We start from the raw sequence: 111762 nt of genomic DNA, 5'->3' as shown, positions 1-111762 counted from the left end.
TGTAGACAGCATATATAGGGGTCTTGTTTTTGTATCCATTCAGCCAGCCTTTGTCTTTTGGTTGGGGCATTCAACCCATTTACATTTAAGGTAATTATTGATAAGTATGATCCCGTTGCCATTTACTTTGTTGTTTTGAGTTCGTGTTGAAACATCCTTTCTGTGTTTCCTGTTTAGAGAAGATCCTTTAGCATTTGTTGGAGAGCTGGTTTGGTGGTGCTGAATTCCCTCAGCTCTTGCTTGTCTGTAAAGCTTTTGAATTCTCCTTCATATCTGAATGAGATCCTTGCTGGGTACAGTAATCTGGGTTGTAGATTATTCTCTTTCATTACTTTAAGTATGTCCTGCCATTCCCTTCTAGCCTGAAGAGTTTCTATTGAAAGATCAGCTGTTATCCTTATGGGGATCCCCTTGTGTGTTATTTGTTGTTTTTCCCTTGCTGCTTTTAATATTTGTTCTTTGTGTTTGACCTTTGTTAATTTGATTAATATGTGTCTTGGGGTGTTTCGCCTTGGGTTTATCCTGTTTGGGACTCTCTGGGTTTCTTGGACTTCTGTAACTATTTCCTTCCTCATTTTAGGGAAATTTTCAACTATTATCTCCTCGAGTATTTTTTCATGGCCTTTCCTTTTATCTTCTTCTTCTGGGACTCCTATGATTCGAATGTTGGGGCGTTTCATATTGTCCCAGAGGTCCCTGAGGTTTTCCTCATTTCTTTTGATTCTTTTTTCTTTTTTCCTCTCTGCTTCGTTTATTTCCATCATTCTATCTTCTACCTCACTTATCCTATCTTCTGCCTCCGTTATTCTACTGTTGGTTCCCTCCAGAGTGTCTTTTATCTCCTTTACTTCATTATTCATTATATATTGACTCCTTTTTATTTCTTCTAGGTCCTTGATAAACATTTCTTGCATCTTCTCAATCCTTGTCTCCAGGCTATTTATCTGTAACTCCATTTTGCTTTCAAGATTTTGGATCATTTTTATTATCATTATTCTAAATTCTTTTTCAGATAGATTCCCTATCTCCTCCTCTTTTGTTTGGTTTTGTGGGCATTTCTCATTTTCCTTTACTTGCTGAGTATTTCTCTGCCTTTTCATCTTGTTTAGATTGCTGTGTTAGGTGTGGCCTTTCTGTATTCTGGTAGTTTGAAGTTCCTCTTTATTGTGGAGGTTCCTCACTGTGGGTGGGGTTGGACGGGTGGCTTGTCAAGGCTTCCTGGTTGGGGGAGCTTGTGTCGGTGTTCTGGTGGGTGGAGCTGGATTTCTTCTCTCTAGAGTGCAATGGAGTGTGCAGTATTGAGTTTTGAGATGTCTATGGATTTGGTGTGCCTCTGGGCAGCCTGTATATTGGTGCTCATGGCTATGTTCCTGCGTTGCTGGAGAATTTGCGTGGTATGTCTTGCTCTGGAACTTATTGGCTCCTGGGTGGAGCTTGGTTTCAGTGTATATGTGGAGGCTATTGGATGATCTCTTATTAATTAATGTTTCCCCTGGCTTTCAGTCTTATTCTTGCAGTAGCCTCAAGACTTCTCCATCCATACAGCATCAATAATAAAACTTTTAGGTTAATGGTGAAAAGATTCTCCACAGTGAGGGATACCCAGAAAGGTTCACTGAGTTACATGGAGAGATGAAGTGGGGGAGGGGTGGTGGTGGTTGAGGTGACCACGAGGGGAAGAGGGGGACTCAAACGTGCAGAGAGCAGTCTAGCCAGTAAGCACTTCCCTCTGTGCTCTCCACAGTCTGGAACCCTCAGAGCTGTTCACAGAGATACATAGAGAGGGGGGAGGAAGGTAACAGAGGTGAGCATGAGTAGAAAGGGAGGAATCAAGAGGGGAGAGAGAGATCTGGGCAGTATTCTGTTCCCGAAGTGTTCTCCGGTACCCAGAACACCCTCAGAGATTCACAGAATTGGGTTAAGAAGAGAAGGAGGAGGGTGGGAGATAGAGGTTCCCTGGGGGAGAAGAAAGAGTGTCAATAGGGGGAGAGAGTAATCAAGCCAGTAATCACACTCCTGAGTAAAAATGGGTCCTAAAGATTGGGTTCTTAAATGTACAAAATTGATATCAAATATGTAAAACAAAGATTAAAAATCTAGAGTAGAGGTTAGACTCTTATAAAACTTACAATATAAAAAAAAGAAAAAAAGGAAACAGTGTAAAAAGAAAAAAAACAGTAAAAAAAGAAACAGTAAAAAAAGTAAAACAGGAAGAAAACAGTAAAAAAAAGAAAACACAAAAGGTATAAGATATATGTATGCAGTTTGCTTTAAAAATAGGGTTTTGTGGTTTTTTTTGCAAGGTAATCGTGGGTTAAGAAAATGAAAGTTAAAGGTGTAATAGAGGACTTAAAGAAAAAAGAAAGAAGAAAAAAAGAATTTAAAAAAAAATTAAAAAAAAAAGATAATAGTAAAAATATATATCCCGGACTTTCTCTGGAGCTGTTGTGAGCAGTGTGGGGTCTGTTCAGTTTCAGATAAATCCTTGTTCCTGCTTATACTTTTCTTTTTTTTTTTTTTCTTTTTTTTTTTTATAAATTTATTTATTTTAGTTGGGGGCTAATTACTTTACAATATTGTAATAGTTTTTGCCATACATTGACATGAATCAGCCATGGGTTTACATGTGTTCCCCTTCCTGGACCCCCCACCATAGCCCCACCATAGCTTATACTTTTCAAGATCTGTAGGCCCCTTTCAGTGCAGTCGGTGTCAACTACAGGGATTTTAATCTGTTGGCCTGTCACTTCCAACGCGCTTCCCTCTGTTTATTTGGCTTCTGTTTGGAGGTCTCTTCAGTATCTAATTTCCGCCCTGCAACAAAGGGGCGGAGGTGGTCTCTTTAGGTTCGCTTGTTCAGTCGTGCTGTGGGGAGGGAGGAACACTGCAAACCTATATCACTGGCGTGTGTGTGGCGAGCTTGCAGTGTCTCGGCCGCACTGGGTTCACCCCCGCTCACGGCGTGTGTGCTTTCCCCGTCTACCCTGGTCAGGCTTCAGGTTACTCGGCCGGGGCGTGGGCCCTGAGATGCGTGCACTTCCCAGGTCTAAGCCGCTCAGATTCAGGCTCCCAGTTACTCCACAAAGGCGCAGACTCGCTTGCGCCCACGGTTTGTGCCATTCCCGGTCAGAGCTGCTCAGGCGGCCAGGAGTTTGGTGAGCGCACTCTCCCCTGTTGGGGCGGTGCGGCTAATCACCTCCCTGGTCCCCGCCTCGGTTTACGGGCGCACCCGGCTCCGGTGTGTTTTGTGTCGGTTCTGGGGAGCTGGTCTCTGGCTGCGACCCTCCCGGCGGCTGTCGACCCTCCGGGATCTCAGGCAGTCTTTGCTTAGAAACTGGGAACCTGTTTGCAGTTTGGTAGGGGGTGCCCTCTTTGGGGCCGAGTTTGCCCCTTTCCGGCTCTGGCTAGCCCCGCCTGCCTGCTGTGTCCGGCGGGGGATGGGGCGGTCCGCAGCCAGCTAGCTCTCCTCTGGTATCGCTCAGTCCTTTGTTCTGTGAGCGGGCTGGCAGTGCCTTAGAGTTGGGCTTTTCGCGGGATTGTTCTCTCTCTCTGGCTGTCCCACAGTTCAGGTTACTATCTCACGTTAGCTCCCTCAGATTGCCCTCAGGGCGTTCGGGCCCAGTCCTTACCCTAAGCAGTGCCGCCCGCTCCTCTCCGTTCAGCCCCCACTTGCTGGTGGCGGATGCGAGCGTCTGGGGTTCTTTGCTGGGAGTTGCCTTTAGGCACGTAATCTGTGGGTTTTATTTATTTTTTCTCCCAGTTATGTTGCCCTCCGACATTCGAAATCTTCCCCCAAACCCGCCGGTGAGAGGGTTTCCTGGTGCTTGGAAATTTCTCCTCTTTTACGACTCCCTCCCTGGGACGAGTCTCCGTCCCTAACTCTTTTGTCTCTCTTTTTATCTTTTATAATTTCTCCTACCTGCTTTTGAAGATAATGCGCTGTGTTTCTGGATGCCTGACGTCCTCTGCCAGCGTTCAGAAGTAGTTTTGTGAAGTTTGTTCAGCGTTCAGATGTTCTTTCGATAAATTTGTGGAGGAGAGAGTGGTCTCCCCGTCCTATTCCTCCGCCATCTTAGCCCCGCCCCCCTCATTAGTTACGTATTTCATACATTCATGCGTGCTAAGTTGCTTCGGTCGTGTCTTACTCTGCAACCTTATGTACTATAGCCCGCCAGGCTCCTCTGTCCATGGGATTCTCCAGGCAAGAATACTGAAGTGGGTTGAGCCCTTCTCCAGGGGATCTTCCCAACCCAGGGATCGAACCTGGGTCTCCTACATTGCAGGTGGATTCTTTACTGTCTGAGCCACTAGGGAAGCTCTATTTTGTACATAGTAGTGTATGCATATCAACCCATTGCTCCTTCAAATACTCTTCCAGCTCTTCAATGAGCATTCAGTTACTCCTTCCCCTTAAGTAAACACATCTAATTGCTGTTTTCCTTCTCAAGAAATCAAAGGGAGACAAACTCAGTTATACAACTAAACATGTTATCCATTTCTCATGCACCTTTTTACTGCTGCTGCTGCTGCTGCTGCTAAGTCACTTCAGTCATGTCCGCGACTCTGTGCGACCCCATAGACGGAAGCCCACCAGGCTCCCCTGTCCCTGGGATTCTCCAGGCAAGAACACTGGAGTGGGTTGCCATTTCCTTCTCCAATGCATGAAAGTGAAAAGTGAAAGTAAAGTCGCTCAGTTGTGTCCGACTCTTAGCGACCCCATGGACTGCAGCCTATCAGGCTCCTCCGTCTGTGGGATTTTCCAGGCAAGAGTACTGGAGTGGGGTACCATTGTCTTCTCTGCTTTTTACTGATACATGAATGCTAAAGAGTGCTGGACCAGGGTGAGAGGAGTGATGTACCATGATTTAAGGCATTAGTGGTACTTTTTATTTTCTTTACTGAAGAATGTCCTTGTTTCCATCTTTAAAGATTTTCAAGTCACCCTCAAATCTGTGGCTCATCACTAGAGATAGAAATGTTTAAGATTTTTTGAAGCATTTAAAATTTTTATGGACATGAGCAACTATTACTATATAGTCTGCTTCCTTCTCCAAAAAAAGCTAAAAACTATTCCTACCTCCAAGAATCTTGCTAGCTTTATTTTCCAGATATTTCTGGAAAAATTTCAGCATTTACAGGCCCCATTGTACACCTGGACTCTTTAGTCTCACAATTCAAGGTCACTGCTTTCTGGTTCTCTGGGTAACATGTTCCTTTCATTCTCTTTGCAAGCTCCCATCACCAAGGCTCTGTCTATGTTTCACACAGCACCAAGTTCAAGGCTTAATAATCATAAAGCTTTACCTGCTTCTATTAGCATTCTTGAAACACACTGAAATAAGTAACCAATGACTATAACTGGTAGGGTTTTTCTCCTATCTAAATGACTTATAGGATTAAGTACTTACTTGAACTCTCACATGAATATTTCTTGGCATTTTTTTTCCTGGTTTAGATTTTAGTAATTGCACAACTGAAATCCTTGTTATATGACAAGAGATTTTTGAATGAAACCTGCACCTTTCATGCTAAACTATGAGACTCTGGATCTTGATGAATACCTTCTGTTTTCACTGGCTTTCTCTAGCCAGGAAAAGGAGTTGCAGCCTTGGTACTGCAGGCAGAGTAGAACCCCAGATCCTCCACTTGGACTGCTCTGATGCTTAAGAAGAGGACCTCATTACTGCCGAGGAGGGAAGGGTATTCCAGCTCCTCACATGGTGTCCACTCACCCTGAGGAGGGGGGCCTTGTCATCACTGTTGATGAAAGTCCTAACTCCCACTAGACATCTTCGGCTTTTCATTTTTATTTATTTATTTATAGAGTTATTTGGCTGCCCCAGGTCTTAGTTGCGGTATGTGGATCTAGTTCCCTGACCAGGGATTGACTCTCGAACCCCTGCCTTGGGACCGTGGAGTCTTAACCACTGGACCACCAGGGAAGTCCCAGTCATAGACATTAAAAAATAAATAAATCCAAGATGAAGAACCCATCATTTAAGAGGAAGCTGGTGAAATAACCTATCCCAGTATCAGAATCAAGCTGCTCACCAACCTACTTTCTGATCACTTCCCAACCATGACTGCAGTGCACTGGCTCCCTGAGCAAAAACCACAAGTCACCAATGATAAAGTAATAGCATCTCATAGTGAAATTCTGAGGGACTGGCTTGCAGGCTTCCAAGCTTCACCCCAGAGAGGCGTGTGCACGCTTCCTCTGCCCCTACCAGCTGGAGTGCTTCACTGTTTGGCACACAGGTACCTCCCTTCCACTCTTTGTGTGATTATGCCCCTTAAAATCAATGGTCATCTAAGCAACGTTTGCTTGAATTCCCACTTGCTTCAGAGAAGATACAAGGAGCCAGTACTGGGTCCACATGATCCTGCTGTAATCACTCTTGTCAGAGGGTCTGGCAGATCAAATGCCCACACCAGGCAGGGCCCTGCTTCAGGTCCTGGAGACATCAGCTAACACTAACTTGCAGCCTGGTCAGCAAACACACAATATAATGTCTACCTCTTTTGCCTAAACCTCACGTAATCCTCAGGTACGTACATATCATGCTTCCCAACAAACAGGTGAGGAAACTGAGGCGTTGGTTAAAGAAACTGCCTGAGCTTGCATGAGAGCTGATATTTGAGTCCAGGTTTAGCCTGGCTCCAAAACCCTGTCTTTCTGTTTGTTACACAAAGCCACCTCCCTTAATCAGCCACAGGCTCTTCAAGGATAGAGAAGGGAAGATACTAGTGAGAAAAAATTACTTTTTTTTTTGGAAGCAAAAAAAATCAACCGGATGATCAGTCCAATTCTGCTCGTGTTCCAGAAGATGGAGAAAGAAACTGCCTTCTCAGCACAAACGGTTCTATTCTGTCCCAAGGCTCCCACATGACCCTGGAGATACAGCCTTGCAGAGAAAGCCATGCAGTGTGTTTAAAAGCAGGAAAATCAGAAGGCTCTCAGTGAGAGAGGTCAAAAAACAAGAACTCCAGAAATGCTCATTAATGCTTTAAGATCTGTTTTATGTACCTTTTCCTTGCCCTGGAAAAGTCTGACTGATGTGTTTATCCTGACACTTTAAACTTGCTATCATTAGTTTACAAGGAGCTAGATACAGAGAGGAACACATGATAAGAGAGGGATCAGCAGTACTGCTAGATCGAACTCCCACCACTTCAAACTATGGGAAGATGTCCAGTCATGGAGCAGATGTATTGCACTGGAACCTCTGGAAACTGAGGCTGGGGTGTTAACTTCCCCCCAAATTCTCTGTTGATTATAATGCACTATACTGAATAACGGACTTCCCTGGTGGCTCAGATGATAAAGACTCTGCCTGTAATGCAGGAGACCCAGGTTTGATCCCTGGGTTGGGAAGATTCCCCTGGAGAAGAGCATAGCAACCAGTATTCTTGCCTGGAGAATCCCATGGACAAAGGAGCCTGGCAGGCTACAGTCCATGGGGTCACAAAGAGTTGGACACAACTAAGTGAATAACACACATACTGAATAACAATCACAGCTCTAAAGAGAGGTTCCAAGAATCATTCCATCAGGAATTCATCCCTGGACATCCCGTAGCATCAGGGAAATTTATGACTCAGTTGTCTCTTAAAAGTTTGTAACTCTCAGCTGAAGATTTAAGGTGAGGGTTTTTGCCATCTTGGTGAGTTACTCAGTTTTTCTGGGTCTCTCCCATGTTTCAGTTCAGTTCAGTTGCTCAGTCGTGTCCGACTCTTTGTAACCCCATGAATTGCAGCATGCCAGGCCTCCCTGTCCATCACCAACTCCCGGAGTCTACCCAAACCCATGTCCATTGAGTCAGTGATGCCATCCAACCATCTCATCCTCTGTCGTCCCCTTCTCCTCCCGCCCCCAATCCTACCCAGCATTAGGGTCTTTTCCAATGAGTCAACCCTTCTCATGAGGTGGCCAAAGTATTGGAGTTTCAGCTTCAACATCAGACCTTCCAATGAACACCCAGGTTAGATCTCTTTTAGGATGGATTGATTGGATCTCCTTGCAGTCCAAGGGACTCTCAAGAGTCTTCTCCAACACCACAGTTCAAAAGCATCAATTCTGCGGCACTCAGCTTTCTTCACCGTCCAACTCTCACATCCATACATGACCACTGGAAAAACCATAGCCTTGACTAGATGGACTTTTGTTGGCAAAGTAATGTCTCTGCTTTTAAATATGCTATCTAGGTTGGCCATAATCTTCCTTCCAAGGAGTAAGCGTCTTTTAATTTCATGGCTGCAGTCACCATCTGCAGTGATTCTGGAGCCCAAAAAAATAAAGTCTGACACTGTTTCCACTGTTTCCCCATCTATTTCCCATGAAGTGATGGGACCAGATGCCATGATCTTAGTTTTCTGAACGTTGAGCTTTAAGCCAACTTTTTCACTCTCCTCTTTCACCTTCATCAAGAGGCTCTTTAGTTCTTCTTCACTTTCTGCCATAAGGGTGGTGTCATCCGCTATCTGAGGTTATTGATATTTCTCCCGGCAATCTTGATTCCAGCTTGTGTTTCTTCCAGCCCAGCGTTTCTCATGAGGTACTCTGCATATAAGTTAAATAACCAGGGTGACAATATACAGCCTTGACGTACTCCTTCTCCCATGTTTACATATTATTAAACTTTTGTTCCATTTTATCCAGTTTGGGGGGGAAAAAAGTTCATTAATTAGGTGAACTGATGCTTTCCATAGTAATCATCATTTTAAAGACCTGGATTTAAGAAGTGATATTTTACTTCCTCTCTCATCACCTATTATATTAGGATGAGTGGTCATCAATGCTTGCTAGCAATTAATGGTCTTCAGGTCTTCTCTCTGAATGAATAAAATGGGAATTAAAATTTTAGAGCCCAAATGCCACAGTTAGTAAAACCAAATCACTATGCAGGAATTTAGATGGCTGAGAGGCTAAGTTTGATGGAAAAGAAACAATGTATTTCTACACTAGGGATTCCTGCACAAGTACAGTTCTTATACCTCCAGAGAAAAGTTCATACTTTCCCTACAGGGTAATTTGTTGCTTTTCACATTCTGAGAGCAGAGGCTGCCCTCCAGGTTTCTTCTGAGCTTTGGACAAACTTTGGTCTTGTGGATCTCATGATGCTCTGGTAAAGCTACAAGATGACACAGCTTTAAGGAAGGATAACTAGTGTCACTAAAGGTAAAACACTGATTTAAACATGAAAGAAGCAGGAATGTAACAAAAATGGGTTTGTTTTGGAAGCTTGAGACAGGAAAACTGCCTCCAAGGTTCTGTGAGCCAGGGGCTTCCCTGGTGGCTCAGTGGTTAAAAAAAAAAAAAAATCCACTTACCAATGCAGGAGACACGGGTTCAATCCCTCATCTGGGAAGATCTCACATGTCACAGAGCAGCTAAACCCGTGCACCATGACTATTGAGCCTGTGCTCTAGCATTCAGGAGCGGCAACTACTGAAGCCCATGTGCCCTCGAACCCCTAACTCCTCAACAAGAGAAGCCATGGAAATGAGAAGCCCGCATACCACAACCAGAGAGCAGCCCACGCAGGAAACAAAGACCCAGCACAGCCAAAAACAAACAAATAAAATTATATCTATAAAAGGTTTTGTGAACCAGTATGGGATTTGGGTGCTATAACCTCAGCTGTTAAAGGGGCGATAACTCTATCTCTTCCTTATTTGGGGCTTCCCTGGTGGCTCAGTGGTAAAGAATCCACCTGCCAATGCAGGAGATGCTTGTTGGAACCCTGGGTCAGGACAATCCCCTGGAGAAGGAAATGGCAACCCACTGCAGCATTCTTGCCTGGAAAATCCCATGGAGAGAGGAGCCTCAGAGTTACAGTCCATGGGGTCACAAGAGTCGGATAGGACTTAGCAACTGAACAACAATTTCCTTATTTAGCTGCTGGATTTTTCACTGGTTTCCCTGAAAACCAAGTGGGGTTTTTAAAAGCATATAGCTCAACCTCTCAAAATCAAACAAAAATTGAAAGCTAAGTAAAACATCAAGAAAAGTGAAAACAAGAAAACATACTGAGCTCTAACTGAGCTTTTAACTTTTATGAAGTAGAGAATGAGCTTTTTCTTTTTTTCTAACTACAGGGTAGGTTGCATTTTAACCTAGCAGTGGCTTAAGAGGTTAAAGCGTCTGCCTGCAGTGTGGGAGACCTGGGTTTGATCCCTGGGTCGGGAAGATCCCCTGGAGAAGGAAATGGCAACCCACTCCAGTACTCTTGCCTGGAAAATCACATGGACAGAGGAGCCTGGTAGGCTGCAGTTCACAGGGTCGCGAAGAGTCGGACGCAACTTCACTTTCCTTTTCTTTCCCTAATAAGAATACACTCATAAGCAGGTCTGATCTATGGTGACCACTAATCCTTTGCAAAGTAGAAATAAACATAAGTTATTTGCATTTATTAAAATTAAACTGCAACCTATCTCCCAACATACAAATTACTCACTCGCCAACCTAATTCCATGCCAGTTGTTGTCCACATAATGTAAGTTCAAGCATATGAACATTTTGTGAGGCCAAGGTGGTGCTAATATATTGTCAATCAAACTGATTTTCAAAAGGATGCATGACAGGTTCACAGTTCCACATTTACTGAACTTTATTAACAAGTAAAACACATATTAACATGTTCTATATATGGGCAAGGACATTCAATAATAAATGACACATTATCATCTAACAGTTGAACTTTATCAAGAATGAAGTTTTTAAAAATAATACACATATTTCGTGACTATTTGAAGAATTAACAAAAAAACAATTTAACAGCAGTTTAAACATATAAAAGCTCACTATTTACTATTTACCATAAGTGGAATCATTTCAATACAACTTCTATTTAAAAAAAAACAAAAAAAGGAAAAAAAACATAAGTACTGTATCTTTTACAGGCCTAATGGGTGTCTAGGCAAGGCTGTAACAACAGTAACTGACTCCTGCCCTAACACTGCAGTTCCCTCTCTCAAGGCAGTAGGTTTAGGCAGTCACTTTTCAATACAGTGGAGAGTTATATACAGGGTGATCATACAAATTCTCCTCCAAATTAGGACACTTGTGAGAGAGGAGGCACGATTTAAGCTCAGGAAATAGTAATAACCAGGTCTGTTATGAGCAAATTCAGGATATATGTCACTCTAGTTAAATACAGTTACCGGATGCACTATCATTACCTTTGTGCTTTATGTGGATAGACCAGTTGGAAAAAAAATTGTGGTAAATTAAAAAACTCTGAATTCTTCTCCAACTAGACCTTTGGAACTCCACTTTTCCTATCATTAGAGGTTTTGCTTGAAATATGAGTGATTATTGTCTTAACAAGTTAACATTTATGATCTTCAAAGGCATGGGATACAGCTTATAGACTCAAAATAAAAGGCTAGCATTAATATTCTTTTTCTATTAAAAAGAGTTTTCATTTTAACCAAGTATAATAGAATTTGCATTTTAAATTCCCAAAATGTATCCTGGACACATGGTATAGAAAACGTATTTTTACTTTAAATTCAGGCTTTTTTTTTTTCATGGAAACATAAAGATGGATTTTTCTGGTCATAATGAGCTTATTCAAATATAATAGAAATAATGTAATACATTTTTTTCTATTAGCTTCCAAGCTCCAGTTCACTTTCATTCAAAAACTGTTCATAGGTACCCTAACAAGGATTTTTGATTTTCAATTTATTTAAGGCAGAGTGCAAAGGCGGTTAAGTGTCTCCAAAACAGAGCAGCAGCTATGCTGTCCAAGCTCACAGGAAATGAAGGGAAGTGTGTAGGATATGATAAATGCAGGAGAGAATGCTGTTTTCTAAAAGAATATTCTGAGTCTCCTGATTGGATGATGAGATTTAAGACTATCAATGAACTCTACCAATTAAAGAGGATTAAGTAACAACACACTTGAATCTTACAGATTGCTGGGGGAAAAAATCAAAAAGTGAAGTTCTGACGTCGGGTCAACATCTACATGCATAAACCAAGTATTAAGATCACAAAAACAAAAATAAAATTTTTAATTGATGATAGTTGATCTAGTAATTTTAACTTACTCTGTATCATAGCTTAATGTCATTTAAAAACTATTACAAAGTACAGGTTTATAGGAAATTAATACGAAATAAAAAGTTCTAACCTCAGCTCACATTTCTTATAAATAAATTATAATGTTAATTAATTTCCAATTCAGGCAACTAAATCAAATATTTTGCTTTCTTTATCCCAAGCTGTTAAAGGGTACCTTAATCAATAATCAAGGGTTCAAGATACTTTAATGAATAATAAAAATGTTATGCAGGGGAGGAGAATAAATGATGTGTTTCCATCCAAAAAATAGGAGGCTCAATCAGAAAAAACAAAATGGCATGTTTAATTTACCAAAGACAATGAAGTAAATGAGAAAACACAGAGAAATACAAAAAAGTTATAAAGCATAATAAATTTTATTTTTTCAGAAGTGTAAAATGACCCTGAATAGTTTTAAATGTATCTTTTAGTAGTTGGTGTCTAATAATAAACAAGCAATTTTAAATGTTCTGTATACTTGTATTAACTGATTTTTAAGTTTAAAAGGTAATTTTTAATGTTGGCATTCAAAAGCAAAGATATAACTGAAAAGAAGACAGATGAACCATAAAATGATTTGCAAAAAGTAGTAGCTTATGAATGCAAAATAGATTCCAGTTGTAATAATACATATTCACATACACTCTTGCAACACACTCACACCCCTATATTCCACAGCACATTTCCATAACTTGAAAACAAATATTTCATGTATCTCGATTCAGGAAATGATTTTTACAAGTTAACCTTACAATCAGAAAGCAAGAAGATATTAAAAACACAAGTTTTTATTTGCTAAGCTAAACATCTAAAGGAAAAAAAATATTACAATGATACTGAAAGATATTTTTATTGGTTTTTTAAAAGACAAAATGCAAACGAGAATATCTTATTCAGAAAATTAATTTTCAAAAATGTCTTAAATGAAATAAATATAACGTCTAATACAATCTCTTCCTCTAAGAATCTATAAGATGGACAATGCTAAAAACCAAGCTTCTCATTTGAGAATCCCCAAAGCTGGCATGTCCCTTTAAAAAAAAGAAAAAAAGATTTTCTTATAAAGGAAATGTGGCATATCCAAGTTTTCTAAAATTTGTCCTAAAACTATCTTTAACATACAAATTTTCTAAATATATTAAGTCCACTTAAATTAAAATTAAGGAAAAGATACCTAGATACCATTTCTAAGAAAACAATGCAGAAAGTAATTTATGCATGGCTTGCATGGTTATTTACAGAAAGTTTTGCTAAATAATGATATAACTATCATGTTCAAAAGTCTGACAAATCCTTTCTAATAATCAGCACTGCAGGTTTCAAAAAAACTTTATATATAACAAAGAATGTTTCCTGTGTAGAGTTACTAGATAAATCTGAGAGCCAGAAACTGAAGCATTTGACATGGTTAATAATTTCATTTTTATTATACTAAATGTCAGGTCAGAAGTCAATGGCATTTACATGCTGGAAGACTGTTTATCACTCAACTCTTTCAATTATATCAAACACTGATTAATCAAATGTTACTGGACTTGACTGCTACAACTGTATGGTTTCTTTCAAGTATATGCAAATCTTTTAAATGGGCACATATGCAACTGTGCAAAACCAATGAAACATAAATATTTAAAAGAATGAACAGAAATGGCTTTTAAGCATAAACCACTCTGCCATTCAATTTTGAAGCTCTATCTTTTCTTCACTAATTTGTCTTCTGTGTTTAGTAGTCTTCTTATCCTATTAAAGTTGCAGGTTTACAGATGATCTGGAAATTTCACATTGATATAAGAAAGGAATGTGTGGTCGATGCAGTCTAGGGACAGAGAAAGAATTAGTCTTCAAATGTATTAAGTTGCAATTATCCAAATGACAGTACAATGAAAACCCATTTTACAGTATGACATCAAGTATATAATAGCCTTTTGGTAAGAATGACATAAAGTAGCACAGATCAAAATATATTCTAAAGTAACCTTCTAAAGAAGAGCATCTAAAAATATTTACATTATAAACTCCTGAAACAAGATAATCACACTGAATATTCACAGAATATCATTTAAATTAGTAAAATTACAAACTCTTAAGGTCACTGTGTATAAAGACACAGTTAAAGAGAAAATATGACATCTTCAAGGGGAAGGAAGAAACCTTAATGGAGCATTTAAAATAATATTTAAATACAATCCAGAAATGCAACTGCAATCATCTTCAGCAGAATTAAGTAAATTATGTTAGCTTATGTAACAGTCATATAAGCATAAAATTTAAGCAACCAAATCACAAACCATACAATTTATGTATACTTAGTCATAGCAACCTTAAAACATCTTGTACTTGGAGATACATCAGGAAGTTAAGTGTTTTAGTAGACCTTTGGCTTATGCAGTTCAAACACCTCAAAAGTTCAAAACAATGAAGTGTATAGTACTTGCTTTTAAAGTACTACAGCAAGGCATGAGGTCTCTTCACTGAAGATCTACTAGCCGCATAATAAATAAATGCCTGTACTATACACACAGCCTCCAGAAACTTACTTGATAACTAGTAAGACAATCTCTGCTCGTTTCTTTATTTTTCCATTTATTCAAGTTGTAGCCTTCATTGTTGATATAAACTGGTACATGTTAAGAAAACAGTAACAGAGCTTCTATTTTCTTCACACAACCTTTACTCCTTGATCCAGTTTGTTAAGATCAGTGCATGGCACTGCTTACAATAGCCAAAACATGGAAGCAATCTAAATGTCCACTGAAAGAGGAATGGATCGAGAAGATGTGGTACGTATACACAATGGAGTATTACTCAGCCATTAAAAAGAATGAAATAATGCCATTTGCAGCAACATGGATGGACCTAGAGATTGTCATACTGAGTGGAGTAAGTCAGAGAAGGAGAAACAGCATACGACATCTCTTACATGGTTGCCAGGGGGAAAGGACAGTTGAGGAGTTTGGCGTGGACAAGTACCCTCTGCTATATTTAAAATGGATGATCAACAAGGATCTACTGTATAACACAGGGAACTCTGCTCAATGCTATGTAGTAGCCTGGATGGGAGGGGAGTTTGCGGGATAATGGATACATGTGTATGTATGGCTGAGTGCCTTAGTTGTTCACCTGAAAATTATCACAACATTGTTAATCAGTTAAACCTCAATAAATCATAAAGTTAAACAAAAAAAAAGATCAGTGCATGGCAAATTGCTTTTCAGTCACAGATTTGGTTTTTTATTTGTCTGTTTTAGCCTGCAGATATCTGTGTGAAATTTACACTGTTTGATGCAAAATACCTATTCGTTCTGTGTAAGTGCTCTGTCATATTCTATTTTTCAAGCCTTTAGATGCTGTGCTGGTGGTTACTTCATATACATCCTGTATCCAAGCTCTAAACAGAAATTTAAAGGTCTGATTTAAAGTTTCAGTTTACTAATAATGTATTTTTAAAAACTAAAATGTAATGAAATTCAATTTTTAAAATGGAAGTTATCTTAAAAGTTTGCAATTTTTTAAACTTCAATACTGTTAACAGTATTAAAAATCTATTAAAAATGCTAAATTTGAGTAAACAACATGAGTACACATTAAGGGTTTAAAATGCATGGGGTGAGGGGCTTCCTTGGTGGCTCAGTGGTAAAGTAATCCGCCTGCCAATGCAGGAGGACAAGGGTTTGATCCCTGGGTTGGGAAGATCCCCTGGAGGACAAAATAACAACTCACTCCAGTATTCTTATCTGGAAAATCCCATGGACAGAGGAGCCTGGCGATCTATAGTCCATGGGATCTCAAGAGTCAGACACAACTTAGTGACTAAACAACAAATGCATGGGGTGAATTTGAATACAAAGGGAATTAACAGTTAATATATTAATATTTCTTACCTCTATAATAAGAAGAAATATCTTGTTCTATGAGCAGCTGCCATACTTTCAGACATGTTTCTGACTTTTAGATAATTAACAAATCCTCTGAAGAAAAGAAGCAGGCCTGAGGAGGTTGAAATATATGGATATATTACGCTCTTACAAAGAAAGGGGACATGATAAATTTGAAATAGACAATTACAAACAAGGTCCTCTTGGTCAAAGGAATTTAATGTGTAGGATTCCATTCATTCCACATTTTACACTATAATGATAGCTCTATTGTAAGGAAATACAATAAAATTTTACTGCCACCTCCAAATTCTTTCAATTTGTTAGGCCTAGATGTATCTAAAGTAAAGCAACTCTAGCCATGAAAGTTCTAGCTTACACAAAAATACACACTTTATTAAAGTATTTTTTTATCAAGGAAAGCTACCTAATGTGTTTAAAATGATTCGACTCATAGAAACCCCATTTTACATGAAACTTTTAAATTACTATAATGGCTAAGCAAACTAAGACATATTTACTGATATAAAGTATTCAAGAGAGAACATATGCAGCATATGTAATTGCTAACATTTATAGGATAAAACCAGTAATAAGCCTGTCTAGCCAGATCGGGTGCCTGTCATCTGCAAAATCTGTATTTAGAGATATGTGCATTATGTAAATAATTCAATTATTAGTTATTTCCAAGTAATAACAGTAGATTAATTTATAATAAAAAATTTGAGAAAAATCAAGACAGGAGACTTTGGAAGTAGCCACTCTAGTGAGTTCTTGAATGATTTGAGATACATCTTCTATTTCAGTGTTCTCCTCTGTAAAACAGTATTTTTAAATAATAACCATTTACATCACAAGTATCTTTAGTAATCAATAGAACAAAGCCTGTGAAATGTTTCAAAGTTCCAGATGAAAAATATTAGCTAAGTGTCAAAAGCATTACCATTATTAGTGAAGTCTTTGATATACTTAAGCATACAATTCTAAGGGAAATATTTATTAACTCTAGTAAATTTTTAACCAGGTAATAAGGGGGTGAGGTGGAGTTGGGGCAAGAAGCAGATGATATGTATGCAGGGAACTTTCCTCACCAGGAGGACGAGCCTGTCAATTTAAATTCAAAGTCTCAAATGAAATTTGTAACCCAATTCTAAGACAATAATTGAAGCCCTAAAATAAGAAGCATGGTTATAATAAATTAGAGACAGAAGAAAGAAGAGAGACACAAATAATGACTTAAAACAAGCGGTATAAATTTCACCTAAATCTGATCCCATCTGCTTCCCATATCCTCTTTTCCTTGTGTGACTCCCACTCTGAATTCCGCCCTTATGGCCTTCCAGATGCTGTTCAAAGATAATGACATTGTGATCCAAACATAAAAGTATTACTGAAAAATGTAAACCAAAATTATCTGTGAAATCCCTTCTTTAGTCTATGAAGCTGCTATCGTTAAGACCTATTTTGCTCTGCTCAGGCATTTTCCAAAATTAGCCAATTCCCACCTAGAAACCAATCAAGCAGCAGCTACGGCTTTTCAGTGTTCTGGGGTGTGCGTAACATTCTTCTGGGTATGTGACAGCAACATTCCCATCATGGATTAAGCTTTCACATTCCCCTCAATGCTAGATTATGGCTCTGATGAGGAATTAGGGCTGTGGCTGCATTCTACTGTGTTCCAAGGTTGTCTTCACAAGACTCTTCAATCCCCTAATAATATTTACAAGCCAGTATCTCACTCAACGTGCTTAAAGACCTAAAAGACATCATAAATTTTTTCGCTTTTGAGTAAGAAACTCAGTAACAAGCACAGAATCAGTCAAAAAACAATTAACAAGACAAAAAAAACTGGTTAAACTTTGTCCAATCTGACTCCCCAACAAAATCACAAGAGATATACAAATAATTGGAATAATTTCACTATAATTATCACAGAAAGAATCTAGGCTCTTTAGTGACCTTCGCTGATCACTAAGATTTTGTTTCCCAAAAGATCCTACAGATGCAACACCAGGACTAAATAAAAAAGCCAGGAGAACACTGCCACCTACTGAAGTGCTGTTTTCCGGTACAATTAATTTACTATAGAAATGTGGGCTCTTAAACCTAAAGAGAAACAACATGTATTTTTCATGTCGGTAAATAAATTTGAAATGTGGATTACAAGTATAATGTGATTTTAAGATTAACTTAATTATCATACATCTAAAGAGGAAAACACAAGGAAACACAGATTGGAAATCCATAAAATTCATCAGTATTAATAAACGATACGCCTAGTAAGAAGAAAACTCAACAGAAGCACTGTGATCATTAAGCATGAAGCCTTCCCTTACGCCTGACTGATTAATGATTAATGCAGAGTGCACTTCAAAAGTGTAAAGAAGGTTTCAGTGATCCAAAAATAAAAGAATAGGTAGAATATCGAACTAGCCTCCTCTCAACATTTCCTACGATCATTAAAAGAAAATCACGCATGTCTATTTTCCAAAATAAATGCTGAAGGCAGTTAGTTTTTAATCTTCTTATGATTTTCAAGTTTTGCAGTATTCAGTTATCATTCAACCACTGATTCTTTAAATTGACAGGCTCTGAATTTTAAATCAGAAACCAGAGTGTTATGTAGAACTATCTGGACAGCCAAGATGACATGTGTTTAGATATGGGAATTTTTCAATAGAAAATTTTTCTTTCACGTAAATAGCACAGTATATTCACATCTTACAATTTTGCGAAATACCAAAGTTAAACTAAATGCAAATTAGTCATACTGAAATGCATTAATAAACTTACCAAGTACAAGAAATATCCACCAAAGCCAGTATTGTCCATTGAAATATCCAGTAAAATAATCAGAAAACTATGGAATGAACATAAATATATTTATGTATATTATGTATTTATGGACCTAAATTTGAAAATCATAGATTAACCTCAGTTTCAGAATGATTTAATTCAAACAATCGTCAGCACATAAAACAGCACAAAAAGAAAAAAAGAAAAAATTACACATAAAATTATTTGAGAAAAAAAAACTTTTAGAAGTTTTTTATCAGCAAGCTAACTTATACAAAATATTTAAGAAATAAAAATCAGTTTCAAACTGCTTGTAAGGAAGAAAGATAAGTGCTATGTATCTGAATCCAACATTTTTCTCATTAAAGAGTTCACATGTCAGTTCTTTTCTCATAATCTCTCAGAGCCACAACTACCATCCCAAACACACTACAGCAACCCGCTGCTTTAGATATTAACACCAAAAGCCACATTAGTTTAATCTTATCAGATGGGGATGTTCTGCTGACCTCTAAAAAGAAGAGCTTTTGACCTTCTGCACACCCCCTACTGTTAATCACTGCCAAGAATACTAGGCACATAAAGACCCCCAACTCATTAGAGTCTTTTTTATTTTCAAACTAGATGCTCTAGCATTCATTTCCCAACAGTGAGCTGAGAACAGCTAAATGAACCTTGAAGTGGCATTTCAACAGTTCCTGTTAGTGGCTGTGGTAGACAGTTTATAAATTCTCTGTGAAATGAGAATGTGAACAGACAGATGGAAGGCAGGGTTTGATGACACTGAAGACAGGTATCTTTTCCTTGATTTGACTGTGGACATGATGATTTACTATTTTTTAAAAGTTTTCTTTTTAAATCTGTCTCATTTCCCTGTTTGTTTTATCTACTCTATTTCTACCAGTCTCCAACCTGAGTTTAACTAAAAATGGGTTTGTTAAAAGCACGTTTGTCCTCAGATGCATCTATTTCCAAATTTGTAAGTAATTATTTCCAACTTTTCATTGGTAATTTCCACAAAAGATTTAAAAAAAAAACTTACAGGTTTGGTAACAATAAAAATGCTTACAAACTGTAAATAATGTTACTGTGTGGGAAAGCACATCCACTAAAGGGTATCTAAATGTTTCTTAAAGCTTTTAAAGTATTTTCCCAGGAGGTACTTATAATACATGAACCATGATCTAAGTTCTCAGCTTTGAGTCTGAGAAATTTCAAAGAATAGAGATTTCAAAGTACCATTATAGATACAAAGCCCATGTATTCCTACACCTTTAAAATATGTACAATGAAAGAAGAATTGGAAAACTGTGAAAATATAGCTTGTAAAGTAGGACAGCTGCATTACTTTTTAATCAAATGATTAATAAGAAACAAAAGGCTTTCATATAGGTTTTAGAGATTATAAGAAAAAAAGGAATAAAGAACCAAAACCATACATTTTTACCTTTCTAATTTTTAAAGATACCTTAAAATATATTTAATATATAATATCCCCAACAAGAGGCAACCAGAAAAGAATAAAGTAATTCTTCACCAAAAGTACCGACCTGCAGCTGTTCTTTATCTGTTCTCAAGTAAATAATATAAGAATATAATCATCTTCATTTTGAAGTCAAAGGGAAAAACTCACTACATAAAAAGAATACACTAATAAGCTTTGGGGCTCATCAGTAAAAAATCATAGGGCTCAGTCGTGTGTTTTGGGTTTTTTAAAACTCATATTCAGTAGTCAACCACAGGCTGCAAGAAATCAAATTCTGGAAAATAAATTAACCAACAGTAAGAATTTATCTGATTTAAATTTTTGAAATAATTATGATTTTGTTAATATGACACCAGTATTTTACTGTTTACTTCCTCTCTACTTTTAAAAGGAATTGTCAGCTTTTAATAAAATGTATATGCAATTTTAAACAAATAATAAAAACATTAAAAGCCTTGGAGAGAATCTTGGGCTAAACATATTTCCACTAAACGTGAGGCTCACAGCAATTCAGAACAAAAAGAAAACCAGCAATGTGATTTATAAATTACTTATTATCTAATAAAAGGAAATGTCAGGCTTTTAGGAAAAAAACCTTTCCCTCAGCACTGAACTCCAAGAGGAATTTATTGCTTGGAGCATTGTAACAAAAGTCAAAGTACAGTCAAAGTTACAGAGGCAGTACAAAATTAGGAAAACAGGCACCAAACGGAAGTCAAGCTAGATTCTAATCCACAAACTGTGGGACACACTCAGCAAGCTATTAGACTTTTTATTCTGTTTCATCATCAATAAAACAGCTAGCTTGTCTCCAGCATCACTGATGACACAGGATTATTCGGTGTTTATAATGAATTATACCTGGAACATAGTAAGTCTTCACTGAATGGCAACTATTATTTTAAAACAGAAGATTCTTTAAAATCCTTTTCTTTTATCAATTCTCAATATACACTACAGGTATAACATTAACCTTAACTCAGTAAAGGTATTTTAAAGGGAAGCTAAACAGTCTCAGGGATTAAACTTCATGCTATTCAATTCCTTACAAAACTTTGAGAAACTCCAGTCTTTGAATTTAAGGTCCCATCTTATCACACTGACTGGAGTTGATGAGGAGACAATCTAACTCCTTCACAACCTGGGAAATGCAAAAAACCAAAATGGCTGTCTGAGGAGGCCTTACAAATAGCTGTGAAAAGAAGAGAAGCGAAAAGCAAAGGGGAAAAGGAAAGATATACCCATTTGAATGCAGAGTTCCAAAGAATAGCAAGGAGAGATAAGAAAGTCTTTCTCAACAATCAATGCAAAGAAATAGAGGAAAGCAATAGAATGGAAAAGAACAGAGATCTCTTCAAGAAAATTAGAGATACCAAGGAAACATTTCATGCAAAGATGGTTGGATGGCATCACCAACTCAATGGACATGAGTTTGGGTAGCCTCCGGGAGTTGGTGTTGGACAGGGAGGCCTGGTGTGCTGCAGTTCATGGGGTCGCAAAGTCGGACATGACTGAGTGACTGAACTGAACTGAACCTGGGGTTCTATGAGAGAATTAGGCCTTAATATACTCGAGTCTGGAGAAGGCAATGGCAACCCACTCCAGTGTTCTTGCCTGCTGAATCCCAGGGACAGGGGAGCCTGGTGGGCTGCCGTCTATGGGGTCACACAGAGTCAGACACGAGTGAAGTGACTTAGCAGCAGCAGCAGCATACTAGGGTCTGAAGAAGGCAATGGCACCCCACTCCAGTACTCTTGCCTGGAAAATCCCATGGACGGAGGAGCCTGGTAGGCTGCAGTCCTTGGGGTTGCTAAGAGTCGGACACAACTGAGCGACTTCACTTTCCCTTTTCACTTTCATGCATTGGAGAAGGAAATGGCAACCCACTCCAGTGTTCTTGTCTGGAGAATCCCAGGGACAGGGGAGCCTGGTTGGCTGCCGTCTATGGGGTCGCACAGAGTCGGACACGACTGAAGCGACTTAGCAGCAGCAGCAGCAGCATACTAGAGTCAAACATTGCATATAATGCATTGATTTCTTTCTTATGATTCTAGAATGATACTAGCAATTCAATAACCTTAGGAAAACTGAGAAAGTCAAATTATTTTCCATGTTTCTGTGACTCAGACAAGAAATCCCATTTGAGTAATAGTCACTAATTCTATTACTAACATAACCAGGGTTGGACTAGATTATCTAGTTCCAACTCTTTGAGTTTTTCCTACTAGTAACTTCTGCAGGGGCAGGGACTGTCTCTATCTCTGCATGCCTCATAACACCTAACAGATTTATGCTTGTGGTGAGAACTTACTTTACATTTTTCAAATGAAATTAAAACAAAGAACTGCCAGGGGGCAGTTCTTACAATGGCCAGGTTTTAATCACCTTAAAAGAAGCCAGTCTGCAGGTCCCACCAAGAATCTGGGACTGTTTAATAACCACAGCCTATAATCTGGTCTGAACAGAGACATGGTCTGACAAGATTACTGAAACCCTGGGAAGTAATAAAATAAGTTTAAAAATAATGAAGAAACACATAAAATTCAGTTTTAATATTTTTGTAATGGGTGATTTTCTTAAGATATTTGATAATGTAGGTGCGTAAATGAAGTGTCTGAAGCACTGAAGCTGACATATTAGTATGTGGTTCTACTGAAAATTTCAGGAGGACTTGGCTCATTCAATTAGAAGTCATTGTTTAAATATACATGATTTGTGGAAAGTACATATTTTATTAATTGTATATAGCATTTAAATGTGTGGGTTACTTTTAATAAGAGTTTAGTTAACAAAGCCACTTTCCTAGCTGAAGAAACCAGGGGAAAATCCTTGTGAAAAGGAGCCAAAGGGGCCTTCAAGAGGCAAAGGAAAAGAGCTGGGGGAAGATTATGCTAACAATAGTACTGCCTGTGCAATGGTTACAAAAATTTATTTTTTGCTGAGATGGGAGAAAGAAAAGAACTTATTGTTACCTCCCTAAACAACATTTTGTAAATGACATGAGGGAGACAGATGGTGATTTCCAGGAACAACTGGAAAATGAGAAGAAAGGCTTAGAAGGAACATAGGGGTCAAACCCAGGTGTCCCACATTGCAGGCAGATTCCTTACCTGCTGAGCCACAAGGGAAGCCCAAGAATACTGGAGTGGGTAGCCTATCCCTTCTCCAGCGGATCTTCCTGACCCAGAAATCCAACCAGGGTCTCCTGCATTGCAGGTGGATTCTTTACCAACTGAGCTATCAGTTCAGTTCAGTTCAGTCGCTCAGTCATGTCCGACTCTTTGCGACCCCATGAATCGCAGCACGCCAGGCCTCTCTGTCCATCACCAACTCCTGAAGTCTACCCAAACCTATGTCCATCGAGTCGGTGATGCCATCCAACCATCTCATCCTCTGTCGTCCCCTTCTCCTCCTGCCCCCAATCCTACCCAGCATTAGGGTCTTTTCCAATGAGTCAACTCTTCGCATGAGGTGGCCAAAGTATTGGAGTTTCAGCTTCAACATCAGTCCTTCCAGTGAACACCCAGGACTGATCTCCTTTAGGATGGACTGGTTGGATCTCCTTGCAGTCCAAGGGACTCTCAAGAGTCTTCTCCAACACCACAGTTCAAAAGCATCGATTCTGCGGCGCTCAGCTTTCTTCACCGTCCAACTCTCACATCCATACATGACCACTGGAAAAACCATAGCCTTGACTAGATGGACTTTTGTTGGCAAAGTAATGTCTCTGCTTTTAAATATGCTATCTAGATTGGCCATAACCTTCCTTCCAAGGAGTAAGCGTCTTTTAATTTCATGGCTGCAGTCACCATCTGCAGTGATTTTGGAGCCCCCCAAAATAAAGTCTGACACTGTTTCCACTGTTTCCCCATCTATTTGCCATGAAGTGATGGGACCAAATGCCATGATCTTAGTTTTCTGAATGTTGAGCTTTAAGCCAACTTTTTCACTCTCCTCTTTCACCTTCATCAAGAGGCTCTTTAGTTCTTCTTCACTTTCTGCCATAAGGGTGGTGTCATCCGCATATCTGAGGTTATTGATATTTCTCCCAGCAATCTTGATTTCAGCTTGTGTTTCTTCCAGCCCAGCGTTTCTCATGATGTACTCTGCATATAAGTTAAATAAGCAGGGTGACAATATACAGCCTTGACGGACTCCTTTTCCTATCTGGAACCAGTCTGTTGTTCCATGCCCAGTTCTAACTGTTGCTTCCTGACCTGCATACAGGTTTCTCAAGAGACAGGTCAGATGGTCTGGTATTCCCAGCTCTTTCAGAATTTTCCACAGTTTATTGTGATCCACACAGTCAAAGGTTTTGGCATAGTCAATAAAGCAGAAATAGATGTTTTTCTGGAACTCTCTTGCTTTTTCGATGATCCAGCGGATATTGGCAATTTGATCTCTGGTTCCTCTGCCTTTTCTAAAATCAGCTTGAACATCTGGAAGTTCACGGTTCACGTATTGCTGAAGCCTGGCTTGGAGAATTTTGAGCATTACTTTACTAGCATGTGAGATGAGTGCAATTGTGTGGTAGTTTGAGCATTCTTTGGCATTGCCTTTCTTTGGGATTGGAATGAAAACTGACCTTTTCCAGTCAGGGAAGCCCATTAAGGATAAAAAAGATGAGTTCTAATAACTACCTTAAAGGCCTGTACTTTTACTTTCTGGAGCCTCCCCAGTGGCTCAGTTGGTAGAGAATCTGCCTGCAATGCAGGAGACCCGGGTTTGATCCCTAGGTCGGGAAGATCCCCTGGAGAAGGGCATTACAACCCACTCCAGTATTCTTACCTGGAGAATCCCATGGACAGAGGTAGCCTGGTGGGCTACAGTCCATGGGGTCTCAAAGAGTCAGACACAACTGAGCAACTAACACCTTTTTACCTCTTAATGTCACCAAAAAGAAAGAAAGAGTAAGAAAATATTTAAATTCATGATAATTTCAGTAGCCAATGGAAATGTTTACATTTTAACTAATTCCAGGCAGACCTATGCTCTATCACGATAGTGGCAGCCGTGAATCACTGAGCACATATACTTGTGCAGTAACTGGGAAAGGTATTCAAAATATGTCCTGTTCATATCTCACGAAAATACTGAAAGGCACCTATTATCTATCATGAAGCAACTAATGCTCTAAACAATTTAAAAACTTAAAAGTCAGAACAATGATATAAAAATGAAGAGATTCAAACTCAAATTTATCTGATTTCAAAGTTCTTTCCACATACTAACAAGTTCTCATACAATACAGTCAGAAAATGTTCACACCACAGAGATCATTATAATAATTAAGGACAGAAGTTAAGAATAAATCTCAAAATAATTGAACTCATATACACAAAATACACAACATGAACATTTACAAGTCACACAGGAAATTTCACGTACTTTAATTTTAGCAATAAAAGTGGTAGAGGCTATCAAGACACTCACCCTGACAATAAGGATCCATTTGATCAATGAAAGGCCAAATCCACAGATGGCACCATACCTTCCAGCGATGGTGTTGGTGATACAGAAGGATAAACAAAATCCAAGCCAGTTGAAAATAAATGCCACTGAAAGCAAGAGAAATAATTCTTTTAAAAGACCACACACTGGAAACAAATTAACAGAGACCTAATTCAGAAGACCTGAGTTTGATCCCTGGGTTGGGAAGATCCCTTGGAGAAAGGCATGGCAATGCACTCCAATATTCTTGCCTGGAATTCCATGGACAGAGAAGCCTAGCAGGCTACAGTTCATCATGTCTCAAAGAGTAGGACATGTGTGAGCGACTAACACCACTACTACTTCGTGGAATATAAATAATACTTCACTGCTGAATGGAAATAGCAGTTCTCTTCCTTTTAACTCTGTACTAATTAAGTCTTCCTTACCATTTTCAAACGTATTTAGTTGTTTACTATCCATTAACAAATGGGTAAGCTTGGTTTCTTATCAGTTTGGTCAACAAGAATCAATAATTTAGAGCTTATAACCCAAAAGGTGAAATTGTATTTTTAATCCAGTTAAAAATTAAGTCACAATGTGGCTGCCATGCAATCCTATCCAAGAAGTCTAGTCTAAGACACCAGTCGACCAAATTGGCTTTTTAAAAAAAGCAGTATTAAAGATGAGCTGAATAAATTATGTATTTTAATAATAAATAAATTATACTATTGTTCCTGGAGCAAATATTGTTCACAGCCTCCTCCTACCTAACAAAACCTGTGGTTCCCCTTCCCAGGAACCCACCCACCTCTAGAACCTGTATTTAAGGGGTGGCTGGACCCCATACTTAGCCCCCAAAGGTGAGTCCTGAGTAGTGTGGGAAAATCACAGGAGGCCCAAATCCCCTGCCAGTGATTTTGTTTTGTAAATAGGACTTCTGAAAAACATTCTTAAAAACACAGCAAGGAGAGGGAGGATGGAATTTAGGCTAAATGACAATAGCTCTAAACTGATCATTGTTGAAGCTGGGTGATGGATATGCAGATGCTTTAATTTTTTAAATTGAAATAGACTTGATTTACAATGTTGTGTGTGCTTATTTTAAATTTTTGGCCACATCCTAAAGCATGTGGGATCTTAGTTCTCCAACCAGGGATCAAACCCTGCACCCCCTTGCACTGGAAGACTGAGTTGTAACCACTAGACCACCAAGGAAATCCTACAGAGATGTTTAATATACTCTCATCCAGTTTGAGAATTTCTACAATAAAAGCTTTAAAAAAAGGAAGAAGAAGAAGAAGAAAAGGCCCTTCTTCTTCTACAGGATGTCACATTTAATCATACCTGAAACTGCTGCCACAATCTTGCCATCAGCCTGAGAACTAAACCATCATTCCAAGTCTGCTGGGGTGGATGGTGGGTGAGTGGGTCAGTGGGTGTGTGTGCGCGTGTGCGTGTGTGCGTTGTTTTTGTGAAGAAGAAAGCAAAGCAGAGCCACAGCACTGACATAGTCTGTGCCTGAGGTCTGCTTATCCAGAGACTTCCGCTTTTGTGAGACAATCTCCTAACTATTTACAACAGCTGAGTGAGGGTTTTCTATTATTTGTAGCATAAACCATTCTGACCTGGGATTATAGTCCAGGTCCCTGAGATATAATCAGAGTGCCATATTTATGTTCAAGATACCAACAATATCACAATAATAGCAATAATAAAAATAAAAATAAAGACCAACTAGAATTTAAGTCTTGTTCACTGCTCATCCTCTCACCCTAAATATCTCCAACCAAGCCCCAGGGAGAATAAAGTAAATTACCTAGAGAAATTCTGGTTTTTCAAAATTCTAAAGACAAAGAGGAAATGTTTTAAGTTCAAATGAAATGGCTATTTCTTTGAAGCAATGCCCCTACTACTATCCTTTCTTCCTTCCTAAAACTTTCTAGATGCAGCCTTTTTGATCATTTATGGGAAGCCATAATACATGGTGATGCAATAGCCAGAAAAATGAATTTTGAAATAAGAGACTTGTGTTTGAATCACAACTCACTCACTGGATATACAACCTTGGACTCACTGCTGACTTCTGTTGAGCCACAGTTCTCTGATCTTTAAGCGTACTTCATGAGATCGATAAGAGGATTAAGTGAGAATGCAAAGAGCTTAGCACAGCACCTGGCACAGGGTGGTTGCTAAAAAATGTCTGCCACCATCCCTATACATACACAACGATCTCTTCACATTACAGAGTAGGTCCCATCTTTCCTGCCAAAAACATTTCAGGAGATACTACTATAAATAAAGTGTGTGAAAGTGTGGAAGTCGTTCAGTGGTGTCCAACTCTACAACCCCATGGACTGTTGTCTGCCAGGCTTCTCTGTCCATGGGATTCTCCAGGTAAGAATACTAGAGTGGGTTGCCATGTCCTCCTTCAGGGGATCCTTCTGACCCAGGGATCGAACTCCGGTCTCCTGCACTGCAGGAAGACTCTTTACATCTGAGCCACCAGGGAAGCTACACTATATAAAGCTTGTTTATTCTCTAATTTTAGCTACCATACTGGACAACAGAGATAGAACATTTCCATCATTCTAGAATAATCTAGTGCATATAGCAGCCCTCTATCTACCTGGCTAATATTTGTGCTAACTGTGGGGAAAGCAGATAACAAAACCAGTTTTATATCTATTTAAAGAACTGACATTACCAAGCAGCAGCAGAGATTCCCAACTGGTTGCTACATATGTGCTAATGAGAGGCTGAGGTATTTCTCTCCTCAACCCTTAGGGCAAGCAGGAGAGGTCTGAGGCAGAGGACAGATACCTTCAGTCCTGAGCACCCCATCCCAGTGAGCTATGAACATTCTATCATTTTGCAAGTATCTCATGTCACAGGCATCTTCCTGTGTCAAAACACAGGAAGCACTGACGGAGAAATCCAAAACGGCAAAATATTTCAAAAGAGTTATGTTTTTTACTCTTGAGCATGTACATGTTTAGCTTTGAGGGAAAAAAAAGCATTTAAACACTGTCCAGTTTCTTCAAAATCAGACCTACCACTATCTACTAGACATACCACTGTGCCCCAAAGAGGAACAAGATTCAAAAGGACGAAAAAGTACTTAATGAGGTGTCATGTTTTCTTTATGGTCTCTACCAGCGGTATGAATTCCTATAAACTGTGCTTATGTGATATAATTTGCTATTGACAAAACCGCACCCTCATCAAAATTTGTAGATTAAAGTCCTAACCCCCAGTGTGACTTATGTAGAGATAGGGCCTTTAGGGAGGGAGTTACAAGTACCTGAGGTTATCAGGGTCAAGCCGTAATACAACAGGACTGGTGTCCCTACAGGAAGAGGCAAAGATGGCAGAGAGTTCTCTGTGCACACACACAGAGAAGAGGCCATGTGAGGACACCACAAAAAGTCAGCCATCTGCAAGCCAGGAGGAGAACCTTCACCAGAAACCAAATTTTTTGGCTCTCTGATCTCAGACTTCTAGCTTCCAGAACCATGAGAAAATAAATTTTCATTGTTTAAGCCACCCAGTCTGTGATATTTTGTTACAGCAGCCTGAATAGACAAACATGTAACTTAATCATTTAACTGCTCTCACATACGCTGCTGCTGCTAAGTCGCTTCAGTTGCGTCCGACTCTGTGCGACCCCACAGATGGCAGCCCACCAGGCTCCCCTGTCCCTGGGATTCTCCAGGCAAAAACACTGGAGTGGGTTGCCATTTCCTTCTCCAGTGCATGAAAGGGAAAAGTGAAAGTGAAGTCGCTCAGTCATGTCCGACTCTTAGCGACCCCATGGACTGCAGCCTACCAGGCTCCTCCGACCATGGGATTTTCCAGGCAAGAGTACTGGAGTGGGGTGCCATTGCCTTCTCCACTCACATACACATGCAGTAGTTAAACAGAGAAGCTGTGACTGCTGAAGCATAGGTAGATTCACTTTTTATGCCCTTTGGCCCATAAGACAGAAAGTAAAGTTGAGTAAGTCTTTAAGGTACAGAAAGGGCAGAGCATTCCATTCCGGATCCTCACCGGGTCCCCAGCCTCTGGGATCTAATGCCTGATGATCTGAGCTAGAGCTGATGTAACAGTTGAAATAAAGTACACAATAAATGCAATGCACGTGAATCATCCCAAAACCATCCCTCCTCCTCCCTCGTCTGTGGAAAAATTGTCTTCCATGAAACTGGTCCCTGGTGCCAAAAAGTTGAGGACTGCTAAGACATGTCTGAATTGTCAAGAAAAAGAATTTAATAAACACACACTAAACCTTAGGTATGTAAAATCCATAAAAGAAAGAATGTGTAGTAGAGACAGGTGAACAGATATCAATACATGTCTAAGAGAGAAGACATGAATACTTTTCTTTCAGCTCCACCTTCATTCATGCATGTTCCCCTAGAGAGCTGGAACAAAATAAGGAAGCTTAAAAGGTGTAGGGAAGGGACTTTCCTGCTGGTCAAGTGGCTCAGACTCCACACTCCCAATCAGAAGTCTGAGATCAGTGAGTCAGAAAATTCCATTTCTGGTGAGGGTTCTCTTCCTGGCTTACAGATGGCTGGTCAGAGAACTAGATCCCACATACCACAATTAAAAGTCCACATGTCACAGTTGAAAAGATCCCACAGACAGCAGTGAAAACTGAAGATCATGCGTGTCGCAACTAAGACCTGGCACAGCAAAATAATCAATTAAAAAAAAAAAAAAAGGTGCAGGTCACCTATTCCCAACACAGCAAGGCCTAAGATGGAATCCAGAGAAGCAACAGGTTCATATAAGCTATACGTCTGTGGAAAAGTAAGATTTGGGGGAATAAATAACAGGGAAATAGGAAAATTAGCACAGGAAAGTTGGTAAAGTACGCTTAGTGTTGCTCCAATTACAATTCTCCGCTTGCAGTCTTTTTTTTTCTAAGAGCAAATAAGGCAGGTTTAGACAGGTTAATGGCATCTGAAAGAAGGCTGCCAATCAAATGACTTATTAGAACCGAGAGGTGAAGTCTCAGTTAAGGAGGAAGGAGAACACCACCTTCACTTAACAGCACTCATAATTCATGGCATTTCATATATATTAACTCATTTGATCCCTACATTAGCCTTTTAAGAAGGACGAGATCAGAATTAATTCCCTTTCATAGAAGGACAAATTAAGATTTCGAGCAGTTAGGCTCCACACACAAAGTCACAAGGTAAGTAAGAAGCATTGTAGGTAGGACTGTAGCACCCAAGTCTTTTACACCTGTATACACTGATCATTTTATTTATATACCTTCCACCTACCCAAAGAATTTGTCAGGTAATCAGAAAGCAATATTATATACTATAGGTTATCCATTAACTAGTATGGCTACACTTTTAAATTTTCAATAGCCACAAGGTATGTGTTAATAATAAAGGGGAAAAGAGTAACTCCACAGTGGAGAAAGCTGGCGGATACCACCTTAACCTGATGAGTTAACATCACTAGTAATAAGATACCTAGTAATAAGATATCTACATCATTGCCTTCTGATATGATGCACTGAAAACACAGCATTTCTGTGGTATTCTGGGGGAGGGGCGGGGGGCGGGGGCGAATGTACCACCTGAATCTAATCACAGGGAAACATTAGCTAAATCCAAATTGAAAGACATTCTACAAAATAACTGACCGGGACTCTACAGAAGAATCAAAGTTGTTACGGAACAAAGACACACTAAGAAACTGTTCTGGATTGAGGCAGATGATGGAAACACAGGCTAAAACAATGTGTAATCCCCAAACAGATGCTAGACCAAGAAAAAGACATCCGTGGGACAGCTGGGGAAATCTGAAAAAGGTCTACAAACTAGTCAGTGTTATTTCATGATGTTAATTTAACTTCCCAATGTTGCTCACTAAAGTTACATATGTTAACGCTTGGAAAAGCTGGATGAAAGCTATATGCCAATTGTACTGTTTTTGCATTTTTCTTCCTAAATTTGAAATTATTTCAAAATAAAAAGTTTAAAATGTGTAAATTTTAAACAATTTGATACTTGCTCTGAAAATAAACAAGTGAATATTACAAATGAATGAACACCAATATAATACTAACATTAAGCACTTATTAATTTTATCACAGAAAAATCCTCATTATATATAAATGCACCAAATTTTCAAATCCAGTAAATTCCCAAAGAGTAATTGATTTCACTATACGTGATTCTGAACTGCATAAAGGCAAATTTCTGTCTTATCCTCATGCAATTCTCTTTATTTAAACTATCAACAGTTGAGAAAAACATGAAGCTAACAACGTATTAATTTTCAGACATTTCCACTAAACTACAAGCAACAAAATGACCAAAAAATTATTTTTCTTATAAACAGAACAAATTCAATAAAATTTAATACTTCACAAATATTATGAGTTTCTTAAGGCACAGTTACAACTCTTAGATATCTCCCCTTTCTGGATGCAATTACAATACGTGAGCCCATCTAAAAGCTATATAAAAACCTAGTTTTATATGGAGAGTAGGTCATTGATGCCTAACAAGGCATTCAATGTGTGGTACCCAGATAACCTCTCTAAGAACTGTCCCTTATATGACTCATTCATGGTAGGTACTTGAAAGTACTTACTGAATAAAGATGTTCAATATCACTAATCATTGGGAAAATGCAAATTAGACCACGACTAGATACCACCACACAACTATTAGATTTATAAAATTTTTAAAACTCTCAGTACCAAATGCTGATGAGGATCGGAACAACAGGAACACTCATTCACTGCTGGTGGGAATGCAGATTGGAACTGGAAGAATTTCTTACAAATCAGAATTCACATTTCAAAACATCTTTCTAATTCTTTCCAAACTTACTTCAAAGTGAAAGTGAAGTCGCTCAGTCGTGTGCGATTCTTTGCAACCCCACGGACTGTAGCCTCCATGGCTCCATGTAGCCTCCACAGGCTCCTCCGTCCATTGGATTTTCCAGGCAAGGATACTGGAGTGGGTTGCCATTTCCTTCTCCAGGGGATCTTCATGACCTAGTGATTGAATCCGGGTCTCCCGCACTACAGGCAGACTCTACCATTTGAGCCACCAGGGAAGCCCAACTTACAAATAATCTAGTATCTCTTTAACTATGTTTCCCTCGAGTCTAAAATGGGAATAATGCAAGTGATTAATTATTATGATAGCATGCTGATATGAAGACTCACAAATGGTACAAAAGGATAAACCTCAGAAAAGTTTTCTAAGCAGAATAGCTTATGTTTTTAAGCACTAGAGTTCAAGGTAATTTCCACAGAATGTCACTTATCCAATGAACCAAACCTTAATTTCTAGCTTTTAACTAACAGACGTATAACTGACTTCTATTTTGTTCCTTTTGAGAGAAAATCTGTTAAAAGTAGGCTCAGACACAGGAAATAAGGCATATATAAGGCATTTTGCAGTGACACTTCAAACGATTACGAGAAGCAAAGCATCATCAGGGGATATACACATTTCTTTCTTTACATTTTCTGAACGTGAGCAAACAATTATTTTACCAAATTTATGTGTAAACTTTAAGGTTACATGAATTAAGAGACTGAATTGTGGATGCTGAAAACAGAAAGTAAAATTAAACCAACAAAAGGTTTAAATTGAAATATTCTTACTGAAAATCACTAAGTTTTATTTGCACAACTTATATAATCTGAAATGTTTAAATTATAAACCACGTTAAAGAAAATCTATTTCCAGACCTTAGAAACAGACAGCAGAACAGAATCTAAACACTAGCTTGTTGTTGTTTAGTCACTACGTCATGCTCAACTAACTACTAGGTAGTTTAATGTGTGGAAAATGTAGCATGTTGCAATTTGTAGACAGCCACTAGATGGCAGTGACTACAAATAAATCTATGCTTACTAAAGCAAATAAATGTGAAGCACTGGCCTATAGCCTTTATCCAAAGAAATGTATCAGGAAATGAAAGTGACAATTTATATAATCTTACTCTTACAATATCAGTGCAATATTTGTCTACAAAGATTCCTATTCTAATAGGAAACATGAAGATATAAATTGTAGAAACTTAATTTAGTAAAAATGTAATAACAGGCAGATAATTTACATTAACACATTAAATGTAAACTTATATTCATATCAATTAATATACCACCACTGACCAAAAACAGGGTCAACCAAGCGCCTAGGTTACTGTGCATTTACAACACTGGTGTATCAGTAAAATTTTTTCGGATCTAAAGACTACAGATTGAGAAGAAGATAGCATGGTTAAGTGAAATACAGAAATGGAGAGAGAATAACTAAGCTCAAGTCAAATGATTAGATGGTGTCAAATAACATGTTTTTATTTCTAAGAAACAGGTATTTATACTACAAGTAACTACAATAAATTTAAATTCTTCCTTTACCAATTAAGATTTCTTAAAAGACAACCATGAAAGGAATCAATGTTTTCTTTTTGTAAAGAAAATATGTGGGAAGCCTGTTATTATATAAAGGGTTACCAGTTAAACTAAGAAAAAAATTAAGGTTTACTAGACTAATAGTACAAAGAAGAATTATTTTGTAGTCAAAGTGTGAATTTCCTTTCCATCATACTAAACATGTGTGCATTAATCACTCAGTTGTGTTCGACTCTTTCAACCCCACCAGGTTCCTCTGTCCATGAAATTCTCCAGGCAAGAATACTGGAGTGGGGTAGCCATTCCCCTCCAGGGGATCTTCCCACCCCAGGGATCAAACCCAGGTCTCCTGCATTGCAGGCAGATTCTCTACTGTTTGAGCCACCAGGGAAGTCCCGTACTTAACATATCTAACTACAAATTGTAACTAAAACCACAAGATATAAATATTGCATATACATTATCTGATTGCCAACCTGAATACAGATTTAGTAAATCTGAAGAGGAAAATATAACTGCCTGCACATCCACCCACATACTTCTGATACTTCTATTCTTCAGCAGATGAAATGAAAGAAGCAAGAAACCATTTCAAAATGGAAGAAAAGGTAACTGAATTTTTAGACTCAGAAGTAACTCAACTTGGGAAGTATGTATTTTCTATACTATTATTAGAGTTGAATGTCATACTTCAAGAAAAACATTCCTCAGTTTTATTATCAAAATTAACTATACAGTTGAAATACATTAAGTCAGCATGCTATCAGAGAAGGTATGAACGCTTGATCACTTAACTAGTTGAGGGCAGAAATTAACCCTATCATAATCTGATAAATTTACTTAGTTGAATATTGGGTTTCTAAGAATTATTTTAGCTATTTAAACAGTTTGAGTGTCACATTATTATTTACTGAGTGTACTATGTGCCAATCCCTGAGTTAGGAACTGAAATAATGAAGACTATAATAAAGTCTTCTTACAGCATAATCTACTTTATAAAGTCCAATGCTAAATTAAGAATGTTGCAAAATGTTAAAATAACCATTACTCAGGTTTCTAGTCTTCTAGTGATTCACCATTCTCCACAAATAGGACAAACTCATATTTCTGTGTCTCAAATCACATTGTCCCAGTTGCCCAGACTACCTCCCATTTAAAGACACTCAAGTGGATGTTCTCTGCTCCAAAAACAGAATTCACCATTTCATTATACATGTTCCTATGGCCCCAAATGGACATGTAGCATTTCACACACAAAAACATATCTAGCTTTCAATATGCTTATATGTATCTCTATACAGTAAGCATCTAGTATAATAACTGCAATATAAAGTTACCTGGTAGGTGTTGAACAAATTCGAGGACTTGCATCATAATATATAATCACAGTTAGTTCAATACCAAGAGCAATTTACATTTTAAACAATATAAGACACACTGACAATACTTGTCTTCCCTCACTATCCACATTACTTTAAATACACATACAACTAACACCTGCAAGAGAAGGGTCTGGAAATGAAATCTTACTTACTGAAAAATGCCAGCATGAAAATCCCATCATTACCCACTCTGAGCTGGTCTGCGTCATTGAAGTCATCTCTCGGTGGACACTCTTCCTCTTGAATCTGTAAAAAATTCACCATTAGAATAGTTCACTAAACTAATTACAACTTTATTACCTTAAGTGAAAAGATAAAAATTTAAATAAAGTCTAATTTCCTCAACATAGTGTGTAAGCAAAATAAGATAATGAATACAACATCTGGCACATAGTAAGTACTCAAAAAATGTCAGTAATTATTAAAGTTTTCATGGGCACCCTTGAAAAGAGGAACTTTGAAAGAGAACACAAAAAAGATAAAAATTGAGTAACACTGTATTAATGAAAATGATATCACAAAAGAAAGATGTGACACTGGTACCTTAGTGTCAAAGTGAGAAAGGATTTTTCATAATCAACAGCAAACTCTGATACAAATTCCATGGTTGGCAATCTGGCGATATTTATCAAAAATTAAAATGTATACATCCTTTGACACAGTAACTCCAGCTCTTGAAAATCACTTGTAAGAAATGATGTATTAAAGACAATTCACTGCAGCAATGTTAATAAGGGTAAAAAATTAGACACAATATAAATGCCCATCAGTAGTGGGCTACTGTCAGAAGACAATTATCTGTGAGTCTTCGGTATTTCCACGTCTTCCACGTAGAGGCACTGGCTGTCTATTATCTTTTCAAGGATGTTTATATAGTATACAGCTTTGAGAGAGACAAACAATATCTCCCTCCAGAGCAGGGCTCCCTGACAGCTCAATTGGTAATGAATCTGCATGCAATGCAGGAGACCTCGGTTTGATTCCAGAGTCTGGAAGATCCCCTGGAGAAGGGATAGGCTACCCACTTCAGTATTCTTGGGCTTTCCTGGTGGCTCAGCTGGTAAAGAACCCGCCTGCAATGCAAGAGACCTGGGTTCGATCCCTGGGTTGGGAAGATCCCCTGGAGAAGGGAAAGGCTACTCACTCCAGTATTCTGGCCTGGAGAATTCCTGGACTATACAGTCCATGGGGTCACAAAGTCAGACACAACTGAGTGACTTCCACCAGAGCAGAGAGGTAGGTGTGCTTATTGACCGTTAGAAAATATTGGGTCCCCCTAAAGTCAGGGTTCCACACTGCAAGTAGAGGCATCGCTTGGCCTTGTTTGAGTTGCCCTGTGGGACTTGAAGCTTGGGAAACTGGCATGAGCAAATGATAATACTCTGAATACTGCTAATGCTGTTGTGAATAATAAAGTTTCTGTCGATGTCTTCTGTGAGCATCCACAAAACTGTGACAAGCTAATCAGACAGCTTGCAAGTAGGGTAAAATCTCAGACCATTGATAATTCTGAGACCAATGAAATAAATTATTGTATATTGAAAGCAATGAAATTCAAACAGCAAATATTTAAAAATAAATGACAATCTCTAAAATATATTAAGTGAAAGTCATTTGTACAAAAATTATACAAACACATTAATGTAGGTACTTGTAAATGTTGAGAAAGTCCCCTGAAAGTACATACAACGTCTGTTACACTAATTGCCTCCAATATTCAACAAACATTGACAGAACACCCATTCTACATAAAGCTTCACTTCCTGGTACCTGGGATACATGAACGAACATAAAACCAAGATGCCCGACTTTCTGAAGCCTATATCCCAGTGAGGGGAACCAGACAACAAATGAAGATAAAACAAATAAGTTACTTACAAAATTATTAAAAGCTGTAAATGTTCTACAAAAAAAAAAAAGGGAAAGGATGTTTAGAATGTTAAGGATTACAGTTTTAAATATGGAGGTTGCACAGGCCTCATTAAGGCAACACTGAGCAAGGACTTAAAGGACAGGTAAGGTATGGTGGCTGTGTATACAGATATCTCACAGAGGAGTGTTTCAGGCAGAGGGACAAGCCAGTGCCAAGGTCCTAACATAGAATCAGACCTGGCATGTTATAGAAATAGCAAGGAAGCTGACATGGTTGAAACCACAGTGAATAAGAAAGCAAACAGGAAGAAACAATGTCAGAGAGTCCACAAAAGAACCCTGGGTTTTACTGAGTGAACTAGGAGGTCTTACAGAATTTTTAACAAATAATGACATGACCTGATCTACAAATACATTATCTCCGTTTTACATACACGTAATCTCTCCTGGGTGTTAATGTTTCAACTTTGTGTTGGTACAGACAGAGCTCAGAGAAGCTAAGTGCCCTGCCCAAGATCACATAATTAGCTAGGTCAAGGCAGGACTTGAACCCAGGACACCAATGTTCTTTCCATCCAAGCATGGCTGTCTCACTACATATGTTGTTTTCCTGAAGGAAAAAGATTTTCAAAACCATACTGCTCATTGTTTAGGCAAAAAGATCCCTTAAACTCTGCAATCATATATCCCAGGCAACCTTCTGATGATCAGTGTAATCACTAGCAATGATTAAATACATATTAATAAATTTTGTATCATTTTAAGCTAATTCAAGAAATAAACAATAAAGCATAGTAGGAGCTCCAAAAAAAACACTGTCAATATGATGGCAAGCATATAAATATTTCATATTCTTCTGAAACACCAGTCCAAGAGATTTTACCGTAGGGACATCATTTTTACAAAGATAGGTGACATATACACAAAGATGTCCTCTACAACATTAACACTGGGAAATACACTCTTGAAAAGATTCTAACAGTTCACTAGAGAGGAATGGTCTCTATATTAGAGTATATTGATTCCATGGAATCTCATTTAACCATTAACATAACAGAAAATATACAAAATGCTTAAAAAAATAAAAGATGGTAGCTACACAATAATTTCAATTACATTAAGCATTGACTTAGAAGCCCTAAAATTAAGAAAAAATTCAAAACAAACTGTCTTAGGACAGCAATAGTATTTTTTCTTTCTAATTTCCCACACTGGCTGTTTTAAAGAAAGCATTCATTAACTTAATTAACTGTTATTTATTAAACACTAAGGATGTGCTAGGTAATAGCTAGGTATTAGAAATCATCTTGGGGTTGCGCATAATTTATTAAGTGCTAGCTTTTGTGTCAAAATTGTACTCACATACAATTTTAAACAACGTACAAAAAAATGAATCCTATCCATTACATGGTTATAAGATGAGACTAAGTGGCAAGCCATGTTTAAAAGTTTTATACAATGAATTATGTGAAATACAAATATTTTTCATAGAAATATTAAAAATGGGAATGCATCAGTAAATCTACTGAGTCATCACATAATCATACCTTCAACCCTACACAATAAAAATAAGAAACAGTAGAAAACAGTATTGTTTCCAAGTGTCCTGACTACCTACATTCCCCCAATGAAACTGGGTTTAAGAAATACTTTCAGTTCATCTAGTTGAGATTTATTTACAACTGAAAGTACTCAAGGCAATGGCACCCCACTCCAGTACTCTTGCCTGGAAAATCCCATGGATGGAGCAGCCTGGTGGGCTACAGTCCACGGGGTCGCTAAGAGTCGGACTCGACTGAGCGACTTCACTTTCACTTTTCCCTTTCAGTCACTGGAGAAGGAAATGGCAACCCACTCCAGTATTCTTGCCTGGAGAATCCCAGGGATGGTGGAGCCTGGTGGGCTGTCGTCTATGGGGTCGCACAGAGTCGGACACGACTGAAGCGACTTAGCAGCAGCAGAAAGTACTCAAGTGCTAATCAGACCAGTTTTTTATCTGAATCAGGTATAGAAACTCATACTCAATGATAATCTGCAGAAAGAGGGTGCTGGAGCAGGGGGATAGAAACAGACAAATTTGAAAGATTTTTTACAAGGGTCAAAGTTAGTTTCTTTGTACAACTCTGTTTCTACTTTCCATAAAATTTTACACAATCTTCACAAGCTAGAGTTAAAATAGTATCAGAAGCAAGTAAAAACGGCAAACTTTTCTTTATGGGCATATTCCAATTCAGGTGGAGAATCACATTACTTTCTAAAATAAGACACTGGAAATGACAGTGAGGGGTTCTAACAGTAACACTTCAGTTTTCTCTCCAAAAGGTAAAATCACTTCTATCTCAAGACACAGAGAACAAGACTTAATGATTCCTACTTTCTCTTTAGTTTTGATCCAATAGAGTGGAAGTTAGGGCAACAGAGGACGTAAGGTCCTTACATGCTTTACTGGAGTGGGTACCCATTCCTTTCTCTAGGGGATCTTCCCGACTCAGAGATTGAACCTGGGTCTCCTGCACTGCAGGCAGATTCTTAACCATCTGAGCCACCAGGGAAGCCCTAAAGACCTTTACCATTTCCAAAGTCCCCAGGGAGACATTCCGAGAGAAGGAGCCACTGTCCCACGTCACCGAGAGAGTGTGCATGTATATACAAACGTGTACATAAACACACGTGCACTGATAAAAGCTCCACCCCTTACAGATCTGTCCTCCTGCTCTATAATTCTCTCCTCCCAACATCAAAAATCCTTACTGACTGAGCTATATTTATGCCACAGTCTTAACAGAAACTTACCTAACTCTCAAATGGAAAATGCATCAATAATAAATTTGCGGTTTACTATCTTTACTTATGTGCCCAAAACTACTTACGATGATGTTTAACTCTGTGTGTGCTGGAGGATGGGAGTGGGAGAAGGTGTGGAGACGGTTGTGGCTGATGAAAGAAACCCGACCACTCACCCATCAGACAAGCTACTCGTTGGGCACTGGTCTGTTGGTGGCAGGGTGAGAATGATGCACATACAAACACGTTCCTCCCCACCTTGACCCCTCACCTCATTCGAGCTTTCCTCCATGACAGGATATTTTGTGTTCTTTTCCTGAACAAAATGGGGATGAATTCAAGATTTGAAATGACACCTCTAAAGTCTAAGGCAAGAAAAAAAGGTAACAAACTCTTGCCCTGCTTGCAGTCACAGTAAAATGTAAGTAATTCCCCACTTTTTACATGACTGAAGAATAATAGCATACACACATCTCATTCCCTATTACAAGATAGCCGCTCCTTTACCAGAACAGGAAATAACATAAGCATCTATCACTGACTCGATTACTAAGACAGGAAAATGGGGGAGAAAGGGCAGTGGAATCTTTGACCATCATTCCGGAATTCTGGGGTGGCATGTGTTCAAAGGACAAAAAAAAAAAGTGAACTGACAAACGTAAGTTTGTAGGACTGGTACATTCTTTCTTTGTGTTTTAACCTCAGTTCAGTTCAGTTCAGTTCAATTGCTCAGTTGTGTCCAACTCTTTTCGACCCCAAGGACTGCAGCACACCAGGCTTCCCTGGTCCATCACCAACTCCCGGAGCTTACTCAAACTCATGTTCGTTGAATCAGTGATGCCATCCTACCATCTCATCCTCTATCGTCCCCTTCTCCTCCTGCCTTCAATCTTTCCCAGCATCAGGGTCTTTCAAATGAGTCAGTTCTTCACATCAAGTGGCCAAAGTATTGGAGTTTCAGCTTCAGCATCAGTCCTTCCAATGAATATTCAGGACTGATTACCTTTAGGATGGACTGGTTGGATCTCCTTGCTGTCCAAGAGACTTTTAAGCACCTTCTCTAGCACCACAGTTCAAAAGCATCAATTCTCCGGCGCTCAGCTTTCTTTATGGCCCAACTCTCACATCCGTAAATGATTACTGGAAAAACCATAGCTGTGACTAGACAGACCTTTGTCGGCAAAGTGATGTCTCTGTTCTTTAATATGCTGTCTAGGTTTATCATAGCTTTTCTTCCAAGGAGCAAGTATCTTTTAATTTCATGGCTGCAGTCACCATCTGCAGTGATTTTTGGAGCCCCCCAAAATAGAAGTCTCTCACTGTTTTCATTGTTCCATCTATTTGCCATGAAGTGATGGGACAGGATGCCACGATCTTAGTTTTCTGAATGTTGTGTTTTAAGCCAACATTTTCACTCTCCTCTTTCACTTTCATCAAGAGGCTCTTTAGTTCTTCACCTTCTGCCATAAGGGTGATGTCATCTGCATATCTGAGTTTATTGATATTTCTCCCAGCAATCTTGATTCTAGCTTGTGCTTCATCCAGCCTGGCATTTCTCATGATGTACTCTGCATGTAAGTTAAATAAGCAGGGTGACATATACAGCCTTGACGTACTTCTTTCCCAATTTGGAACCAGTCTGTTGTTCCATGTCCAGTTCTAACTGTTGCTTCCTGACCTGCATACAGATTTCTCAAGAGGCAGGTCAGGTGGTCTGGTATACCCATCTCTTGAAGAATTTTCTACAGTCTGTTGTGATCCACACAGTCAAAGGCTTTGGCATAGTCAATTAAGCAGAAGTATATGTTTTTCTGGAACTCTCGTTTTTTTGATGATCCAGCGGATGTTGGCAATTTGATCTCTGGTTCCTCTGCCTTTTCTAAAACCACCTTGAACATCTTCAAGTTCATGGTTCATGTACCCTTGAAGCCTGGCTTGGAGAATTTTGAGCATTACTTTGCTCGAGTGAGAGATGACTGCAACTGTGCAGTAGTTTGAGCATTCTTTGGCACTGCCTTTCATTGGGACTGGAATGAAAACTGACCTTTTCCAGTCCTGTGGCCACTGCTGACTTCTCCAAATTTGCTGGCATATTGAGCACAGCACTTTCACAGCATCATTTTTTAGGATTTGAAATAGCTCAACTGGAATTCCATCACCTACACTAACTTTGTTAGTAGTGATGCTTCCTAAGGCCCACTTGACTTCACATTTCAGGATGTCTGGCTCTAGGTGAGTGATCACACCATCATGGTTATCTGGGTCATGACGAGCTTTTTTGTATAGTTCTTCTGTGTATTCTTGCCACCTCTTCTTAATATCTTCTGCTTCTGTTAGGTCCACATCATTTCTGTCCTTTATTGTGCCTATCTTTGCATGAAATGTCCCCTTAGTATCTCTAATTTTCTTGAAGAGATCTCTGGTCTTTCCCTTTGTATTGTTTTCCTCTATTTCTTTGCATTGACCACTGAGGAAGGCTTTCTTATCTCTCCTTGCTATTCTTTGGAAGTCTGCATTCAAATGGGTGTATCTTCCCTTTTCTCCTTTTCTTTAGCTTCTCTTCTTTTTTCAGCTATTTGTAAGGCCGCCACAGACAACCATTTGTAAGGCCTCCTCAGACACCAAAAAGAGATACCTCATGTCAAAGGGCAAAGGAGAAGCTCCAGCAAGATGGTAGGAGGGGCAAAATCACATTTAGAATAAAACCCCATACCCGCCGCCAGAGACGCTTGCAGGGCTCAAACAAAACCTTGTACTCACCAGAAGACCCTACAGAGACTAAGCCAGACCTGCCTTTGAGTGTTTGAGTGTCTCCTGAGGAGGTATGGATCAGCAATGGCCTGCTGCAGGGGCAATGGCTCTGGGTGCAGCAGACCTGGGTATGGCTAAGCCCTCTTGGAGGAGGTTGCCATTAACCCCACCATAGAGCTACCAGAACTTACACAGGACTGGGGAAACAGACTCTTGCAGGGCACAAACAAAACCTTGTGCACACGAGGACCCAGGAGAAAGGAGCAGTGACCCCACAAGAGACTGACCCAGACTTGCCTGTGAGTGTTTTAACCTACTGTGAGTTCACTCATAGAGTCACTGGACTGGCTGCGCTAATGTATAAAAAATGAATAGAAAATAATAATTTATAATTATACGTATGGACCACAGAATCTAAACTACATAAGCAAGGAAGTAAAGACACTAAAGAAACTTCATTAACAGTGAAGAGGTCAACGGGGTGGGGGTAACTTGAATGAGGAAGTCAGAGGGATGGCAAGGGAAGAGTGGGAGGGATGAGTCTTAGTACAGGAGATGCCTGAAATCAAGTTTAGAAAATGATACATTGTTGGTAAAGAGAACACCTAGATGACCACAATCTGAGACACAGTGCAGGAAAAGACCAGCAGAAACAGAAATGAGAGGGGTCAAGGAATGCAGAAGGTGTATTTCACTCAAAGAGTACCAAAACACGATGACACAAATGAGCAGCAGTACAGAAAATACTAAAAAAAAAAAAAAAAAAATGCATGCAGAGAGAACTATCTTGGATATTATTCTCAAAAGGAAACGATAACATTGTCTTACTCTTTGAGATGTTTCTGCTGCTGCAGCTGCCATCGCAGCAGCTTTGGCCTTCTCAGCTTCATCGTACGTGGGAAGAGAGGTAGCAACACTGTAAGGAGGCGGCACAGGATAAAACTCACTGTAAACTTCTGCATCTGAAGGAAAGGGTTTTAAAAAAAAGATAACCATTAAAACAAACTAATGACATTTTTATAGCCATAATACAATTTAACAAGTTACAGAATGCCACCGAGGATGATCACTGCTATTTGTAGTCCTGCATTATAAGCTATATAACATATAAATTATTAATACATCATATTCTTGGGAGTCCTGTATTTATTGAGAAAGGACTGATAAATATCATCCAGAGACTGATATACAAAACAAGAGCATCAGGAATGAGACTCTGAAAATGTATGCAACACAAATGAGGTAAGAAACGCACCATATGTGAACATGCTCTGTGTCCCCACTTGCTGTGCTCAGAGAATTTATCTGCCCATAATTTCACAGTCAAAAAAAGTAAAAACAGCAGGAATAGTAGTTAAAAAAAAAAAACACACACTGAAATAGCACTAGACACCTGCTATACCACTTCTAAATACATTAACCTCAGCAACTCTGAGGTTCAGAAAAGTTAGGTGATTTGCCCAGGATCACACAATCAAGAAGTGGCAGAACCCAGGAGTTTCCGGACTCCAAAGACTTTGTTCCGCTAATATATGATGTTAATTTTTCTACATAGGCTAATTTTAGCAACTCCTAAGCAAACTCAGTATTTCTCTTTGCTAAAAGATTGATGCTTTTTAACTCTTTTTCACTCCTATCCCATCTCCCATTTTCCCTGCATCTACCTAGCTCTTTAGGTTTTCTTTTTCTGGAAGAGCTTCTCCCTCCTCAATTTTTAAGCTATTTTTGAAATATGATCTCCAGAAGTACATTACGATAAACAATTTTTTTTAAGCTGCAACATTTACTGCTAACTTTCATATAAGTAAAATCATATACATAGGTCAGTCGACTAAGATGTGCTAGAATTACTGACATAAATAACAGGCAGATTCTAAGAGTAGTACACACCACAATGTTTAACATTACTTCTGTGATTTCCTCTATTATAATGACAACATTTTCACATTTTCTATATTGCTTACAATTTTACCTATCTTTATCAGACTTTCTTGCATTTTCAACGTGAAAACACACTACACTCCAGCAAAATTTTTCCTATTGTGTTTTAATGTCTATGCTGCAGCTGCTGCTGCTAAGTCACCTCAGTTGTGTCCGATTCTGTGCAACCCCATAGAGGGCAGCCCACCAGGCTACCCCATCCCTGGGATTCTACAGGCAAGAACACTGGCGTGGGTTGCCATTTCCTTCTCCAATGCATGAAAGGGAAAAGTGAAAGTGAAGCCGCTCAGTCGTGTCCGACTCTTAGCGACCCCATGGACTGCAGCCCACCAGGCTCTTCCGTCCATGGGATTTTCCAGGCAAGAGAACTGGAGTGGGGTGCCATTGCCTTCTCCATTTACTGTCTATAGGTTTTAAAAATAAGTATTTTTAATGCTATCAATAAGAGCTAAGGGTCTGAAGTTAGGCAATTTTTAACTTAATAACAGGAAGTGGTGAGCAGCAGCCTAATACTGAATGTTATCCAACAAAAGGCACAAGAGTCACAAATTCTTAGAAAAGACTTATTATTAGGATGTAAAAACACTGCACACAGTCAAGTAGATAGATTTCTTTAGTTCTGAAGACTAAAGTAGAAGCAAAACTTCAGTAAAAACAATGATTATGAATTTTAAGGCAATAACATTAAAACTATAAACTTTTAAAACTGAAACAATGGTGGCTTCCTTGGTGGTCTAGTGGTTAAGAATCCACCTTGCACTGCAGAGGACACAGGTTCAATCCCTGGTCCAGAAAGATCGACATGCCTCGGGCCAACTAAGCCGGTGTATCACAACTACTGAAGCCCGAGCACCCTAGAGCCTGATCTCTGCAACAAGAGACGACACCACAATGAGAAGCCCACACACCGCACTGAAGAGTAGCCCCTGCTCACTGCAACTAGAGAAAACCCCCACGCAGCAACAAAGATTCCACACAGTCAAAAATAAGATAAATAAATATTTATATAAAAACCTGGAACACTGGCATATGTTATCCAAAGTAATGAGATCCTTTACCTTAAAACTAGATATGTAACATTGTAAAGCAATTATTCTCCAATTAAAAAAAAATATATGTAAGTTTTTAAAAAGTTTTAACACCCAAGATAGAAAAAATACCTCTGCCAATAACAGGTAAAAGTTGGGAAGAAGCATCTTTAATTTTCACTTGTCAATTTTACTTCATTTTCTTCTCCCCTTTAAGGCAGAGGTTGGTTCTCAACCACAGAATGTGAAGTCTAGGGAGTTCCTATCCTAGCCCTCCTTCTTGGAAGTTGTGTAACCTCAAGCACATCACTTAAATCCTATGAAGTTCTCCTTTCTCATCTATGAAGCAGACCCAGCGACACTATTACTTGCTATTATGGGATAAAACAGAACAGTATTCAAGAGGACTCTGTAAAAAGTAAAGCATTATATACAAATGTTACCTTTTATAACTGATGTTGCTCAGATCTATAAAAAGTCATAAAGTAACCTACTGAAGAACATAATCTCCACAGAAAACAGGCACTGTCCATACCTAAAATAGAACATTGACCAAAAAGCTAAAGAAAAATAGTATAATAGCTTTCATTAAGCAGAGACCCAAAATTCTAGAATTACTCAGTTCTTATGCTCAATTAGTCAGGGATGGTCTTTTAGCACAGGTGAAAAAATTTAAAAGACCAGGAATCATAAAGAAGATGGTGAGAATAACTGAAAATCTAGGTACCAGGCTTCTCTTGTTTCACAGCTGAAATTCACCTAACCTTTAAAAATATCATGCTACATTATCAAAACTACTATACATCATAGAAAAATGAGAAGCTTCTCAATTCATTTTATGTTGCTTTCATAAAATTTTGCTTTCAACCTTGCTTTCCAAAAGTTTGCTTTTTCCAAACCAAAAAGACAGTACCATAAAAAGTTACATATCACATGAAAAAAGCTGCAAAAACACTAAAATATTAATGAACTCAAATCCAGGAAAGACTGAAACATGATAACAGAAAGTCCAAGAATGTAGGGATGGATTAGCTTCAAGAAGAAATATGTTAATAAAATATTTCATGACAACAAAAACTGAAGGAGAAAAACCACATGATTTTATAATAAGAAACCAAAAAGCTGACTCCCCAGTTTCTGGCCTGCTGGAGCCATTTACTGAAATTGGGAAGACTGTCAAAGGAGCAGGCCTGGTGGCAGAGGAAGAGGCTATATACAGCTGTGGTGGCTTTAAACCACAGTCTACTCTTTGAAACACTTCCCATGAAGAGGTGGAGACTAATCCTTCAATAATCCTGAAGAGAGACTAAACTGACTCACTTCTAACAACCTGCACTGTGACTTTTGAGGCAATGTAACCCGTTCCATCTGGCTTTCTCTCAGAACGCCTGTTCTTAGAAGCCAGCCCGCATTCAGAGACGAGCCCAGGCCACAAGACGAGGCCACCAATAGCTGTTCTGACCAACAGCCTCAGCTGAGGCCCCAGTTGAAGCCTGCCTCAACCAGCAAATGTGTGAATAAGGAAGCCTGAAATTGCTTCCATTGGACAACAATCACAGGAGACCCTAACAGAGAACTTCATCATGGAGCCAAGTTCACCCTCCAAATTCTGAGAATTGATAATGATTGTTATTTTACTCTATCAGGTTTGAGGCAGTCTGTTAAACAAATAGTAACCACAACAAAGGGACATTTAGCAAAGGTGCTTTCACTTTTAGCATCTTCCATCACAGAATGATTAACCTAGCATTACCGGGAAAATATAAATTGTGGCCAGAGAAACAGATGAGGGTATTCTTAAGAATGACCTGAAAGGGTTAGATGAACAGTAGCAAGTAAGAATCACTGCCTTGTATTCAAGAAATATTTCCATGTGCAGGAAGAAACATTATGTACACCCTTCACCTCCATTCACATATGCTCACCACATTCCCACTCCCATTCATCATGAATAATACCTGGTTTTATGACTATACAAGTAAACACACACATGTACGGGTATGTTTATACATGCATGTCTGTAGGCATTATATGTGTGCATGAATCTATAGGTATGTGTATTTCTTCCAAAAGTTATATAGATTAGTCCACTGGAAATGGATTCTAGCAAGCATAAGAAAGCTTGACAAGCTACATTTTTAAATTAATTTTTAAAACAGTGAGACACATAAGGCACAGAGTAAATTATTTTATAAACTATCTTTTATAATTTGTTTTAAAAAAATCATAAAACTAGAGAAGCCCATTAACAGACTTGATAATTATATAAAACCATACTGGTAAAAAAAACAAAAAAACTGAGTTATTAAAACTATCATAAGTAGTTCCCTACTAAGAGCAACAATACCTGAAGTTGTAGGTACTTCCACGGTAATACTACTGTAAGGGGGAGGAGAAGAGTCAGTCTCCTGTCCAGATGCTGAAGGAGCGGCCTGCACGGTGTGTGGTGCTGGGTTTGAAGTAGACAGCTGCTCTACAGCAGATGATTCTGAATTATCCTCTTCATTGTGAAGCTGAGAAAACAAAGGAAAATGAAAACATTAATGTGAATCACATTTGTTTTTTAAAGATTATTTCAGGCAAAGAATCGTTTTCCTTTTTTTTTTTTTTTTTTTTTAGCTAAAAGCAAGCTAAAATAGCATTTAAGAAGATGAATAAAATTTTTGAGAGACATCATCAGTCATTAAGTTTAGAATTTTTATAATTTATAAAAAGAATAAAGTTCAAATTTTTAGGAATTTATAGAGAAAAAAGGTAATGATAACAAACAGATTCAAGTTCACTCAATCCTGCAATACATATCGTCTACCACATATTAATCCCTGTGTACAGCAAAGTAAAACTATTACAACCACAACACCATATCTATATACTAGTATCTTATGTAAAATGAATTAATGAAATAGAGTAACAATTTATAAACATTCTAAAAATGTGGAATACTCTGAGGTTTTCCTAAGTACCAAAAGAACTACTTATAAAGCAAAATAAGTCACTGTGCATATAAAACTCTGAAAAATGTTCTTCATTACAACCAATTTATCAAAAGTTCAATATATACTGAGATCTTTACGGTTTAACTCATTTAACCCTCACAACAAAGGAGAGATTATTAGACTATTATCCCCATTTGACAGGCTAAAAGAAAAAAAAAAAACCAAAACAACCCTGGACATGTGGAGACTTAGAGTAATTTGCCAAACATCACAATAGGTAGGAAGGCTAAGCCATGAATCAAATCCAAGCAATGTGGCTGCACATCTCCTACTTTATAGTAAAAAAAAAAAAAAAAAAGGCTTGTCAAGAGAACAAATCTGCATGCTGTGATATAATGCATTTTTAATTTTAGAACAGGAAAATTATTACTCCACTTTCTATAAGCTTCACTAAACTTACTTTCTCTGTACCTTAGTGACTCCACATGTAAATTCTAAATGAAACCAAAATTCTCACAGAACTGTAAAATAATATTTGAAAATCATCTAGCATAATGCCAAACACACAAAAGGCATTTAACAAATACTAGTTCTACCCTTCTTCTCTTTTATTTAATATAATTTATTTTATAAACTCAAAAACAGAAATTATGCAGTGCTTCAGTCTAATAAGTAGTCACTAAAGAATTTTTTAAAATATGTGAAGTAAAACAGGAGGTCAATTTACTTCACTGCTGTTTGGATGTGTCTCGGGGTAAGAGATTACACTAGCAAAACACTTTTGTAAGTTCATAAATGTATTATAATTTTTAACAAAACAAATCAACCTAAAATCATCTCAAGAAGACAGCTTTTTTCACAACACTGTGGAAAAACGTTGCCTGTCATTCCAGCAAACAATGAAGGTTTCCCACCATCAAGCTACCAACCAACACCGCCAACCACATTCACTGTACCCTGAGAAGAACTCATGATGGTGAAAGAAAGGATACAGGCCCTAGGTAGTTAAGAAGCACATGTGAAGAATAATTTCAATAAGCCCAGACTTTAACATCTTCTGCACAAAGGGCTTCCCAAGTGGTACAGTGGTAAAGAATCCACCTGCCAATGCAGGAGACACAGGAGGGACTGGTTCGATTCCTGGGTTGGGAAGATCCCCTGGAGGAGGAAATAGCAACCCACTCCAGTATTCTTGCCTGGAAAATCCCATGGACAGAAGAGCCTGGAGGGTTATAGTTCATGCAATCACAAAGAATCAGCCACAAATGAGCAACTGAGCACATGTGCACACATAGAAAAGGACTAAAATCATTACCTGCAGACGTCTGTTTTTGTGATTAACAGTATTCTTCTCATGTTCTACTACTCCCCTGGCCCTCCTCCAAAAAAAAACTCCTACAAATTCTGGCTTCTCCCTAACCTCTTCAGAAGAGTTCCTCAGACCTACCTGAGAGGTTGTCTCCTGGGCTCCAGTCCTCAGTAAGGTCCCCAAATAAAACATAACTTACAATTTTTAGGTTATGCGTTTTTCTTCAGTCAACAGCAACAAAATTTATGTAACAAAATTCACTCACAGAAAGTGAATTCAAATAAGCACAAAGTCAACTCTGTATGAGCTTTCACATTTATTTACTTGCAGGGCTTTTCTAAGTAGGCACTAAATGAGCAACCTCTTGACTAGCAACACGATGCTCTAGGGTCATAAAGCATATTCCATGTTTCCCATTACAAGGCACTCAGGAGGGCTCCCGATGCATTCAGTCACCTCTGACCACATTTTAAGAGCAAAAATGTCAGATGAACAAGTCAAATCAAACAAAGTACAGATATATACTTAGAAATAGCCTATATTTAGTAATTTAGCCTATATGAGTATATTTAGTACATGTAGAACTAGTATTACTAAACAAATAATAGTGAAGGTGTCCAAAAAAAAATAGGAAAACCATTTCTCCATATCTCCTGTTAATACTGCAAATGGAGATGAACTGTACTAAAAAGAACACCCTACATGACAAGCACCTCTGCCGTAATTACTCACAGGAAACACCCCTAACACATCGAATATGCAAATATGCTCCCCAGAATGACCAACTCTCTTCTTCAACCTATCAAAACATATTCACATAACTACAATAAAAGTAGTTACTACAGACACTTCTACATATGATCTCAGAAATAAAAGTTTTGGAACTTATACAACACACCAATTAATTTCAGCCACCCTACTAACACCTTCAGTTTCATTCTCACAAAATTATAGCATACAGTGAACAGTTGCTCTGTGTCAACAGTAAAGCCCAATAATTCAGTCAATAGTCTCTATCCACTGTGGCACAGAACTTCCAACTCATTTTAAATGTAACACTGTAATTTTTTACATATCTTTGGTGTCTCCACAGATTAACCTACAATGTGATGAAACAAACTTATTTTTAAGGCAGGACAAGAAAAATTTTAGCATAAACATTTTTCTGCTGTTTTGAGTCACTGTCCCTTCCCTTTTAGTGTGCACTGTGCATTCACTATTGACTAGACTAGATCTCCTTAGAAGACACGGGAATGCCTGCTCACCCCCAAAAAAGCAATTTCCATCTGGTGCCAGCAAGGTAACTCCTCAGGAGATAACATTGCTTTCTCGGTCCTGTAAGGAGTCACAGTGACCCCACTACTTACCTTGGTGGAGTATGTAAAGTGTCAATATGTTGTTTAGTCACTAAGTCATGTCCGACTCTTTCAAGATCCCATGGACTGTAGCCTGCCAGGCTCCTCTGTCCATGTGATTTTCCAGACAAGAATACCAGAGTGGGTTGCCATTTCCTCCCCCTCCAGGGGATCTTCCCAACCCAGTTACTTTGATATATAACTTTTTGTCTCAAAAACTTACATATTTGTGCTTTTACTTTTAACAGCAATCAGAACTTTCTGAAAGATTGTCTCCTGAGTTACAATCTTCAGACTGGCTCAAGGAAGAATCTCCACTTCTTTCTCAGATGGACTACTGTTTAATTTTTTCAACACCTGACTGCCTTTCCTCTAAATTCACACAGGGTTCAAATTAAGTAATATGTTTATCAAATTAGACAACGTCATTTGTAGAAATTTTTCCCTAATCATGCTGTTATGCTGTTAAATGGTTCTATTTTACATTCTGTATCAACTTCTTAAACAGCAGAAAAAGAGGGGAAGAGTGGGATGGGATCCACATATATACAGTAATGAACAAGAAGGCTCTGTGTTGCATCCATACATCACCTCAAAAGTTATCCTCCTAGCTTGTCCTATTTATGAGCCTCTTGGAGAAAAAAAAAAAATTATGGGCAATAGCACATGAAAATTAAAGTATCTTTAACCCAGCGACCAGGGTGATGAAAAGCTGCACAGGAAAACACAATTTTTTAGTCTGAAGGATATATCTGTAGCTAGTTATTATATACGTACATTAAGTATTTTTAATGATGAGAAAGCTGTAAGCATTATGATTAGCTAGTTGGAGATCTAGCCTTCCTGTGTATAAACTACTGTTTCTTTAATTGGAATTGGCATGTCTCCTGTGCATATTCCTTCATTCTATCTTAAGGTGATAAAACATTAAGATAATAACTGGAAAGTCCGCTTTTGAGAAGCTAGAGGTCTCACTGAACGTTTTCTAAGCATACTAAGATAACAATTATGGATGTCCTATAAAATGTTGTTTAGTGAACTCTACGCAGTACCGGGGCCTGGTGGGTTAGCCAGCAGTGTGGCCTTTTCTTTTTTACCTGTCATTTCTTTCTCTGGTCTGTTTCAATTTGGGCACAGAAACTGAATAACAGGGAAGAACTGTAAGAGTGCAGGGCAGGGGGGTTGCTGGTACTCTTTGTTTTTTTTTTAAGTTTCTATAAAGAGCTAACACATTTTGTATACTGCCATATACTGACTACGTTAGTACCAGAGGGCAAAAGCTGGAAAGAAGAGTTAGTAGTTGCAAGGGGACAAAGTTTAGCTCAATTTAAAATTTTTTTTAATTTTTTAGTTAGTACCTTTTAATTTTTAGAGTACTCGCTTTTCTGTAGGGCAACAAATCCTTTCAGGCAGATTTTAGACAACTATCTGGCAAGACTGTTGTATAACTAGGAAGAACATACAGCTGTTTTCCCCAGGACACTTGATGCCTGTTGCACCAGGGACCCACTCATTTTAGACTTTTCTTCACCTCTTTCATTCTCAAAAAAAATAGCACGGTCAGTCAACCAACATCTAATGGGATTTTTGTCCTTTGTACAAAAGTAGGAGATGACAAAGGTTTATTCTAACCCTAAGGTAACAAGACTCTATGAAAAACACTCTGGTAATCTCTGTCAGTCAATGTTGCCTTATCCAACACCTGATTTAGAGAAGCAAACAGAGAAGGGTTACAATAAAATCAATCTGTAGCTGTAGAGTCAAGCTACGGAGTTTAGTCACCCAAGAAGAAAGTAAGCTGCCTTATCTATACTCCTAAGGGTAAGGTAACAGCCGGTGCTAAGAAATTTCTACAAACAGCCCAAGTATTAAAACCAATAGGTCAGAAGACAGTCGCACAAAACACTGCTGCTTAGCAAATGGAACTAGATTTTTGTACCAATAAAAGTGAATTTCAGCAGTCTTCCTCATGCACACATATACCATTAAACAAATTAACAGAATCTTCTTAATTTTAGGTTTATTTCCCCACCAAATTTTTTCCACTAAACTTTTGCAGTGTCTGGATACCTTTCCATTAATGAGAGAGAACCTACAATAAAGCAGTGATCAGGAAATGATGCAAATGATTAGAAAAGAGTGCATAAGGAACAAGTAAATATTAATGAAAAATATCCCTAATTTTTAGCTTCTTCTTTTGAAAGTACAGAAGTTTGGCTGCAGTTTTATATTTCATAATATAATACAGGTGAATTTCTGCTGGTCAAAACCTTTCTTGCTTGTACGAGAGAATACCATTATTTCATGGTGCTCCACAAAGAACACCATTGGCTTCAGAGGCTCCATGACCTGAAGGATTTTTAAAACAAACGTTTAAAGCCAAGGATCAATAGATATTTTATCAAGACACAATTGTCTTTTAAATAAAAAGGGCTTTTATTTTATTTGTAAACTGCTACTGTCTGCTCATGTTATGTCCACTGAAAGAAAGATGTAAAAAGTTATGTACAGTATAACTGAATTTTTTAAATAATAAGAAAGAAACACAACATTGCAAGTCAACTGTATGTCAACAAAATATTTTTAAAAGCTATTTCCTACAAACTTCCCGTCCCCCTAAAGAAGAGAAAAGGGCAGATTATTTGTGTAATACATATAGGCAATCAAGATTTCTGGAAAGATACAGAAGAAACTACAAAGAGCCACAGGCAGGGAAGAGATTTCATCATCCTCTACTATCTGACTTTTCACCCTGAACATAAATTAATTTGAATTTTTAAATTTTTAATAAGTAAAACCAAAATGCAAAAATCCTCTAATTTCTGGTTTGGCATATCTCAGAAGCAACAATGTTAAGGTAAACACGATATCCTAGGATAAAAAAGCTTTTTCCACATAAAATATCATCATAATATTATAATAGTTCCCCTTTGGGTTTATGTATATACAATCTTCTGTTGAAAATGACACAATCTGAAACTGTAACCACAGAAAAAATATATTTGAAGAACTAATGAGCAACTGTATCTGTTTTTTGAAAAGAAAAAAGAGAGAGAGGCATAATTAACAGCAACAGAGTGATTAAAAATACAAGACTGATTTTATATTGTCACACTAGACAGTTCTGGGCTGCTGACCTAAATATCCACTCATTAAATTCACTTCTTAAAACAAAATTAAGCATAATCACATCCTACAAAGGGGTTCTACATTAGTCACTCAGGTGTGTCCAACTCTGTGACCCTACAGACTATAGCCTGCCAGGTTCCTCTGTCCATCAGATTTTTTTTCAGGCAAGGATACTGGACTAGATTGCCATTTTCCTCCTCCAGGGGATCCTCCATGACCCAGGGATCGAACACGCATCTCCTGTGTCTCCTGAATTGCAGGCAGATTTTTGACCTGCTGAGCCATCAGCGAAGGCCAAAAAGGGGCTCTAGGCTCTGTTAAATAACACATACACTGCACTGCCTAGTTGACTTTTACACACAGTTCAGATCTTAGCTTAAAATCAAGTTCTCAAGAAAATCTTTCCTATCTCTCAAAAGGAGGAAGGACTTTAACACAATGTATGAGGACTCTAACACAATCTTTTAAGCCAGCTTTTTCACTCTCCTCTTTCACCTTTACCAAGAGGCTCTTTAGTCCTCTTCACTTTCTGACATTAGGGTGATGTCATCTGTATATCTGAAGTTATTGATATTTCTCCCAGCAATCTTGATTCCAGCTTGTGATTCAAAAAACCAAGATCATGGGATCCAGTCCTATCACTTCACGGCAAATAGATGGGGAAAAACTGGAAACAGTGACAGACGTCATTTTCTTGGGCTCCAAAATCACTGCAGATGGTGACTGCAGCCATGAAATTAAAAGACACTTGCTTCTTGGAAGAAAAGCTATGATAAAACTAGACAGCATATTAAAGAACAGAGACATTACTTTGCCGACAAAGGTCGGTATAGTCAAAGCTATGGTTTTTCCAGCAGTCATGTATGGATGTGAGAGTTGGACCATAAAGAAGGCTGAGCACCAAAGAATTGATGCTTTTGAACTGTGGTGCTGGAGAAGACTCTTGAGAATCCCTTGGACTGCAAGATGAAAGCAGTCAATCCTAAAGGAGATCAGTCTTGAATGTTCATTGAAAGGACTGATGTTGAAGCTGAAGCTCCAAAGCTTTGGCCTCCTTTTGCCTATGCAAAGAGCCAACTCATTGGGAAAGTCCCTGATGCTGGGAAATACTGAAGCAGGAGGAGAAGGGGACGACAGAGGATGAGATGGTTGGATGGCGTCACCGACTCAACGGACATGAGTTTGAGCAAACTCTGGGACATGGTGAAGGACAGGGAAGTCTGGCGTGCTGCAGTCCATGAGGTCGCAGAGTTGGACATGACTTCCGACTGAACAGCAACAGCACAATCTTAAAGCACCCTGTTCTTCTCAGCTCTTATCACAATAGAAAGTATTTGTGTAATCATTCATTTACAATCTGTTTTCCCAGCTAAAGTAAGAGCTCTACAAAACTGGATGTTATGTCTGTCTTGTTGAACACTATGAAAATAAGCTCCAAAGTATTTGGAATCAGCCTTGGTTAAAACAAAAAAAAAAATGCAATATAAGTCACTTGGCATAATAGCATAAAATGGAAAGACTGAAGAAATAACCTTGCTATAATCCAAGTACTCTGAAGTCTCTGAGAGAGTGAAGTCGCTCCGTCCTGTCCAACTCTTTGCAACCCCGTAGACTGCAGCCTGCCGGGCTCCTCTTTCCATAGGATTTTCCAGGCAAGAATACTGGAGTGGGTTGTCATTTCCTTCTCCAGGGGATCTTCCAGACCCAGGGGTTGAACCCAGGTCTCCCACACTGCAGGCAGACTCTTTACCATCTGAGCCACCAGGGAAGCCGAAATCCAGGCTGTGATTGCAGGCTCAGGAACTGATCATGAAGTCTCTAACAGCTAGTTATTGCATTAGGAAGTTAAAGGAGAAAGAGTTAAGAGTATATGTACATCCCAAAGACCTCCAAGGAAAAAAGAAACCAAACAGATGGGATAAAGATCTTATATAAATTTCTATTTTTAAAAGAATTCAGGCTCCCGTGAAACTCCTTTCTATGTGCTAAAACTGCAATCTAAATACGCTAGATTCTAAGATTATTCTCTTTGAATACAAAATGCTCTATATACTACACTCATTAGTCGTGTTCATAATCCTTTAATTAATGGGTCTGTAGCCTGCCAGGCTCCTCAGTCCATGGAATTCTCCAGGCAAGAATACTGGAGAGGTAGTCATTCCCTTCTCCAGGGAATCTTCCCAACCCAGGGATAGATCCCCGGTGTCCAGCATTGCAGGCAGATTCTTCACCATCTGAGCCACCAGGGAAATTCACATGACAAGTACCTGACCTTACTCTTAAATGTTTATGTCAACAGAAAAATAGTCTTCTCAAAATTCTATTTGGCTTTCTCAGACCTTACCTAAGAAAACACATATTTACAAATCTGCCCTATAATTATGCCTCTTTAGCAACAGATGAATATGACCTCAACACAGATTACCAATAGATTATCATAGACCAAGGGGGAAAAAGAGATAAAAGATAAAAAGAAAGGAGAAAAAAATATGTGTACCAACCAGACTGGCAGCTTCTCACACTTTCTTACATCTAAAGTTGTCTGTCTACATAGCACTGCTTTCTCTCAGTCTCCCCATAATCTCTCAATCTAGCTCACATTAACTCAGCATGAAAAGACCATGAATGTCTATATATTTCATCATAGGAAGATGTTCAGTTTCAGCCCTGCCTGCCATGGTTTTGTACCAAAATATGTGTTACATAACATAAAATATGTTTAAGTTTACTTAAAAAAAAAAAAAAAACACTTCATTTTTCAAATCTGGTCACTAACTTGGGTTTTGGTCTCTCTACAATGCAAGCAGCGTTTTGAGGTATACTTATTGACTATGCTGTGGTCTTAAGCAATTAGGTTATCTATGGCAGACATGGGACTGTCCCCCTAAAATCCTGTCCATCCCCCTTTCATTACAGATTCACAATACCTTGGGTGAGGCTGAAGCCACCATATTCCAAGACTATACCCTGACATTCTACATCAGTCAGGGTACAGCAACTCCTTTGGCACAGCAACTGCTTCCCAACCAACCTCGCCCTCCTCCTGGGCAGGATGCCTGGGTCAAAGGTGGGCAATAAAATAAGCGAAGATTATCCACTTAGAGAACATAGAAAACTGCTGTGGAAATAATAATACCGAGCAATTTCAAGGTTTATGATTCCCTTAAGTGGTTTGAGGACCATAATTTAGAAACCTTAATGGAGAAAGTACTGCTACACATTTTTTATAAGCAGAAGAAAATTTTAATGATGATGTTTAAACTTATGAAAATATTCAAATTCTGAGTTTTCAAAAGAGCTCCATGCTTCGATTTTTACAACATATCAGTATTTGTAAAGAAATAAATGCGGCCTGCCATTCCAGTTCTACAAGGATCAAGTCATTAGCTACTGCGGTGGCCCAAGGGCCACGCACTCTGAGGGGAATTCAGGATGGTGAAAGATGGGGAACTTTCTGTGCTTTGGATGTACAACCCTTAGACAGTGGAGATACACATCTAAGAAAACACTTCAAATGACCTCAGATTCTTACGTCTTCCCATCCACAGAAAAGTACTAAAATCACTCACTTCAGATGTCTGATTTTGTGATGAGTAGTAGTAATCTTTTTATGCTTCACTATAGGGTTTTCCTGGCAAATAAAGCTCATATACATCCTGGCTCCTCCCTTATTCTCTCCTCTTGGAGGAGTTTCTCTAAGCTGAGGGGCTATCTCTCAGGCTACAGTCCTCAGTATGGTCCCCGAACTCACAACATGTACATTGTGAATGTTTATTTCAGTCAACATATCCTATCCAGCATAAGCAATGATTAGCATAGTGAAAATGGCAGCATGCAATGAAAGGTTCCCTTCTGTTTACATAATCAAATTAAGTAAGAACACTTCCACAGATTTTCAAAAAGTTACTTATTTGCATGTGCCAAAGTAAGCCAGCAAACGCAGTACCGGGTCAAGTACAAAAAGCCAAACTGGCTAAGGAGCATACTTCATAATAAAGAACTGAATCTCAGATATTAAAATATGTGTGTGTGTGTGTATGTTAGTCGCTCAGTCGTGTCGGAGTCTTTGCAACCCTATGGACTGTAGCCCACCAGGCTCCTCTGTCCATGGAATTCTCCAGGCAAGAATACTGGAGTGGGCTGCCATGCCCTTCTCCAGGGGACCTTCCCACCCCACGAATTGAACCCAGGTCTCCCACATTGCAGGCAGATTCTTTACAGCTTGAGCTACCTGGAAAGCCACATTAAAGTATAACAATATTGAAGAATCCTTGCAGCACTATTTCTTATTGACTTTTTATACTCTTTTAATTTTAGTGAAATCCTACAGAACCTAACAACTCTGTGGAAAGAAACCTTTACCTAAAATTCAGCAGTTCTTTAAGGATTTCTTTCCTTGCCATTAAAGTCAAACACAATTGTATTTCATACTCTCCTTTTAAAAAAACAGAATAGCATGATCTCATTCTTATTACATTATTCCTGTCTATAAGCACAAATGGAATGATGTCCACCAAATGATGTCAACATAAGATATTTTTGGCTGGTAAGATTTGGGTGGCTAAATTGCTTCTTTTTCTGTACTTATACTGCCTGTATTTTTAAAAATAGTTATGTATCCCTTTTTATGAAAATAAAAAAAAATTATAAAAACATACTTTAGCCCAGTGATTGACTGGGAAAGTTTTAAGACTACATCCAAAGAAACTAATCAGAAACAAGATTTCTTCATAAAGCTGTTCAACACAGTGTATCATAATGGAAAACGGGAAACATCCTATTCATCCAAAATAGAATAAACACTGTTATCAACATAATAGAATACAGCCATTTAAAATGGTGCTTCCAAAGGGGCTTCCCAGGTGGTGCAGTGGCAAAGAACTCTCCTGCCAACGCAGGAGACACAAGAGACCCAGGTTCAATCTCTGGGTCGGGAAGATCCCCTGGAGGAGGAAATGGCAACCCGCTCCACTATTCTTGCCTGGAAAATCTCATGAGGCTACAGAATCAGCCAGGACTGAGAGGCCAAAGGATACTTGATGAAATAGGAAATGCTCATGATGCAGTGTTAAAGAATTAACAAGACTATGTGTATGTGTAAATCATATATTATTCATCTTATTTGAAGTAAGATGAAATGTTAGCAGTTTCAAAATGACTGTTAACAGACAAATGGGTAGCATGGGTGCTTGCAAACTATTCTCTTGGTTTTTTTTTTTTAACTTTTCTGTATTTTTTCTAAGTTCTCTAGAACAGAGATCAAAGAAAATACGAAACAATCTTTTTTTTGTTCTTAATGTAGGACAGCATGTGATAAGTTAAAAAGGTTTCCATCTATGCTTAAAGGAACAAGTTTCTACAAGTCAGAAAACTGACATTTGTAAAACTTCTCAATAATACTAAAAAGAAAATCACCACAGACTTTGCATCCACTCAGTAACCTTTTATAACCGTTACCCCATTACCGTATTTACAAGAAAAGAAAATCAGGTACATAAACCCAGATATTATCATGTTTGTTATTTTCCATCAACCAGTTAACGGTACTACACATAAAGTAGTATCAGCATGTATCCATTTGAATGTGATGATATTCTAAAGAAACCCATTCTAGAGGTCAAAATGATTCATGAAGCTTTTTCTTTGTCTCTTTCCCACCTATAATAAGAGTATTCTTCAGGGTGCCCTCTGGCCTTAAATAGTTGTTAATCACATTATGTATCTGTCTACATAATCTGTGTATATGTGTTAGTCACTCAGTCGTGTCCAACTCTATACGACCACACGGGCTGTAGTCTACCAGGCTCCTCTGTCCATGGAATTCTCCAGGCAAAAATACTGGAGTGGGCTGCCATTCTCTTCTCTCAGGGATCTTCCCAACCCAGGGATTGAACCCGGGTCTCCTGCATTGCAGGCAGATTCTTTACCATCTGAGCCACCGCAGTAATACTATCTACTCCTCAGAGCTTCAATGAGGATGGCACTAGCGCTTTCAGCAAGACAACATCAATGTTCCAACTGCTTTGTTCTATGGCCTAGCCGAAAGAAAAAAAAAAAAAACTAAAACTCCACAAACTTTCCACCAACAACTCTGAGAAAATGTTCATTAAGCACCCAGCATACCAGCAATAAACTACTGTGGCAACAATGGCTGTGTCAGTCACTGCTCTTCCACTGTAGCCCTACATATAAAGTGTGGACGGTGCTTCCCTCATCCAAACTGAACTGCGGAAATCAGGTATGTTCACATCATCTAACTGCTGGATGGCAGGAATGTGCAAAAATGATAGGGACTTGCCACAAGGACATAGGAACAGATGGTCAACTCTGAGATTACCTGAGTTTCAAAACGATGGTAGTGTGAGAGTATAATCAACCAAGTTAAAAGCCATGAATTCGTACTAACTGAGATGAATAAGTAAACTGGAGGCTACAGATGTTCTTCCTTACAGAATTCTACAGAATAAATGCAGAAGAAACGACAGAATTCAGAAATCACCATTTGACAACCATCACTGTAAATCTTTCAGATAATAATAACCAGGGAGCTCTAAAATCAATGCGTCAAAGTATGATTAAAGGTCCTTTGTAGGGTATACTATAAAATACCTCACACGACTCGTTCCAAAACATTAATCTAATCCATAACAAAGAAGATTAAAGAATTGTTTCAGATTAAGGGAGACAAAAAGACACAATAACTAGGAACAATAGCTGATCAGGGACTAAGATCCTAATCTAAAAATAAGTTGCTGGGGTTTTTTCAAAATAAAAGACATTAATAGGGAAGCTGGTAAAGTATATTTATAGATTACAATACTGCATTCACGTCACTGATTTTGATAACCACACATTGGCTTGTAAAAGAATGTCATTTTTTTTTTTTAGAAAATATACACTGAAATATTTAGATGTAAAAAGATAACATATCTGCCATTCACTTTCAAGTGTTTCAGAAAAATACAGCATGTATGTATATATACACATATATACAAACAAAATATCACAAGGCATATGTAATAAAATATCAACATTTGAGGAAATTGTATGAATGGTATACAGGAATCCTTTGTACTAATTTCCCATACTTACAAGTCTAAAATTATTTTAAAATGAAGTTAAAAATCAAAATGCAATAGGACAAGAAAACAGAAAAAATACATTGCATAAACAGATTAATTTAAAACTCTACAATCCCAGCTTCTAATTTCCAGTCTATCACTAGAAACCTATATGATCATTAAAAACCTGAACACTGTATAGACTGGTCACTTTTCAAAATGATTTCTCCACATTTCATCAAAACCCTATTTTCCCTAAATGGCATTACGGTACATCTTTCAAAAGCCTCTCAAACAAGAATGTTAATCCTCACCCCACTCCCCTTGTCTGGAAACAAGAAGACAAAGAAAATGTTCTTGGATATAGCCAATACAAGATCAAGCGTCTTTCCTGAAGTTCACACTTCCACACAGTCCTCCAGACTTCTTTCTCTAATCCTGGTCTTATATAATTCCACAGGGAGTTAAACTTACAAGCCAGCCTCCTACACCTCCAATATCGTCTCCTCTACCTTAATTCCTACTACAATATAAGATGTATGCACGCGTAAGTTAGTCACTCAGTCATGTCCAACTCTTTGCGACCGCATGGACTGCAGCCCACCAAAATCCTTTGTCCATGGAATTCTCCAGGCAAGGATACTGAGAGGGTGTCATTCCCTTCCCTAGGGGATCTTCATGACCCAGGGGTTGAATCCAGGTCTCCTGCAGTGCAGGCAGCTTCTTTCCTGTCTGAGCCACCAGCTAAACCAACTTAACACTTGAGCTATGAAACAGGAAGTAATAACATTCAAAGTTGAGTGGTCTAGTAACTCCATCAGCTCTCTACTTCCCTGACCTAATGATCATCTAAAATGCTTCTACTAGAAAATACTAGATTTCTACATCTTAATTACTGGTCACAACCTTCTGACCTTTACCTTTTCCACTCCCTTACTTCCATTAAGTTTCTTCCTTGGGCCTTCCACTCACTGTCACCTGGTTTTACATAGCAGCCTGGACTATAAAGTGAAAAACTTGAATGACAATCACCCTCAATTTCCCAGCTCCCATATCCGCTGTCACATCCACCCCACTGAGACTCAATTTGAGGTGAGTCTGTCTACTATCTCCTGGTAGGAAGAGGGAAGCAAATCCCATAACTGTATAGACGGGTGCCGTAAAAACTTGGTTTCCAATTCCAGCAAGGCCGTCAGAACTAGTCATCACCGTGGCAGCTGTTTCAGCTCCGCCGCTCTTCCAGCCCCCACTTCCAACCATGGAACTCTCGGTCAAAATCTTTGCTTCCTACTTCACAAAGGAAAACAGGATTTCAAGCAAAAACTCCTTCAATTTCTCTCCCCTGCAGCTCTAAATTTAGCATATGGCTTCCGTTTATATTCTTTACTTCTATATGCCAGATAACCACACAGAAAAGATCCTGCCTCCCAAATGATTGGTTTGTTTTTTTTTTTCACATTATGTCTCTTCTTTCTTTTCTCCACTAACTTCTTTCTCTCTGCCCACATGTATATTCTATTCTCATCATACTTAGGAAAAAAACCTGTTCCCAGCTAAAATTTAAATTACTATCTCATGCTTTTTGAGCTACTTCCATCTTATACTTCTTTTCCTTTAGTGACAAACATAAGAAAATAAAAAATTCGGTGCACTTCTAATTCTCATTTCCTCCTGAATCCATTACCATCTGGCTTTTGATCAAACAGTTCTTGCTAAGAACAATGACCTTCTTCCTAATTGTTAGGTCCAAAAACCTACTCATTCTATCAAAAATCTTGAATACAGCTGTCCCTGGATAACCTGGTATTCCAGGAACCTCACTCCCACGGTGCAGGTACTCAAATCCTATATAAAACGGCATAATAAGAGTCCAGCCTCCATATCTGCAGATTTCTGAACCAAAGAACACGGAGGGGGTACTATGTACATTCAACACGGTTGAGTGTAGTTTTAATTGGTTCTTCTTTAGCTTCCAAAGGAGTATTTCCTCTGGTTTTCCTCCTATCTTTGACTATTCACTGCTTCTTTTGTAAGGGTCCTTATTTTCTTCTGCCAACTTTAGAGTCTTAGCAAAAATTGAATCCAGAGCCGTGGAGACTGCCTATTACACACTGAGGAAGATAGTCTGATGTGAAAAAATCTAAATTTAAGATACAGATCTACCACCTCCTGTATAATCCTGACTGGGTTTTTTAGCCTCGTCTTCTTTCTGTGATTCATTCATTTTCATTCAGTTATTAGTCACTCAACCAATAGTTACTAAATGCCTACTACAGTATGTCTGAGATACTAAACTGGATGCAGGAAATATGTGCAAATAAATCCCAACCTATCAGTCCCTAGAACTTCTAACAACTAGGAGTTCTGAGGCAAGGGCATAATAATTCAACATGACCAGAGCAGCCCCACGGGGCATTAAAATAAAACGTCTGCATATTCTACCACAGGTAAATTACGGAGCCAAGATCAGCAAGGACCAGGCCTGAAATACCAACCTTCTTCAGAGCAAGTTTCATTCTTTCCTCAGCTGAAACAGAGAAGCTAAGAGCAGACCTCTCAGGCAAAACTAAATACACTAATATCAATTACCTAGACATGCTGCTGTGGGGTGAGTCATCCAGGAAGCAGAGCAAACGCCAAGATGCCACTACCAGAGAGAGCTAACAGGACTCATCCATCAAAGCGTTACATGCCAAAGCAAATCCTCAAAAGTCGGCTGATAAATATGAATATGTGATCTGAATAACTTCATGCTATTAAAAGCCAAACACACACATACACACATACACATTCTCTCTCTCTCTCTTTCTCTCAAAAAGTTGGTAATTATGTGCCCCTGAACTGATTCATCTTCTATAATTCCTTACTTGTGTAAATGATACTTATTCTCATATTACAATGATTACTATAATGCTACAATTCTAAGGTATTTATCAATTAAAAAAAAGAAGAAACACTATTTCAACAAGATTTTCCACAACACTGACGTTTTCTAGTAAAAATTTACACACACACATGAATTCATTACTGCAAAGACGCACAAGACCAAAATACGTTATAAATTATGCCTTTGAAAAAACCAGAGCAAAAATCCTATCCCAAGTGGTACTGAATCCGTGATTCTTTATGGCACACAAATGCTGTCAGCAAACCCATCACAGCACACGCACAAAAAACAAACTTACCATATAGTTTTGGAGGGGAAAACCTCTGGTAAACTAAAATTTTAACTTCACCTTTTGAAAGACTAGATTTTGGTTTAAAAAGAAACCTTAATTAGCATAAGTAAAACATTGATAAAGATGGGCCTAAAATATTTCATTACACACTACAGTAATTTTGCTTTCAATTAGTAAGTCAATAAAAAGTACTGTGTAGGACAATATTATATACCAAAAAGTGTACTGGGACGAACAGTTCTGAGACTGTCCTCAACAACCTACGCTGGGCTAAGGATATGAAACATACTGGTTAAGAACAAAGTCTTTGGAATCAACTTTTTAGGACTCAAACCTAGGCTCCAGCACTTACCAACTCTGTGACCTACTTGGGCATTTTTATCATCTACAAAATGGGAGTCTATTTTTCTTACAGAGGATTACATACGGATTACAAAAATTAACACCTGTAAACACTTAAAATAATGCCCTACATAGTAAAGGTCCAATAAATGTTACTTTAAAAAAAAAAACAGAACAAAAAGAAGGCACTTTACTTATACCATCTACTCTACTTCCTACAACAACCCTCTGAGATGAGTATACTGGAACAAACTTTAAACAACTGAACTGACACACCTAGTTGGAGCAAAGACAAGATTCAGACTCAGGTTTTACTGTCTCTAAATCAGATTCTCTGTTTCAAAATGCCTCAAACAAAAACTCACAGGTAGTAATCTACTCTGCCACAGCATTACCCTCATGAGTACTTCTGATTCTAATTCAAGTACACAGACACACACTCCACCACCACCACACCACACACATCTTTGAATCCACCCATCTACTTCTCTTTAATGCTACTAATTATCTAATTACCTAATCCAAGCTACCAGTATTGCCTACCTAAACTACTGCCATACCTTCCTAACTAAATGGCAGACCCTGATACTTGGGAGGCCCCACCAGTGAAAAGGCTGGCTCACCAAGAAATGACACAACCCTGGATGAACAAGTCCAGAACACACAAACACAGCTTACAGAATATACATAAGTAAAGAAGAACACCCAAATTTAAAGAAAACCTCCAACATGAAAGAAAAACAAACAAAAATAACCGGAGGAAAGTTAACGCAGGGAGTAGAAACACAAAAACCTCACAAATCTACAGCTGGCTCAATTCCAGCACGGCAGGCCCCCTGCGGCACAGCCCTCCCACGGACAGCCACTGCAAACTTGAAGTATAAAAACAACTATCTGAACATTCCAAAATTTAAGGAAAATAGGGATGTGGAGGGCAATTAAACCTTGGAGAAGCAGCCTGCACAAAGGAGAATGTTCCCTTTCTGTTCATTTTGCAGCCTTGCTGTGAGGCAGAACCACAGTTGTGGACAGGCACCTTGGCTGCGGCTACTAAACCCCCAACAGAACCCTTGCTATTTCCAGCCAGAGGAAGCCAGGAGCAAACAGGGCCCAGGCAGGCCAGGAAGTGAGGGGAGAGCACTACCCTTCCAACCATGCCTGTGCAGGACTGAACTAAAACAGATGACTGAGGGCCTAAGGAATTAAGGTTCAATCCGAACCACTACACACAGAGTGGGAGACAGTACTTACAATCTGAAGCTGAACTGGCTGCTTCTAAAACAAAATATGTACATTTTCCAGAGGACCATAGCAAAACACTCAGAAGATCCAGGATAAAATCCAAAATTACTAGAAATACAGAATATCAAGGAATATAAGTCACTCTCCAGGGAAAAAGCAATCAAGAGATGCCAATCCCAGGATAGTTCAGATTATAGTTACTATGTGCATGCGCGCTAAGTCACTTCAGTTGTGTCCGACTCTGTGTGACCCTATGGACTGCAGCCCGCCAGGCTCCTCTGGCCACGAGCATTCTCCAGGTGAGAATACTGCAGTGGGTTACCATGACCTCCTCCAGGGGATCTTCCTGACCCAGGGATCGAAGCTGCATGTCTTATATCTAACCTATGTTGGCAGGTGGGTTCTTCACCACTAGCACCACATACAAAGATTTTAAAGTTGGTATTACAACTATGTTTTGGGAAATAAAACAATATCACCTTGAAACCAATGAAATGACAGGGAATCTCAGAAGGTAAATAGAAAACAAAAAATTGAACCAAATAAAAACTTTAGACTGGAAAAATTAAATACATGAAACAAAAAATTCACTGGATGGGATCCATAGCACAAAGAGTGAATTTAAATTGATTTAGAGAATTCATACATTCTAAAGAATAGAAAAGAAAAAGAATAGAAAAAATAAATATGCTAACAAACAGAGCCACAAGAACTCTAAACCTTTAAAAGGTGTAGAAAACAAGCAATTTGAAACTCATAGAAAAACAGGAAAAAGAAACTTGAAGAAATAATGTCCATAACTCATCAAAGTAATGAAAGGAGTAAATTAACAAATTCAACTTCAGTGAGGCTAAAGCAGAAAAAATTCAAAGAAAATTACATCTAGACAGATCATAATAGAACTTCTAAAAATCAAAGACAAGGACTTTCCTGGCAGTCCAGTGGTTAAGACTCTCCATTTTCAATGCAGGGGGCAAGGGTTCCATCCCTGGTCAGGGAATTAATATCCCACATGCTGCAAGGTGCAGCCAAAAATGAAAAAAAATAAATAAATAAAAATCAAAGATAAAAGTTATTGGAGCAGCCTGAAAAAACAATATATTACATACAGAGAAACAAGGATTCAAATAACTACAGGTTTGTCATCAGAAACCACGATCATCACAAGAAAATGGAACAAAATCTTAAAGGGCTGAAAGAAAACAAACTCAGCCAGAACTTTTCTGTTCCCAAAATACGTATCTATAGGGAGTTTCCTGGTGGCCTAGTGGCTAGGAATGCACATTTTCACTGCTGTGGCCTGGGTTCAAATCCTAGTTAGGGGGCTGAGATCCCACAAGCTGAGATCTGACGTTTAAACAACACTATATCCAACAACTGAAGAATATACATTCTTTTCAAGTGCACATAATATATCACCAAGGTAATATACTGGGCCATAAAACAAGTCTCAATAAATTTAAAAGGAATCAGACCACAGTGAATGTGGTCTCTCACCACAAAAAGAAAAAAAAATCAGAAAATTTTAAAAAGACATATAAAAAAATCCCAAATAAATGGAAATCAAATGGAATTCAAGATACAGAGGGTCCAACATAGCAAAGTGGTGAAGGGAAAAGTCTCAGTATGACAGCTGTGTGCCAGGCCTAAAGAACAAATATTAATAGTTAGAAACAGGAGGATGGAGGGCTCTAGGAAGAATGTCTTCAAAGAACAAAATAAAGTAACTAATACGTATCCAATCCATGTGATCAAGCCAAAAACACAGCTGAAAAGCAAATTTTGAAAAATGACAAAAGATCTGTAAAGAATTAACCACAGATACACAAGGGGGTGGGGGAAAGGGATAAATTAGAGGAGTTTGGGGTTAACACATACACACTACTATACATAAAATGGTAAACAACAAGGACCTATTGCATAGCACAAGGAACTATACTCAATATCCTGAATTCAGTTATATACATAACCAAATCACTTTGCTGTATATTTAAAACTACCACAGTATTGTAAATTAACTATACCTCAATAAAAATAAATAAACAATGAAGAAATAAAAACTAGGCAACCCTATGAAAAATTTTAAAAGTTATACAAAACAGACCACTTTGACTCACTAGTGAACAATGCTTTCAAAATCATAAAATGTAAATACTAATTATCGACTTAACCAAATGTTAAGAGCCTTTCACACACTTGCTCTTCACAATAATTCTATCTATTATTAGTAAGGGAAGTACCTATACTATATCCTTACTTTATAGGTGAGGAAGCGATGGCACAGAGAAGTTAAGTAATCAGCCCAAGGGTAAGGTGCTTTAAGTGAGAAGCCAAGATGTGAACCTATGTGGTGAGACTACAGAGATGATTTGGGAAGGAAAAGCAGGTCATGGAAGAAACCAAAGCAAAACAAACAAATCAAGTAGTAGCTTAATATCATTACATTAAAAATACAAAGTTAAATAACCAAAGCAGGTAAAGCAGTTAAAGATTGTGTTCTTTTGAGGAAAAAGCTTGGAGGACCAAGCATGGGAAAGGAAGACTGATGTTTCTCATTGTCTTTTTCTACTCTAACTTTTGAAACTGTATACTTGTATTGTTTTGATTTTAAAAAACATATGCTGGTCAAAGGAAACGCACTCACAAGCTGAATCCAGCCCACTGAAAAGATTACACAGTTTTGGGTTCTGGACAATCTGCTAGCCAGTGACTACCAGGTTCATCCTATACCAGTCAAGCCTGGCGGTATCGCCATGTCTGGAATCGCCATCAGTAAAAGGAAGGTAACCATAATGAAAGTTCTATTTCCCAGCTTTTAACTCAGTTGATAATGTTTATATGTAAGAGAATAAAATTTGTCCTCCAAGCTTTGCTGCAAAACCCCTAAACAAACAGATCCTCCCTCAGGCAGTCTTCTGTAAAATGAGATGGTTGAAGAAAATGATCCCTGCTTTCACAATATCTGGAAACATTTTCCTTCTGTCCATAAGTAAACCAAATAACCTAACCATGGTTAATTATTTGCAAATGCAAGTCACCAGTCAGATGAGGAATTATGTAAAACTACCAGAATTCATCTAAACAGATTTCTCTGCACTATTCTAAAAGCAAAGTATATACTCTAATTATGGACATCCAAAATATCACTGTATGGGCTGGGCAATATAATGTCACTTTTACATAAAAGAACTTTGGAAATCTATTCACTTTATAAATATATTAGTAATCTCATGGATATACTTGAAATCATTCAGAAATAGCATGTTTCTTTCTCCAATAAGCATTTACAGTGCACTATATAATGGGCCCAGAACTACACTATATACTATTATAAATAAGACAGACCTAAGCCCTAATTCGCATTGAGTTTACAAAATGCATACCATGGAGCAAAGTCTATGATAGGATAAGGGCACAGTGTTAAAAGCATACAGTGAACTTGGTAGGAAAGGGAGGAAATGGAGTTGGGGAGGCAGAGGATGAGGGAAGGTTTTCTGGAGAAAAGAACATCTAAACAGATTTGGATAAAGAATAGAAATTCATCCTGGAGGAAGAAGTACAAAAAGAGATAAGGGCAATAATATGTTCCAAAGCCAGAAGGCAATGGAGAGCATGGTGTGGAGTGGTGGCTGGCAAGATGCAAGGTAAGAAAACAAAAATATTACTGTTCAAAACATACCCATGTGCAGTGCAGTAACAAATAAAGCAGAGAGAAGTTAGCAGGGACTCATATTGTTCTGTAAGGTTACAAACAAAAATTTAAAAGGGTCAAGTTATTATTTCAAGTGCTCATCCTTCCCCTTTTGGGGAAATCACACAAAAAGTCACCCTGATATAAATGAACACTCGACCCAAATAAGAACAAATGTTCTTTGAAACTACTGGATTTCTTCAGTCTAGCATCCAACAGGCCACAAGTCCTAAGAGCTTCAAAATTAGTAAAGAAGTACAACTATCCAGTTTATTTCCTTATTCTCAAAGCCTCTGCCAAACAGCCCAATTTCTTCACATAATGTAACGGGTAATTCTGGAGAAACACCACAGAGAACCTAAACCACAGCACATTCCTCAACTTTTAAAATATTAAAGTACTGATGTTCAAATCTTAAAAGTAGGCAAGTCAAAATCCTGAAATAGTCTGATAGTAAATCTCAGACTACTGCAGCATTTCCCAACTTGCACTTGGCATGTCTTTAACAAGAATTTTACCCACACCTTAATTCCAGCTAAGTGACCGAACTTTCGGAAGAAACCATAACAACACAGCATGAAAACACAGACGACGATTTATAATCACATGATAGATAGGCTAGCCTTAACTACAGCGATCTTTTGAGTAAATTTACATTTAATAAGGTCAGCAGAATGTATTTCATAGTTATTTAAGCTTAAGTCCGGCCTTCACAGGTAGAATATATATAAACTTTTAAAATAATATATTATTAATACACATATAATCAGTGTTTTAGCATGTAGGTGTGACATTAAAGAATAAAAAGAAAATACTCTGTAAGCAGTCAATATAAAACAGATGAGGAAAAGAAAAGCAGCACCCACAACTCCACAGTCAATGAAGGGACTACGGACAGCCACTGCACACGGCTCCATGAGCTCCTAATTGAACAGCCCTATGGGGCCAATCGTGTGTGTGTGTGCACGCACGTGAGTGTACAAAGAGTGGGGGAAGGGAGAGGGAGAGAGACACATAACACTAAGCAGCATATGTTAGACTAGAAGGTAAAGCAAAACACACACACACAACCTGAGTGAGTCCAAGTCTCGGTAGCAGAAAAAAAAAAAGAATTCTTATAAAAACGAGAATTAGAATGAAATAACAGACACAAGGTTTTGAATCTATAGAACTGGTCTTGAGCTAACACCAATCACTCAGTCATTCTTATCAAATACTTCCTAAGTGCCTACCACATGCCAGATATTGACAGACATCAGTCAGTCAGTTCAGTCGCTCAGTCGTGTCCAACTCTTTGCGACCACAGGGACTGCAGCACGCCAGGTCTCCCTGTCCTTCACGAACTCCCAGAGCTTACTCAAACTCATGGCCATGAGTCAGTGATGCCAGACATGGCAGTGAACAAAACAGACCTGTCCTTGTGAAGCTTACACATGGGGGTGGGGGGGCGGGGAAGGAGGCAGAAATTAAACAAATAAATATTTGAAAATAATAGGTGGTGACAAGTACCACAGAAAATGGGAATGCTGTGAAGGGGGTACTGTGTTTTAAGTGGCCTCAATATGTGACCATTCTAACAGAATGAAGATTCTATCAGACATGAGAAACTTAAGTCTCTGCTTTTTTCACAGAAAATGTTATATTCTAATTGGGGTCTCCACACCAATTCTAGTGATAGACTGATTACCAGTTACAAGAAGTAAGTGATGCAAAATAACTTTACCACAGTTCCTAAGGGTTTAGTTCAAGACTGAATGAAATAAAAATCTGTCAGAAGCATCCTGCAACACGCCCAAACTCAAGGGCTTTATGAGGTACATTCCTCTTTCATCTACATGGAGGGTGGGCAAATTTACAGTTAGCAGGCCAAATTCAGCCTACCATCTGTTTTTGTAAATAAAGTTTCCTTAGAACACAGCCACGTTAACTTGCTTATATATTAAGTTGGATACTTTTGCCCTGAAACAGCAATCTGGTACTCAACTGTGACAGAAACCACATGACCTGCAAAGCCTAAAATACTTACTATCTGGTCCTTTACAAGAACGTGTGCTGACCTCTAGCCTAGACCACTACCAACACTACTACCCTCACAGTAAGACTCCTTTCAGGGTTCTCTTTAGGAGCACGTGACCAGGGCAGTCACATGGACTCAGCCACAGGAGAGCCTCATGTTTGGGACTTAATGTTCCACAGTCACCTTTAAACTCTTTAAAAAAAAAAAAAAAAGAAACTCCTTTCTTTCATTCTTTATTCAGCTGCATTGGGAGCCCATGTGCCACAACTATGGAAGCCTGAGTCCGTGTACTGCAATAGAAGTTCCCACAGGAATCTGGGCTGGATTTATGGCTGCTTTAGCCAACAGAATGCAGCACAAATGACATTCTGGAGTTCTGAGTCCAAGCCTTAAGAGGAATGGCAGCTTCGTTTTCCCTTCTATAATGCGAGAGGCCAAAGTCACACTGGGAGGGCACATGAAGAGGACACACACAGAGGAGAACTGAAATGATCAACGTTCAAAGCTGAGCTTCCAGTCAATAGGCATCATCAACAGCTAGTGAAGGGAGTGAGTCATCTTAAATGTTCCAACCCAATCAAACCCCCCAATGGTTGGAGCCCCAGTTAACAGCCCATGGAGCAGAAGAACCATTCTACTGATCACAGCCAAATTGAAACGTAATAAAATGCTTGTGTTTTGAGTAGTTTGTTAGGAAACAATGTAAAACTAAAGCATCAAGATTTGAATACCAGATCCATCACACCTGGATTCATACACATGCCTATTATTTAACCTCTTTATGTCTCATTTTTCTCCATCTGCAAAATGAGGATCATGACATTATCTATTTCACAGAATTGTTCTAAAGAATAAACGTGCTCTTAAGTGTAAAAGCACACAGCGGAGTTCTCAGAATATTCCTGATATAACACAAAAAAATATTATTGTTCTACTACTGCTACTTCATTATTGATAAAATGTATTATTTATTCCAGCATCCTGCTTCACTTTCTTTAAACCACCTATTACTATCTGAAATTATGCTTACTTATTTACCTGCCTTCCCTCCAACAAAGTATGAGCCATGAGACAAGAACTGTCTTGTTCACCAGCACCTAAAACACAATTTGGCAGATAAAATACTTTAAAATTAACATTGAATAAATGAGTTATAGGACCTTGGTTTCATAGTTAATCAATAATGATATCTAAAAACTGCTCCCATGCCTTATTTTAACTATAAATCTGACAAGAGGCACTCAAAACATACAATACGCACATGTGCTATCTATGTTATTTTCAGGACATAACCCCAATGCATTTACTTGTGACTGCACAAACACTACACCATTATTAGATCATGGAATGCTCAAATATGCCTAAGTGATGGCTAGCATCTGATTCAGCATTGTTCAGACATTCTAAGGTAGCTAACTTGTTTGTATAATTTTTTAAAATGAGCTGTACTCAAGCAAACTAATGACACACTCTTGGTCACTATTGCTACATGCACAGAAACAGCCAGAGAAACGTTAACGTGGGGTCTGTTCAAAAATAAACCACCCTGGCAACACAAATTAACGTAATATTAATCTTTGAGCTATGGAAACCTGGTTTTAAACACATCTGAGTGTGCATTTCCTCAGTTACAGGTTTTTTTAAGTTTAAAATCTGTATGAAAGAGGCAATAAAAATCAGACATTTCCAGAACCCTGAAGCACCTCTAGAAGCTACACAAAGAAGCACAAAAACACGATTCAGAATAACAAGTTCTCTGACACTGTGATTCTCAACTTTCCTTCTGCCGTGATGGAGAGATGACAGATCCATGAAACTCACCCTGCCTCCTCTTCCAATTATAATTTTGTAGGAGTTTTTTACACTTAGGAACAGGATTTTATAAAGCGAAAGAAACCACAGGGTTGCGGCACAGAACTTTAGATGAGAAACACAAGTGAAGTCAGGGAAGTATGAGAGAAGACAGGGTTGATGCTAATAAGAAGTACATCCTGCTGAACTTCAGTGGTTATTGCATAAAAATTATAAGAAGTACATCCTGCTGAACTTCAGTGGTTATTGCATAAAAATTAAGGGGGAAGGGGAGATTGCTACAATGCAGCATTGTATAGATATGGAAAGGTCCATTCAAGGAATCTGCATGTTAAAAAAACCTAAATTTAGGGGCTTCCCCGGTGGCTCAGTGGTAAAGAGTCTGCCTGCCAATGCAGGGGATATGGATTTGATTCCTGGTCTGGGAAGATCCCACATGCCACCGAGGAACTGAGCCCGTGTGTGACAACTACTGAAGCTCATGCGCCTACAGTCCGTTCTTCCCAAGGAGAGAAGCCACTGCAATGAGAAGTTGTAGCACCACAACTAGAGAAAAGTCTACATATTAAGAAAGACCCAGCACAGCCAAAAATAAGTAATTTTTTTTAAAAGACTTATCAAAAAAAGAACAAAAATTTATACTTCAAAATCCAGTAAGCCCACTAAAATGGCTAAAAGTATAAAGCCTGAAAATATCAAAATTTTGGCAAGGTGGTGAAGCAGACAAAGCTTCTATACATTGGTGATCGCAGTGTAAAATGGTATACATGGAAATGGTACACAGACTTGGAAAAAAGTCTGGTGATTTCTCATAAAATTAAGCATACATCTACCCTTACCCAGTAATTTCACCAAAGAGAAATGAAAACATATAACCGCAGAAAGATCTGCACTAGAATATTCCTAACCACTTTATCTGTAATAGCCAAAAACTGGAAACCCAAATGTCTATCAACAGAGCAATGGATAAACAAACCGTCATACATTCATACAATCAAACATCATTCAACAATAAAAAGGGATGCACTACATTACTATGGATCAATCTCCTAAACAGCATGCAGAGTGAAAGAAGCTTTGCAGACCATATGCTGTGTGATTCTACAATAAGGTGAATCTAATCTGAAGTGAAAAACAAAAGAGCATAACAATCACCTGGTGGGTACGAATCAACAGGGAAGAGTCATGAGTGAACTTTCTATGATGACAGCAATGTTCTGTCCCAATGGGCAGTAAACTTTTTCCATAAAGGGCAGAGGGCAAATATTTCAGGCTTTCTGGGCTCTACCTCAAAAGTCAATTCTACCACTGTAAATAAATAACACGGCTGTGCTACCATAAGACTTTATCTACAAAACAAGAGTTAGAATGTAGTTTGCTGGTCCCTGCTCTATATATTAAAAAGTGGTTTGGGTTACACAGATGTATGTACTTGTCAAAACTCATTTAATAGGCCATGGAAAATCTGTGCATTTCACTATACGTCAATTTTACACAAAAACCATAAAGCAACAGTTAACTCTAGGCTAAAGAGTAGGACACGATTGAGTGACTAAACTGAACTGAACTGAATGATAAGCATGTGGTTTTCAGTGAGGTACACCAATATCTGCAACTTAATTCTGAAAGCTCAAAAAATAAGATGGATACAGTAACACAAATACTACAAACTATTGAGAAATGTAGGCCCAACAATTGGTATATGGTATATGGAAGTTAACTGTACAATTCTTTCAACTTTTGAATATATTTGCAAGTTTTTCTTTTGTTTTTGGCTGCATTGTGTGGTCTGTGGGACCTTAATTCGCTGACCAGACATCGAACCCATCCCCCCAGAAGTGGAATCACAGTCCTAACCAATGGACCACCAGGGAATTCCCTGAAAGTTTTAATATTAAACCGGGGATGGGGGAGATTCAATGAGGCCACTGAAGATTTTTAAGCAAGGAAATGAAAATCAAATTTATATTCTACAATTCATGCAGTGCAAGCATATACCGAAGGATGATCAGATGAACAAAGAAAGTTCTAAGCAGGCTATTACAACAGTCCATGCCATAAAAAGTATCAACATTTGAAGACTAAGTACAAAGTGAGTTCATGGAGAGAAGAAAAATCAGGGCAGTCAGTGCTTAGTTGCTCAATCACGTCCAACTCTTTGCGACCCTATGGACTGTGGCCCACCAGGCTCTTCCGTCCATGGGATTTTCCAGGCAAGAATACTGGTGTAGGTTACCATTTCCTCCTCCAGGGGATATTCCTGACCCAGAGATCAAACCTACATCTCCTCTGCCTCCTGCACTGCAGGCTGAGTACAGAGCTCCTTCATTTTAGGAATGAGGAAGGAGTTTCAAGGAGAAAGTTCACAATGTCAACATAAAAGAACTTAAGCATGAAGAGAATGAAAAGTACCTAGATAAGCAATGGACCCTGATGATGTAAAAGAGGTGTGGGAAGAATGTAAATCAGATAAAGGATATTAATAAGTTCAAAGGAAACAAACAAGTGACAAGTAATCTCGCTGGGACAAGAGAGGAAGGAAAAACTGAAACTTATAGTAAAAGATTGAACTATTTCTTTTAAATGTGAAACAAAAGTACATGACTGCACCTAAAAGTCACATCTCACCCAGAACCTGTACTCTTGGCTAAGGCAGCGAGCCGTGGGTCTGAGCGTCCCTGCACATTTTCACTGAGTGTGACAGTTTGCAAAGCTTGTCCATTTCATGATACTGCGAGGATTCTTATAATAAGTCACACAGGCAACAAAGAAGGTCAAGGTGACCACAGCTGACAATTGCCTCTCAGGGAAAGGTAAACTAGCGTGCTTGTTGTTTGCTATAATGCTTGCAGTTTGCTTAAAAAAAAAAAAAAAGTGCTGGCCCCTCGGTGCTGAGTTCCTTAGCTGTGATCCGCTATGTGCATCCATCTAGACCCATCATCCTCATGGGACCTGGTTACAAGGAAAGCCAGCACAAACAGGCTGACGTTCATGAGTTTGCAGTGCTGTGAGTAATGACGTCATGTTGTTTCTGACCTGGGAGTCTCCTGTTTGTCTGCCAGCAACCATGAAACATTAACAGACTAAGTGTCAGCTTGTAAATATGGTAAAATCAAATCTTAAGATTTTTCAGAGTTCTTGACATGGACGACAAAGAGCTAGGTGATTTTCATGTTGCTAAATAAGAGACAAAAACACAGACACCAGCAAAAACTGCAATTTATGTAACATTTTATGGTTTATTCACCTTGCATTATTCATAATATTTATTATATATCCGTCTCTATGCTATATTTTATACATATATTACATTATATAGTTCTCACAATAATCCTAATGAGGTAGGTACTAATATGAGGAAACTGAGGCTTCAAGATGCTAGATAAATAAGCCAAGGTCTCACAAATCGTAATCAACACAGCCTAAATATAGGCTCAAATGACTTTAAAAGATGTGAGCGTTTTGTTTAATCATTAATAGTCAACCTCCTTCCCAGCTGATTTATCAAGAGCAACTCTAATTCATCATATGTTAGAGCAAAGCATCTGTATCATCATAGTACGAATACTTCATTCTTACAGAAAACTAACATTTTGGAAATGTTAATAGAATCAAAATTGTCTCTAAAAATCTGTGGTTTAGGAAGTTAGGTTAAACAAATCCAAACCATTGTCTTCAGGGCAGAAGCTCTCACAGTTTTAATATGCAAATATATGTTCTTCTGGGTGGCGCTAATGGTAAAGAACCTGCCTGCCAATGCAGGAGATTTAAGAGGCCTGGGTTTGATCCCTGGTTTGGGGAAGATCCCATGGAGAAGGGAACGGCAACCGGCTCCAAAACCCTTACCTGGAGAATGCCATGGACAGAGGAGCCTCACAGGCTACAGTCCATAGGGTCACAAAGAGTCAGACATGACTGAAGCGACTTAGCATACACCTATGCTAATATGTATTCTATTTCTTCTAAAACCATCTATTATCTTCATTCTGAATGATCCAGTTTGGAAAACTACTGCTGCAATCAACAGTGCCAACTTAACTTGTACACAGAATACCTTTGAAAACTTAGCAGTCAGCTTGGTGGTTCCCGTACACAAGTTCTTTAAAATAGAGAACACCAAAGTCAGAATGTGGCATAACAGCTCCAAGCCAAGTCAACTACTTCATAGTCTGGCAACACTGCCCATTTCCTACCAAACAAAAGTCAACTTCCCATAACACAATGGAACTACATGGCTTTTTCTGAAATTAGAAGGATAACAAGGCAACGGTTATGTATGTGTAGCTCTGTACATTGTAAACACTGTTTTACTGAACAAAATTTGGACACTTTTGATGATGGAGCAGAGATCACAGAAAAAGTAGTTTTCACAAAACGCTTGTGAATTCGTTAATGCCAGTAAGTCATTCTGATGGCCCTAGGCATCACCATTAACTCATCTGTCCATGGGATTCTCCAAGCAAGAATACTGGAGTGGGTAACCTTTCCCTTTTCCGGGGGATCTTTCTGACCCAGGGATCGAACCTAGGTCTCCCAAATAGCAGGCAGAAAATTCACCATCTAAGGCACAAGGGAAGCCCCAACTTATCAATATGGAAAACTAAATTTTAACTCTATGAATAAGTGGAACATGAACATCGTTTATACCATTTCACCGCCAAGCATATTTTCCTGTCTTCTACTTAGTCATCTCTAAACATTCAACAACTGAAACTGCTCATTGCTCCGTTGTTATTAATCATTCCAGAGTTTTCAAAAAAGCCAGCCGCATAACAGTTCTGTTCATCATACAAGCTAGAGCTATAGACTAGTCCCTATCTTACTGCCAACCAAATCAGCTGCCTTTTTTTTTTTTCCTTGCCCTTTGTTCTGAAGGAATACCTCCACCCATTCAAAGTCTACATAGGACACATCTCTAATGGGGGGTTGTGGGGTCAGGGGTGTGGGGAATATACCAAGATAAAGTTATTGATCAGGCCATTCTCAACAAAACCAAGAGCTATTCTAGACAGATGAAATTACCATGTAATTACATAGGAACTGGAATTAAAATCTAAATGTAAACTGTACTAAGATTCTCAAACACTTCACCTTACAAGGAAGGTGATGTCCTACCTACTTGAATCAAGAAGTATAAGAAGGGCAGATTTTTGCTCTCTGCTCTGAAAGATTGCCTCCACCCATTCAAAGTCTATGTGGGGCACTATCCACTTAATTAAATAAAATATCATACTGTCCACTTATTTTGAAAGGAGTTGTAGAGAAAAAGAAAGTATCTTAAAGGTCACAAAGCAATTTCCAACATTTTGGTTTTAGGAATTCTTAAAAATATATAACTAACCATAACTAATGAAAGCAAATGTGACATTATAATAAATTACTTTAAACCATAGATATATCAGTTAATAATGTTTTGAGTAGGGATCTGTATAAGAGAACGTGGTTGATTCTTATAAGCAAAACCCCAAAGAGAAAGAATTTGAATCAGCTAACACTATTAAGAGAAACAAATAGGAAAAGGAAAGAAAAGCAATTAAAGAAATAAACCCACTGGTAACAATATTCAATATTTTATTTTTACTAACATCTGCAAAAATAGGAATATGCCTTAAAAAAAGAAATCAAACCATCAAAAGTGTATACACTAACAACTTGAAAAATGTCTTCCCATACCGGCAGCGATATTTTCCAAACCATTCTGAAAATACTGATATATTTTTTCAGAATTCAGATCAATAACTTTATCATGGTATATCCCCCACACCCCGGATCCCACACCTCCGTTTTACAGAATTCAGAGTTCAAAATGAACATACATCATTTGGAGGTTTTACCGGATGTAAACCAGATGAAACTGACGCATCATGAGTTTTTATCTTAAAAAAAGAAAAAATAGCACAAAACTACATACATTGGGATTTCAACTTTCAGAACCCTTCATATTTGTCAAAGTACACTTATTAAAAGAAATTCTTAGTTCACAATAAGTCTCATCTGTGTAAATAGATTTGAAACATGAAGTCTGCACTAACATATCTAGATTTGTAAACCTCACAAACAGTACTGTCAATTGTACCATCGGTGCTCCATAATTAACGTTTTTCTCCTTTCCCTCAGAAAATAGGCTTAACTAAATTGCCACCTCAAAGTTTACAGAATAACATGCTACCTAGCTGCAAGGAAATAGTCAACTATAGCTGAGTCCATTTTTAAACAGGGTTTACCTAGGACTCTCCAATGACACCATCGGAATTAGTATCAGAAGAAAAATATACATTAGAAAAACGGACACGGGAAACATAAAGGGGCACATTTCACTCATTTCAACCTACAAAGGCTTTAACATGGTCAAACTGGAAAACCTTGTACTTTGAGAAAATTAATTTTTCAAACACGATTAGCATTTTTAGCAAAACTTCCTGTTTCCCCTCCCACCAATAAAAAAAAAAATTTTAGGAAAAAAAAAAGTCGCTTGTCTAATAAAAACAGAAAAGGCCAAAATGACAAGGTTAACTAGGACTAAGAAATAAGATCAGCCCCACGACTATTCTCTACGGTTGCGCAATTTTTGAACCCACACTTTTTTTTTTTTAACCAAATCCACATCCCACCCCACGTAGTGCTTACCTCTCCCTCCCTCCCACCCACTCCATCTATGACGGCGATCACCTTCCCAGCAGGTATGTGAACTCATTTCCAGTATACAATCCACTGGAAAATCTCTCAAGTAACTGGGTCAGGGCATAACGAAATGATCGAGAAAGTGAGAAATAAAACAGATATAAGTTCTAAAAGGAGGGGTGGGAGGTGTCTAACAGCGGAAGGATGAAGACCTAAAAGACGACCTGGGTCTAGAAAGAAGGGTCTCAAAGGACCCAGGCAGGCTCCATACGAGAGATATGAAGGAAGCACGGTCCTGCCAGAAGAGCCAAAAACAAATCAGCCAACACGCCCCACCGGGAATAACCGGTGGAAAGGGGCTCTGGAGTCCACCGGGGGGACAATCCCGGGGTTCCGGACGGCGCAGGAGGCCGGGGCTGGGGACAGAAACTCACCACCTGGTAGCGGCCAGTCCCCGCCTGGTGGTGATCCATCCTGCTCGGCTCGGGGTCCGGCTTCCGAGCGGGTGAGTCCCCTCGGCACTCAGGCCCCTCGGCCGCCCCCTTCAACGACGTCGTCGCCTCAGCGACTCTTCCGCCTCTGTTTCTGCGCCCGCGGTCGCCCGGCCGAGCCGCCTCACTTCCCGTCGCTGCCGCAGAAGCCGCGGAAACCTCCGCGTCGGCCGCAGCTGGGGGGCGAAGCTCCGGGACGCCGCGTGCGCTATTGAGCATGCTCGGGATGGTCGCGCATGCTCGCTGGGTCCTCCGGCGTCCCATCGGCGTCGCGAGTGGCGGGGGGCGGGTTTCGCTGGGTGGGATGAGATGGAAAAGTCAGGCAAGTCCGGGGGAGCGATCTGGGTTGTCAGCCTGTCGGGAGTGGGTGGTGGCAAAAGGAGCGGAGAAAAAAAAAAAAATCACCGTCCTTGATTGGTCTTTTCAGTCCGACGGGTTGCGTGCAGGCAGTCACACTGTCGAGGAGAAAACAGACGCATTCCTGGAACACCTGAGGACAGGTCACTGTGTTTCCTCACCCTTCGTCTTGTTATCCACCCAGCCTAGAACAATGCTGGGACATGCCTAAATGCTATGCTAAGTCGCTTCAGTCGTGTCCGACTCTGTGCGACCCCATAGACGGCAGCTCACCAGGCTCCGCTGTCCCTAAGATTCTCCAGGCAAGAATACTGGAGTGGGTTGCCATTTCCTTCTCCAGTGCATGAAAGGGAAAAGTGAAAGTGAAGTCGCTTAGTAGTCCGACTCCCAGCGACCCCATGGACTGTAGCCTACCAGGCTCCTCCGTCCATGGGATTTTCCACGCAAGAGTACTGGAGTGGGGTGCATGCCTAAAAGACTTATTCAAAAATCATTAGTGAGTTAAGGGATATCTTTTTAGGTTGTTTTGATAATAAGAGATTTAAGAGTCCAACAAGGAGTCTTCAGCCATATTTAGCCCCTAGAGCACTAGGTTACTGAAAGGATACAAGAAGATAATGAAATAATATAGGCCTCTTCTAGGGTCATATTCACATCAGTAATTCCAAAGGATTTAACAGTAAGGGTTCGCTTTTTCTCAATAACCGGTTAACCACACCTGACCTACCGTGTGTATTTCCCACCGGACACAAAGCATGTTTCTCTAGCAAGTAAAAGAATATGACGGGGCGGCGTACTCTTTAACCCAAAGAGTTTCTATACACTGAAAACTATGATCCCACGTGATCTGGCTGAGTTGTCTTTTCTATTTCACTTCCCTCCTGAATCCCCAAAGGAGATTCCCTGAAATGAAGACGGCTACCGGATGCGCCTCATCACCTAGTTAAAAACAGCAAAAATACAATAAGGAGAGACATTCATTGAGAGAGCGACTGAAAAATGTAAGTTTTCCCCGTTGTTTCATTCAAAGCATTGATCAGTTCTTGGTATTTCTACCATCTTGACACGTCCAGTGGTGGAAAGTATTAATAGGCTGATACAATAAGAGGCAACGATATAGTCATACTTAAATGTCTTTAACCTTTCTTTGTGCTTAGTTGCTCAGTCACCGAGTCCTGTCCCACTTATTGCAATCCATGGATTTTAGCCCGCTGCTCTCCTATCCATGGAATTTCCCAGGCAAGAATACTGGAGTGGGTAATCATTTCCTCCTCCGGGATATCTTCCCTACCCAGGGATTGAACCCAAGTTTCCCACATTGCAAGCGGATTCTTTACCATCTGAGTCACCAGGGAAGCCCAGGCTTTCTTTAGGTCTAACTTAATGCATTTTCGATTCTAAGATAATAAACATGACATTTCATTGTGTTGCTGTGCAGGAACTCACTCTCACAATTTCACCCCAAATGGTATTATTTTTCCACAATCAAGACAACCACCAGTGTCAGCAAAATGAAATTAGAGTCCTATATCACTTATGGTCTATACCGTTCGTTTAGAACTTAATTTTATATGCAGCTGCACTTTCATTAATCATTTATATGTCCATTTGTCTTTCAAACAAGCCGCTGCACAGAACCGAGGCCATTGTTTACACCTAGCACACCCAGAACAGTAATGAGAACATAATGGTGAAAACCAAAGACCTGACAAAAAGTAAACATGCTAAATCTTGTTAGTGTAACAGATCTTTCAGTTTTACTATCCTCCCAAGTTTTGCAAATGGTTTGCTAATCTAGAGAGCAGGTGACAAAATTCAACAGGAAAGTGTCTTTTCAGTGAATGTGTTGACTCCTTCCCAAACCAACAACTGCATGAGCTATGTTATTTTGTCTTCACGGCATCTCCACGATGTAGGCACAATTGTCATCTGTGTTTAACAAATCAGGAAACTAAGGCACTGGAAGGTTCAGGAACTTTTCAAAGCCAAATCGCTAACAAGTGGTGACAGACTCCAGAGCCTCCACTATGTTAAGCAACACGCTGTAATACACCCTTAAAATGAACCATCCAACCAGCGAACCAACTCTTTTCTCTTTCTGTCCACTGTTGCACTGGCCTAGTTGTGAAATGGGCAGAAGGAGCTCAGAATGGCTCTCCAGAGGACAATGAGAATCTCTGATCTCACACAGATCAAGGAGGTGGCATTTCAGGAAGTCAGACTGGATCTTTGATGCATTACAAGCAGAAGAGGCCCTGAGTTGTCCCATAGGAGCAACTTTTGGGGGAAGGCATGGGGGTAATGTTATCTTGATCATTTTAGAGGCCTTAAGCAACATTTGATATTTTTCATCTTTACTCTTTTGGTGGTGACAAGTCTAGTTACCTAAGGTGGTGGTCTACCACCATAAACTCAAGTGGAATTTTATAAATATTTATTTATTTGTTTTATTATTTATTTGGCTGCATTAGATTTTAGATGTGGCGTGTGGGATCTTTGCTGTGTCACCTGGGATTTTTCATTGCGGTGCTTGGTCTCAGTATCTGCAACGTACAGGCCCAGCTGCTCCAAGTCATGTGGGATCCTACTTCCCTGACCAGGGATCGAACCCAAGTCCCCAACATTGCAAGGCAGACTCTCAGCCACTCAACCACCAGGGAAGTCCCTCAAGGGGAATTTTAGAATTAGATTACACCTCACTAAGACCTCTTCATCACCGAATACACTGCCAGCAAAAATTTAATTAGTGTCCCACTGAGGTACTGGGGCAGATGAGGAGATAAGATGTCTGGATTCCATGTCATGAAAGTACCCTCTGCCTAGAGCCATCCAGCTGTTGGTTTTGTTGGGGTTTCCTGCAGCTTTTTACTCTGAGGTCCCACTGTTTTCAGGGTGGCACTCTGCTATTGACTAAACAAGGCAGGGGCACAGGTCTAACTGCTTTTGCCTGACACTGGACCCCTTTAAGGGGCAGTCTGCTCCAGAGTTCCCTGCTGAACTAGCAGAGATTTTGTCAGCTCTGCAGTATGTTGTGACAGCTCTCCGTGCCCAATCCTTTGTGCTTTCACAGATGATAACTCTCTAATAAAGCTCCTGCACTCACAATTCCGTATCAGTATCTGCTTCCTTGAGAGCCCAACCTAGACAAGTACCAAGATGGTCAGTTGAAAGAAAAAACACACAAAATGGTTGTGAGTTAAGTTTTACCTGAGGAACTTTTGGAAGGCTGCAGCCCCGAAACAGCTTGGCAGATAGCTCTGAGGAGCTACTTGGAAGAGGGAAGGGAGGAGCCGGGATACCTACAAACTTTTTTTGCTGGGAAAAACTATGTAGTCAAGCCTTAAAAGATTACTGCTAATCACAAAGAACAGATATCTCACATTAAAATTATCTTTAGTCTGCCTAACTGTGTATGGGAAGATGAAAGAGTCTGGGGTCCTTTGAAATTTTTCCTTAAATGTTCTTCTGAACTAAGGGCCAGTATATCCGAAGCAAAGAATGTTTTCTGATGTTTTCCGTCCTGAGCTGCCTTCAGGTCACACTCTAAGGGGGTATCTGTGGTGCCTAATGGCTTGATCCTTGTAGAATTGAAATGTTGTCAACATTTTTTTTTTTTTATAAGATAGAAAGTGATGGGTCATCCCTGGTGATCCAGTGGTTAAGAATCTGCCTGCCAATGCAGGTGACATGGGTTCAATCCCTGGTCTGGGAAGATCCCACATGCAGCGGAGCAACTAAGCCCGCGAGTCACAACTACTGAAGCATGCACGCCCAGAGCCTGTGCTCTGCAACAAGAGAAGCCATTGCACTGAGAAGCCCACACACTGCAACTAGAGAGAGCCCGCACATAGCAACAAAGACCCAGCACAACCAAAAATAAATGAAGAAAATAGATTATTTTTTTAAAAAATAAAGTGATTGAACATTGTTATTATCAAAATTGTGTGAAATGACTGCAACTGTCCTTTCACGTAGTTCATATTTCATCTCCAGAATAACCCTAAGTACCCTCCATTGTGATCATTTTCTCATGGGGATGTAATGTATCTATAGCCTTCCTGTTAAGAATGACTTTGATTTTGTTCTTTAGAGTGATGCTGTCAGGCCAAGTCACAGGGCCCCTTTACCTGGACATACTTCCCACTGGGAATCCCTCTTATTCTTCCAGAAGCAGAGGAATTCCCTCCCGAAGTCAACCCAGTTCTTATCCTCCTTGAAAGAAAATGAAAGTGTTAGCCACTCAGTCGTGTCTGACTCTTGGCAACCCCATGGACTGTAGCCCACCAGACTCCTCTGCCCATGGAATTCTCCAGGCAAGAATACTGGAGTGGGTAGCCATTCCCTTCTCCAAAGGATCGTCCCAACCCAGGGATTGAACTGGGACCTCCTGCTTTGTAAGCGGATTCTTTACAGTCTGAGCCAACAAGGAAGCCCTCCACATCCTCCTCTTATCTCTAACCAGGTATGCAGGATTTTTATTGAGATTCCCATCAGTTAAAGAGCAGTAGACATGCCATTGTTTGCAGGTGACCATCTACATAGGCCTAAATCAAGGCAGGAAAAACTCCAAATTTTCTTTACTTCTTCAGTGATTTTTAGTTTTTTTTATATCACTTTTTCTACAACATACAACATATTGGGTTGGAAAAAAAGTTCGTTCAGGTTTTTCCATATGATGTTACGGAAAAATTCAAATGAACTTTTTGGCCAACTCAGTAGAACTACTCCTCAGTAGCTATTGATGGTTAGTGTGACCACAGCTTTATCTAGAGAATTATCAAAAAGAGGTAAAATCACATTCTCTATCTAGAGCACACATCTGCAGATTTCTATGTCTCTAATAAAAATTCATTAGCCATTATTTTCAGTACATGAATTCTAAAGTAGATTTTGGAAAACACAATCAACTGTTACCATTTAGTAAATAAAAATAAGCATACTTATTACTGCAGTTTTATCTCTGTTACCACATATGTGGATCTTTTAGGCAGTTTGTAGGCATGAACCTCAATTTAGCTTCACATAGTGTTCCTTATTTAACTGGTTCTGAGATTCCTGTCATCTGTTCAGCTCTATAATTTTAGAGAGGAAATCTTGTAAAATGAGCAACTTGACAATCCCAGGTACCTACTTCCTTTGCCTCTTTATTCTCTTCCCAGTATGTTTGAAGAATCTAAAACACTAATGTTCTTAATCAGTCAGATCAACCAAAGAGATAGAACCTATAGAAGATATACATAAAGAGATTTATTGCAAGGAATTGTCTTACACTGTTTTGGGGGCTTGCTAGGGAAGTCCAAATCCATCGCACAGGCCATTGGAACTCTGGAAACTGCTGTCTACAGATAGAATTTCTTCTTCCTCAGAGAAGCCTCAATTCTGCTCTTAAGGCCTACCCAGATTATAGAAGATAACCCCTTTTACTTAAAATCAACTTATTTTGAACTTGGAAAGCGAAAGTCACTCAGTCATGTCTCTTTGCAACCCCATGGACTATATAGTCCATGGAATTCTCCAGGCCAGAATACTGGAGTGGGTAGCCTATCCCTTCTCCAGCAGATCTGCTCGACCCAGGAATCAAAACGGGGTCTCCTGCATTACAGGTGGGTTCTTTACCAACTGAGCTATCAGGAAGCCCCTTTTGAATTTTAATCATATCTACAAGATAAGTTCACAGCATGCTTAGATTAGTGTTCGATTGAATAATTGGGACTATAGCATAACCAAGTTGACAAAGCAAACTATCACAAGTTTTCTTAAACAGTACAAAAAGAAATTGTCTCTGTATAATCCAGGATAAAGGGAAGAGGGAGAACAGAAGAGAGAAAGGAAGTACCAGAGAATTAGCTTACAGGTTTAAAATAAATTTTCATAATAAGTATTTCCTCTCAGCTTTATTTTATACATGTACTGTTGGATATAGAGGGACCAACAGGCAACAATTAAAAAGCATTTGAAGTTTGATAAGCTACATCTCAGCTAACAATATTTTTTATTAAAATTTTTATTTTTCCTTTGTTAGGTCATGAGCAACAAATCTGAGCAAGTCAGCAGCCGTTTTGCCTTCAGGATTACATATTTTTTAAGTTGGGCTAAGTCGTAAGTTATTGGGGCTTCTCTGGTAGCTCAGACAGTGAAGAATCCACCTGCAATGCAGGAGACCTTGGTTAGATCCCTGGGTCAGGAAGATCCCCTGGAGAGGGGAATAGCTACCCACTCTAGTATTCTTGCCTGGAGAATCCCTCGGACAGAGGAGACTGGTGGGCTACCAATCCCAATCCCAGTTGGTGGGCTACCAATCCCAATGGGGTTGCGAAGAGTTGGACATGACTGAGCGACTAAGCACGCAAGTTATAAGTTATTAAAATGGTCTTTGCTTTACCTTGAATATGGTAGACTATTCTTTAACCACACTAAAGCTTGACTTTTTGTGTTGTTCTTTTTTTCTCTGAAAGCCTCATAATCACTTTCATCACAGAAGAGCAGGTCTGGCACTGAGAATATTGCCTATTCAGGTTTCTCTTGACTTACATTTGATCATCGTGTAAGAAAAGAATATAAATACTATTTGTATGTTGGGGGGAGGGGGAGTGTAAAAAATACAAGAAAGAAAAGCATCTCCTACATATCAAAGTGTTCTTAACATGTTAAAGATCATGTGCTCACTTTCTTCATGGGAGGCCCCAGGCTTCATTTGTTACATAGCCTGCAGTCAATATGCTGCTTCACTGTTAACAAGATAATACAACATTAACAATAAGGTCGCCATATAACAAAGTTGTCTCATTTCAGTACTGAGGATAAAGGGCATGGATAAAAAAAATTAAAATCTGAAGGGACAAAATGATGTCAGTAATTAGACAGAGTGATTTACCACATGGAACTAGGGAAAAATTCATACCCATTACCCAGCCTTAAGAGTCAAACTGAGGAGGGACGTCCTTGGTGGTCCAGTGGGTGAGACTCTGAGTGTCCTATGCAGGGGGCCCAGATTCAATCCCTGGTCAGGAAACTGAGATCCCATGTGCCATAACTAAGAACTGGTCCAGCCAAATAAATAAAAATTTTTTAAAAAGATTCAAATTGGGGAAAAAGCCTAAGGGCTTAACAGAGCCAATGTAAGCCCAGATAATGGGGGGAAAAAAAAAGATGGTGATGGTCGAATTCCCTTTATATCTGGAAGTTTTATCCTGGAGTAAGTAAAATATTTATAATGTATCCCAGTTTACCTGTCAATAATAAATATTCCATGAAATATGTATAAATTATGCTTATAGAGAATGATCATTGAGAAATCTGATGTTATTTCCCCAATAAGCATGAAGACATCAAGTTCAAATCCTCTTCTTTATCCAGTGTCTTAGTCTGTTTGGGATGCTATGACAGATTACCACAGATTGGGTGGTTTATAAACAATGGATATTTATTTCTCCCAGTTTTGGGGGTTGGAAGTCCAAAATCAGAGTGCAGCATGGTCTGGTTTTCACCAGAGTCCCTTTCTAGATTTCAGAGTGTGGAATTCTCATTGTTCCCACAGGGCAGAAGGGCCAGGGAGGGATCTCCCTAGGGACTCTTTTATAGCTACTTTAGTCCCATTCATGAGAGCCCCATCTCTGGACTTAATCACCTCCCGAAGACCCACTTCTTAATGCCATCAACCTGGGCATTAGATTTTCAACATCTGAATCTGCGGGGAACACAAACATTCACACCATACCATCCAGATACTGACTTTTAAAAAGAAAAGCATCAATGTTACAAAACACACACAGAGATACACATAGAGTAGAAAATTGAATGTAATTTATTCTTGGTTTGAATGAGGCAGATGATTAGGTTCACTACAGGCCCCTGAAATTTCCTTAAAATCCACTTGTTTGGAAAAGAGAAGAATGTTTGTTTTCATGGAGCTATAAAAACTCTTAGCACTTGAAGGGACTTTCCAGATCACCCACCCAGACACCTTGGTTTTGAAAATATGGATACTGAGGCTCATAGAGGTAACGCAACCTTAAAGGGCTATCTGCAAAGCTACCACTCCACTTTCAGCTTGGTTCAAATGTGGTAACTCATAAAACAATCCAAAATACTCCGCTGACTGTTCCTACCACATCCAGCCAGAAATAACCCTCCAAAGCAGTATAAATCAGAATAAACATTTAGAACTCTGACACATCAAGAACTCAACATGTCAAAATTTCTTTGGAAGAAATATTAGTCAAATGTTTTACCACAAAAGGATTAATTCTGAGATAGTTGCTAATCCTCTCAGGGGTTGCTGCTTTGGAACAAGTAAAACATACTCTTTTTAAAGTAAAATGAATAGGTCCTTCAAAAATATAGTCTTTGAAAACAGCGTAGGTACCTAACATTAGTTGTATGTGTATAAGCTTAAACACCAAACGATCCCAACCCCATACATACATATATATCTGTTCATGTAAGGTTGAAGATGACTTAACCATATAAACTTAGCCCAGTTCCAACCCCGACCATGGGACATGACCATGATTCCTGAAACAATATAACTACACATACATGCAATAGCCCCTAGCTACGTGCAACCAGGGATTCCCAGGTGGTTCACTGGTGAAGAATTCGCCTGCCAGTATAGGAGATGGAGGATTCGATCCCTGGATCAGGAATATCCCCTGGAGGAGGAAATGGCAACCCATTCCAATATTCTTTCTTGGGAAATGCTATGGACAGGGAAACTTGGCAGGCTACGTCTATGGAGTCTCGAAGAGATGGACAGGACTTAGCAACTGAGCATGCATGCACATGTGACAATTTAAATTCAAATTAGTAACATTAAAAATTTACTTCCTCAGTGACACTAGCCACAGGTGTTTAGTGGCTACCATATTGGGCAGTGCTGATAAAAAACATTTGCATCTTCACTGAAGGTTCCATTGGACATCATTGCTCAAAAACTCTCTTACTATTCACCTTAAATTAATCTCCCTCATTTACTTCCTGAATGAGCCACACAATTTTCTAATGGCTTTTGTCCCAACTATGCCATATCTTAGCAATGAGGCTGCTGAGTAAGTCACTTAACCTGCTGAGCTTGTTTCTTCATCTTTAAAATCAGAATACTAATTCCTTCCCTGTCTCACAGATTGTTTTGACGTTCAAAGGAAATGTAACCATACAAATATAGCAGGTAGTTGTTTCTGAAGGCCCTTTTCCCTTCTTTCATTTTCTAGTGACTGCCAGAAAAAAAGTGATATTTAACACCTTTTACACCTAGAATGTGGAACAAATATTACAACATAGGGGGACTTCCTTGGTGATCCAGTGGCTAAGACTCCACACTCTCAATACAGGGGAGCAAGGTTCCATTCCCAGCCAGGGAACTAGATCACACATACTGCAACTAAGACACAGCACAGACAAATAAATAGCATAAATAAATATTTAAAAAAATATCACAGTGTAGGGAATATGGAGGCTAAAAACACTGAAGCTGGTTAGGCCTCCCAACTTGGTCACATCTTATTTTTTCTAGCCTAAGTGACTGGACTTATGCTCTACACAAGTCATCATAAAATAATAGCTCCTGCTTTCAAACTGTGGTGCTGGAGAAGACTCATGAGAGTCCCTTGGACTGCAAGGAGTTCAAATCAGTCAATCCTAAAGGAAATCAACATCAACCCTAAATATTTATTGGAAGGACTGATGTTGAAGCTAAAGCTCCAATACTTTGGCCATCAGGTGGCCAAAGCATTGGACGAAGAGCCTACCCATTAGAAAAGACCCTGGGAAAGATAGGAGACAGGAGAAGAGGGCAACAGAGGATGAGATAGTCGGATGGCATCACTGACTCAGTGAACATGAGCGTTTGAGCAAACTCTGGGAGATTGTGATGGTCAGGAAAGCCTGACGTGCTGCAGTCCATGGGGACGTAAAGAATGGGACCCAATTTAATGACTGAACAGCAGCCACAAACAGTGTGTGTAACCGTAGAAAGTATGTTAGTTGTTGTTATCCAGGAGTAAAACTATTCCATAGTATATTGTTAGACTTTATAACTATGGTAATAATGGATAACACTGTTGAAATTAGCTGCCAGCTTTACTAAGTGCTTTTACTTAGGGCTTCCCTGGTAGCTCAGGTGGTAAAGAATCTGCCTTCAGTGTAGGAGACCTGGGTTCAATCCCTGGGTTGGGAAGAACCCTGGAGAAGGGAATGGCAACCCACTTCAGTATTCTTGCCTAGAGAATTCCATGGACAGAGGAGCCTGACGGGCTATAGTCCATGGGGTCGCAAAGAGTCAGACGGGACTGAGCGACTTTCACTCACTCACTCATATATATCTCACTATATTTCACAGAAAACACATGCAGTTATTATATGTTGTTATTATTTTACATATCAGGAAACTGAGATATAGAATCTTTAGGAATTTACTACAGGTCACAAATCAAGTGAGGGAAAGGGGATTTGCTGAGTTTTCTTTTTTTAACTTTAAACAATTTTTTTTAACTGAAGCAAACATACATACACAAATACATGAAATTCCTAAGTGAACAGCACAAAGATTTTTCACAAACTGAGCCTCTGTGACCAGCACCCATATTAAGAACTAAGATATTTCCAGAACCCCAGGAAACCCTGTGGCCCACTCCCAGTCTCTACTCCCATACAAATATTAACCATCATCCTGACTTTTTTTTTTTCATCCTGACTTTTAATATTTGTATACAAACTTTTGACTTTATCTGCGTGGAATCGTACCTTTTGTTCCCTTCAAGTCTGATTGTTTCGATTAACTTTATGTTTGTAAAATGTATTCATACTGTTTTGTTTGTTTGTTTTGGGGTTTTGTTTTTCCTGTGACACACAGCTTGTGGGATCTTATTTCCCCAACCAGAGATCAAACCCATGCCCCCTGCATTGGAAGCACAAGGTCCTAACCACTAAACCACCAGGGAAGTCCTGATTTATTCATATTGTTGAGGTAGTTGTAGTTAGTTCACTTTGTTGTTGTATCGTATTCCATTGTGTGAATATACATACATTATTTAACTGTTTACTGAGTAAATAGGCATTCAGTTTGTTTCTGGTTTGGGACTTGTATTAGTTTCCTAGTGCTGTGGTAACAGAGAACCACAAATTGAGAGGCTAAAGCAACAAAAATTTATTTTCTCACAATTTTGAAGGCTAGAAGTCACAGATGAAATGTCGGCAGGATTGTTTCTTTGGAAGGATGTGAGGAAGAATCTATCCCGTGCTTCTTCCCTAGCTTCTGGTGGCTCACTGGCTCCTCTGTCCATGGAATTTTCCAGATAAGAATACTGGAGTGGGTTGCCATTTCCTCTTCCAAGGATCTTCCCAACCCAGGGATTTAACCTGCATCTCTTATGTCTCCGGCATTGGCAGGCAGGTTCTTTACCACCGTGCCACCTGGGAAGCCCCTCTTCTCTTATGCTTGTGTTTAAAATGCCAAAGGATAGGGTGGGGGAAATCATACTCCAAAATAGGGTCAAGAGGGACTTCCCTGAGGGTCCAGTGGGTAAGACTCAGCACTCCCAATCTGGGGGTGGGGGCTGGGTTTGATCCCTGATCAGGAAACTAGATACCACATGCCACCGCTAAGTGTTTGCATGCCTCAACTAAAGATTCCAAAAGATACCACATGCTGCAACTAAGACCTGGAGCAGCCAAATAAATAAATAATAAAATAGGGTTAGGAGGAATACATTGGTACAGAACTATCCATCAGCATCTTATCTATTTGAATATATTTTTAAATCTGACCTTTAGTTTCAGAGAGTGAGAGTGTACATGCTTGTCCATGAGAGTATGAGACTGTCCATCTTAGTGTCTATTCCTTTCAACATTACCTTCAAAAGGCTTTAGCCATTTGGCCTGCTCACCACTCTTTTTCACACCTTTTTATGAGACTTACTTCTCCTGCCTTCAGGCCCTAGCTGCAGAGGATAGGATGTGTCTACTTTCAGTAACCAACATGGGACCTTGCATAAAGTAGGTCTTGATTATTGATTTATTGTCCATAATTGATTGAAGCCTCCATTTCAGGGCTTGGCTCAGGAGGTAAAAAATTTGCCTACATTGCAGGAGACCTGAATTCGATCCCTGGGTTGGGAAGATCCCCTGGAGGAGGAAATGGCAACCCACTCCAGTATTCTTGCATGGAGAATCCCATGGACAGAGTAGCCTGGTGGGCTACAGTCCATTGGGTCAGAAAGAGTCAGACACCACTGAGCAATTAATACTTTCTTCTTTCAATAGATGCATAGATTCCATTCTTAGGATGCTGTCTTATTTTTTAAAGAGTTTTTAATATCAACAAAGAAATACTCCAAAAGGAAAGCAAAATATCATACTTTTGTAAATGAGGTTTAGGAAATACCTAATAGTTCTCTATGAAATTTTCCCTGGTTTATCCTAAATGTAAATAGAACTAGGTCTGGCCACTTAAACAACATCTCATTAATGATCTCCTTCCCACTTCTGTTTATTTTTATAGATCAGAGTCTCTTATGATCCTCAGTCTTGTCTTGGTTCTATAATGGGCTAAAATGAAAGTGAAAGTGAAGTCACTCAGTCGTGTCCGACTCGTTGCGACCCCATGGACTGTAGCCTGCACCAGGCTCCTCCATCCATGGGATTTTCCAGGCAAGAGTAATGGAGTGGGTTGCCATTTCCTCCTCCAGGGGATCTTCCCGACCCAGGGATCAAACCCGGGTCTCCTGCACTGCAGGGAGACGTTTTACCCTCTGAGCCACCAGGGAAGCTCATAATGGGCTAGAACTCTACTAAAGAGTCTTCATGAGTTGCTGCTTATTGTGGTAAAATATATATAATGTAAAATTTATCATTTAATTATTTTAACTTTCCAGGTGGCACTAGTGGTAAAGAACCCACCTGCCAATGCAGGAGATAATAAGAGACGTGTGTTTGATCCCTGGGTTGGGAAAATCCTCTGGAGGAGGGCATGGCAACCCACTCCAGTATTCCTGCCTGGAGAATCCCATGGACAGAGGAGCCTGGTGGGCTACAGTCCATGGAGTCGCACAGAATAGGACATGACTGAGCAACTGAACTGAACTGAACTATGAAAAAAGAATGAAAAAAAAAAGGGGGGGCTTGGTGGCTCAGTGGTAAAGAATCTGCCTGCAATGCAGGAGACGTGAATTTGATCCCTGAATCAAGAAGATCCTCTGGAGAAGGAAATGGCAACCCACTCCAGTATTCTTGCCTGGGAAATCCCATGGACTGAGGAGCCTGGCGGGCTACAGTTCATGGGATATCAAACAAGTTGGACACAACTTAGCAGCTCAACAACAACAACTATCACAAAAAGAAAAAGCCCGACAGGTGTTGGTAAGAACGTAGAGAAATTGGAACCCTCTCCACTGGCAGTAAGAATGTAAAATGATACAGCTATTATGGAAAGTAACATGACATTTCTTTCAAAAAAATTAAAAACAGAGCTAGCCTATGATCCAGCAATTCCACCTCTAGGTATATACTCAAAAGAATTAAAAGCAGAACCTCAAAAAGATATTTGTACATCCATGTTCATCACAACATTATTGAAAATAGCTAAACCATGGAAGCAACCCAAGTGTCCATGGATGAATGAAGTGGATAAGGAAAAGGTGGTATACACGTACAGTGAAATATTATTCAGCCTTAAAAAGAAAGGAAATTCTGACATGTGCTACAACATGGATAAACATCACAGACATTGTGCTAAGTCAATAACTGGTCACAAAAAGGCACACACTGTATGATTCCAGTTACATGGGGTACTTAAAGTAGTCAAAATCGTACTGACAGAAAGTAGAATGGTGGTTGCCAGGATGTGGGGTTGCCAGGGATAGAGTTACAGTTTTGCAAGATGAGAAGAATTCTGGAGGTGGAAGTTAGTGACGATTGTGCAATAATAGGAATGGACTCAATACCACTGAACTATACAGTTTACAGGCTTCCCTGGTAATTCAGCTGGTAAAGAATCCACATGCAATGCACGAGACCCCAGTTTGATTCCTGGGTTGGAAAGATCCCCTGGACAAGGGATATTGGCTACCCACTCCAGTATTCTTGGGCTTTCCTATTGGCTTAGATGGTGAGGAATCCGCCTGCAATGCAGGAGATCTGGGTTCAATCCCTGGCTTGGGAAGATCCTCTGGAGGAGGGAACGGCTACCCACTCCAGTATTCTGGCCTGGAGAATCCCATGGACAGAGGAGCCTGGTGAGCTACACTCCATGGCGTTGCAGAGTCAGACACGACCAAGCAACTAAGCACAGCACACATACAGTTTAAAATGATTAAGACAGGGATTTCCCTGGTAGTCCAGTGACTGAGACTCCATGTCCCCATGCAGGAGGCCTGGGTTCAATCCCTGGTCAAGGAACTAGATCCCACATACTGCCACTAAGACCCAGCGCAGCAAATAAATAATATATATATTTTAAAACAACAATTAAGATGGTAAATTTGATGTTACTTGTATTTTACCACACACAGAAAAGGATTGGAAAAACACCACACACTACACTTCTGCTCTTTGTAACAGAAGACAAACTTTGCATAAAGGGTGAAGCAAAATAGATTAGTAAATATACCCAGGTCTCCTGCATTGCACGCGCATTCTTTACTGTTTGAGTCACCAGGGAAGCCATGGTATATAGTGAGGTCACAAAAAAGAATTAGATACCTTGTCTGCCCTCGAGGAGCTTACTATCCATATAGCAAAAGTAGAGAGGTGAGCAGGTAATTCCTTTATTTTAAAGAATAAGGAGGAGTGAGGTTAGAAAGTGGGCTAAAGATGTTTCCAGTGGGAGGAATTTTGAAAGTGCCCAAGTAAAACCTGAGAAACAAGAATGTGCAGTACCTGCAGAAACTGCAGGTAGTTAAATATTCTTGGGGAGAAGGATGGCGAGTGATTGGGTGCTATGGTTAGGAGAGGCCACATAATTAAGGACTCTATTTGGCATGCTAAGGAACTTGGACTTTATCCTGGAGGCAAAGAGAAGTCAACTGAGGACTCCAATGAGGGATGTGACAAGATAAAGTATGGGTTTACAATTAACCTGAGGATCAGGTGGTAGTGTGTTCAGACTATGAGAGGCACGTAGGGTAACTGGAGGGCTTCCCAGGTGGCACTAGTAGCAAAGAACCCGCCTGCCAATGCAGGAGATGTAAGAGACTTGGGCTCAATCCCTGGGTAGGGAAGAGCCCCTGGAGGAAGGGAGTGGTTACCCCCACTCCAGTATTCTTGAGAATCCCATGGACAGAGGAGCCTGACGGGCTTCAGTTCATAGGATCGCAAAGAGCCGGACACAACTTCACACACACACACAGGGCAACTGAAAGAGTGTTACAGTAATCCTGGCAGGAGTCATGCTGCCCTGGGCCAGAGCAAGGACAGGGGGCTCTCAGAGGCAAGGATAAAGCCCGGAGATACTGAGGAGGTAGAATTGTCTAAATATGGTGAAGGTAAACACCCCAGGAAACTGCTTGGTCTGGAGAGGGATCGAGCAGATAGTTTAGTAACATATTCCAGGTAATGTTTTCTCGCTTAGTCAGGTGTGAAACCCACCAGTGCAGAGTGTCCCTCAAAGAAGAGAGAAGAGAGAGGATGGCAGGAGAGGGCCAAGCGGCGCCTTTGGTTAAAACTCAGAGCTATGACTGTTCACCTGCCACAGAAAGAGAACCAGTGGGGAGGGAGAAGCTGGGGGAGCTGAGATCGTAGCCTTTATCTGGCAGGGAAATGACTCTCAGTGGGAGCAGGATCTCAGTTCTGAGATCAGAACTGAAGAAGAAAGTGTAGGAACATAGACACAGACAGGTGGGGATGGAGGGATAGGGGCAAGGTTGAAGAAATTCTTCCTTCTCCCCTTTCACCACCACTGCCCCTGCCCCAGACCTGTCCATCTCAAGCAGGTGATGAGAGAGGGCTGGTGAGAGAATGATAAAGAAAAATCAAGAGCCCTATCCAGGGAAGAAACTGTGTGTTTGTCCTGGTACTAATGGGCACACTGAGTTATTTTATTCCCAGCAAGGTTGCCAGATTTAGCAAATAAAAATACAAGAAGCCCAGCTAAATTTGAATTTCAGATAAGCAATGGACATCTTTTTAGTATGTCTCATACAATATTTGAGACACACAAACTTGTTTAAAGTTATTCTCAATACTAACTTTTAAAAATTATTCATTGGTTTTATAAAATTCGAATTTAACTGGGCATTCTATGTATTACCTGGTAACCCTATCTAAGAGCTTGAAAAATGAGATGTGAGGCTGATGACCTAACACTTAAAGTTACCGTTGAAGTTGACTACAAAAGTCCTCTTCACTTATTAATACTTATTTGCTTTATAAGCACGACTCAGTGTCAGCAGCAGACAAACACATGCTCACAATGCAACAATAACTACAGGCAAGACTGGTTAGCATGTGATTGCTGAGCTGTTTCTTTCCTACCTGCTCCTGATCCGTTTCCAGAAACATCCCCCCTCATCTCTAACTCTGGGGAATCAGTGTTTCCTAACAAGTGAATCATCTGCTAGATTTCTGTTATCCAAATTTGAAAAAAATTAATCATTTATTTCACGCTACCCTAAACTAGCTACCCTGACAGTAGCTAAAAGTAGGGTAACCAACTGTCCAGGTTTGCCCAGAAGTGCATTTTTCCAGGATTGAGGATTTTCCTTTTTTTAATATATATTTATTTTTATTTATTTACTTGGCTGCACTGGGTCTTTGTTGTGGCATGTGGGATCCAATTCCCTGACCAGGGATTGAACCTGGGCCTCCTGCATTGGGAGTGCGGAATCTTAGCCACTGGACAATCAGGGAAGTCTTGGATTTTCCATTTTAACACTGGAAATATCCCAGGCCAAGCAGGATCTACCTTGACTATGGTAGATGCCTTTAAGCCAGTGATGTCTCCATGTTGATTATGAAACTTTAATTCTCATAGGAGAATTATAATTTTTCTCTTCCAAAAAAGTTATCTTCATTACTTAAATTCTCTTTTATATAAAATAAGAATTTATAAGAAGAAAGTTACATTTTTATATATTATGCCATAGTACATTTTGTAATGTCATAAGAACTGTCCTACTGTTCTTATGACATTCTTACTGAAAAAGTATGTCAATTGTAAGATTATATTTATTTCCATGTTAATTAGTTGTGCCATTTTTAAATGATTGGGCCAAGGAAAGTGTTGATCCTTATATATAGGTTGATTTCATCCCTTATATACCAATGTGGAGATATCCTGTGATTCACGAATAATACAAGATGATAAAATACATACATACGTGTGTGTATATGTATGTATATATTTGTATACCAAATGCAGAATAAAAATGACTGGCTACCTGTCTTATGACTTTCAGAGCTCAAAAATCTTAGTTTTGTACATTGAAGTAAATTAACCTCAAGTTCAAGGAAACTTGCATTCCATTGGTTCAAACATATCTTTACTCAGGGCAAAACAAAGACAACATAATTTTGGAGTCATGGTTAGATCAGTTAAACCTTCATTATGACGGCAATGTTAAGGTCCTGATTTACAGTTGTCGAAGAAGCTAGCTGCCAAACCAATACCAATTCTCCTCATCTTACTTAATAATAAAACTTTAATTTTATTGCAAGTAGCAATATGACCAACTAAAGAAGTCCTTTCACAGTCCCCAACACAGCCAGACATGGAATTCAGAAAGAATCCTTAATAGAGGAACAGTCAGCTTGCTTGCACCCTTCTTACTTTCTCTTCTTTCTTTTGCTTCCTGTCTGGAACTCAGACATAGTGGCTAGAGCTTCAGCAGCCATCTTGGACCAAGAGAAAACCTTGAAGATGGAAGCCGGCTACAAAAGGCAGAGTAGGAATATAGGAATAGGCTGGGTCTTGGATGACTCTGGCATTCCCCTATGATATCTCAAGTATCCATCCATCCTCAAAGTTCTTTTACCTGAGAGAAAAGCAGTTAAAGGACTTGATATTTTTGGACTTCTCTGGTGGTCCAGTGGTTAAGAATCTGCCTGTCAGTGCAGAGGATACGGGTTCTATTCCTGGTCCAAGAAAATTCCACATGCCACAGAGCAACTAAACCATTGCACCACACAACTACAAGCCTGTGGGCCTGGAGCCCAGGCTCTGCAACAAGAGTCGCCACAGCAATGAGAAGCTCATGGATCACAACTAGAGAGTAGCTTCTGCCTAAACACAGCAATGAAGCTTCAGCGGAACCAAGAATAAATTTTTTAAAAAAGAATTTGTTATTTTTGTTGGTTGTTACTAGCTGCCAAATGTTAATCCCATCTGATACAACTGTTACATAAGAATATGACTAAAGGTGATGAAATCCCATTAACAGAGGAGCCTGGTGGCCTATAGTCCATGGGATCACAAAAGAGTCGGATACGACTTAGCAACTAAACAACAACAACAAATTGTTTGGATTAGTAATAACAGTAAAACTCATCCAGTGCTTGCTATGTGCCAGTCTCTAGAATACTTACTACACATTGTTTCATTTAATCCTCATAAGAACTCTGTGAAGTATCATGTATACTCCACTTTTCATATGAAGAAACTGAGCTCAGAAATGTTAAGTAACTTGCCCAAGATTAGGAGCTAGAAAGTAGAGGACTAGGACTCAACCTGAGACAGGCTGACAAGAGATCTCTAGCTCTAAATTTCCCAAAGGGGAAAGGAATGCGATCCAGGTAACAGAAAGTGAGGATTTTATCGTTTTTAACAGGTCAGTTATTCATTTATTGTTATTATTGAATGTTTATCTTGAGCTTTGCTCTTCAATAGAAGCTGATTATGGAGAAATGAATGACATCTTTTCATCTTTACAGCTCCTTGGTTTAGGGGAAAAGAATCTACCAAACATTTCCATACATCTGTTTAATTATCATACGGAAATGATGAAATAGGGAAGGTTTTCCTTCAGAACCCTCACAATCCTCATTCATCCTTTCCTTACCTCTAATTATCAGTAGGGCTGTTGCTGGATTATGCAATTCGAGAGAACTCTGTTCATGTCCATAGTCATCACTGACATATATTTATTACCATGGTTTTCTGGCATATGGCAATAAATGTCTTGAGAAAGAGTATTTTATAATAACTTGCACATGGACACTATATGAACTCAGGTCAAAACTGGTGTGTGCTGCTGCAAGCACCCTAACTTACAATCTCCCACCCAAAGCACCCCCAAAAGCACCCCAACAGCCCCAGTTCTAGTCATGAACTAACCTTAACCCAATGAGCAATGTCCCAGAGAGCTGCCAATGTCTTGGACTTTAATCTTCTCATCTCCATTCAAGGTCTTTTAGCTGTCAAGGCAATAAACCCCATAAAGTAAGGTATGATAGAATTGGAAATCAGTCTTTGTTCTTGGTTTCCTTTCTTTTCAAGTTGTGCTTGGACACACAAACTCTTAATTCATAGACGTTTGTATGTATGTGTGCGTGACAGACAGAGGGGAGAAGGAAGAAGGAGAGGGAGACAAAGGGCCAAGAGAGGGAGAAGGAGAGAAAGAGAGGAATAAATTTTAGTAAAGCAATAGCCAATTAAAAATACAGTCTCTTACTATAACCCCTAGCCCATCTCCATTTTATTCCCCAGATGAAATTCTTTTAATACTTACACTTTTTTTCTGGTATTTACCTCCATGTTTGTAAATAATCTGCTTATACTGGTATGTCTTATTTATCAATTTCAAATTTATTTATTAATATCCTTCTATGGTAAATGGGGATTTACATCTCTTATACCACCAATCCCACTTCCCTTACATCCGCCACTATCCCAATGTAGTTATACCGCAATTTTAAGTTAAGTTGATATTCAGTGTTTATATTTTTATGACTATGTCAGTGTTGACACTTAAGAATCATGTTTTTTCCTGTTAAACACCATTTTCCCCAGCATTAATAATTGCCTTATTTTGTCATTTATTAACATTAATATTGGTAACTTCCTAATGTCTCAAGCGTCTTTGATACATTGTCCATCTTATCTCTCAAATATCAGTAATTTTCAAGTACTCAAACATGTAAGATAATGTTTCTTTTTTTAAAAAAGTTTATTTATTTATTTATGGCTGTGCTGGGTCTTTGCTGCTGCTCATGAGCTTTTTGTAGTTGCTGCAAGTAGGGGCTAGTCTCCAGTTGCAGTGCGAGGGCTTCTCACTGCAGTGGTTTCTCTTGTTGCAGAGCATGTGTTCTTGGGTCCCCAGGCTCAGTAGTTATGGCTCAAGGGTTTAGTTGCTTCAAGACATGAGGGATCTTTCTGGGCTGAGGATTGAACCAGTGTTGCATTGCAAGGCAGATTCTTAACCACTGGGCCACGACGGAAGCCCTCAGATAATATTTTATTTCTTTTTTTTTTCCAGGAGCCTCCCCCATCTTCTTGCTCTAATCTTGATTTATTGTTGGGTATGAAAGGGTTGGATGGCATCACTGACTCGGTGGACATGAGTTTGAGTAGACTCCTGGATTTGGTGATGGACAAGGAGGCCTGACATGCTTCGGTCCATGGGGCTGCAAAGATTCGGACACGACTGAGAGACTGAACTGAACTGATGCTACACAGGTGTCATACAGGGTGACCTTTTGCTATTACTCTATTGGCCAGTTCCTTTGTCTCCTACTTGTGTTGGCTCCCTTCTTTCCTGTAGCCCCTGAAGTTTGTTGTCCTGGATACTCCCTCATGTGTTGAAGTATCTTCTCCAGTAGTTTCCTACAAAAGTTATATGTTTGAATTCTCAGGTACCTGCAAATGTCTTTATCTACCCTCACTGTGCTCATGCTCAGTCACTTAGCTGTGTCTGACTCTTTGTGACCCCGTGGACTGTAGCCCACCAGACTCCTCTGTCCATGGGATTCACCAGGCAAGAATACTGGAGTGGGTTGCCATGCCCTCTTCCAGGGTATCTTCCCAACCGAGGATCATACCTGTGTCTCCTGTGTCTCTTGCATCTCCTGTGGATTCTCTACCATTGAGCCACTGGGGAACCCATCTACCCTCATACTTGATCATCAATTTGTCTGGGTGGAAATCACTGTCTCACAAATGTTTGAAGAATGGCTTCCTTGTCCTTAGGATGCTGGATAGCTGCTAACAAGTCTGATGCCATAAGGTTCTAATTCTCTTGCATGTAAAGACACTTAAAAAAAAAAGACACTTTCATGATTCCTTCATGCCTGGTGTTCTGAAATTTTATGACTATACGCCTTGGTTTGGATCTTTCTTCATTTATGTTGCTTATATTCAATGGGATTCTTTCAATCTGAAGACTCACGGCCTAAATTCTGGGAAACTTGCTTGTTCTCTTTCTCTTGAACGCCTCTTTCTTCAGATATTCTCCTAGATTGATCCTTATGATCTATTACATTTTTTTAATAAAGGGTTTTTTTTGATATTTTGTCATTTTTTTTCTGGTAGATTTTCTTAAATTCATCGTTCATCTCTTCTATCAAAGATTTTATCTACCATATAGTTAAATTTCTAAGAGCTCTTCTTTGCCACTTTTCATTTCATCCTGTTTTTGTTTTTTAGAGATGCTATATTTAGGGGGAGGTTAGGTATGCACTAGGCTGTTTATATTTGGGCATCAGGTCAGGAAGGGATGGTTGGCAGCCTTCGTTGGAGAAATATGAGGAACTAATGTACTAACACACTTTCTAAGATCACCAGGAATGATGTACTATCAGAATTCCTGCTTCTCAAAGTGGGTTCAGGACTGTCCTTATTTAGTTAACAGAGCAACATTTTTAAAATTCAGATACAACTCAAAAGTATGGTTTAGGTTACAGCAGATATTAGACAATCTAATGGACCAAGAATGATTTCTAACCAGACAACTTTCCTATTTTGAGTGTATTAAGCTCTCACCTATACTAAAAGATCAATTTAAACTTTATTTTTGTCTTCTAATTTTCTGGCTACAGGTTCAGAAGTAACTTGAGCTGCTTTAGAGATGATAAGATACTTGCTCAGCTTTTTCTATTTTGATACTATGCATGGTAATAACTGAGATCCACAAACTTTATCACACAGAATTACTTCCCTCAGTTTGTTTGTGACTCTTTCTCTTTACTGAACTAAACTTACACTTTGTAGTTCTTTTCATTTTTTTGTTTATTTGTTTTTTAAATCTTTTCTAAAAGACCGATCAAGTAGCCAGAATCTATGCACCTTCTCCAGCTGTCAAATGAGCCTCAGATTCGTCTCTCTCTCTTTTGTTTACCCCCAAAAGGATCCAACTGTATTAACTTCCCTTCATGAAGTCCTACAACAGTTTGGGTGAGGACACATATCACAGCCTCACCCTTCCCTTCAGCTGGGTGGCCCACATTTCTTTAGAGGTGGAATTGCATTTGGTATGAAAACAGGGGCAACTGGAATGTTGTTGAAGAAGAAGGGAGAAGCAGTCCAGCCCTTTCTTTTGAAGGCAGTAGAAGCTGGCGAGTGCTGATTTGCAGACCCAGATTTTAGACCTGTCTCCCAGTGGCTGAGCCATTTCCTCCCTCAGAGTCTCTGCCCTGAGTCACTGCCTCTCTGTTGCGAGGTGCTTGTTTTCTAAGTAGTGACACATGCCGCCCCCACTTCCCCACACGTAGAGTTCTGGGGAATTGCCCCAATTTTCAGCTCTGCTGAGGTGGTTTGTGACTCATCCTCTTTTCTCTCTAATGACCTTTTAGAGCAACAAGAATAATCCCTGTTTTTATTTTATTTTATTATTTTTTGGTCATTTCTCATGTAGGGCTCTTATTTATTTGAACACAGGTATAATGAAGTCTAAAATCAATAGTTATGTTTTGCATACCATTTATATAAAATTGGCTTTCTCTTCTGCTTTCTAGATAAAATGTTTTCTTTCCATTGGGGGAAAAAGAGCAGGAGGATCTTATTTCCTGTGGGACTGTGGACTACATTTTCCCATTAAATGCTATCGGTAATTGTCCAAAATAAAATATAGAACTGCAATCTTAGGCATTCTATTTAGGGTCTGTTTATTCAAAACTTTATATACAGTATCTCTCCTAGAATGACAAAGATTACCAGTGCAAGCAAAATTCCAACATTCAATTTGTACATTATACTGCAATCTCAAGTGATTTTTTTAAAAAAGATATCTTAACCCCAGTATCTTTGTTTTATTTTATTGTTACACTTTAAAACTATTATCATAACTAAATATCCTCACCTTTGAAAAAACTTCCTGGCTAACATTTTTTGTTAGAAGCTCTTGGCATACTTTTTAGCATTTTAACCTCCCATAAAGTGGAGAAACCCTAGTGAATGGGCCATAGAAAACATCTTTGTGTATGTACTTAACTCCCATCACCAGCCCTGGAGCCAACAGGATTAGAGAATTTTAAGCAGCTCAATTTTGTTGGAACATAAGGTGTGAAGGTGGGAATGGCAGAAGATGATGTAGTAGAGAGAGCTTGCGTTTTGTTATTTTAGAGTTTGGAGGTCTGGAGAGAAAGGCTGGGCACAATCTAATTTTAGGTAGTTTAAAATCTAATTTAGAGCAAGTCTCCTAAATTTGAAAAACTATATTTCAAGCAATTCAGAGGAAAGAGTATAAGGCTCCAATATAGTTCAAGAGGGTTTAAAACTCCAGAAATATTTCTCACTATATAATTCAAATGGTACTTGTAATCACAGTGAGTAGATACTGCCCACTGTAGTGTTATTGGTTTAGTATATTTGTGAGTGGGTGAAAGGGGAGATATCAAAAGAAAAAATAAGATTCACACTGAATTTTTTTTGTAATTTGACATTTAAATTTTATATGTATATATTTATTTATATATATAATTTTTGTATATAAATTTATATATATATGTGATATTGCACGCACACATGCATGTGTATATATGTCTATGTAGTGGGAAAAAAAGCATATAACTCTGGAATAGGCTTCCCAGGTGGCGCTAGTAGTAAAGAATCCACCAGCCAACACAGGAGACATAAGCGATGCAGGTTCAATCCTTGAATCGGGAAGATCTTCTGGAGGAGGACATGGCAACCCACTCCAGTATTCTTGCCTGGAGAATCTCATGGACAGAGAAGCCTGGTAGGCTACAGTCCATGGGGTTGCAAATAGTCAGATACAACCGAAGCGACTTAGCACACAGGCACTCATGGACAGTGTCAAATGGTAGAAATATGCCTAAAGAATAAACTGAGATTATATTTTAAATACCATACATAGCAAGCTATTTCTTTTTTTCCTTTTTGCTTACTTCCTTTCCTCCCCCACACCTTCCCTTCTTCCTTCTCTTTTTTTTTTTTTGTTATATTTGACCAAGAAGGGAAAAAAATGAGAGAGAAAGAAAAGGAAGAAAAAGCAGAGAGAGAGAAAAGAAGAGAGGAAAGGAAGCAGGGGAGGAGGGGAAAAGAGAAAGAAAGGAGAAGCCCAAGTTCCAGCTCTAGGAGCTAGCACCTGCATGTGGGAGTCCCAGCCAAGCCTGCTGTGGTTCATGCATGTTTCATGCATGTTTGAAGTTGGTCATTGTTGCATGGTGCCAATAAGACATTAATAAGCCCAAGTCATTTTTATATAACCTATGTACCAGGAGTAAGATGGTGTCTAGAACACAGTAAAAACTCTACCTAGAACCTGGATGAGACACACATAATAGCATTTGCTTAAGACAGTTAATTTAATTATAGGGTTTTCCTGATGGCTCACTGGTAAAAAATCTGCCTACCAATGCAGGAAATGCAGGTTTGATCCCTGGATTGGGAAGATCCCCTGGAGAAGGAAATGGCAACACACTCCAGTATTCTTGCCTGGGAAATCCCATGGACAGAGGAGCCGGGTGGGCTACAGTCCATAGGGTCACAAAAGAGTTCAACATGACTTATAGACTAAACAACAACAACAATTTAATTATCCTGGAGTTTCAGGTGGGCATGATTTAAGTAAGAAGAGCAGCAACAAATCTAGGTTTTATAAGATCTGAAATGTATTCAGTTTGGGAGACACTGCTGCTGCTGCTGCTAAGTCCCTTCAGTCGTGTCCGACTCTGTGCAACCCCATAGACGGCAGCCCACCAGGTTCCGCCGTCCCTGGGATTCTCCAGGCAAGAACACTGGAGTGGGTTGCCATTTCCTTCTCCAATGCATAAAAGTGAAAAGGGAAAGTGAAGTCGCTCAGTCATGTCCGACTCTTAGCTACCCCATGGACTGTGGCCTACCAGGCTCCTCCGTCCATGGGATTTTCCAGGCAAGAGTACTGGAATGAGTTTCCATTTCCTTCTCCATTGGGAAACACTATTGAAGACAAAATAAAAATCGACAAATTCAAATTTTCTGTGGTCCTTCCCGAGGAGGACGTATGCAAGCAACAGATCCTAAAGCTTAAGCTTTAATCTGCCTTTGCTCCAATAAGGGACTTTCTCTGATGTGGCAGGATCATATACTGGACAATCACAAAACCATCTCCAGCACCCAAACACATGTACTTTGCAGGACTCAAGAAGCAACACACTTTGCCCACATTTCAAAGAACACAAAAAAATGAGTGACAATTACGTCTATGCTCTCCAGATGCCTATATAACTAGAACCACTCTAGATGCATAGGAGAGAAGTTAAGTCATTTCACACAGCGGATGCCTTAGAGCAATATGGCCGAATTTACTCACAGAACTAGTTGAGAAAGACCACCCTAGCTTCCTATCTTCTGGTATTCTCTACTGAAAATATTTCACTGGAAGTTACACAATAAAACTTGTAAGATATATATGTCTGCTGCTGCTGCTGCTAAGTCCCTTCAGTCGTGTCCGACTCTGTGCAACCCCATAGACGGCAGCCCACCAGGTTCCGCCGTCCCTGGGATTCTCCAGGCAAGAATACTGGAGTGGGTTGCCATTTCCTTCTCCAGTGCATGAAAGGGAAAAGTGAAAGTGAAGTCGCTCAGTAGTCCGACTCTTAGCGACCCCATGGACTGTAGCCTACCAGGCTCCTCCGTCCATGGGATTTTCCAGGCAAGAGTACTGGAGTGGGGTGCCATTGCCTTCTCCGGATATATATATCAGAGTGTGTACTTTTACTACCCTTTAAAGCCAGGTTCTATAAGACTGAATCATCACTTTAGACTATGATCCCAGAAACAGGGCTTACTCAGAGTGGACATGGACAGGCAGATAAGATTTTCTGGTTGTCATCAGAGGAGTAATATAAATCATTAGGACCAAGAGGTGAAGATGAGGTCATCAACAGGAAATGAGGAAAAACATCAGAAACCATGGTGGTCAGAAACAGGTATCAAGTCTAAATATGGAGGAAATGTTGTAACCCTGCTTTTAACTGGTGCTGCCCACATGATACAAACACGAGCTTGATGGGATGGGCCCAAAGTGAGAACCAGTGGTGTGCTAATGATATAAAGAAAGCAGACTTATCATTTTTATGCTGTTCTAATATTTTCTCTCTGGGGAGAACAAATTTTTTGGTGGACAATCATGAAATGAATATTAGTTTTAAAAAAATATAGAAACCTACAATGAAAGCTGCTGCTGCTGCTAAGTCGCTTCAGTCGTGTCCGACTCTGTGCTACCCCATAGACAGCAGCCCCGTCCAGGGATAGACCAGGCTCCCCCGTCCCTGGGATTCTCCAGACAAGAACACTGGAGTGGGTTGCCATTTCCTTCTCCAATGCATGAAAGTGAAAAGTGAAGGTGAAGTGGTTCAGTCGTGTCTGACTCTTAGTGACCCCATGGACTGCAGCCTACCAGGCTCTTCCGTCCATTGGATTTTCCAGGTAAGAGTACTGGAGTGGGTTGCCAGTGCCTTCTCCCTACAGTGAAAGAAGAGTTTGCAAACATGTCCATAATCTACATGCAATAAAGTCTCCTCACTTAAGTAAATTCCATATCAGTTGTGTGATAAATAGTTACAGATTAGCTATACCTATGGGAGGAGACATTTAGGAAGGATTCCCAGAAAAGGCAATGCATGAGATGAATCTCAGAGATGCACAGAACAGTACAGGTAGACAAGGCAGGGTAAGGAAGGCCAAGAAGTGTGAACAAGAACTTGCCTATGTGTTTGTGGTGCTTGAGGGACTGTGAAAGATGGATTCAGAGCAGGAGTAAAATAAAAATTACACCACATTCAGAGGAGATAAGAGGATTAAGCTACAAATTTCTTAAATGGTTGATCCCAAGGAAGATTTTAAATTGGATTATTAAAGATTGCTTCATGACCTTCTAGTTTCCAGTGTGGATTAACTTGTAAAGATCAATACATCCTAAACTCATCTCTCCAAATCCCATGCATACCATTCATTACTGGCAGTAGAGAAATGTGTCTATGGGCTTAAAATAGGGGGAGAGGAAGGAAGGAAAAGAGGTGTATTGGCTGAAGGGCTGCAATGTATTTAGTATAACCTAACCTGCAATGGGAAGGCGATGGCAATAGGAGATGTTAAAGCAAGATAATTAAGGAAACAAAAAGAGAGAAAAAAAAAATGCCAGTTTTAAAAACATTAAATCAAGTGTTGGGCTTCCCAGGTGACTCGGTGATGAAGAAACTGCCTGTCAATGCAGGAGACGCAAGTTCGATCCCTGGGTTGGGAAAATCCCCCGGAAAAGGAAATGGCAACCCACTCTAGTATTCTTGCCTGGGAAACCCCATGGACAGAGGAGCTTGACAGGCCACAGTCCATGGGGACACGACCTAGCAACTAAACAACAAAGATGAAGAGGTATAGGAATTGAAGGCAAAATATAGTACCAAAATATGAATCTCAGGATACTAACAGCAAGTGTGAACTGTTTGGGGGTAAATCAGAGGAAAGGGAGAGAAATATGATGAATAATGGGAGAAAACAGGAAGTAAGTCCTGAGTTGTTTGGTTGCTCAGTCATGTCCAACTCTCTGCGACCCCATGGCCTGCAGCATGCCAGGCTTCCCTGTCCTTCACTATCTCCTGGAGCTTGCTCAAACTCATGTCCACTGAGTCGATGATGCTGTCCAACCATCTCATCCTCTGTCGCTCCCTTCTCCTACCACCGTCAATCTTTCCCAGCATCAGAGTTTTTTCCAAGTGGTTGCCCTAAAACATTGGTTCTCAAATTGTTAAGCACCAGAGGAGCGCCATATGAGAATGGGTTAGAAATGCAGATCCCCAGTTCTTGCCCCAGATGTATTGAATCAGAAACTCTGACTGGGATCCAGCAATCTGTGTCTTAACAAACCCACCAGGTGATTCTGGAACAACTGAAGTTTTAGAAACACTTCCTGGAATGTCAGCTAGAGTTTGCAGCTTGCTTTAATGGGAGTAGGGAACTCAGCCTAATTTCAGGGGCCAGTTTCTGTCTTGACTGTTAGATATTAAAGGTTTTTTCTTTAAAACAGCTACCCCCAGTTTTTGCATTGCATTTTAGATTTCAGGGATCAGTCACAAACTGTTGTGTTAAAAAGATCTGCCGCAGAGAATGTCATTTTTTTCTAACCACTGAGAGTTACAACGAGCTTTTTATAGCGCTGAAAATAAAAGACCTAAAAAGAGAAAACTTAGTGAACTTGCTGCTGACTCATTTGTACCAACTGATACAATTTATGAACCATCATCAATTTTCACTCTAGCTATTATATCGTGACTGTAGGCAATTATTTACAACAATGCTTCACAGAACTTTAACACTTAGTCAAGCACAAAGGTTCCTATTGTGTATTTCATAATAGATAACATCAGGTTCCATAGCACATCCTCTTCATTTTGGGGACAGGAGCTTAGAGAACAGAAAGTACTCTGTAAAACAAAATGTAATCTATTTTAGGACATTTATTCCTACCTTAGTAAATCCAAGGAGCAAAAGGCAATTTACTTGATGAAAAAAATAAATGATTTTCTTCTCAATGGGTTTATGAGTCAGGGTCTAGTTAGGAGACAGAAACCACACCAATTATTTAAACAGGAAAAGTTCAATATAAAGAATTGTTAGGTAATAGAAGGTGGTCGTCTACTAAACTGAGTAAAAGGAGTCCAGCAATGTCAGATGCAAAAAAATAAAGCTAATATCTGTAAGCTGTGAAAACAGACAGTAAAGGAACTAAGTACCAAGAGATCTTCCTCTACCCCCACTGCCACCACCCCAGGCTAAGATTTGAGCCTTTTCAGAGAGAAAGCAGCTACTATAGTAACACAGCCTGCCATGCAGCCCAAGAAGTGGCCTGAGTGCAGGCTGGCACTGGTCTGTGGAAGGAGCCCACCATTGCTGGAGGTGGTGAGGGGCTGGGAGTGATACACCTTTTGTCAGAAGGTGAAGGCAGGTCAGAGCAGAGCTGTTCAGGCATGTGGTAGGGAGATCATGGCCTCAAGATATGACTGAGCTCCTCTGCACCTTAGGCTGCGAAGGGAAGGAAGGGAAGTGTCCTACTGAGGCTATTGCCTAGAGGGGCACACCAGTGCCCCCTACTGGCAAAGTCTAATATTCCCTTTGTTGTTGTTCAGTCACTAAGTCACGTCTGACTCTTTGTGACCCCCTGGACTGTACCCCATGGTGTCCTCTATCCATCAAATTCTCCAGGCGAGAATACTAGAGTGGGTAGCCTATCTCCTCGCCAGGGAATCTCCCCAACCCAGGGATCGAACCTCAGTCTCCTACATTGCAGGCAAATTCTTTACCGTCTGAGTCATCAAGTAATGAGCCTCAAAGAATTTCCTGGATCCCAGATATAGTATTCTCTGCCTCTATGTGTGGTAGCAACTCAACTTCTCCTGAGGAATTGGGATCACTTATACCAGCCAGTTGAGTACCTTTTGTTTTTCTTCCTGTCACCTTTGAATGTCAAGGTGGAAATCTTATCTTTCAATCCAATAGAACGATTATTTTGTCTTCTGGTGGAATCATTTTTTCCTGAGAAATAAGACTTCCAAACCAGTGGAGCTCAAAACTGCTAGCACAGGAAGCAAAGATTCTGCAAGTGGGTTACTAGGCAGACCAGAAAAAGAAGCTGCTCCTACTTCTACCTCTTGGTCTCTACTACCCTGTAGGGGAGTAGAGAGTACCATACAAGTCTCTGATTCAAAGTATTTGTATAAATGTATTCCCTAAGACAGACTCCTTATCGTCAAGGTAGTTTTTTCTCCCAAGCTGGAACTATAATTGAATTTTTGTTGGATTGGCCAAAAAGTTCATTCAGATTTTTCCATAACTTCTTATGAAAAACCCGTACAAACTTTTTGGCCAGCCCAATACATGTACTAATCAGTTAGGCCAACTGCTTCTAGGCCTCTGGCTTCATACATTTTCCTAAAAGAGAGGACTTTTTTAATGTTTGTTTTTAGAGAAAAAAGTGAAAATGGCTTAGATCAAGTGTGGCTTTAACCATAGTAGAATATTTGACAAATGCTGTGAAACA

General features: G+C 39.3%; 1 protein-coding gene and 1 long non-coding RNA gene across 10 annotated transcripts; one reads left to right on the top strand and one right to left on the bottom strand.

The window, feature by feature from the left end:
- Positions 1-10585: 10585 nt before the first annotated feature.
- On the bottom strand, positions 10586-81728 carry NDFIP2 (Nedd4 family interacting protein 2). Of its 9 annotated transcripts, none has more exons than XR_014071216.1 (9): positions 80951-81709; positions 48170-48335; positions 43682-43815; positions 35599-35692; positions 25661-25785; positions 20292-20501; positions 18739-18805; positions 15952-16057; positions 12905-13886 (listed from the first exon to the last, which is right to left on the bottom strand). XR_014071216.1 is itself a non-coding variant. In XM_081549852.1 (8 exons), exons 1-7 carry the CDS (start codon positions 81269-81271, stop codon positions 15954-15956), a joined length of 1011 nt encoding a protein of 336 aa, XP_081405978.1. In that variant the 5' UTR covers positions 81272-81709; the 3' UTR covers positions 10586-13101; positions 15952-15953. The 9 variants fall into 9 exon arrangements, 6 of the variants coding, with proteins under 6 accessions (XP_081405978.1, XP_081405981.1, XP_081405976.1 ...); XR_014071218.1 differs by having other exon boundaries at positions 80954-81352; XR_014071217.1 differs by lacking the exon at positions 12905-13886 and adding an exon at positions 15279-15458.
- Positions 81574-84469, top strand: LOC145529431 (uncharacterized). The gene is made up of 4 exons (XR_014071219.1): positions 81574-81680; positions 82260-82365; positions 83487-83662; positions 83836-84469. It is a non-coding gene; the product is annotated as an uncharacterized LOC145529431 (long non-coding RNA).
- The last annotated feature ends 27293 nt before the right edge of the window (positions 84470-111762 follow it).

The sequence above is a fragment of the Giraffa tippelskirchi genome, chromosome 12 (assembly GCF_054371585.1).
Source record: "Giraffa tippelskirchi isolate mGirTip1 chromosome 12, T2T-mGirTip1v1.2.pri, whole genome shotgun sequence".
Classification (NCBI taxonomy): domain Eukaryota; kingdom Metazoa; phylum Chordata; class Mammalia; order Artiodactyla; family Giraffidae; genus Giraffa; species Giraffa tippelskirchi.
The sequence above is the reverse complement of the archived record's forward strand: the minus strand, read 5'-3'. Positions and strand labels throughout refer to the sequence as shown.

Coding starts and splice junctions, on each gene's coding strand:
- NDFIP2 (XM_081549850.1), bottom strand. CDS start 81,271: ATGGGACGCCGGAGGACCCAGCGAGCATGCGCGACCATCCCGAGCATG. Junction 18,806..25,660: donor AATGGATCCTTATTGTCAGG/GTGAGTGTCTTG, acceptor TTCATTCCATAG/TTTTCTGATTATTTTACTGG. Junction 16,058..18,738: donor GTGGATATTTCTTGTACTTG/GTAAGTTTATTA, acceptor CAACCTCCTCAG/GCCTGCTTCTTTTCTTCAGA.